The sequence below is a fragment of the Opisthocomus hoazin genome, chromosome 24 (assembly GCF_030867145.1).
Source record: "Opisthocomus hoazin isolate bOpiHoa1 chromosome 24, bOpiHoa1.hap1, whole genome shotgun sequence".
Lineage (NCBI taxonomy): Eukaryota > Metazoa > Chordata > Aves > Opisthocomiformes > Opisthocomidae > Opisthocomus > Opisthocomus hoazin.
Genome location: NC_134437.1, coordinates 3,615,838 through 3,754,840, shown reverse-complemented (window position 1 = coordinate 3,754,840; position 139,003 = coordinate 3,615,838). Strand labels below are relative to the sequence as shown.

At 56.0% G+C, this 139,003-nt stretch overlaps 3 protein-coding genes across 4 annotated transcripts; all 3 read right to left on the bottom strand.

Annotated features, from left to right (window-relative positions):
* Positions 1 to 52,226: 52,226 nt before the first annotated feature.
* SORL1 (sortilin related receptor 1) lies at positions 52,227 to 107,519 on the bottom strand. Of its 2 annotated transcripts, none has more exons than XM_075442433.1 (48): positions 107,401 to 107,519; positions 93,725 to 93,841; positions 93,340 to 93,465; positions 92,640 to 92,801; positions 91,193 to 91,260; positions 90,679 to 90,859; positions 88,587 to 88,688; positions 87,507 to 87,676; positions 87,139 to 87,331; positions 86,831 to 86,948; positions 86,265 to 86,338; positions 84,611 to 84,699; positions 84,321 to 84,499; positions 82,836 to 83,022; positions 81,628 to 81,756; positions 81,304 to 81,389; positions 79,413 to 79,585; positions 79,073 to 79,204; positions 78,453 to 78,544; positions 77,662 to 77,908; positions 77,040 to 77,178; positions 76,177 to 76,350; positions 75,888 to 76,001; positions 74,965 to 75,087; positions 74,181 to 74,300; positions 71,744 to 71,869; positions 71,413 to 71,520; positions 70,856 to 70,987; positions 70,466 to 70,597; positions 69,628 to 69,762; positions 69,097 to 69,252; positions 68,608 to 68,757; positions 68,050 to 68,178; positions 66,430 to 66,556; positions 65,715 to 65,884; positions 65,027 to 65,139; positions 64,582 to 64,686; positions 63,556 to 63,628; positions 62,285 to 62,367; positions 61,897 to 61,993; positions 61,119 to 61,303; positions 60,530 to 60,649; positions 60,265 to 60,429; positions 59,276 to 59,450; positions 58,644 to 58,750; positions 57,760 to 57,952; positions 57,429 to 57,641; positions 52,227 to 57,070 (listed from the first exon to the last, which is right to left on the bottom strand). In XM_075442433.1, the coding sequence occupies exons 2-48, from the start codon at positions 93,812 to 93,814 to the stop codon at positions 57,003 to 57,005; spliced, it is 6,330 nt and encodes a 2,109-aa protein (XP_075298548.1). In that variant the 5' UTR covers positions 93,815 to 93,841; positions 107,401 to 107,519; the 3' UTR covers positions 52,227 to 57,002. The 2 variants fall into 2 exon arrangements, with proteins under 2 accessions (XP_075298548.1, XP_075298547.1); XM_075442432.1 differs by lacking the exon at positions 107,401 to 107,519 and adding an exon at positions 103,873 to 103,936.
* An 8,806-nt stretch (positions 107,520 to 116,325) lies between these two features.
* On the bottom strand, positions 116,326 to 119,826 carry SC5D (sterol-C5-desaturase). Its single transcript, XM_075442457.1, has 5 exons — positions 119,720 to 119,826; positions 119,225 to 119,442; positions 118,397 to 118,529; positions 117,800 to 117,900; positions 116,326 to 117,564 (listed from the first exon to the last, which is right to left on the bottom strand). The coding sequence occupies exons 2-5, from the start codon at positions 119,432 to 119,434 to the stop codon at positions 117,139 to 117,141; spliced, it is 870 nt and encodes a 289-aa protein (XP_075298572.1). The 5' UTR covers positions 119,435 to 119,442; positions 119,720 to 119,826; the 3' UTR covers positions 116,326 to 117,138.
* An 11,321-nt stretch (positions 119,827 to 131,147) lies between these two features.
* LOC142364068 (uncharacterized) lies at positions 131,148 to 132,822 on the bottom strand. Its single transcript, XM_075442445.1, has 2 exons — positions 131,547 to 132,822; positions 131,148 to 131,412 (listed from the first exon to the last, which is right to left on the bottom strand). Exons 1-2 carry the CDS (start codon positions 132,363 to 132,365, stop codon positions 131,230 to 131,232), a joined length of 1,002 nt encoding a protein of 333 aa, XP_075298560.1. The 5' UTR covers positions 132,366 to 132,822; the 3' UTR covers positions 131,148 to 131,229.
* Positions 132,823 to 139,003: the final 6,181 nt, after the last annotated feature.

The following is a 139,003-nucleotide window of genomic DNA, read 5'->3' as shown; positions in this document are numbered from 1 at the left end:
AGAATTTCCCTACACAATGGATTGCATTTAAAGAGGCTTGCTCCAAACAGAGTGCGGTGACTGAGTCCAATTTCCAATGTGAAGCGAGGTGTGATTTTTAATTTAGTTTTTATGAATTCTTTTTTCTTAATCCCATCATCATTATTCTGTTCTAAGGCCTATGCCAAATGCTGACGTTTGGTATTGATGTGAAATACAGCTAAGTCTCTTGCTGCTAGCTCGCATGCAAAAAAGGCTGACCTGGGTACTGGGTAACTGTGGCCAGAGCTGGTAGTACAATGACAGGGCTTTCACTGGTCCCTAGATGGTTTAAATCCACTCCCTCCTCTGGACTGGGCTGCTTTTCAATTAGCTGGATATACATCCATTTTATACTAGCTGTAGAGATGATGGATGTAGTTTCCACAGTGAAGAAGTTAGATGAATTTAGTTTCCATCGGAGGGCAATGCGGTCACTGGCGTGATGTAGCGCAGCAGGCTCACCTCCTTATCAGGCATCAGCAGTGCCATCAGAGGGGGGATGTGGGGTTCCCAGCCCACCAGGGCTCCCATGAGGTCAGGACTGAAGCATGTGGGGCTCTCCTCCCTGCCATACAGCAACCGCTGTCGCTGAGGTCGGTCAAGCTGAATTTTTTCACTGGCCCTGCATTCTCACAGGCTGTTTTTGTAAAGGAAAGCTAATATCTTGGCTCTTTCCTTTGGGAAGTGTTGTAGGATACCCAGGAAGTGAAGGCATCAAATGAGCAGGACCTTCTGGGATCAGAAGGCATCCTGGAGGCATTAGATATGGCTGGTATTTGATACAAGAACTGAGGTTTTTCTGTTTTATTGATTTAACCTATCTGTGGTTGTACACACACAATGGGCTACATTATAAGTGCCATGTGGATCTGTGCTCCTGCCAATAAATCCAGAACCCCCCTGTGAGTGAGCTGAAGGGCAGATGTTTCCCACCCGAACACTCATTCGGCTAAGGGTGGGAGAGGGAAAGCCCACTCTGCAGGACCTCTGCAGCAGAAGGCACAGAGGTGCACATTTCTGCGTCTCTGGTCACATTTGGTCCTTCAGCAGCAGCAGATAACTCCCTTCCTGTGCAGTTTGCTCACGTTCCCAGCAGAAATAACGCTTGTGGGCTGGGGGATGTCAGAGGAGAATGGCTGCTCTCAGCTGGACCGTGGGCCATGGTGAGGGATCTGTAGCGTGAACTTACCTGTACTTTAGGAGCATTTTTTTTGCAGCATTTCAGAATAATTTACTGATCATTTGTGCTTATGGTGATGCATTTTTCACAAAAACACTTTTGGAGGGGATGAGATATTATGCTCACGTTTTTAAAAAGGGATGTCTAGCTTTAGACTGGTACCCAGCACGGGCACACGCTAAAGGTGGCAGGGAAGGCAGTGACTGGCAGAGGATCTGGAAAACGAGCTCTTGGTGTCTCAAACTGAGCCCCTCAGGAGTGAAGCTCGAGGACCAAGCAAGATTTAATTCAAAGCCCGCAAGTGCTGCTGCCAATGATTGGGTGATGCAGTTTGCCTTTTCATGTGTAGCTCTCTTCAACACAGATCTCAGCTCACCCTGGCACAGTCCAGTCGAAGACGCATTTCAGGAAAAGAAGAGAACTGTAAAAAATCCAGGCACTACACACACTGGTCACTCGCTGTATAAATGAGGGACAACCTTAGGGTGCCAGAGTGATAACGGGTGTTTAACTCAGAAAAGCATAGCAGTGGCAGTGCTAATAGTTGTTTCCTTAGGTGCTAGAGGGAGACGTCTTGGACAAAAGGCATAGCCTGGTATGTGCGCTGCTCAAATGGCGGCTCCCGCTCTGCGCGGCCAGCAATGTTGGTGTGAGAAACAGGATCGTGTTCTTCTGCAAGACTGCAGCCAAGTGCCCTTCTTCACCTCGCGTGGAGGCAGAAAAGGGAACGCTTAGTCTCTAAATGTTAAGCCACTGAAATGTCTATGATGGGGCATTTTTCATTTAAGCTGTTGCCTTCCTGGGAAAAGCTGTTGTTTTGAAAAAAATAGTTATTTACGCTGTTTCAAATCAAGATAGAGCATTCCAGTGAAGCTGAGACGCGCTTCCCACCCTCTTCAAAATTTAATGCTCCAGTTTTCCATTTGGAAATGACTTTTCATTTCCATTTTTGTATAACACAAGGACTTTTTTAAAAAAACCAAAAAAAAGTCAAAATTTAAATGAAGCACTTTGGGTTTTGTTAAAGTGAAACCATTTTGAGCTGTGGAGGAAATATTTTGTGCTGGGAACAGAGAGGATCTTTTTCGCCCTCTCAATGTTTGAGTCTTCCTTCTTCCGATTTTTCAAAAACACTAACATCAACAAAACGTGGAAAAATCAGAATTACCCACAGAAAAGTTTCCAGATTACAACCATCCCCAATAAGCAGTTCAGTGTAAGGATTAGCTGTATATGCTCTTGCACAGCACGTACCAGAATATTTCGCAGTTGGGACTGAGTCTGTATTTAAGTAGCAATAATTTACACAAACAATTGACAGATTGGAATGCACCTGGTTCAAGCAGTTTGTTACTAATATCATTCTAAGTTTTCTGTGAGGAAAGCCAGCTAGGATACTTTATGGGTACGTACAGTCATACATAGGGCTGCTGCGCTTCAATATGCCCTCAAATTGGACTCATGCTGTGGGGTCCCAGGGCTAAATCTCAGAGGGACAGCTCAATTTAGGAGGCTCCCAGTAGGAAAGGAGCTGTGCGATGCAGAGGGCTCCGTGTCTCGCTTGCCAGTGTACAATTGTGTGCACCAAACCGGTCCCTTTAAGGAGACTTCAAGCAGGACCCAGAAAATCAGAACCACCCCAAATCACTAGTTGCTTTTGAAAACGGAGGCCAAGCTACTTAGCTGCACTGCTGGCAATACAGTTTAAAAACAATGGGGCTCAATTAGATGAGAATTATTTTAACACTTCGGAAGGCTGCCAAGTCATTTCCTTCTCCTTTATTGATTTTTTCCGTTGCCAGTAAATATACATGCAGCGGCAGAATGAAAGAAGTAGCATTAGAGAGGGGGAAAAGTTAAGTGTTAATAAGGAGACGGTAACAAGATATGTCTCGAACCTCTGGGAAGAAGGAGGACATTTTAAGACGGAAGGAAGCGAGGGATTCATGGAGGCATTTCACAGGGTTAGATGTGGTAGCAGACAGCCCAATATTATTTTCCTTCCAGTGCTTGCCTGATCCTTTACTTAGATTGGCTCCTGTTTCTTCCCCTTATTGTGTAGTCCCTGCGTGAGCTGGTCTCTATGTAAAGACATTCCACCTACATTCCTTTGCCACCGGGTGAGAGGAGGGGGGAGCGCAATTATGTGGTCTAGGGAGACACAAAAGGCTCAGCTCCAGAGCTCAAGCTTATAAACTTGAGTTAACTTTTTCTCTTAAAAAAAAATAAATAAATAAAGGGGGGGGGGGGGAGAGGTTGCCGACAAGGGTCAGGTTTGCTCCCCTCCTTTCCTGCCAGCCTGCGAGTGAAGGCGTTTGAGCTGTAACTATCCCACCTACAAATATTTCCCTGAACAGCACTCTGTAGATCACCACAGAATAAATACTTTTTCATTTTTTGGCAATATCAGTGTTTCTCTCTGGCTTTTTTATGTGCGTCGTCTTTGTACTAATGTGTAAGGTGGGAAGAGATCTAAATGGTCCTTGGATAAAAGGGGCCGTAGGTGATAATGCTGCGGGGCTACTGGTGTCATACATCTACTGGAGTGTAACAGGGGCCGTCATAGCATCTGTTCTGCTAGGTTCCAGGCTTCAGATGTGACCCTGCATTTCTCCATCTTCACCAGCATCCTTGAGAGTAACGTCACTGCACTGTTTATAAATGCTAGGCATATTCCATATACACACCACTGGCAGGAAACTCGCTCTAGGAGGAGACACGGCAGGAGTTGTCTATAAAAGCACTGTGAGACACAAAAAAGTCAGAGTCGATCAAATTCTCCAGCTGAGTAAGCTAGAGAATGGAATAAATTGTTTAAAAGTTCACGTAAACTGGACCTTTTCCAGGTGAATATCTTCAAGGATGTTATCAGCGCAGGATTTGTTATCGGTGTTATTACACTTCTCAGCAGTGAACTTCATTAGCTATGCTTTTTCCATGTGCAGTGCTTTCTAAATGTTACTGTCCTGCTTACCATATTGATTTCTGTGCCCCTGCACTCTTTCTTCCCATTTTGTCTAATAAGCAAATTTCATTACCTGACCTCACAATTTTTCCTCTGGGCCATTAGAATTGCTTGACTGTATTCCTGGCAGAGCCCTTAATTAGAGATGGATCAGAACTGATGCCATTAAACTGATCCATTAACCACACTCTTCCTGTGACTCCAAATGCGGGTGGTTCAGATAAAATGCAACCTGGATCCAAATCACCATTGAATTCATTGTGCAAAGCCCCAGACCTCCTTAGACTGCCAAAGATGAAGAATAAAAGTTAAATGAAGTCAGTCACCCCCATGGACCTTTCACAGGTTCTGCCTAAGTGGTCCTGACACAGGAAATATCTCTGGTTTTATTCTGCAACCAAAGCATTTCTGATGTATAAATGATTTCACTTCTTCTTATTGCACTTTTTGGAAGGCTAGGTCCTTACTTCGGCAAAATAAAAATGTTATCATTTTCCTCTATTTGCATAAAAATCTTCTGAGATGCAGACTTTCTTCTTTTAGCACAGATGTACTAAGAGTGAGTGCACATCCCCGGAGCTGTGTATTCTTCCCCATCTCTAGCTGTCTCTGAGTAAGGGTCAGTCTCTGTGCGTGCTCTGGCACACTGCTAAGAAGAAAACAGGCAAGCTGAGCCTGGCAGGACCAAGCAGTCCTGCTGCGTTACGCTCCCAACCCAGTGTCTCAGCCTTTCTGAGCCCTTAGTTCCCTGGATGTGTTAACCTATAACTCCTTCGAACTCCAGGGACTCTGGTTTCTGCAATAGTAGGGCATGAAACCAGGAAGCCAGGTTTGATACGTGGAATTTCCTAACTATATTCACTTTGCCTTTCACAAAATACCCTCGAGAGCTCTCTGAAAGCCAGTTCAATTTTTTAATCTCCCGATAAAACTCAATTAGGTTGGAACGCATAGGCTAAGATGGACCTTTTGGCTTTCTGTAGCCCTGTCAGGTGCTGTCTTGTCCAGCAGCCTTGACACTTGTTTAAAGATATTTTTTCCTTCAAGATTTGCTTTCCTCTGTATCTCTGTGTGTTTTGTTTGAGTTTCAAACATCTGCATCAGCTAGCATGTGCTGAGACGGTCAGTGAGTGCTCCTGCTCGTAGGAGCCTCCTGTGCTGATGGCCTGCGGTCTCTTTTTGGAGCTAGACATAGCCGTAGGTGGACACAGAGAAGCTGAACGCAATGATCTCGGAAGAGATACTCTGAATTAAGCAGGAGGTTGCTATGCCATGAAAGTGCTGTAGTCTCCAACGGAAGTTACAGCATTGAGTCCTGACACAGAATGGGGTTTTCCAAGTCTGCCAAGATATACCATAAGCTGTCTATGGTTGCAAAAAACCTTAGAAATCATCTAGGACTTCATCTCATACCTCTTGCAGCGTCCACATTTACTTCCCCACAAGCAAAATGAAAAAGCCTCCCATCCCCAAAATCCTTGAGTGTGCACAACTGAACTCTGCCTTGTTCTGGTGCTGGTATTTATTTACATAGATATTACAATAGAAATAGTATTTGATTCTCCCCTTTCTTCCCTGGAATAACTGCCCCAGGGGTTCCCAAAGGAAGGCTCAGCGCATAGCTCGCATCATCCATCTTTCTGGAAAGTTATTCCCACCTCTGCTCCAGCTGGCAAGGGTTAACTTGGCCTTTCCCCGGACCTAGCAGGGGCAGCACTTGCTAGCAGGGTGGGGTGTTCCCTTGCACAGCTTGTCAGAGGCAGATGATTATTATTATTATTTTGTAAAATAACACGTTTCTTTGTCTGCGTCCTACCCCGCAACCTTCAATAGCGCGTCACTGGTTTCTCAGCCCTTGCTGCCAGTTTTGCTGCTTTCCCTGTTTGCAGAAACCTTAATGCTCCGTTTGAATTGGCCTGCAGAATAACTATTTGCGAAGGGCAAGAGACCGAACAAAAATGGGAGGCTTCCCCCAGTCCCCTCTCTCATTCCCCCAAAAAGAAGTGTAATTTGCCTTTAAAGGCTCTTAAACAGCAAACACATTCTGTCTGATCCTCCTTAATAAAGTATCGCAGCAGTGCTACAGTGCCTTATTTGAGGTCTGTGCAGTCTCATTAAATTTGATGTGTCACAGAGGGCTTGGACATGTGAAAGGGAGGCTGCAGGAACCAGGATTGAAGTTTGCCAGATTTGCTAAGGAAAAATGATTCATTACGGCTTTTCAAAATGGACGCCCTTCAGGCTTCCCGCTCCATTGATTGTGTGTGCGCGGACGAGGGAGAGACAGGCAAAGGGGCCATCGCAGCCTGCAGATTTAACCCTTATCAATAGCTGGTTAAATTAAGGATTCGGTTTGATCTCTTAAGATGTGCGCTCATGCTTCTGTGCTCTGAGTAAAGAAAAGAAAGGTTATTAAAGATTTAAGGGCTGAATGTCGCAGCTGAAAACTCGGGGCTTGCTTTTCCTGCCGCTGAGCTGCTGTAGGGGAGGGAGGAGGGCAGGAGCTCTGGGGTTTGCCTTCTTACGCTCAGGCCGTGCAAAGTCCTCCGTGACCCCCACCTGCAGGCAGAAGAGCCTCCGAGCTGTTCAAATCAGCGTCCTGCTTCCCCACGTGCCTTGGGAAGGGGAGAGTAGGTGCCGAGAGGTGTGTTTGGGCCATCCCTTTGATGTAGCCACCCTAGTGCTGTGGTCTGAGCCCAATGTGCTGGCGCTGCAGGGCTGCAAAGGATGTTGCACAAGGACCACTCTGGGTGGGGCTGTCTCCTCCTCCTTTCCATGCAGGAATTTCATGCTGGGATTTAGTTTCATGGACTGCCTTGTTAGGGGCAGGTAGCTGGTAGATAACACCTGCCGTGTGTGCTGCGGTCTGGTTGATGTGTTGGTTTCTGCATGTCAGAGCTTGAACCCTGGTCAGTTCTTGTACCGGTGCCGCTGAGCGGCTGTGTCCTGAAGAACGCCTCGAGCATCTGCCCAGTGCTGTGCTGGGACCAGAGGCAGCGCAGCCCTGCTGGGTGTCGGCAGGGGATTTTCTCCTGCAGTGCCTTATGCTGTGCTAGTGGTGGGTGAGGAGGAGGAAGGTGGCTTGGAGAGGTGTTGTAGGAAATGTACAGGAGCAGAGCAATGCTGTTTCCCTGGCAGGCTGCAGGTCCTCAGGAAATGAGGCAGGGGCAGGTTAAGCTGGACACCAAGAAGCGATGGGCCTAGAGCTAGTGAGCGCATCTGGAGGTGGCATCCCGGGTCAACGGCTCCAGGCAGCAGCAGGAGTCAGTGAAGTGAGAGATGTCTCACAGCGTTAGCCCGTGCTCCCTGTGCCATGAGAGCGGTGATACAGCCAGGTTTATGGGTACGAAAAGGTGTTAATCCTGGGCAAGAGGCTGCAACAGTGAGCTGCAGATCCACAGGCTCACACATTACATTTCCTTCCCCTCCCTTCTCTCTCTGCCTACAGCATAAAGTTCGCCATACGGCCAAATTTCTATTCAAGACAGCAGGGGGGAAAAAGTCAAGAAAACTGATCCAGGGGATCCATGTCCATTTCTTTGGATAGCAACAAAAAGACGGGAGAAAACCAGGAAGGGGGATTTCCTGATGCTGCAAAGATTTCTTCTGATATGTGGCATCTGAGTGAGGGGGCCAAAAAGAAGAACATTTGGGCTTTTAAAAAGACTGTAAATCATGCTCTGAATGCTCGCCATTTACATTTTAAGTGAAATAGGATGTCAAACCATTTTGCTTTATGTTTTTTTTCAAATACTGTACGCTTTACTGTCCACTTTCTCTAGTGCCTGTGCATTTAAATCATTGTATATAGCCAAAGATGCAGGGAATATAAATCTCACATGGTGTGTGTATAGACCAATTATTCTCGGGAAATGCAGCCGGCCAGCTAGAATTCGCAGCACCTGAGAAACATGCGTACAACGGGCTATGCTATTTCTGTGAAGCTTTGGGTGTGATTCTTACGTGGCATAGGTTTAAGAGTAAGTTCACCGAGTTCGGTGGTGTGACACAGGTATAAAATGCATGTAAATGAGTTATTTTAATTTTAGAGAGCAAATTCCAGCTGTAGACGCATACAGATGCTGTGTGAAATATACAGTCTGTCAACCGCATATTTAAACAAAGCATTAAAGCATTCACACTTCCTGTTGGAGAAGTATTTTATTTCTTTTCCTTTATTTATACAGCGTGGCAGAAAGAGTAGAAATAAATTTCATCAGCTTCTTACTGCCTCATCACCAGCAGAGACACACAGGAACAAGATGAAACATTGTTCAAATAAAATGTAAATTTAACTCGCATGCCTTGTCCAGTAAAACACTGTGAGACTTGGCGAGGAATAACACAGTGCAATATGGAGAGCTAGACAGGACCACAGGAGGGATGGACCTGGTTGTGGTCCAGAGCTAAATGAACTGAAGTAGTGGGGGTATCGGTATGCAGGCTTCGGGCTCAGCTTCGTCCCTAACGTCCATGCGTATCCATTCCCTGACTCCTGGCGCTAACGAAGTTTGGCTCCTGTTGGAGTTGTGCCTCATTTTCGCTTCCCTCAGCGTTTGAGAAGGTGAGAGTCCCCACTGAGGCTTTTGCAGTGGCAGTACTATTTGTGAAGCGCGCTCTGCTGCAGGTTCTCTGGTCTTTCATACAGTGTATCTTATCAGCTTTTCCACAGACCAGAGTGTTTGCCTCTACTCTCACCTGCCTTACAGCTATGAGTATCACAGGAGGTAATTCCTGCTGAGACAACTCTGCCTTTGGTGACATTGTCTAGCAGGTGACAAAGGAGTTAGGGGTGGAGACGTGGTGAGTGGCTGCCCGAGCCTCTGTTCTGCAGGAACCTGTGCCAAACCCAGCAATGCCGATGATGCAGATAGAGCAGGATCTGTGCTGAATTTGTTCTTTCTGGACAGAGGAATTCTGTGTGTTCGTAGGAAAAATATTTCTCTACCAACAGTGTCGTGAGCGGCTTGGATCGTCTTGCCTTGAAAATAAAGCGACTGTCTTCCTCTGCCTTTAAGCAGCGTCTCTTCCCAGATCGTGGTGAAACCACGCAGGGTTCCATCACCTAGGCATCAAGTGCTAGAGAGCGCAGAGCAAGGTGCCCCTGTTCCCCAGGCACCCTGGCTGAAATGGGCCGGGCAGAGGGGCAGCCTGCAAAGCTCCACCTGTGCTGGAGTCAGATCAGCTACTGTATGAGCCCAGTTAAACCAGGGGAGAGCAATCCGAGTCATTGGGAATTTGATTTGCAATTACTGCTCTACCTTAATTAGTATACGTTTTTCTCACGGTGAGGCTGGAAACTCGGCTAAGAGACAGCGCTAGATCTTCCCTGTGCTGCCCTCCTGGTTAATTAAAAGATGTTCTCCCCTATAGCTTCTAGCACAAATCCCATTTACCAGGCTTTCTCATGGGCAAAGAAAGGCTGAAATTCAAGCTATAAGGCTAAATAGATCCACATTGTGCTGGGGAATAAAACCCCACCCCACATCACAATTCAGTTAGCTGCTTAAAAAGCTGCCTTGCTTATTGCCATTGTTATAAAACCTAATAAATCATGAGCTTACTTTCTCAGGGTCCTAGAAGCTGTCCTGCGGGTGGAGAGCTTTAGATAGCAGATGAAATCGGGATGTTGGTTCGGCACTCGTTCAAATCAGTGGGCACAAGTCGACACCCCTGCCGAGAGTCCCCCAGCCCTAAGCGGTGTGTCTTGCACCGGAGGGATTTGTGCAGGCTGGGGGTTTCTGGTGGGAAGGAAGGCTTGTGAAGCCTCCGAAGCATTTAAGGATCTTGCAGGGCTCTGCTGCTTTGTGTCTTACATCTTCTGTTGCTGAAGAGGCTTTGCTTTGCAGTCACCCAGATCCCATGATACTTCTCAAATTTGAACACAGGCACTCTGTACAGTATTCTGCCTTATATTTTACAAAGATATTCCTCAGCTTTTTAGTATCAATAAGTCTGGTAACCCTCAGGATTGAAGCTAGAGTACAAAAGATTGTTGTCCTGTTTCTCTATCGGACTCCGTGTGTCCATTGTACTTCCCAGTTCCCCGTGACTGAGGAGCTAGTACTTAGCCACCATACAGGTGCACACACCTAAACAAATTGTGGGTGTAATTCCATCCAAATCTGTGTTTATGTTAGAGATGATATTTTGATAAAAAGCTGATGGAATAAAACCGAAAAGTATGTATGACACTAGGATAATTCTCAAAGTCCCTACTATAAAAATCTCATTCTTCATGAAAACTAGTAGTTCCCTAAGAATCCTGTTGATATAATCTGTTAGATTCTGCAGGCAATGAGTTTGACCTAATGTCCATGTTTTGCCTATAGAAAACAAGCTGTATGAAACTACAGCTCAACCTGCCTTTACCTAGCAGTAAAACACGATTGTCAGAGCGGGTTTCTACAGGAGACAGCGTGGTGCGGTGGATGGGACGCCGGCATGGCCGTCAGAAAGAGCGGGAGCTCTTCCCGGCTCTGCCATTGACCTGTTGGGTGGCTGGGGCAAGTCTTTTAATCTATTCCTCTTCGCTTTCATCTATTTAGAGCGCAAGGGCTTTGAGGATGAAACGGGCTGTGTGTGCACGTACAGTGCTGAGCACAACAGCGTCCTGCTCCACGCTGGGAGCAATGTACTAAGCCCCACTGTAACAGAAATGAACCCAGAATGAATTCACGCAGCTCCCGTTCTGTCAGCGGAGCCGCACCAGCTGACACCAGCCGAGCACCTGGTCCTAAATTTAGCTTAAGACCTGACACGCTCTTCCAGACAAACTGGGACAACCCTGTTCCTGGGTGAGCAGACAGGAGCAGTTCTGAGAGATAACATATTCCAGTTCTTCCTCATTACAATTCTCCTCATGCAAGATTATCTTTGATTTTTTCCATAGCTCCTCCACAATGGCAGCCAGAGGCTTTGTTTAAAATACATCCGTCATTATCACTTGTAATGTATTATTATTATAACTTATTCATTCATATAGCTTTTTCCAACAACAACCTAGGAATCAAAGTATTTTACACTTTGCAGTCTGAAAGCAATCTGAAAGAAGAAATTGGGATGGGGTGGGGGGGGAGGAAGAGAGGTTAAAAATACCTAAGTAAATCTGTGAAACTGATCTGATGTTCACTGTAAAAACTCCAGGTCTACGTAGAAAGCTAAAGAACGGTGAGGAGCTGTGGGTAGCTGAGAAGGAAACTATTATTGTGTGTAACATTAGATGAAAGAGAGTTTAGAAGATACTTTGCCTCATCTCTACCTTGAAGGATGTTCTCCGGGTAGCTTTGTGATACTCATTATCTCTTCTCTAGAACAGGAACCCAGATCTTGCTTCGGCATATGGACATCTGGGAGCTAAGGTATAGATTTAGCTAGACATAATTAATAAGGATCAAGGCTGATGCCTTAGCAGAATGCCAGTGATGCTAACATTTGAAGTTCTCCAGGTCTGTGCTTTTCTCTGCAGCTGTCTAAAGAAACCCCAAAACAAAACAAAAAAATCCCACAATGCCAAAACAGAAACAGAGAGAGACAAATGAAAAAAAAGAAGGGATTTTGAATGGGGTGAGGTCAGTGTAAACAGCTATTAAAGTGGGAAAGTGAAACCCTAATAATGCCCTGGTCCCTTCTCAAAAAGTGAAACTCTGTCTTGCATCTGCATCACTCCAGACAAAGACAGCAAGAGACCCAGAAAGAGATTGTCATGACATCTGGATTTTAGATCTATCTAGACTAGAGAACCCTGAAGCCTTCAATAATTAATTGTTTTCTTCTCTTAATTTCCTTCCTGCTACGATCATGCACAGTGCCGTGTATTTCGTGCTCAAGGGTTTGCTGAAGGTGATTTTGTTTGTGCAGCTTTTAGATGCAGCCTCCTCCCTTTTTAATTTTAATGCAGTATTTTGAGGATGTCTCCTGAAAACCTTGATGGCTGCTCTGTGGGGTATCAGGAAGGCATGAAAAGATATGACTAAGGTAGATTATGATATCATTCTGCTTAAGTGCAAATGCATTTTATAAAATGCTTTGGCTTCCTGCCAAGAGGAAGTGGCAGGTCATCTTTAGCAATTTTATTAATGCATCTTTTCTGCATTGTTCTATGCATGCCCATTATTTTCTAGATACAGGCAAGGACCAGCATTATTTTTCTAAATCTTTCCTGTCTTCTCTTAAAGAACCTTGTAGGGATTTTGAAAATTGTATCCCAGATCCAGATGATCTTTCTCCATTATGAAATATCTGAAATCCTTATTAAAGTATCTGCCCACTGGTTATTTTATATCATCATTTCCATAGTTCAACTTCAGCCTGCGAGATTCAAGTACAACAGCCACCCTCTTGGCATGTATTAACAAGACTATTGCCTGTCTAGGAGTTCACTTAGATGTCTTTTGAAAGCTGGCATGTATGTAACTAGAAAATAAGGCAGAGAGTCACAGTGGCCAAGAATTTCCTGGATGCCTTCCGAAGAAATGTTCCTGACAGCCGAGAACCAGTGTCTCTGTCGCCACCACCTCGCTGAGGCATTGCCGTCCCTTAGGGTAACCACCCAAGTAAACGGGAATGGCTGGCCTGTAAGGTCTGTCTCTTTGGATACTCATATGCTCACAAGGGTTTTATCCTTCTTTTCTGTCCTGACTTCTTCCACCACGAGTTCGGTGCATTTTCTGGAGCGAGGGGAGGCAGTTTGTCCTACATGAGTTGGTATGCAAGGTCTATAAAACCTGGTGTCCATCTGTCCAGCATTGCAGAATGTGTCCTTATGTTCTGAAGGCCACGTGATGTTTTTGCCACAGGAACAGACGTAGGGCTAATTACGGTATCAGAGAAATGCTAAGAGACTAGTCAAACACATAATATTCAATTCATTTAATATTCCTGATGAATAGGCAAATTACTCTAATCACATTAGTTATTCTATTCATTTATTAGCTAAGAGTGATTAGTAGTGAATAGCTGTAAGAGGATCTTCCAGGTGCAAAAATTAGGCATCTATAGTTTCATGATATTTATTTTCAGCTGAAGATAATTGTCTCTTTAGTTCATCTCAGACATACATATACACTGACACACAGATACACTCTCTTTTGTCCAGGCATGGTGAAAAAAGGTAGAAGAAAACAGGGCTGGCACGCAGGTGTGGAGAGATAAGGACAATTCACCGCAGAATTTAACAGGATTTATTTTAAAACAGTTGGGAAGAGATTTCTCAAAGATTATGCCAAGTGAATGCAAAGGGATTTGGGTCTCTGGTTCCCACAGAGCGCACCGATAATGCCATTTTAAGCACTGGGCTCTACTGCATTCATGCTTGATTTGATTACACTAGCGAGTTGTAGCTTGGCTTTATCCGTAGCACAAATATGACACAGGTCCCTTGCGTGACAGCGGCGCTGCCGTGCTGCTCCATTTTCACCGATCCTCACTAGTGGCCAGATACGCTTTGGCATTGTTCCTCATGAGCTAAATGCATATGCTGCCTGTGTGCAGAATTATGGTGGCTAATTGACAAATCATACGCAAGTCTGAAACTTCTCCTTTGTTAGCGACTGTATCAGTGTGCACAGATGACTCCAGTACGTGAGGAAGAGCAACTAAACTGGCTGGAAGTCTGCCTGAAGCAACCTAATTTATAGAAGTCCAACAAATATTCATCAGAAAAATCCATCGGGTACTCACCCAGCTCTTTCTGGGATGGACAGTTAAGCACTAACAAACACATCCAGCAGGGGACAGGAAAGAGGACAGCTGAAAAAAGCAGTGGTATTGGCTGCGGGTAGTGTGAGAGACAGGTAACAGGGAATTTCTGCATAATTAAACTTTGGCTCTCATACTGGCGTCGTTGCCTTGGGACTCACCTTTCAGTTCATACCTTGTGGCCTCATGGATTTCACTAGGGCTCTGCACCAGTTTGTCTCCAGGCATTAAAATGCAAGATCTGAGTTTGGATTGCAAGCAAGGCATTTCACTTATTTCACCAAGTAGAAATCAATGGGCAATAGTATTTGGACAGTAAACTGGCAATAGTATTTACTTCTATATTGCACGTAGTGTTACCAGGTTGCATTAATTCAATGTTCTCATGCACTTTCAGGATGTTATGTTAAGCAAAGGCTGAGCTGTCATTACATTTTTATGAAGTCAATGCAGTTTCTAACAGCTTAGAAAAAAGAATTTAAAAAAATTGATCAAATCTCTCGTTTTTCTAAGAGAATCTGTTCCTCTGGATTTCCCTGAGCTGTCAGCTTTCATTGATATGAGCTGATTGATGCTGTTTGCCACATTAAGAAATGTCGGATGCTAATCTCTTTTAATCCCATTCTCTGTTTTTAATATAATACTCTTGAAGGGAACTGAAGGTTATTACTTATTTTAAATAGCTTAAATATTTGTGTCAAAACATTGTCCTGAAAGGTTCCAATCCAGCCTTTGCCACAAGGTTGGGGAAAAAAAAAAAAAGAAAACCCCTGAACCACCAATGTTGAGACCATTTGGAATGATCTAATCCATGGTTCAAATCCCTTTGTTCTCCTGTTCCCTTGCAGTGTTGGAGAGTTTGAGCTGAATGCTATTTATTAGATAGAGGGTGTGCTGGCTGCTCAGTCTCATTTCAAAGATTTTCTTCTGTAGGCTGTTTTGGGAGGCTGCGCTTTTCAAGCTCACGATTTGCTCCCACTTTGGATGAGAACTGCCATATCGCAAGTCATTTTCTATGGCGAGGACTAAGAATCCATCACCGCACTGCGGGAAAACCTCCGTTATGTTAAACTGGTACCTTTGTTTCTGGGGGAGAAAGCTGTGGTTTTCCAGGACTTGCAAACCAGTATTTGGGGGGATTGGAAAAAAAAGTCCTCTGGTAATGAGAGTTGTACATTATTTTAGAGGAATCATTTATCTCTATGCCAGTTGTTTAGCCGGGTTTGCCAAGCTTGAAAATTTAGATTTATTGGTGCCAGAAATAGGAATGGAAGCATTTAATGGGCTTGTGCTCTATGGAGGTGCTGAGGAAAAGCAAAGGAAAGTCAGGAGGTGGGTGCAAGGGTGGCTGGAATTGTGCATCGAAGACTCTAATTTTTTATGTATTTTTTTTTTAAAGAAGAAATTCTGATTTCTGAAAGAAAAGATGATTTTTAGGAATTTGCAAAATGTAAGCTGCTGGATATGCTATAGGCAAAACTAGTCAGAATTCCACCATTTCATCAGGGAATTGGTGTCATGACATTAAATTCCTGACAGAACATGGCATTTGAACTTTAAAGTCGCACCTTTCCCCATCTGACCTATATTGTAGCAGTGTGCTGTGGCCAGTCGGCCTGAATTGCGACCGTTCAAACCCTGCCATTTAGAAAGAAGAGTTCTGACTTTTCTCTAGTCACTGGGTAGCGTGTACTGCCTCCATTTTTGCTGCAGTGCACCCAGGGAATAAACAGAGCTCTTCTGCTGAGGAACTGGCCCTGTGCAGGAGCTGGAATGCCGCATCCCCTCGTTCAGCGAGTGGGGAAGGGCTGGGGGACCCCACCGCTGGCACAAGTGACAGCCCTCCTCCTGCGCACCACGGTGGAGGTGGGGACCTAACGTCAGCGGGGGGCTTTTTTAGCAGGAAAGGGACACAGACCCTACCCGCATGTGCATGAGGGCCAGGGGCTGTGTGCGAGCATAATCCCAACAACCGGTGCCTTTGTCAGGGCTCAGTTTGTTTTACCAGCCATAGTAAACCCTCACCTGCAGAACCACTCTGCAGCCCAGCGCAGGGGGCGTTTTCTCCTCCCTGGCTGTTGCCAGGCCAGGCGCGCCTCTGTTTCCGAAGCTGCTGGGCTCAAGATGGCCCCCACGGCATATGCACATTTGCTTGCGCTTGTGTTTCACTAGTGATGCTGTTGTTTACACTACATGCTAAAACAGGGCTTGCACTGGCTTCGCAGGAGCAGATGTGAAGCATAATCTTGGACGCTTTCCCAGCCCTCGCTCGGAGCGTCCAAGTGCTCAGTATTTCCTGCACGAAGCAAGTCTAGTCTGACACAATGCCAGCTGCACTAAATGTGCTCTCGGAGTGAATGCTCAGTGTCTGGGTGGCTGATCGCGCTCATACAAAACCAGCGTTTTCAGTCGGTCCCATTTCTAGCTCATTTGCTTCCCGCGCAGCCGAACCTTAAGCGTCGTGGTGCTACTTCTGCCGCCTCGGCAAATGTCGGTGTTGCTCCCGTGTGGAGTATCTCCAAGTGGGATCATGATGTAGGAGGCAGCGGCGGTGGAAACGCGTCCGTTGTGCCCGACGCCTTCCTCGCGCACCTGCTGCTGCTGCACGTACCAAAGCAGCTGCCACCGCTTTCCCCGGACCGGCGGCGGTCCAGCACGAGCCCTCGGGTTGCGCCCGACTCTGGCTTTCCAGGGCAAGCTGCCCTCACGGAGGCACGAACCCCGGTCCAAAGAAAGGGGTTTTCTCCCTGCCCGGTCACCTGCGTTTGATTACGCCTTCAGAGCTAGAGCTAACAAATACACCTGCTTTTATGGTTTGCGTGGATCAGGCAAAGCGGTGAACATTCAGTTCCTTCCTGCCAAGTTTTTCTCTCGCTGTAGTACATGGTCCACTTAAGAGCTACAATCTGGTTGCTTCATTTGCTTTCAAATTCGGTTCCCATTTGTTCCTCCAAGACATTTGGGTAAGTGGCAGCATCTGTCTTATGTTTCTGTTATTCACACTGAATTTCCAAATGGACATTTCAAATGGGTGCAAGATGCTACTCCGGCTTGTAAATCAGACTTCTCCAGGCTGTGCTTGACTTACTAGACGTTAAGCAGGCTCGGGTTTGGTGCGGGGCTAGACGGAGGACCTCCGGAGCAGCACGGGGCGGGGGGGCTCTGTAAGGAGCGCTTCCTCCGCCGAACGCCTGCGGGCACCGCTGCGGGGAGGGCCCCGCCTCGGCGGTAGAGTCGCGCCCCGATGGCGGCGCCCCGCGGAGGGCTGGGGCCGCGCCGTGCGTCTCTGTGCGGGCCGCAGGCTCGTCTGTCCGCCCGCCCGCCCGCCTCCGCCGGTGCCGGCGGCCGCCCTCTAGCGGCGTTCCCGGCGGCTGCGCCCGCTCCGCGCCCCGGGCCAGCCGGGGGGGCCAGGCTCCGGGAGCGGGATGCGCGGCGACCCCCGGCGTTCTCCCGCAGGGCCCCGCCGAGCCGCGCGAATAAGGCTGGAACACTGCAGCCTGCTTGGAAGCCCGCCCGCTCTGTTACCGGCTTTGGGGGGTACGGCAGCACCCCCGCCGCCCGCCCGACGTCCCTCCCTGCACCCCCCGTGCCGGCCGCTCTTTCCCAGAGGCTTTTCCCCCTCTGTAGCTGGCGTAGCTGAACTGCCCGCGTCCCTGCTTCGTGCTCCATCCTGCAGCAGCCTCTCTGCTTGGAGCGCTTTCCCTGGGAGGGGGTAGACCTGGTCTTGCCCCGTGCCGCCGCTCAGCGGGGTTTCTGCTCCGGGGTGCCGGAGGGAGCCCCGGAGGGAGCCCCGGCGGGGAGCGGGCGGGTCGGCGGCAGCTAGCCTTGTCTGCGGGCTGCTGCGACAGCCACAGCCGCCCCAGCTCCTCACGCACCCGGCGAGCCGTCCGCCTTCTGCCCCTGCTTCTGACCGGCTGGCTGTGCTGGCTGTGTCGCTGCCTTGACAGGGCTGGAAAGGAGTTTTGGGGACAGAGAGGTGGTTCTTTTCTATCTAGCCATTCCCTGTCCCTTCTAAGGTGACTTTTCTTGTCCAAGCTTGCTGGCGGGAACCGATGTAAGCAAAGGACACATCTCTGCTGTTTCATAATACAATAAACACCTGGGTTTCCCCGGGTAGGCTTGTTCTTCACTCCATTATTTCTAGAGTTATTCATGTTCCCCCGATTTCCTCCTTCTTCATTCTTCAAATTTTCTCTGTCAGCATTTTCTCCAGTTTTTAGGGACCGTTTTTCTGTCTGTTTGCAAGTAAATTTGTCACCGTCCATCCCCTTTTTCCTCAGGTAATCAATCTTTTGAAGCCGTGAGAGAAATTGTTCAGATGTTTCCTCCAGCAAATAGAAGCTTTAAGTTGTTCCCTGACGGTTTTACTTCTTATCCCTTTCGTTTACAGTGGGGGGGAAATACAGATAATTGCAGATCCTGTACATCTCAAACTGTTTGTGGTGATAGTTACAATTATCTAAAATAATTGGCAGAAAGATCTGTGGACTTAATGTGCCGGGATAAATTAATACTTCAACAGCTAGCATTTTAACAGCCTGTGTTTGTGACGTTGCCTGTGCTGGATGTTCTAAAATGGGCTAAATTGGCCATGCTGGACATAAGGCGGCATAAAAAGGTTTCTCATGTCATTTTAGATTGAGGTTATCTGAACAGCTATTAGGAAAGACAAGGAGCAATATCATTTGCACCCATAGGAATCTACTTTCTTCTCTGCGTAACTGTACGGCCCTCGTCCCTCAAAGACTTTAAATAGAGACAACGTTTTCATCTGCAAACGCATGCGCGGGTTGTCCAGCCCGTGCAATGCAGAAGGTCAGTCTTCATCAGTGTTTCTCACCCAGCTGGTAAGTAAAACCCTTTTCTGGGTTCCTCTGTCTCCATGGGAGACCACTGCTGCACACGCAAAACAGCAGAAGCTCCTTTCTGCTAGTTTAAAGGGAGAGGAAAACATCTGTGATTACTGGATGCACATTCTCTTTCACCAAAGGAGCAGAGCTGCCCGACTGATGAAGGGTGTCACTGTCCACCGAGGAAACACCTCAGCTGACTGGGATGGCAGTCTTTAGAGATGCTGACTTTGGGATCTGGTTCAGCCAGAGCTAAGCACTTGTGAAAATCTTACGCTTTAAGGGGTGGGCTTGGCCACTCTCTAGATGGAGCCAGTCAGAACCTCTAGGAAAGGGAGACAGGAGAAGGGTGGAGGGTGCAGACAGAGACGGTGCTTTGCCTACGGCCATGCAGGCGGCTTGGAAAACAGAACCGCAGCTCCGGCTTTTGCCAAGAGACCTCACTCCCCCACCAGCCAGACTGTGGGGAGAAAGACATAGGGAGTGAAGGGCTGACAGAGACTGACAGAAGCTTAGCACCCTGCTGGATCCAGCATTTTAAAATCTGCGATGAAAGATAAAATACTCTGCGCTGCGATGGCAGCAAAGTCCCTGGTGCAGCCCTTTGTCTAAAAGATGCCAGTGAAGGCTGTGCCAAGGTGCTTTTCCCTGACCATCTGCCTTACGAGCCCACATGCCAGGGTTGATGCAATCCAAAGCCTGATAGCACACAGGCCTGCTGGTTTATGAGAACCCATTTTGCAATTAAAACAAATATTTAGGATTTCTTCTAAATGAAGTGGCCAAGTCCTCAGAAGGAAAGCCTGGTGTATCTGAACAGGATAGAAAGGCTTCCCTTGCTGTCATGACAGAGGCAAATAGTGCTAAGGTTCAAGGACTACAGAGGTCCTATATGTCATTCAAAAAATCATGCTGGACCTAAATAAAAAGTGAAAAGGACTCTAGAAACTGGAAAAACCCAGAGGGAAAGAATGCTGGCTGTGCTTCTGGGTAAAAGGCACATCCTCTCCTTTCTGCTCGGCTTAGATCTCCTAGTGATAGGCAAGGCATAAAAGACAGAGCTTATCCAGTTACCAGTGATGCTGACTTTGACTTCGCATTTCCTTTACAGTGTGCCACAGGGCACCTACTCTGCACCTGGGAAAAAAACTCCGTCTTGGCTCACAATGGGTCATTTTTGCACTTCCGCCTGAGCTTTTGAGGGCAGTATCTCTTGCAACAAGGCTTGATAATTCCCAAGCTTCCTTCTAGTGCTACCACCATGTTAAACAGATGCATATGGTTCCCGCAGTTCCTTGGCAGTCCTTGTAATATCTCCTATGCGGTAATGATGAGGTCTGGCGTGCCACTGTGCAATCCAATGGTCTCACACCCCAATAGAGCTCAGCTGCAAGTCATATGTTCCCCTCTGAACCATATTTTCTGATGGAAACCTTTTTGGCTGCAACCTCATAACCAGCTTGAGTTAAGTCAACAAGACAGAGGAAATGACTTGGCCAAGATGAAATGGCAAGTTGGTAGTGGAGCTGGGACTGGAATGGGGTCTCTTGACTCAAGAGTGGTTCATTATCGCTGTGGTTGATGAGCATGGTACGAATGCCAACCCTTCCTACTAGTGCCATGCACACCTTGATCTACTCATTTATTTCTGATGAGTAGAGAGAGGGAAGAAAAGTTAACTCCCCTATGCGTATTGCAGTGCTGCACATCACAGAGATAACCCGTAGGCTCCCCCGTGGAAGCACCTCCAGGGTCTCAGGCATTCCCAGATGCGCAGTCAGGCATCAGTCCTGTTTCTGAGACATATCAGCAGCTGTAAACGATACCTACTGTTTCACCTTGATCCAGAGAGGAAAGGATGGCTTTAAGCAGCGAATGCCCATGGGATCCTGTAGCTTAATGTGCTATGGTTTTGGCCACGGTTACCTGGTGTTGTGCACTGATGCTACCTACTTCACAGGGGACACGTGAATTGCTCGGTCTCCCTGTGCTACTCTCCCTGTTTAAGCTGCGCTGTAAAAAGGAGTGTGGGACCTCCTTTTCTTCTGCTGGCAGGGTTCTGGCTATCATTCTCCGTGGACGTTTTCTAGACACACATTCCTTTGTTTAGGAAGACCCTGTATTATGTTGACACAGCAGCATGTGGCACTGGAAAAGGAAATAGAAAAAGCTTTTGAACACAAACTGGACTAGCGTTAGAAGAATGTAGGGGTTTGCAGAAAGCACTGCTCCCTTTCAGGAAGAAAGACGATCGAATATTAGGGAGCAGCTGAAGTAAAAAACTCAGATCTGCATCTCCGCTTTCTGAAGAATGTCGGGCAGGAAGCCCCGGTGATTTATGCTGTTCGTAGGGCAGTTGTCAAAGCGGGTTCGGTATTAACACAGTGAGGTTCCTCGGGTAGAGTCCAGTGGGGCGCTGTGTGGATATTGTGGATACCAAGAACAAGGAAACGCTGGGAGCTATTTGGGTTCTTTGTCTTGTTCTTGCATTGTGTCATTTTGTGGTGCAGTAACTCCCACTCCCTAAGCCTCAGTTTCTCCTCGGGGAATATTAATGCTTATTGGTAAAGTGCTTTCAGGGCTTGTCCATGAATTTTTTAAACACAACAAAATTGCCAAAAAAATCTGTGGTTTGGTTCCAAGTCAATAATTTCCTACCCCCTAAGGACCATGTCCTCAATCAAAACACATCTGTTGCAGACAGCGTAGCTCCATCAGTTTGTAACACCTATGTCAGAAGTTTATCTAAGCTGTTCCACCGATCTCTGTTTCCCGACTTGTTTCCTAATGGATATTCCATGAAATATGCCTTTTGAATGGCCTGCACGTCCAGGGCTCTTTCCTGGGATTCCCAAGCATAGATTTAATTCCTTATCTTGCTGCAAACTCCCCACAGGTCTGTGCACAAAAACCGCATTTACACTTTTACTCGGGACTCGTATGCACCACTTCCATATTTATGGCTTAACTGTTGCTGCGACTCAACTGAGGCGCATGAAATAACCATGATAACAGGGACGCTGGCTTGTGTCTCTGAGCGCCCAGTGAAAGCAGCATGAAGGGACATTTTATACCTTCTTAAAAGCTGTTTTAGAAGAATGCCATAGGATGAAGGAGCCTTACAGTGTACTAGAATGCGGTTTAATCTCTCTCTGCCTCGGCTCTGCAACTGTAAAATGGGGACAACTGGTATTTTTCATGTGGCTTTGCCGGTTCAGATTATAAGGACTTTCAGGGCAGGCACCTACCATCACTCTTGCTGTTGCTGGGTGTCCGGCAGGACCGTGCCCCAGCTCCGCGCGGCGTGCCCGGGGGTGATTGCAGTACGGGGAAGGGGTGCAGAATTTGGCCACTGTTGTGGGCTGCCCTTCAGCCTCTGGGTCTTGTTCTCTGCACTTCGCCTCCCACTCGTGATTTGTTTATCTCTTGGGGGCCTTTCTGTTTTTAATTCCATTGTTCCTCACCTGGGAGTTTCAGGCTATTATTTAATTTCCTTCCAGATTTCAGCCCTTCCCCCTTGCCTCCCAGGTCTCCCGCTCCATCGCCAGCCCTATCCCCTCGGAGCAGGCGTTTTACTGTTCTGCCCCTCTGTGCGAGTCAGTTTTCGTTGGCTCTCGCAGCGTCTCCTCTTGTCAAGGCATTATCCGGTGGGGAGTCTGATTATTTAGATTCCTCCAGTTTCCCCTTTTAATATATCTCCTCTGTCTCCTGCAGCCTGACCCCTGCCAAAGGACCTGCCACGAGGGTTGTTTCTCCCAGTCTGGAGCCCTCCCCCAGCTTCCCTTTCATCTGTGTTTTCCAAGAGGTCTGTGCTTCAGGCAGCAAAGTCAGCGAAGGGTTTGGGGCCTCTGGGTCCACCACCGGATCCCTCCCCCATCACCTGAGAAAAGGCAAAAACCACTTCCAGGGCCAGTCCTGGAGGGGGGTGGGGAATAGCTGAGCCCAGCGAAGGAAAGCCAACCATTTAATACCCTGTTCTAAATTTGTGGCACGGTTCCTAGCGGACTGCAGGTGCTCTGGGCCAGGTCCTGTGCTGTGCTCTGCAGCATCCTTTTTGGGCAGCAGACCTGGGAGAAGTGAGGAGGGGGTCCCTACAAACCAGAAAGCAGGTGCTATTAATGCAGTGCTGGCCCAGCCTGGGTGTGAGCTGCCCGCACTGGAGGCCAGCTACCCAGGAGTGCAGTCTGGGCTGGTCCTTTATGGGTCCAATACGCGCAGTGTCCAGCGGGACCAGTCTGAAACTCCACGTGAGGACCTCAGAGGGTCCCTCACTGGGTTCAACATGCGATGTTGTGTGATGTGATTTGAATCCCTACTCCACAGAAATATTATTTAGCACTTCTCAGCCACCAATCTCCAGGGGACTTGCATAGCAAGGCATGGGCGGTGCCGGCGTGATGCCAAGGTGGAAACATGTAGGCTATCCAGGATTGCTGCTGATGAGTACGTGAACCCGGCACTTGCAAGTCTCAGCAAGCGCAGCACCGCAGAGAGGGAATTCACTCCTGTGACATTCACATTCCGAGGAGCTCAGGGAGGTGTCTTTAGTGGAGGGTGCACATCTGGACACCTTTCCTATCCGAGGTGGTACAACTGTTGTCTCACTGAATTCACCGCATTGCTCCCTATTTTCACAAGCCACTCAGAGTTCCCACACGGAGGGCTGACACCAGCTGTAATTGTTGAGATACTCGGAGAAAATCCCCCTGTGATCTGTATGATGGAGAGCATATGCACAGCCCAGGATCTGAAGGAAATCACCTCCCATATGAAGAACATAAACACGTTTTCCTAGCTCTCTGTCGGGGTTTTATTTGTAAAACTGCTAAAAAAGGAGCAGACCCTTGGAGGTCTCCAAGCTCTAGACCCCAAACAAATAAAATATTGCTAGAATATATTTAGCAAAGATAATGCTGAACTCAGAAAAACAGAGAGGGAAAGATGGAAAGATATATCTACGGGAAGCTGTTGAGGGTTTCTATCCAGAAAGCGGGGCACTGTCTGAATGTTTTGATGGGTGGTTCCCTGTTCATGCCTCAGGCAATGTGTAAGCCACACGTAATCCACCAGTGTGAGTGCTTCGACTGAAACCCAGCCCTACCAGACTCCAAGCTGAAAGGCAGGTAGTGGGAAAGAGGATGTTGGCCCACGTAGCATTGCTTGTTATTCCTGAGATGGGCACATATTCTCAAATATGCCTTCAGAGTGGTGCAAAATAGTAGCTGTTGCCCATAGTGGTGTTAGAGCCTTCTTTAGCTCGTACCTCTGGCGCCCTTCTTTGCTGCATCATGCGAGAGATGGATGATTAGATCTTAGGAAATTGTCTTGTGGTCAGCCAAGATACAGGAGCCAAAGTAGATGAGAAAATACCTCCCTTAATGTCTGGGTATCACTGTTTGAAACAGAGCCAATTGCAGTAACCTCGCGTGGGGACAAAGGTGCTGTTCAGTGTCCGTGGCCCACCAAAGCCTGCAACTTGACGTTGGTGCTAAGAACTACTGTTAACAGCTCTGACTTGTTTTAGTTTTTCTTCATCCAGTCTTCCAACAACACACAGCAAACCCCTACTCTTGCAGAGCGCTACCTCCTTCGGAATGGGCCAGCACTGATCTAGTAATCGCCATGACTTGCCATTCCTCGTCCCATCTATCACGCAGCGCAACGTGATGCCTCCTGTTGGCTTCAGTTTACAGATAAAGGGTGAGAAAGGCTTTGAAAAACAGGACTTTAAATGACTGTACTCTCGATGAAAACCTCTTTTATAAAATGTAATGGGAAATATCTCTTGGAGGAGTGCTGGGCCAAAAACGTAGTTAAAATTATTTCCCCCCTTTCTCTACCATCATCCGCCCTTCCCCTCCCGGGCCAACAGTACCATCAGATTTTGGCTCTGCTGAGGGTCAAGGGAGAGTCCCAACACTCATCTAAGTCCAAGCATCTGAGCAGTCCCGCTGACACCCCCCTTGCCCTTGATGAGATGCAAAGGAAAAGTTATTAGTATTAAGCAACAGCCCTGATACCCGTAATTGATATTTTCAAGGGGAGGGCCTAAGATCAGTAAAAGAAAATGTTCATCCATAGCTAGGACGGTTGCAGCTAAAATCTTATAGATCCTTCCAAGTCCTGCGTGCCCAGGTGTTCCTTCGCATTGCTGAAGTTAGTACCACTCAGCCAAAGTGAAGCTTTGGGCTGATAATGAGTATGTTGCGGCTATAGAAGTTCCACGTTTCTGTTAAAATGTGTCTGAATCATCCCTGATATGTTACATTTTTAAACATTTGGTTCCAGGAGTACAACAGTGCTGTCGTATGGTTTCCAGTAAGCCCCATACTTCTCTAGGCCAAAGGCTGCAGGCAACCAATATTACAGGAAACAGAGATTTGACATCTGGATCAAAACTGCAATGCAGTTACCTTTGGGTTTAAAAGCTCCCCCAACATTAACCTCACCCTTGACAGTTACTGTCTTGCTCCTCTCCTACCTGTCTGAACAGTGCTGTAAATATAACTTTCTGGCTGATTTTTCTCAGCCTCCCCGCGACATTTATTTAATTTTTAACCTCCATGGTGAGCTCAGCCTGGGAATCCTTATCGCAAGGCACACAGCAGCCCTGGCCATCTAGCATCTCTCTCTCTTGCTCGTGCTGTGATGATCTCGGTCCTTACCTTTTGCTTTGCTGGAAGTGCCTGTTGCATCTTATCATCTGCCGGGAAAATGACTCCTGCCTCCAAGTGCAGCCTTGCTAAAGGCACGAGCAAAGCCCTCTGCAAGAGCAGTTGAGAGTCCGCCCTTAATGCTGCAGTTTGCTCCCAGTTACTAACTGGTCCTACCTCTGGCCAGCCTCTGTGCTTCAGAGCGTGGTGGGAAAAGCAGTCCTACCAGCTCATGTGTTAGGAGGAGGAGGACACTACTAAATAATTTCTCTGGTGTTCTGCAGTGCGCAAGGTGTCCAACTTCAGATTTGTGTTGTGAAATCTGTGGAATTGTCTGCATGCTTTTTAATCTTATGTTTATTTGGTACATAGTGAAGCGGAGAAAAGCCCGCAAGCAGGATGATTCAGCAAGAGGAAGGGCAAGAGTGAATGAGCAGACAGGCTGAAGCCTCCACGGGTGTAAAAGGAACAAGGCATCCCTGGTCTGGGGAGATTTCTTTCATGTTGAGAATCTGGCCTGGTGAACAGTGATTAGTTTCTAACACACAGAGCACATATTAACTCAGAGTTCAAAATTCTTTATTTTGCTTGGTATAGCGAGAAATGAGGCCTAACATGGCAATCATACATAATACATGAAACAAGCAAAAAGACATAAAGCAAACAAAAAAGAGATGAAATGCACAATATACACAGCAGTACAGGGCAACCCACTACTTGTGTACTGCTGCTAACAGCAATAACATCGGCTCTCCTCCTGCACCTCTCAACGCAGGATCCCTGAGTCTGTTGTAGAAAATGAAATGAAAGCAGTTATCCTCCCAGCACCCATTTGAAGGAAGGAGATGGGGGAATTGTTTGCTCATGTCGGCAAGGAGAAAAGCCACCATCCCTAGGAGCAAACACAGCTGCTGTGTAACCGTGCGCAGCACGGCTGAATGGGTGTTCACACCAGGCACTGGAATACTCTATCCATGCTGCCTAATTCAGGCTGCTACAGTAGCTGTGAGCTGCCTAGTTTGCTGCTGTAATCAATAGAGAGAGGAAAATAGCTCCAGAAGACAGTTTTAAGCCAAACTTTGGGCCCCTTGGCAGAACTGTTTTTGCTCTACGGGCGGTGGTGTCTATAGTTAGGGATCGTAGGGCTCTGCCATGGTTTCAGCTGCGAACACGGGGAGGGAAACGTGCTCTTCCTTAGTGCAGTGGTCCTTCTCAAAATTTTCTGAGCTGGCCTGAGGACAGTCAGCTTGATGGGGTTTGCAATGAGGATCTGTTTCCCCTGTCTCTGTGTTTGGGCTGGTGCCTCCCTGGGCCCGGGTCAGTCTACCGAGAAGCAATGAGTGGCAGAGGCCTGGTCTCTGGTTACGTAGGCTCTGATGGTCTTCTGAGAATCCCCAGAGAGAAACGTGGGTCTTTCTTAAACAATCCAGGTAAAAGAATATGCCAGAGCTTAAGCTGGCAAGAGAGATTAGAGCTCTATAGACTGTAATGAACGGAGTCCTTAACGAATGCTCTTGTCGCTCTTGGATTATATGTAAACTGCGAGGGATGTGTGTGTCGGAAAACAAGTTTGAGAAGAAATAGAGTCTTGAAAGTGTGTTTAGCAAAATGAGGGAAGTCAAAGTTTTCTCGAGCCTTCTTTTTTTTAATCACTACATTGTGATTTTTCCCCAGCAGCATGTAACACATCTACCATCCCCCTACGCACGCGCATGTACACACATACACTCTGTGCACTCTGCACTGGGGCAACTGCTCTGAATTTTATTGGAAAAATATAAAACGGCTTTGCATTCTTACCTTTATTTCAAGACCTCCTACAAGAAACAGGAAGGGTAAACATGAAAGATCTGTTTCCTTTAAATTGTGAGCGTGGGGGAGTTTTCCTGTAGTGAAAGGACTGTTTTGAGAAGCCCTAAATGCTTTTGAATTGAATACATAGAAGTAATGTACACACGGTTTAAATTTACAGTTCTGGGTCTCCTATCCCCCTCCATATGAATCCTATAAGTCAGACGTGTTGCTACAGTGATTCCCACCGGGAAAGTCTGGACCTAGACTAGGAACAGCTGTAGATCTACAATCCACCAAAGTCAGCTTCTGAAACAGATATGAATTATTGGTTCAGTCAGATGAATATGGCTTTGCCTTTCCCCCACAGGCAACCACATATGGCACTTGGAAAGAATTAAAACCTTTACCCTTGGCCAGGTCTGGTTAAATAATGGCTCTTTCTTATTTTTTCCCCCTCTCTCCATTTCCTCTCATTCATTCTTCTTTCAATTTTCCTTTCATGATCTTTTTGGCACCGGTATCCGAAATGTCACCTCCTCAAAGTGACCCTGAATTTTACAGTGTCACCTACAGGGCTGCGGGAGCACAGGCAGGCAGACGTATGGGAAAAAACATAGCTGTTATTCAATGGGGATGGAGCTCTGAAAAGAGAAACAAAACCACCTTTCTGCCTCTGAGCGTGGCCGCACGGAGTCCAGAAAGGCCTCCGAGGCTGCAGCTACGCTGTCAGCTGAATGCAGGCCTGCCCCGGAGCTCAAATTCACCCACCATCCGTAGCACATACGGGCGGGAGGATGCTGATGCTCTGACGTCCTTCTCCGGGGAGGCAGAGCTTGATGTCCTCCACTACTCCAGCCGCGCCGATGTAGATATATAGGGTTTTTTAGCGTCTCTGTGCTATGGCTTGTGTTAAACCTCTCTAACAGTGAGGATCAGCGGTCTGAGGCTGCAGCATCATAGGGAGACGCGGGGTGTGAGGGTTTGGCTGCTGGCTCTGCCATGAGCAGCATCGGTCCGAGACAGAGATATGCAAGGCTGGGCACCGAGGCGACCCTGCTCTCCCAGCCTCCTCTCTCCCGTCCCAGGACCCTGTGCTGCTGGTGTACGCGTGTCAGGATCTGACCCTTCAAATCCAGGGTATGCAGGTGCAGAACGGCGTCCCTTAGAGGAGGATTCAACCTCCTAGCTAAGAAATGCCCTCACCTGTGTCTCTTGGGGTCCCTGATATTCCTCCCCTGCCCCTCTTTTCTACCCTTTATCAGTCGTTCATTCAGACTCCTGAGCTTGAGGAAGCTGCCCCCCAGCCAAGCCTTCCACTAGGTTTAACCCAGTTCTCTTCCTAAAGCTACTTCATGGGCTTTTAAAAATCTGGAATTAAGAAACCTGTAACTAGCTGCTTTATCTCATTGTCTCCTGTTTTGCATTTTAATGTGCCTGCTCTAAGAACGACCTCATTGATATTCCGGTTTGGCATGTGTTTGTTTGTGTCTCTTGGGAAAATTGGCTACAGATATTACTAAGTCAAAAACACACACATGAGAGTTTGCTGCATATTTTCCTTTCCCTTTTTCTTTCTTTGAAAGAAGATGTTATTTTTTTCACTGTCTTGAATGGCAAGTGAATTGAAATGGCAGAATTTTTAGACAGCTCGGGATGTAGGATATAATCTACCGATCTTGGAGATACCGTCTCCAGCTTTGTGATTGTATCTCCCAGATTCCTTCTCGCTTTCCGCAAAAGGACCCCAGGATTCTGCTCTGATGTGCAGGTCACTGCATCTGGCCTCCTCCTACAGCTTCCTATTCCTGCGGCACCTCTTCCTGAAGTCCTAAAAGTCTCGGTGCAAACAGGGACAATCCGAGCGCTCAGAAGCAGCCCTTGGGGACCCAAGGACAGTGTTGAACCACAGGTGACCCCAAAGGCTTTCTGGCTGTGCAGCTGGCCCAGGAGGGTGGCACCAGGCAGGAGGGTGCTCACCAGAGCCCGTGGGCTCATGAATGCGGAGCACGCGCAGCAGCCGTGCGCGGGTGGGACGGTCCCAGGTTGCCCGTGGGCAGCCCGTGAAGCAGCAGCGTGGGCAGAGGGCAGGTGCGTTGCACAGCAGAATTGCCCTGACTCCCGGCAGCAGCTCCTCAGCGGCTGCACTGAGCTCAGCGCAGTTGCTGCTGGAGAGGTACTGGTGAGTTATTTTGGATGTCTTGCTTTCCACTAGTCACTGCTCCAGCAAGATGTTGCCAGAGCTTTTTTGCTCTCCCTTTTGAGGTGCAACAATAGTTTTCTGCCCTTCTGCAACTGTCAAAGATCCCTCTACTGCTCTTCTGGAATGGTAGTTTAATTGTTATGGTCCTGACACGTTTCCACTGCGTAACTGCTGCTTCCTGCTATAATCTGATGGTTAGGAGGTCTTAGGATGCGAGGAATAACCCTCTGGAGGTAGCGATGCCTCTCCACTGACTAGAAGAGGCAGTTTTAACAGCTACTTCAGACTAGATACTGAATTTTTTAGGTGAATAAAAATTAGATGAGGTGAACCCCAGCTTGGGTGCTTGGGAGATCAGTGTCAAGCAAATCTTCAAACAGACTTTTTAAAAATGCAGTTGTTTTCAATGTGTCTTCAAGAATCATAAATGTTAAAATATCTGCCGTCAGCCTGGGACTCGGCGTACAAACACTTCTTGATTGTATCTCCCTGGGTTTTGGCACTGCATTTTGTACAGGTGGCATTTTTGCGGTGGAAGGGGAGAATATACATTAATAAACGAGGAGGTGCTGAGTACGTGTGAATCGGCCTCAGAACTATGGCAACTTTATGGTTTACCTGGACAGGAGATGGTTTAGTAAGCCCTGCCATCATGCAGAGGCCTTAGGCTGGATAACCCGGTAGAGGCATCTTCCCACCCAAAAGATGTTGTCATTTTTATTTAGTCCTCTTCCTCGTGTATTGCTCTGTAGTGTTCTGGCGTGAGCAATGAATGCCTTTCCCATTACACGAGACCCCAGGTCCATCCTACTGACTGCAGTGAGGCTCCAGGTGTCTCTTGCAGGCTCTTGCTGCTTCTGCTGTTCTTTTTGCGGCTTTGGGAGATGCCACAAACTCTTCTGGCAGCCTCCACATCTCCCCAGAGTTTGCTGTATGTCAGCAGTGAATAAAGGTATTTCTGAAGAGTTTATCTCTCGGTTTCTACACCGCTTTGCCCTCTATGACTTGGAGCAGTGGGCAGCTCGGTATTGCTAATGGCAAGCACTGCAGTGAAGCATTTTTCATCTTCATTGCTCTTCAGGGGCCTAGTGCAGGAGACTAAGCAGGGACTTTTCATACGGAGTTTGAACTCTGGGGCTGGATCGCGTGTACACGCTCCATAGCACAGCGTGTTCAGATCCCTGCGTGGCGGATAAAAGCGCCTTCACCTGCACTTACAGAGCTTGCAGCACTACAGCCACCACCCCAAGCCTCTCCTGGGAGATGACAGTATCAAACAGAAGCATGTCCCAGTGGTCAGGTTCCGTGCGTTTATCGCAGATCTCTGCATCAGCAGGCATCCTCTCTGAGCTTGTGCGGTGTCACTGAGACCTGCAGTTTTTTTCAAAGGCAAGCGGTTCATTTTGCTGTCGCTTTTTTTGGACTCCCAAAGCTGAGGCACGCACGAGACCAGCTTTCGGACGTATGCTCATCAATTCCTCAAAATTAGGCTCCTTTATGGCATCTCAGGAATTGAAATACAGGGCTCCCTCTCCCCACGGCAGTATTCCGCTGTGGCGATAACTTCCGCTGTACCACCGACCTGCGGTGCACCAACACGTCTTGCACAGGGGCAGGCGGGATGCGGACCTGCCAGAGGCGGGCAGCGAGTATCTCTAAGGCTCGGCAGCATCTCACCGGCCCACACCCAGCTGCCCGTCTGGAGCGAGTCTCTGACAGCAGCCTACCCGCAGGCACTGCAGCCCGCCACAGCACGTCCGTCCCCGAAACGTGGATCTATGTGAGGCACCATTGTAATCTAATGTTTCATTGCCATCATAGGCGTGCATTCATTTAAGAGTTGTAGGTGCTTTTTTTCCCCTTAACGAACTTTTTATTTTCTTTAAGTTTCCCGATATTTCCAGCGGGACAATTGAAGCCGATGCCTCGCTTTTTCACCTTGCACTGCTGACCACCCCGACACAGTAGCCCGTGTCAGAACTGCAGTGAGCAGGAGCAGCTTGCAGGGGACGGCTGGGCAAGGGAAGAAATGGCACTGCTGCCAGATGCTCCAGCGAGCAAACTGTTTCGGAGCCCTGTGCTTTCCTCCCGCTGTATAGCAGAGGCTGCTGCTGTACAGAAGGCTCCCGACAGCACCGCAGCCATGCACTTAACTGACTTTAAAAGGGACCGAGGTGAAGTAACCCTTCTTTTTTATTTTTTTAAATACCCTGTGGTGCTGAACTGAAGTTGCAGCCAGCTTCTATTTTCGGAGGCCTCGGTAAGAGAATGTTTTTATCTGGAGATACAATGACTGTCGCCCTGTAGCCTGCAGTTCCCATGCTGGTGCTGCCAGGACCCATGAATGCGTGCTTTATGAGCTGCTCTCGCAGGTGTTTGAGGGGCATGTAATCACTAATGAATAGTAGGGAGACATAGAAACTCGAGGCAGGCTCTGGCACGGGGAGCTAGGCCAGGCTTTTTTCATTCTGTGAGAAAAAGGGGGGGGGGGGGGGGAAAGTACAGTGCCTTTCCTCCACTCCCTTTGCATACTTGACTGTGGACAGCTCTGCTGAGCTAACCAGTTACTGGCTCCATTTATACTGACACAGATGTAAATTTGGCCATAGAATTCAATGTGGTGTTTTTTTTCTTTTACCTCCCTCGGGGGAGCTACTGCCTGGAGAAATGCTGAGCTGTTGGAGCAGGCAATGCTCCTGTTCAACGTGGAGTTTTCAGTAGCTGGTCTTTAGGATTTGGCTGAGGATTTTTGTGCTTTATGCTCTTTGCTAGCTTTGTGCCAGGGCTCATGCATAAAAGAAGTCAGGAACAGCGAGTGCAGGACGAGAGCAGACCTCGGTATAATTTGGAATGTGTGTGTTATGGATGGGGTCTATTATGATAATGATGATTAATTCGCCATTAAGCCTGTCTGATACTTCCCCTTCTACAACCCTATGACGACCATAAAAGCTTGCACGGTAATGCATAGGCACAAAGGGAGGTGGACTGAGTTGCATGGGCAATTTGAATTTTGGCATGCTGGGGTTTCCAGTGCTTGACTTTACAGCCAAATAATGCGCTTTGTTCAAAGTTCTGTCCTACGTGTGAAAAAAAAAAATAATAAAACGAACCCCAAGCAGGGTATACTTTGAAAGGGGAAAATCTCTGTCTGTAATTTTCTGAGGCTTCTGCTTTTAACAGTCCTAACACAACAGCTCAGCAAAAGCGGGGAAGGCAGCCCGGTTTATTTTCTGACTCACAGAGATGGCGTCTTTGGATTGAGTGATTTAAGCCCTCTTGACTTCTAAGACAGCACGGAGGTGACAGACACCCAGCAGTCACACGCCGTGTTTGCTCAGGGCTTGAGCGCTGACGGCCGATCTCTTGAGCCACCGATAAGCTGCCTCTTGCTCAGGCTTTGGTCTGGGAGAGAGCAATGGCTTTCCGAGCCGGGAAATGCCCGAATGTGCCGACGCAATTGACTTTGAGTCTTTTGGCTTAGAGAACCTGAGCTCCAACTCGGCTACGTCTACTGCAGGTGGGGTGGATGCGGCTGCTGGCTCCGACGGCAGAGCTGCTGGGTCTCAGCGTGTCTGCAAAATTCGGGTGCAGAATCTGAATGTGAAGCCAACTACCTGTCAAAGTGGTAGGATTTCCCCTGGGAAAACTCACAATGATATCTGTTTATTGTTATTGTTATTTAAACATTCTCTGAAGAGAACGGCCCCCAAGTTATGATTACTTTTATCAGCCGGTGTCAGGTTAACAGTTATCTATAAAGCAATATATCCTGAAGTCTAAAAGGAAGACGCTATTTTGGAAAAATATTAATATTCAGGGCGTGCAGCCTAAGCCAGTGTTTTTATTTGTGCTCATATTTTTCATTGCTTTTCTTTTACGTGTCAAGGACACATTTCTGATGGTATTTCACTTCTGAGGTGACGGTGATGCCTTGAGGAAAACCAGATCACATTAATGTGGCCCCCAAAGCCATTCAAGTGCTCATGGAACTGGGAAACGTGACTACAGTTCTCAGATACTTGGCTGTATTTATCAGAGATTTGCTATTTAGTGCTTTATATCTGCTGTATCAATATCTGCAAAGGCCTAACATTGGGGTAGCACATGTTTTCTTTAGAATTAAAGGGAGAGTCAAGCACTCCCTACCCTCCTGGAAGCAGCATCTCTGAAGGATTTGTCCATTACATAAAAATGTAGGATACTGTCTGAACACGCCAGAGAAAACAAAACCTTCACCTTTTTGCAAGTAGGGTTTTACCCTCCAGAGGAGGAAGCAGAAATGCTGAGGTGATCCGCCAGTAAATGAGGATAATTACTGATGAAGAATCATATCGCTTTGCACTTGCAGGATACGTTTCACACTAGGCTTTTCTAGTACTTGTCCGGTGGTGTTATGTCTCCTCTGTGGCTGAGGAAAACGGGCAGAGAAGATGCTCAAGATCACCTGCAGAGGTAGCGGCACAGCAGGAATGAAAATCATCGACTTCCAAGTGCCAGAACATGCTTTAATGAATAGGAAACACAGCTTTTTGGTTTGAAGACAGGTCTCTGGCTGGTTTTTCTGCGCTCTTCAAGCGCTTTGTGGGCAGCGATGCAGCACCTGTAAAATAGGAATTGCCCTTGATTTACACACGGGAAAATGAGTCGTGCAGAGAGGAGACCACCACACCTAACCGCAGCTCTGCAGAAGTCAGGTGTCGGTTTGAGGCAATAGTCTCAGCTCAGGAGCAAGGAGACCGACACTTGTGGGAGCCGAGTTATCCCAGCCGGTATCCCGGGGGGGTTTCATCACCCTCCAGAAATGTCCGTCTCCGCTGAGGGCTGTGTTTGGAGGGAGGGGCTGGGCAGCAGTGTTGGAAGAGTGGGCTGAGGCATTTGAGGGTGCCTCTGCAGCACCACGGGCTCCGGTGCTCAGCACACATGGTGTGGTTATAACTGGGGTGCCATGACCGAGGCTGGACATGGGAACTGCAGGAGGCACTTGAGGATCTGAACTCAGGGTACTGAAGTCACAGCAACTAGACCCTTCTGTCTTGACATGGAGCTGGTATTAATCTGTAGTTTGTCACAATCTTGGCTTTTCAGTATCTCGTATGTGGAAAAAAAAAAAAGGCCCATCAAGCAAAGACAGACAACCTTAGGTTCAGGAAAGAAGGAATTTCCCCAACCTGAATGGTGGCACCAAGTCTTTGCTAAAATAGGAGTGTATTGCTTTGTATTTGTTTTCCAGAGATCTTGTGTTTGTCTGGAAAAGGTGATTGTGACTCCCCTCACACGCACCTTTTTATCTCTGGCAGGCTAAGCAACGCCAATTACTTCTAGCTTTCCTTGTATGCAATTTTCACAGGATGCGAGCACCATTTTTGAGGAGGGTTTTTGTCTGGAGGGTCCCCACCTTTCTGCAAGTTCAGCGCCTTAAGCTAGATCTAGTGCTGTCACTGAATCCTCACCAGTTTGGAGGAGGGCAGAAATATTCCTCCACGTACATGGCAGGCCCTGCCCCACCAGGCTTGTCCACCCCGGCGTTGTATTATTGACTCGTGTTCAGCTTGTTACCCGCTCTGCCTGCTGGGTCTTTTTCTGCAGAGCTCCTAATCAGCCTGGGGTTCATTTATGCTTTTGAATATTCCTGCCTATGTCTGCTATCTTGTACTTATATCCCTATTGGATTTCATTCAGTTATTTCAGACAATTTCTCAATTTATCCAGATTGGTTTGAAGGCTAATTCTGCCCTTAACATACTAGTGTTCTCTCTCTGCTCTGCGTTGTCCAGAAATGTAATAAACATATTCTCTGTCAGGTCCTGACAGGAAACGTTAAATAGAAACAGGAGCACGACAACTGCTCAAGTTTGACACCCACCATGCAAAAATTTCCCCAAATCATGCTGGTTTTAGCATTAGGGGAATGTAACTTCTGCTGGGAAAATCAGAAGATAGCAGCTCTCCCAGATACTTCCAGTGCTGCTTTGTTGTCAGATCTGAGTTTCACCTTGAAAAAAAACCCAAACAAAAACAAAACCTCCCTGAAATGACTGAAGTATTATGAGATTTTTAAATAGCACCTTTTCACTTGCAAGTAACGGGGACTGCATATGTACTTCAGATGACATTTTCATTCATAAAGATTTCAGGATCCACTGCAACTCTCGCTAGCATATTTTACTACCTCCAGAGTGGGGTGTGGCAGTCATTTTACTGATGCACAATTTAAATTTGCACATGATTCACTCAAGTCATGGGTTTATAATTCCGTGGAGTTACAAAGTTCTTGTTCTGTAATCAGTTGCTTCCTAACTTGAAGTCATCTCAAATTATAAATTGCTTCTCTAACCAATGCAAAATACGGCAGCATAATATCATGATTGATGCTATAGAGAAAACTCTGGTACAGTTTGCATGCTATCAAATATAATCCTGGTGCAGGTGGGTGACTGAAGCATGGGGTAAATGCAGTTGATTAGATATTTTGTCTCATTCAGGATCCTTTTCTGTGAGCACTATATGACTAAATGCATATTGCATGAGGGGCCTGTTCCAAAGTCCATTGAAATGAACTGAGAGTCTTCAGTTTCCCTCCACGTGCTTTGGATCAGGGCAAAGCCACTGTCAGGCAGACAACAGAGATGTTGCATTTTGGCTTGCGGAGGCTGTCTCTTCTAATGACAAAAGCAAATGTTTTGTCCATGATGTATGGAGCTATTAGTGACGGTAATTCCTTTGAGAGCCTGACGATTTGCAAATATTGAATATATTTCCATTTTACCGGGGAATGGTAGAAACTGAAGTATGGAAAAATAAGCGAGATGGCCAGGTCCTTAGCGAAGAGCTAGAGCTTTGACCTCTGCTATAGCCTAAACACACAAGGATGCTTGTCATAGCAGCATTGCCAGGAGGTTATGGCTGCGATCGTGTTCCTTGCTTTAGCATCGCTCCTGCTAGGGAACCGGATGCTCTTTTCTTCAGACACCCAGTAAGCGAGTCCAGCTGGGTCGCTGTTAGTCCAGCCAAGGCTGTGGTAGGGCAGACCTCAGGCCACACCAAACGACACTGTGCTCCAGGAAGAGAGCGGGAAAAACTGAATGTTGGCATTTTCCGCGTCTGTTCAATAGCCGACGTGCCATGGCAGGGACAGTCCCAGCCTGCAGCAGACCCCCAGCAGAATGCTCACCCCCTGCTCGTGTCCCAGCGAGGCCGCATCCTCAGCTGGCCTGAGAGCAGGGGCTGGAACCCAGGAATTCCTCCTGGAGCCCAGATAGGAGGTGCAAAGGCAAGGAGTTGCAAAGCTGAGTTTATTTTTTTAGGTGTTTTGCAACTATGTCGGAGGGTTTTTCTGTTTTCCCTAGAAAAATGGCTTTACCTCGCTTGTATTTTAGTTGCCAGTGATGGGGAAAACAGTGCCGCCTGAACCAGGCTGCATGCCTTAGCCGCTCCTGCTCTGCAGAGGCTAAGCCGAGACAGAAAAGGCACAAATGGCCAAGAGGGAAGGGGAATTAGTCACATTTTGTGGGGATCTCAAGCTCTCAGATGGGACCATCTCATTTTGCTTTAGTACCCGCAGCCCATGACGGAGGGAGGGGTCCGCTGCTGGGATCTGGACGAGGAGCTGTGACGGGGCACCTCAGGCTGGCAGCCGGGTCTGCTGCCCTAGCCCACCGTCCCCGACACACTGCATTTCGATGGGTTCTTGCCTCTGCTAAATGTTGGTATTTGTATGTGCGACATGTCTCCTTCTCGAGCCCCTTCTTCCTCCTCTCGCCTTATATAGTCAAGCGAGGCATGGCTTCAAGGAACAGGGGCAGCTTGCCAGAGCCTCCGACCTCCTCTGCCAATGCCGATTGCTCTCAAGAGCTGAAAATTTAGTCAGAGCTGTGGCGCTAATGTAACTATTTGCTGCATTGTGAAACGCTGTTTGTGTCGATGCCCAGGAAAATAAATACATAAAGCGCTGGATACCTAGAGCAAAATGTGCATCTGTAGCTGGAGGTGCAGCCACCGCCCTGCAGCCCTCATCGGTGAGCAATAAATAAAACTTTGTTCTCCCGAAAGGCGTGTGGGGTTTTTTTCCCATTTGCTTGTCTCTGGCGGTGCTTGAGACCTCCAAGAGGTCCGGGCGCAGATTGCAGTGACTTCCAACCTCGGCTCCGGCTCTTTGTGCCAGTCTGGCATTATCTGCGGCTTTTCTTCTTTTTCTTCTCCTGCTTTCTTTAAAAAGCCATAAAACAGCAAGTACTATTTAATGATTAAGATTATTTGGGTTCAATTCAGTCCTGGCATGGTGCTAATTAAAAAAAATGTTAAAGGGTTTGTTCTCTCATTTGCAGAAGAAACCGTCTCACTATGGGAATGAACAACTAACAACATTTAAATGAGCTGAACTTGGTCTTTTTCTTCCATTGTCTTTGTGCCTTTTGAATCATCTGGAATTGGATTTTCTCTGCTGTATATTTTCCGGTGTGCTAGAATGTTTTACATAAATTGTAGACCAATCCTGAGATGTAACCCCCTCATACCCGTGGTCTACAACGCCTCGAAAAATTAGGAGATGTTGTAATTAATCACCTGGATCTGTTGTACGATTACGATCTTTGCTGATCGTGATTTTTTCCCTGCCATTTTTTTCCACCTAAAGGAAATGCTGTACAAAGATGGGGAGGGCGTTCTCTCCGATTCCGTGTCTGCAGGCATTTCTGCCTTCATTAATTAAATATGATAGCAAGGAAGGCAAGCAAAGGGTTTTGATCTTTGCATCGAACAAACAGTATGCTGCCTCTGCTCAAACCGTTTCGTGACAGATTTAAGCTCTCCTTTCACACGCTGCAACCTCAGTGGGCTGTTTGTAGCTTAAAACATTGCCTCCCTTCCCCGGGAGCACGGCGGGACCCGGTGCGTTCGGTCAGGTGTGGGGTAAGCTGGTAGTGAAAACACCTCGCAGGGTTTTTGGCTGTCTCATAGGTGCTGCCGCAGGTATTCCCACCGGTTTATTTGAGCTGGAGCGCAACGTGAGAAGCGGTCCTTAGTGCCTTGGCAGTAGCAGGGGACCGCGGAGGGGTGTTTCGGCTGGGCACGTTCGGGTCTGTGTCTCAGCGCCAGCAGGCAGCGGGAGGGCAGCCGGGCGGCATCGCGCTTGGCTGGCGGGAGCGAGACGGGGAGAGGACGCCGACGTGTTTTCTGCAAACCATTAACCCACATACGGGGCTGGGAAGCGGGGGAAAGGCGCAGCCGGCGTTCGGCGCGGTGTGGCTTTGGGAATGGAGGCTGAAACACCTTAAATGAACTCTGCAGCAGACAGCTGAGAAAAGCGCCCCGGCCGCGCTGCCGCCCGCTTCTTCATGATGTCATTTTTCAGGTGTCCGCGCGCCGAGCAGGCCTTGTTGCTAGGGCGTGAATGGGAGAGCGGCTGCCAATTGGCTGGCGGGGGCTTCCCGGCCAGCCAATCGGGGGGCAGCAAGCGGCGTAGAAATGAGAAGCGAAAAAGCTGCTGGCCAGGACAATTAATGTGTGTGCAGTGTCGGAGCAAATGGTGGCGCAAAGGGCGGTGCGGGTACAATTAAACCCGAGATCTTCCCCTGTGTCGGCTGGTGACGCTGCCCTAATGGGCCAGCCTTGGGTCTGAGGCAATTAGTGGCCATGCCGCCTTCTGTCAGAGCTGGCAGCGCGGGGCGGCTAGCGCAGAAAGGGGACCTTTTGCACTTGCACGGTGCTGGAGATTGTATCACTTTTTTATTGCCTCCAGCCTGCAGAAATAGAATAGGTAGAATCCGTTCCTTCTAATTTTTGTAATTACTGTCATTGAAGTCCATCACACGTAGAGAAAGAAGTACCAGTGTGCTGCAGCGACTCCGTCTCGGCGGAAGGAGAGAGGGGAAGGCAGCTGGTGGGAAAGGCTGGTTTCCTTACCCTGCGCGGGCCTGGAATAAACACTGCGGCAGCGACAGCAGAAAGCCGGCAGGAGCCTGCTCTCTGCAAAGGTCTTTGAGTAGAAAGTGTCGCTTTATAAAGAGTAGTTGAGTACGGTTCTGTTATTTCAGACCCCGGCTATAAAAAGCGTTCCAATTTAAGTTGTTAGCGGTGCCTGCCTGACAGAGGAATAGCCAAGTAAGCAGATTTGCCCGCGTGTCATTCTTTACTGTTTGCCATCGCTGCGCTCCTGCGGTGCTGCTGTAGCAGAGTAGTTTTTCTTACATAACCGCCCGGCTTTTCCGCAGCCTTCCCCCTTCCCGCTGGGGCCAGGCACCTCCTGGGTCGTCGCATCCGGTCCCTCGCTTGTCGGCAGCCACTGCGCGCAGTCTGTCTCAGAGAGGGTTGGAGCTCCCTCTCCAAACTCCTTTGGTCTGGTGCCTCTTCTTCCTTCTTTCCCCCCTCATTACTTTTCCTGGAGAGTCACCCCAGCCTGTCCCCTCTCTGTCACGTGCCTGGACCCGCTGCCAGGACATACCTATGGCCTCCCACGGCTCTGCAGTGGCACGTGGTCCCCCTCCTTGGCCACTGCCGAGACGGTTTTGCAGTGCCACGCACACCCCGGGGAGGTCAGCGGTCCCGTTAACAACATCATGAATGTCACGGGAGTGCTGCAAAGCTGTCAGAGGCCAAAAGTCGCAGGTTGCTCTTGCGAGTCCCTGAGGGATGTAGGGTTAGAGGGGTGACTCCTGGCCCTGCCGGTGACGGGAGGTGGGGAGCAGCACTTCTTGCGGGCTCCATGCTCTGGTCTTGCTTGCCAAAACGGTAGCAGGTACCATGCTGGCCGACACCAGCTGGCATTATAAGCCTCTGGCTGCTGAGGAAGCCTTGGGGCTGTGGGATGGAAGGAGTAAGTGCCGTGACCTGCCCCTCTCCTTCATCGCTCGGAGGACGGCTCACTCTGCAGCCCAGGCAAAAACCCCACCCGTCCTCGGACCACTTATGAAACTGTCCATTTTGTTTATACTAGCCCAGAAGCACTGGGCCTCACCTACATCAGTTCCAGTTTCAGAGTATTTGCATTTGTGGCCCATGTCCAAAACCTAAAAAAAACCCCAAAATAATTTTCCCTGTGTAACCAGAGCTCATCCTTACAGCAGGCAGTTAACCATTTCAGTTCGTGTCTTTTCCCAGAGCAGAAGCTATTTTAAATGGGGGGTTTATATGGGTTTCCCCAGAGGAGGAGGCGTACTGAGGCACTCCCACCCCTGTTGGCGTGCCCGTGGACGTGTGCGGGCAGCCACAGGCTTGCTCTGCCCGGCTTTCCCGCAGCAGCCGGGTCGTGCCCTGTCATCACATCCCTGTCCATCACCCGCAGCCTGGCTGCCCCGAGCAGAGCCCGCAGAGCCGCGTGGCTTGAGGAAACTTCCGTTCGCAAGGTCACCGTGTAAAAATAAATGAATTTCCATGTAAGAGGCTGGGAGGGCGAGAAGAGGGAACGCAGACACAGAAGGCAGAGTCCTGCTGCAGAATTAGGGCAAACGTCTGCCCTTGTTTATTCTCATGTAAATCAAGAGTAAGCCCAGGCAATTTTGTCATTCTCCGCTCTGACGCATTACTGTAAATCCTACTTTCGTAACTCGGTCATTATTTATGAGTATTACCGCAGTGCTATGTGAGCTCAGGGCAGAGCTATGTCTGGTCACGTGCGAGTATTAAGGACTACAGCTTGTACGTTTAAGTAGAGGAGACAAAGGCAGTCGATCATCTTCATTTTACAAATAGGGGCGTAGGATTACACGATCTGCTGGAGAGCGTGCAGGAAGCCAGTGTCTGGTCTGGACAGGAAACGGTTTTCCTGTCCTGAAAAACTTTTCTTTGTAGGGGGAAAAAAAAAAATATCCCGTTTGATGTTTGGGTGAAGAGTTTCGAGGGCAGGAAAATGCAACAGGTAACTGCCCGATGCCAGTTGGAGATTTGAACCCCTGGTCCACAGGGAGCGGATGAAGGATGTGCCCTAGCAAATCCCTCCTCACTCAATGGCTTTCTCCTCATTGAGGGGCCTTATGGATCCTCCTGGCTGCCAGTGCAGTCAGGCCTTCTGCTATCCACCATCCAGGATGATCGCTTGAGGGGGATCGACTCATCCTCAGTACTTGAGGTTTTGTCTGCTACATCATGTCCAGAGCACGGTGGAAAAGATTAAAAAAAAAAAAAATTTGAGCAGATCATCACCTGCTAGGACAAAGGCATTTAAAAGAAAAATCAGGTCTCAAGATAAAAGGCTATATGTCTACCATATAGATGCTGTATGTGTACCATAACATCTATTTAATCATCTTCTGCATACGAAAGTGGCTCGGTCGAATGTTCCCATCTCCTGCTCAGGCTCTGGCTGGCGTTGCGCTTAGTCTGTGCTCACAAGCTGAGCTACCGGGAAGGATTGCCCTTGTGACTGTACCAGCTTTGCCATCTCCAAATTGCCAGTTTGTGCCACCTGCTCCTCAAGACTGGGGACTCGGTTGGTTGTTGTGTGCTGGGATATATGTTGCTAGTATTCGAGGACTTCCTCCTGTTTTGCTTTGCTCTGTTATTTTCCAATACGTAGCCGGAGGACTTAAATCATAAAGGACAAACATAAATACCGTACAGTAGCCTGCCTTTCCCTGACGAGGTCACGCATGCAGCATTCACACAATCACTGCCTCTCGGTAATCTCATGTTTCTGAATAAATCCACATCCCCCGTCTGACTTCTCCATCTCGAACGACGGTATCTGCTAAAACCAGATCAGGTAAATGTAACGCCTCGGTATTGACCTAGGAGGAGAAAAATGACTTTCTAATCTGTTGAAGACGGTGTTTTCTTCTCAGATCAGCCCGTCCCCTCCTCCTACCATGATGCAGTGCAGTAGCCAGGAAAGACGAGGTCTCAGCCCAGGTTTTGCAGAGGAGCAGTCTTTGTTAGACACAATGTATGGATACTGCAAAATACTTGGGAGAGCTGAGCAGGTATCCTTTAAAGGAAAAAAAGGCAACAAATTAGACTAAATAAACATATATTAGGGTTCAAAATATGCACAGCCAAAATGAAAGCCACATTCTGGTTCATTAAATCTGAAAAGCCTTCACACATTTTAAGCCTGTAATCATATTCACAGACGCATAGCCCCTTCCCAGCCTTCCCCCCTCCCGCGGGTTTCACACCTTGGTACTGGCTATTGTAAAAAGGAGCTGCCGCTCGCAGCGAGGCAAAGGTTTGCAGCGCAGGCAGCCTGCTGCAGGGGACGGGCCGGGGGAGCGCACGCACGTGCGGCAGGAAAATGACTGTTTACTGTGGCGCCTATGTCAGGTCCTCGCCGCAGAGTCTGTCATTACCAGGAGGACGCGGGCTGGCACTGTTCAGGTGCGTGAGGAGGAGGGGGCAGGAAACCTTGGCTCGCTCTCTCTTTTCCCACCCTGGTCCCGCATCCTGAACCGCCTGGGCCGCTCGCGGAACCCCCTGCTTCCAGCCTTGCCTCCCCCCCCGAAGGGCGGTATGTTACCAGGGAGCTGAGCTAAAGAACATATGGAAACGTCACGCGTGTAGATAGAGAAGAGGAGCAAAAACGGATGCTCTTGGGGACAATAAACATCAGTGTATCTGCGGGGGGGGGGGGGGGGGGTGTAAAGAATTTCAGCTATTTGTGCTGCTTTTGTGGATTTTTGTCCACGGTTTTTTCACTACTGATTATAAAAATAAATACAGGTATACATATAAAATTCATTCAGTTAGTAACTCTCTGAAACCCAAGAGTCATTCTGTATGTGAAACTTCCATTTTTTCCCAAAATTGGCACAGTCAGAAAGAAAGACTTTGTAACTGCACGCCAGCAGATATTTGTAAGGAGACATTTTGAAAATCTGAAGTGATCGGTGTGAACATTTTCAAGATGTTGGGGCTCATTCTGGAATACCTTGGTGATTCAATGCTTTCTTCTACTGTTAGATAAAATGAGATCAAAATTAAAATGTTTCCAGTATGCAAAATGTCACAAGCAGCTTTATTCGACCATTTCTTTCCTGCAGTATTTTTTTTCTGGTTTTAAAAAAGGAAAATCTAGCGAAGATTTCACTCTGCCCCAGTGTGTGTATGTTATTCAGCAAGGAGCCAGCGCCCTGGTCTGCAGCTCACTGTACTCTCTCTTTTCAGGAAAGCAGTGCTAAGAGATGGTATGCAATGACTCAGGAAAGTAAGAAAGCTCAGCGTAAGGTGTCTTACACAGAAACCTGGATATTGTGGTTTCTGTGCCTGGCTATCTTGATCGGTTTAAGCTGATTAGGAAAGCTTCTCGGTTCATTCTTGGGCAAGCTGGAAAATGATCTCTGCTTCGTATAATGAAGTATGTTATCTATCCTGCCCTATAATAAATCGAGAGCGGGGTTGGAGGGGGATTGTCGTCTGGTCTAAATTAGCATTGCTCGGCTGATGTTGATGGCGCTTTGGCAGTGCTCACCAGGTGAGGAAGTGGCCCTTTTAGGGAGTTCCCATGGGGCTACAAAAGCAGCATTGAGGACCACAAATTCAGAGAAGTATAGAAGCCAAGAAAGGAACAGGACAGCTTGCAAGGGAATCTTAAATGACATTAATTGAAATCTTATCACTTTCTTCATCTTAAGGTGAACCCAGGGCACAATAAAGAGCAATTATCTGCCATCTTCCTTCATCTGTCCCAAGTGCAGGGAGGGGAAGAGTGTATCCATCACTCTTTCTGCTCTACCTTTTTTTTTTTCACTAGACAATACCATATATTTACAGACCTGTCACCCCTTCAAACCCTTCCTTTCACAGGAGAGCTGAACAAAAGCAGGTGAAAGCAATGGAGCTGGGAAAAGAGAGGGAATCTGGAAACTGGAACCAAGCAAAAATGGGGGCTTCAGCCCTCCGAGAAGCCATTAAAGGGACTTGAGTTACCGCGCGCCAGGGGAGCTGCCGCGGGAGGTTTTCCTGGAGGGGTGTGTGCTGACAATTAAGAGAGCCGAGCATAGGCATAGTAGTCTCAAACCTGGGGCGTGTAGGCTGGGTACAATGCGTGCTGGAAGCCGAGTGAGGCAGAGACTTTTTAACAAGTCGTGGGTATTGCCACAGCATCCAGCATGGGGACCGCTGGCAATTTTTTCCCCCAGCTGCCCTCGTTGGGGGGGCTGGGAGGTGAAATGGAGCCCATGGCCCCATTCAAAGCACCAGCAGGACCGGCGGAGAACGCCCCTTCTCTTGGACAGATGCACCGAGGAGATCCAGGAGATGGATCGCATCCTGGTAGACCGGGAGGGTGACGGGTTCAGAAGGGGAGCTTTGCCTTGTGCTTGCATGTACTGTAGCTGTTCTGCAAACCCAGAGGACCGCAATCCTAGGGCTGCTAACCTAGCACCCTTCGCCGGTGCCAAAATCCCCACGTAAGGTTTCAAAAGCAACACGGGTGCGCAGGGTCACGCCTGGATTCCCTTTATCCAGGGGTTACGTGTCTGAAAGCAACTGCTTGGGTATCTGAAGCGACTGAGGGCAAATCGGCTCACTCTGCAGAACGTAACCCATACTTATGTTTTGGCAGTAGGGAGGAAATTTTATCAAGCTTTATTAGGAAAATGTGAGGGAAACCTTTCGGGTGTTTCAGCTAGTGGAAAGAGGAGCAGAAGGACACGGTGTGACCATAAGAGTTTAGAGAAGCAGATGTCTTTGTTGTTGCTCACTTTCTTGTGATTCCCCGTAACCTTGGCCAGGTTGTTAAATCTCTCTCTGCCTCAGTTTATCAGCTGGTGAGCAAGTAGAGCCTTGCCTCCCAGGACAGTTCAGATGCATTGGGTTTTGCGAAGTGCTTCGAGGTCCAGAGACAGAAGGCTGTCCTGTGGTTGCACAGAACACAGGTGGTCGATGGTTTGGAAAGCTGGGGCTGCCCTGAGAAGAGCAGGGCTCACCGACTCACTCCTGCTCTGAAAAATGTTTTACGGTGTCAGAAATCAGCTCGAGCCCTGGGGAGGAAGCAATGTGCTTTCCTGCAGGATGCATAGCTCCACGGAGGAGGCGGACAGGCTGTGAGCTCTGTCGGGGCCCTTTCCCTCAGCCCCTGCCCAGATGTTGCTCCTCTAGGAGAAGGGCCAGCGTGGCTCGGGGCTGTGGCTCCAGCTCTCCGCCTTCCCCAGCAGCCAAAAAGAGGAGCAGCCGTTTTCCCTCGGTGCTGCGGGAGTTTGAGGGGAGCAGGGAAAGGGCACCGACACCTGACACACCGAGTGCAGCCCGTCGTGGGGAGGCGGGGGTATGAGCGGGGCAGGTTCCAGTCGGCTGGATTTCGACTGTGTGCACAAAAACTCCAAGGCTGTCTTGCTTTCTGACAGCAAATCGATGCTGCTGTAAACAGGAGAACAAAGGAGCTTGCAGAGGAGAGGGGGAAGGAACAAGGAAAAGGGAGAGATGGAGATCTGCTAGGCAGCCAAAGCTAAAACAATGTTGGGAAAAGCTGAATTACGTTGGTACCTGTTCACGCCCTGGCTCAAGCTGGTTGCTGGCCCATTCCCAAGGCTATCGAGGAAGTCGTGGCCTCAAGCGGATTAGGTGTGAGAGCGAGACCCAGGAGCACAGGGCGGTTGAGAACCCCGGGCCGCTCGCTGGGAGCATGACTTGCTCCCGAGGTTCAGCAACTGTTTAATCCCAGAGCCGAGGGGCTGGGTGAGGCAGACGCTGTACATGTGCAGCTGGTTAGGGCTGAGCGTGCCCCTCCTCTGGAACGACTGGTGTCTCCTGATGGATATCACTGGCAGGGTGAATTCCCATTCATTTGTCCTGTGGCTTCAACAGTGTGAGCGGTTCCCATACAGATCCCGCAGGAGAGAATACTGTGGAAAAATGGGGGTTTGGGAGCCAAGACGCTGGGACTTGCTTCTTCCCAGCTCTGCAGTGAAAGAGCAGATCTGAGGCCTGGCAGGTTTAAGTTTGGGACAGGGTCTGGCTCCTGACCCACTATTAAGGTCATGCCGATGCACGGGTTTGGGGTCTAACCCATCGCATATAGGCTGGTGAAGGGGTTATTTAAAATAGCCCAGCTTGGAGCACCGTGCTGATCTGCATGCCGGAAGCACCGCTTTCCAGCAGCGTTGGTGGAGTGGGAACGCGGTCAGATGTTTTGCAGGTACAACGTGCCGTTGGAAGGCTCAGCCTTCAATGAAGGCAGGGTTTTCTTGTTCGGTTGAGGTTTTGGGCTTATGTATTTTCTTTGGCTGTCATTGGGAAGGCCACATGGAAGAGGTTTAAGGACTGATCCTCAGTGGGGAGAGGGGAGTTTGGCGCGCACAGCTCGGTCCTGGAGTCTACCCATCTGTAAAGAATCAGCGTAACAACACTTAATATACTTCCCCAACATAGCAGTCGTGGGGCTTGCTTAAACTGTGCAGAGTGCTCGGAGATCCTCAGATTAAAGGCTGTGTGTACAGTGAATTACATAAGCAAACAACATGAAATTTGCCGTGTGTTGTGCTATAGCTGTCTTCATTTACCAGAAACAAATCGTTTAATGTACCTCTTCTACGTAACTTGTTTCTATAGGATGTGCTTATTATTCCAGTAGGAGGGAAATCTGGTAGTTCTGATTATCGTTTCTGAATAAGTAATCCATGTAAGGCATAAAATTTGAATATGATGGTAAAATAGTACACATAGGGTTTTTAACTGTATATGCGTGTGTAATCAGCCATGGGAAAAGTCACCAGTTTAAACAGGCCTGAAAGATGGTGGGAGGTAAATTTAATATAGTATAAAAATAAAGGTAATCCCAGCAAAAGACAAGCGTGGAGCGGTTACTAGAGTCACCGCAGGCAGAGACAGTACATGTTTTGTGTCCAACAATAGCAGCGTACGTGACTTGAAATGCTCTTTCCTTATAAAACAAAATACCCACTGGTTTGGCTTATTAGCGCTAATCTTCAAAGGGAGAAGCAGTCCTGAGGTTCCTGGTTCAATTCATAAGTGCAGCTCCGCTCTGGCAGCGCTCGCTTGACAGAGTGCCATTGTTGCCCATGGCCGGGGACGTGCGTGTGTGTGTGAGGTTTAACCTTCTGCGTTTCCCCTTTTTGGCTGCACAAGGAAAGCCCAAAGCTGTGCAGAAATATGCCTCTGATGCATAGTTTACATGTGAAAATGCTGCGTTTGAACTTGCACTGACTCTGCTCAGAGTGGATCGGGTTAAACGGACTATTACAATGGCAGGAGCTCATCTGGAACTAATAATTTTTGAGGCCACCAAAAGTAAAAAGTAAGGGGGGGGGGGGGGGGGGGGGGGGAGGAAGAAAGAAAACAGGGAGGGGGGAAGGAATGCTAGTGAGTTTGGTGGCCAGTGACTAAAGCTTCTGCTGCCATCTACTGCACACGGGTAGCAGTAGGGCCCGCTGCGAAACAGCTCGCTTTGGACCGAATCGGCCACAAAACAGGTTAACGAGTTAATCCCCGGTTCTGGCAGAGATGGAGTGGGTTCGCAGCTCCTCACACCCCGCTCAGCCCATTGCATGAGGGCACGGGGTCTGGCTCGGGCTTTTCTCTAACCGCTGCGGAGCATCTGGTGGGTCTGGTACAAAGGGAGGGGAACACGGTGCTTTAATTGTCGCAGGTTTTGAGCCGCGCTCGTTCTGCATTGTTGCCACTCGCTTAGGATTCACCACCACGGAAGAAGTTTTTGGCTCTGATTTGGGGGGCCATTAACAAAGCCCTCATCAATTGCATGCAAGTGGCTGCATCACAAATCACACGACAAAACCGGCGCTCGGTGACCGACATCTGTTTTGTCTCAGAAAGCGCAGCATGAAAGAGCGATGCTGGTCGGTAGCCCCACCCGCTGGAACCGGCTCAAGCGTTACCGTGCTTGCCGGCCTGGCGAGACAATAAACGGAGTCTATTTATTTATGATGGCTGGACTCTAGCAGGTCATTGGCATCGTCTCCAAGGGCGATGCATTCGAATCCCTTTCTCAATTTTCTCTCTTCCATCTCTCCGGGCTGCCTTCTATTCTTTGCGCCTGTTCTCCCAGGAGATCTGGTCTTGAAACAACTAGCTTACCATCGTTGTGGCTCTTGGTTGCGAGGTTAAATAAGTTTAGGAGGAAGAGTACATTTGAAATGGTGCTGATCCAAATGAATGAGCCAAACGCGCTATTGTCTTTACCAGCTCCGAGTCCGCCATGGTAATTTCCTGGGTACACAGGCATGTTGGCTATGAGCTACGCGTAGCTACTGCGAAGTGGAACTGGACTGAAAATGAAGCTGGTCCTGTGACTAAACACACAACTGGGAATTGGCCTCTGGGCTTCTGTTTCTGGCTTTCCGAGGGATCTCAAGAAAGTCACGGCAGGAGGAAAGGAAAGCTGTGTAATTTCAGAAAGCCAGCCTAACCCTGATGCTGGGCCAGCAGCCCTCAAACCGGGGGTGTGGAGGGTGTTAGGAGAGGGACTGCCACGCAGCTGGCAGCGTGAGCGGAGCCTCGGGAAGCTGCTTGAGGAAGGGGTGCTAAAAAAGCGGAGATATTTGGCGAGGTGTCCTCTCTAGCCTTCAGCACGAGATGCACGGCTCTGAAGGCAGTGCATGTGCTTCAGGAGCGGAATGGGTCTGCATCCAGCCAGCCCCTGGGTGAGGGAATCAGGGGTGTGGGCATTCGTTTGACATAGGCTTGCAGTCTTAGAGTCACCAGCCTCAGTGTGAGGTACTCACCTTGAGTTCCCTTTGTTGTGAAGAGGACATGACCTAGTTTAAGGCAAGGGGAAGCACTCTCTGAGCTGCTGTGCCTCTTCCTTAGCTATGGAAGGGCCCTGGAGTGACCCTTTCAGCTTGGGCAAGGATCAGTCCTGCCTCTAATGTTACGTAGAGCCCAGGCCAGGAGGAAACTCTGACCTCCTCTCTGTCTTCTTGCCATTACCCTTCGGGGTCTCGGGCTCGGGGAGATACAAAATGCACAGGCAGCCATTCTCGCGGTGGCAGGGGAATGAAAAAGCGTAGAAAAACTTTTCAGAATAGCTTCTTCAGGTTCCAAATTCCTCCTCGGAGGGCATCGGCTTTGCTCCGCTGGCTGCAGAAAGATGAGTGGAAAAATAAGCCTTCTCGTTTGGCCGAGCCACCTTGGAGATGTAAGGAGTGGTGACGTGAACGCCACGTTTTTGAGCATCTCTGCCTCAGATGCTCCATCCCTAAAATACGTTCCCCTCCTGTACAGCTAGTGTCAGGTTGTAGCAAGCTTCAGGAGGATGTATTTAATTAACTTCTGCTCATCTCACACCCCCGTTCCCCGTTCATTGGCTGTGTTTCTGGCTTTCCTTCCAGAATCACTGTCTAGTTCCTTTTTCATCACCCTCCATCGTCCTCCAAAGCAGTGGGATTTTTTCCAGCCTAACCCCATGCAGGTGCACTTGCGGAATACGAGGTCAGGTCCACTCCCTGCTTCGCTCTGCAGGGCCCGGGGAGAGCAGATCTGCTGGGCATCATGTGAGCCCAGCTATGAGAATTTGAGGGATGTGGGCTTCTGGATGCCTATAATTTACAGGGAAGAAATAAACCGCACATCCTGGAAGAGCCCCGGTCTGCCATTTTTCTTGCATCCCACATTTGGCGGGTTGAGAAGTTTGTGGTGGGAGCCAAGATGTTGATGGTTAGCATGAATCTTTCCTTCCCACAGACCCTCTCTTTCCTCCTTAAAGTAGGGGCTGGGCTATCTGGGAGCTCTTGGCTCCTCCATCCCAAATTCCAGCTTGAGTTCTGCTGTGAAATATCCTCAGCTATTTCATCTTCCCTGCCGAGAAAGGAGAACACAAACGTTCAGGAGTCTGGCACAAGAAACTCGGATTGCTTACTCAAAAGAGGAGCAGCGAGCCAGAACTTCAGCGGCTCTCTCTCAAGATAAGAGTGCATCTATTTTGTGAAATCCTTAACCCATGCTGGGAAGGGCTTTGGCAGTCTTGGCCTTGCTGTATTTGCACCTGGCTTCTTCGCTGCTGCAGGCAGCTTGCCAAGTCTTAAATCAGAAGATCCACATCCTTCCCTCCCTGTGGTTGTGGGCCGTCCGCTGGAAGAGGCCTCCAACGATCTTTGTGGGAAAGATGAGGAGATGTACTTTCGGGAGCAGCAGAGCAAAGGATCCGGGCCTCCCGGCTGGGTTTGCGCCGTGTGCTCCAACCGAGGCTCCTCTGCCGGGTGGAGTCTGCCTCCTTGATGTGTTCTCGTGTGTATCATAGTAGGGAAAAATGTTCTGTAGCGGGAGTGCTCGCTTGGCTCTCTTTCCCCAGGGTGGCAGCCGCTTTTCACGGAAGGCATGGGACAGCGGTATCTTCTGAGACCTCTCCGCCTTTGCTGTCTTTGGAGGGTGCTATGGGGAAGGGGAGGTTTGGAGAAACAGGTGTGGGCACTGCCATCATGCCTGGCTGTGTTTCTTCCTGAATCTCTGACTCTCCAGCCTGAAAGCAGCAGGGAAAAGAGAGCTGGATGCTTCCTGTGGCACGCTTGGGTTCAGATGTAAAACAAGGGACAACGGGGCTCTCGCAGAGAAAATGAAGTCCCGTGATGAGCAAAGCTGGGAGACTTACGTGGGAACTGCCAACACGCTCGGCTCTGTTTAAGATATCATTATTTGTTAGGAATCATTGCCTAATGCCTTTACCAAAAGTGTCTGGGAGCAGGTTATACCTACTCACATGGCTACTACAGAGTCTCTGGGAGAAACTCTCTTACCTTTCAAGAGCTTGTTTTGTTTAGAGGCTAGACAACAAGGAAAGGTCGTGAAAGCAATAAAAAGGGAGAAGACGCTAAGAAAAGAGCCAGGAAAAAATTCCAGGGCAGGTGGGCTCAGTCTGCACCTGTGACTTTCTGGCTGCTCTCCAGGTAATGGGTCTGAAGGTGAGGGCCAGTGGGGTCTTGATGTACAAAGTCCACGGGCGGCCCAGGGAAAGGTTTCAGAGTGGCACAGCAGAAGAGGCTGGGTCCCTCAGAGCAATATTTCTTCTCTTCATCACAAGGGAACTTGATAAATACGGTTCTGGTGAAGGAAGTAAAGGAATAGGGGAAAAATTTTCCCTATCTGTAAAAAATCTGTAAGTTTTGTCGGGAGGGGAGGCATAAACAGATCTCTCTTCTGTCAGTCCTTTACTCTGTCAAGATTTTCTCAGTGTCACTTAGCACTGCAGCTTAAGAGTCACGGTGACTACTTTAAAAGAAAGTAGGTGCATGCGAATGAGGTGTAACTTCTTGCACCTCCTGGGAGGAGCGATCTATTTCAGCAACAGTAGGGAAAAATCAACTTCATCCATGAAGAAGGGGGCAACGGGGAGGAAGGAATGGCTGTTTGTTAACGTTGCCTTAAGCTAAACATTAATGAAGTGCCACACTTAAGACGCTTGCATGCCTCAATTATGTCCACCGCGCTCACATGTTGGCTTTCCAATTATGTAGGCTAAAAAACGAATGTGAAGAGACTGCTGCCTGCTCATTACCTCTCTCTGTGACTAGTAATTCCGCTTTCTTTCAGCTGCTTGGGTGTCAGGTGTACTTGCGTACACGGGGCGTCAAACAGCAACAACCAAACAGCGCAAACGCATCATGGGGACGGGACGGTTGTGGAAATGGGTTTTAACCAGGGAAATAACGCGTGATGTGAGCGGCTAGCTGGGCTTAGCGCCGGAGACGTTGTTCTGCAGACACAGAGGTGAAGCTTGGAAAGGCTCAAAATGTTGCCGGGTGTCTGAGGGCATTGCTTACTGACTGGTGCTGACCTTGAAGGAAGGGGCCGAGAACTAGCTACATACGTGATTGCAGTATGAATGTTAGCGGTACCTTTTCAGTAGGATTCTGCTGCTCCTTCTGCAGAAAGCTCAATTTTTCTGTTTCTGATCATTCTGCTACATATATGTAGAGAGACATATAAGAATAATATCAAATACGGTTCAGAAAACAGAATCCTTTTTATTGCGCTAGACACACAGAGGCTAGATAATAATTTTGGAAGCCAGAAATTGTTTTGTTTACCCAGTCCATTTTTATTATTATCATTAAGTGGGAGAAAAACCGACAGACAAAAATTCCTTCAAAACTGTGCAATAATAGCATAGCAGAAATCAGTGAACGAGGAAGAAAAAAAGCCACAGAGTAGCAATTAAAATGGTATAGTCTTAAACTTCACCAAATGGTATAGTATTAAGCATCACTTAAGGAACCAGATTAGAAGTTGACGCTACCTCTAAAAATCTCATTAAAGACTGGCTGCTTGTGGACTGCTGCATGTTTTGAAGGATTAATTATAAATGTTACAGCTAGTTCCAGTAATGAAGATGCTCTCTGGGTCCAAGAGTGACTAACTCAATTGCACCGTTTCCCTTCTAAAGTCCATTTGAAGGAGACTCGAACGTTGTTTCGGAAAACAGTAATAAGGTCTTTCCCGAACACGGTTTTACATTTCCACCAGCAAATTAGTGAAGTTTGTCACTAAATACTTCTCTGTCCCTGCAAAGAGATTTCGAGCATGCAGCTCCTAAGTCTGCAGTCTGCCCTGCGAGGAAAAGGTGTGCGGCTCGGTGACATTTGCTGGCTCAGGTGAGGCTTCCCTGGCGGCTAATGTGAATTTGGGGCTGCCTTTGGTGACTGTAGGCACAGAATTAGCACGTAATCCTGCCCTGTCGGTTCTCTGGGCGAGGCAGATCCCCCTCCAGCCAGGCAGGAGCTTTCCAGTCACTTCACGGAGGGTTTCTAGAGCCTAGCAGGAAGCAGTACCGTGTTGTGACCACCGAGGTGCCTTGCACCCTGCAAACCACAAAGGTCCTTTGGCCACAAGGCCAAAAGATGATGGTGTGCATGTCGGTAAGCCAGCATTGCCACAGCACGTGCTCCCTCACGCTTGTATGCTCTCTCTTCCCCTTTCTGGCTGAGTACGCGCTCATATACATCTATATGTAACTTGATGTCTGTCCAAGGAAAATAGTCTTTTTCCCAGCACTAAATCTGCAGCTCTCTGCTGCCAATGCTGCGCCAAGGTAGGAGCATGTGGAACAAGTTATGGCAGAGTTAGCCGGGGCATGAACTTACAGCACGCCAGCTATTGTGCAGACGAAGTATCTGCATGCGCAGTTTTCCCCTGCAGTCAACAGACGTGCCTCACCCCTCTCTGCAGTCCCTCTTGGCGTTTGCCTGGGGTCCAGGCTGTCGCCCGGCAGCAGAAGAGCCGCAGCTCGTGCCCTGGCTGTGCATGCCCGGAGCGGGTGCTGGGCTCTGGACGTGGTCGCGTGTGCAGGTCGCTGCGGGAGCTGGGGCGAGCAGAGGAGGCAGCCGGCGGGTGAAGGAGCAATGTGATTTATTCAGGCTGAAAGAATCGCTTTTTTGACCTTGAACAACGGGTGTTCAGATCGCCAGCCTGGAAAACGGCACGTCCTTGCACTTTCGTGTAAAAACCAAAACCCTCACCCTAAAAAGCACAGACAACCCCCTCAAAAAAACCCCGAGCCAAAGCAAAACAAACCCCACAGTCCAAAACCCCATCAGATTTTAGTGTTCAACTCCAGTCTTTTGCTCAAATGGACTTAAAAGCACCAGCAAGCACCTGCAGCAAAACCTGAAATAGATGCAAATGCCAATTAAAGGGAAGGAGTTCCTCCTAACCAGGGTACTTCCCATACCCCTCTTTACCTTACGGATCCAAACATTTCACTGGGTGTCTATGAGGTACAACCAAGTCACCGCCCGAAATTTAGGGTAACGAGTCATGTCACATTGCATAAGGCTACTGAAACAAAACCAGAACAAAATATGCATCCACATCCATGTACCATATTTAGACCAGAACCCTCCCACCCACGTACATCTCTGTGAACAAGATTCCGTGCTTGAAAAGTTCATAAAAATATACAATTTACCCAGAACTGCGTCTACCCTGCTCAGGCCCCACCGGGGGCGTAGGCTTCTCTACATATAAAATACACTAGCCCTGTGAAGTTGCTTTGCTGAGAGCACAGAGGTGATTTCTGCGATGAAGGGGAAATGTCAGAGGGCAGGGCGCGGCAGTGCATTACAGTACTGTCCTCTGCAGGTAAATTCAGCACTGCACGAAGCCTGCCAGCCGCAGCGCCCGAGCCCCTGCGCAGTGCAGGGGTGCGGCTGCAGACCGAGCGCAGAGGGCTCTGTCCTGCCCACGCTGTCTTAGTGAGGCACAGGTAACCGGGAGTGTTGCTTTTGAGTACGGCACCACAACCACACGCTTTGCTGGCCACAGACCGAGCTCCTTACGAGCGTGGCTGAGCCACGGGTACAAAGGAACCTTTCACAGTGACCAGAAGCGACCTGTCCCCTCGCTGACGCTTGTAAACATCCAACCGAGGGATTTCTGCAGAAATAGAAAGCGGTTACGGGGCTGCCCCTTGGCATCTGTCTTCCAGGTAGAGACATGAGATGCGCTAAATTCTACTCGCCGTACTCGAGCAGGATTTAGCTTAGGGGAACAGAGTAGCAGTATTTAGCCAACAGTAATTCTCACCAGAGAAGTACCGCTGCTGAGATGCTATACTGTAGTTTTCAGTTACCTGTGCCAGAAATACTTGCTTAATAAGATAGGGGTTCGATACGCTTTAGCTCTGCTTTTAGGCTTTCTTTCCTGTATCAAATCTTCTTGTTTAAATCTTTAGAATAGTGTAGCGTCTGGGTCAGATTCTGATCTCTCTATGTGGCTGTAATTCTGGCCAAATCAAGCTACACTTGCTGGGTTGAATTACTCAAAATTTTTTACTCCTGAACAGCACCTGACCCACTAATAAGTTAATAATATGGCAACTCTGCAAGCTCACTGCTACTTATAAACATCTGGTCAGAGTTCGGTGCCAGCTTTGGGGGACAAAACCTGTCACCGGGAATGAGAACACCAGCCATTGAAAATAGAGATAGTCTTTCTATACAGTAGCAAACCATACAGAACTTCAACACTTTATACATTTTCTGTATGTGAAATTAAAGGAATCAGTCGTGTATCAAAACATAGTTGGCCTCTCTCATTTCATCTGTAGGAAGACTGCAATTACAACTTAATCTGCACTGCAAAAATATTTTTGGTTTAAACGAAGGAAACGGCGTGATAAGACAGCGTGCTGTATTTTACCGGTGCGAAGCTTTGCATATATAGAGCGCGAACAGGCGTGACCCGTGAACATCCGCTCGTGTCGTCGCTCTTGGGCTGGCAAGTAGTTGGATTCCTGGTGAGATTCATGTCTTGCGATCACAAAAAAAGCTTGACGGTGGTAACCAGACGTTTCTACTGCTTAGCTGTGTAGCCAGTATTACGTCTAGCAGAAAGCGTGAGATGACTAGTGATGGGAAAATATTATATATGCATATAGGTATGTTACTTCTAAAGTTGAAGTAACAACTGCAGCTACTTTTAGGAAATGCTAAGGAAGGAGGATCGAATCCCTGCTGTAAACCAGAGGAATGTAGATGTTTAGTAATTACAGCTCTATGTGACCGTGGAAAATCTGTATGCGAAGCTCTTTCCTAGTTGCGCACAGTGGAGGCTCCCCCTTCCGTCCCACCGACACGGCGGCACCTTAGAGGAGCTCCGCAGAGGAAAGCTGTCCCGCATGAGCGGGCTTTAAGGCGTGCGCTTTAACTTCAGCTGGTGGCAAATTTCTTTCAGGGACATTACTGATGTAAGCGACAGATTAATTCGTCCTCAAGCGACGGGCACGGTCAGCAGCTCGGTAACTGCAGGTGCCCTCCGAAGGGGTTCGGGCAGCGGTGGGAGGGTAAGGGCCCGGCCCGGACTGTGGTTACGGCACACCTGAAAGCGAGGGTCACATCTGCAAAGCCTGGGGGCTTGCACAGCGCCGCGAAAGGATTCTGCGGCGCTGCTGCCCAGGGGCAACCTCTCTCCTGCGGGCAGAGGCCCAGAAACCCTCCTGCTAATGGCCCGTGGCATCTCACACCCCCGTGCAAGGGTCTGCGTGACCCTTGGCACCACGGCTGGCTAGGGCCCGGATGCTTTTAGCTGATAGGTACGGCAGCGGGAAGCTCAACTCGTACGTAAAGTACGTGCTGCAGTGTCTGGACGTAGGCTCCGAGACTGCTTAAAGATTTTGTCTTTGAATAAGCGGGGGCGGGGGGAATGTGTAAAAATAAGGATTTTGATTATCGTGGCAAGAGCAATGACAGGGATGCCAAGATACTACTGCCTTGCAAGATAAAGTGGCACATGTTCTACACAATAATGTGTACGATGTCTGACGACATTGGAAATCTGCTCTCAAGCAGATTTCCCAATAAATTAACACAACAAAAATACTTTCATACACAACAAAGTCCAAAGGATTTTTTTGTTAAAGTAAAAGCAAAACCTTCAGGGACTATATGACTTATCTCTCTCTCTACACATATAATCTCCTGAATTTTTTTAAATAAATTTGTTCTTGTCTTAGAAAAATAAAGTGAGTAGCCAATTTAGTCAACGGAAATTATCTCACAGACTTAAAAGCATGCCCAGCAAGCATAGCCTTGTAAGACTAAATTAATGTTAAATCAAAGCAATTTGTTACTAAACCGACCTAGTCTGCAATTCACAGTTGATTACTACAAAGTGTATTTTTAAATTTTTTTTGGCCCATATAAAAATAACATATTGCAACTCAAAGTGCATTTTTAAAATAAACAATCAACTATTTTTATCAAATAAAATATTTACACCATTTGGTTTTTACAGTCAGAAATGCGCTTCACGCGATGACCATGGGAACATCGTCTGAAAATCCAGTTATCATCGGGGCTTCGTCATCCTCATCTCCTGAAAAACAAACCCAGAGCTCGGTTACGCTGCCCTTGGCGTTTCACGGGGCATGAGTAAACTAGCTACCGAAGCTGGCCACAAAACTGCCCTCAGACCCAGTATACTGTGGCCTCGCTCGGGCTCTTGCCTGGTCGTGACATCTGTTTTATTCAAGTATTAGCTGAGTGGCATTTAGAGGGAGTAGTTTAAGTGAAGTTGCCAAAAACATTTATCCCGGGCTAGCTTTGTACTCTTCGAACAGGATCGAATCCACAGAGATTTTTATGCCAAAAGCGGGCCAAAGCACGACGGAGAACTTAGCTCTTACGCCGATTTCACGTTCTCAAGGCTGTGCACGAAACCGAGGGCTACGTACCTAAATCGTCTCCCGAGGAGAATACGGCCGAGCCCAGGCGGGAGCTGTAGTGGCTGTTAGCAAAGGCAGTGAAGCTGTTCTGCAGGCGTCTGTGCCTCATGTACAGCACCACGAAGCCAATCCCCAGGGTCAGCAGCAGCAGGAACAGCACCGGCACCACGATCGCAGCGACGTCAGTGGGTCTACCCACTTTTGTTGCAGACGAGTCTTCACCTACAGATGAGGGAGGGAGAGCAGTGCCATTAGTGACCGACAGCGCACTTCTCTAGTGAGTTTGTGAGGTTTTCATTAGTCTTTGTGAAGGGGGATGGGGAAGATGCCAGGGACTTACCAGCTCCTAGTTCGTCATAGAGAAGCGTGGCAGGCTCGCCGCACATCTGCCCGCTGTACAGGCAACTGGCCTGAACGGTGAATGAGTAGTTGTGACCTATTTTCAGGTTGGAAACTTTGAAGAAGTTTTCTGTGGTATTCCCAAGATAAGCCGTGATGTTCAGCAAGCTGTCAAACATGCGAATCTCGTAACCCTGAGAGTTGTGAAAACAAAAGACGCAAACCCCAAATCACTCGGCTGCAGAGGTCAGGTTTGCTCCTTCTGACAGGGCTTTGAAACTTGTTTATCCTCCTGAATCTAGCTTTGATGAAACGCGTCAGGCTAGCAGCCGGGAGAGAGCAATGTGGAGCCTCCTCCAGGCATCCGTCAGCGTGCACTGACCTTGGCCGGTTCAGGGAGCAGAGAAGATTTCGGTCTGTCTGGTTCACTCTGTTCTTAGCATCCACCCGAGACCACCCAAAACGCAGAGTTCAGTAACGGTGATGGCTATTTGGGAGTAGTTTGCTACCTGCCCCGGCCCTGACGGAGAATTCGTCACAGATTTTCTGTCAAAGCCTACATAATGACTATTCTCAGATGCTACCGATGTGCTTCCTGGCACGGCAGGGCAGTGTCCTGTTCCCACTCCTTTCAGACCTGTGACAGTTGACCTTTTCCCAGAGGATAATTACGTTCCTAAAAGGTGACCGAATGGTTCTATCAGCTTTAGTGCCTTCGGGGTGATACAAATTGAAGTGAGCTCTACAGGGAGGGCTCATCGAGGACACGTAGGGGAGCAGAGCCTCCTTGTGTGTTTGTAAGTCTGTGAAAGGAACCTTGCAGTGACTCTGCTCTAGGTTTTTCTGAAACACTGCCCGTAGGACTGGAAAGACAGCGCAACTTACCCGGCTTTCATTGAAATCACTTTCCTTCAATGCCAAACTCTTCCAAAAAAGCAGAATATGGTCATTTTCTGTTATAATTTTTAAGGCGTCTGGCGCAGACAGTGGAACTGCAAATGAGAAAAAATGGCCGGCGGGTTAGGAGACACTTTTCTTTTGGCGGAGTAACAGCAATGGGGTCACTTCTGAAACGTATTTTTTTAGGGATCAGCACAATACTCTGCTTGGAAGAGGGCTGTACTGGAGGAGAGGATATTGTGCCATGCAGTCTGGCAGGAGTTTTTCGGTGGGATTTCATGGTAGGACCGTAACGGTATTTCATCGTGTCCACACAGCCAGACAGGTGTCTTGCCCATCTCCATCTGGATAGGAGACAAATTTCAAATCGTTTGAGAGGCTTCCTCTCCACTGCTGATGTTCGGGGGTTTAACTGCCTTCCCTGGGAGCTGCAGGGAGGCCTCTCGGAGTTGGGCTTTGGCTGCGGCAGAGGGCTGAGCGATGCAGAAACGCTACTGCAGCCTCCACCCGGCACAGGGGAGGGACGGATCACGTGTGGCACGGGACTGGATTCCCTCCAGCGGAGACCGCTGCGAGGGCTCGTCCCGGCACCCACCCAGGAGTGCTCTTTCCTTTACCTGTGTTGATCTTCACGCTGGATTCTTTGCTCATGTTTCCCAGTTGAACAATCACATGGTATTTGCCTCCTGGTTCAAGTTTCTTAACGGTGTACTCCGCCGTGCTGTTCCGGGTTTTCACTTTGTAGATTTTATCTGTTTTTCTTACTAAATCTTTAACTGCGACGGCGTATAACTGGAGGGGGGGTGGAAAGGCACACACCGTGAAAGATCTTACTTTCCTGCAGACTGGCTAGCGATCTCGTACAATGGTAGGATATTAGATGGGGGAGGGCAAAATCTGAATTAAACCATGCCCGCACTCTACAGAAAGCCTGGGAAGTAAGATTTCAAGTCTTTTGCTGGACTAGCTGGATCCCTGCCCGAGATCAGTATTTACAGATACAGCAAATGCAGCTCCTGGAACAGATGAGGGCAGGAGGAAACTCTCAGGTTGTATTTCTTAATGAATCACAAGGATGCAATGCAAATTCCTGCCCTGTCAAAGTTGCCAGTTTTGCCAGGAAGATTTATACCTTGAAACCTTTGCCGTTAAAGTCTCTGGATCGGAATAGGAGCGGAAAGCTTGCTGAGAAAATGACTCGCCTTCAGTGGAGCGAGACCTGACTGTACGCCAGCGTGCCAGAAAACAGAACCGGGCTTTGTTGGGGCTGCGCCGGCGCGGCTGGAGCGGGCGGCACAGAGCCCGAAGCCCAGCTGGCCGGACGCCTTTAGCACACGCTCAAGTTTGCTTTCAGACTCCGCAACGGATATCCCAGACCTGGCTCTTTTAAAACGCAGCGTGAATGCTAGTGGCCTGAGCTAACGGTCAGTAATGTGAAGAGAGGAAATGCAGGTCCCGCTGGTGTCAGCATCTTGGCGACAGCTACTTAGAGGAAGGGTAGACCTGGTCTCTGACCTAGTTCTCCCATCAGAAGCAGGGCGGGGATCTGTGTTTGAGCCAGGGTTTTGCACGCAAAGGGACAGGAGAAGGCGCAGTGAGATCTTACCATGTCCTGGTCGGGCGAATCGTAGGGCGATTCCCACTTAATGACCGCAAACGTCTTTCCGGTGTGCACCGAGTGGAGGTGCCGAGGGGGAAGCCGGTTGTCAGGGATCATCTTCACCACAGCGTAGTCGGATGGTGGCCCTTGGTAGGGAGACATCACACGGACCTGGAAGGGAAGACACAGCGGTTAATACCGTGCCTGCACCCTTCAGTACCAAACCACGGTCCGCAGCGCAGGTAGGAGGGGGATCAGAAAAGGAGCCTACCAGAAACAGGTACTGCTCGTCCCGCTGCACGATCACAGTGATGTTGTGGGAGGTCGTGGTGGTGTTGTGAGGGCTTCTGTACAGCTCTAGGAAGGATGTGGCGTAGAAGATGCCGTAGACCTGCAGAGGAAGAGCATGACAGGGACGGTACAGATTTTGGCAAGGGCCGGAGCTCGCACCCAAACTTTCACTGGCTGTCGCTTTTTAGGGACATGACGCAAAGACCCTTCTTCCTCTGGGCACTCTCTTCTGCCCAAGTTCAGGTGTAGTCTGCCCGCTTGACGCAGCACTCTCTCTCCACCCTAAAATCCTGGGCTCAGCTCTGATAGCACAGCAGCCAACCGAAAGGCCACTGGAGCATCGTGCTATCTGTATTTCAGCCACTTTGCCACCAGATCGGCGGCTGAACAAATAGACTACGAGAAGGCTTGCCTTCCAGGTACTTTCCCTTGTGTTTTGAGCGCAAAATGTTCAGAGCCGTGCCATTCAATCTCTACGAATAATCCCGTTTTAATATTTTGCTCCTGTTTTTGAGGCTCTGAGCTAGACCCCCGTCCTAGCTGGTGAGAAAAGACAGTCGGCGCCTTACGACATTCCTCGGTCCGGTCCAGCTGCACTCCACCGCCGTCTGGTTGATGGCCTTGGCTTTGAGACTCGGTGATGCAGGTCTTGTCCCACTGGTCACCACATGTACAAAAGACAGAGGGCTGTCACCCAGCTCCGTCCTAGCCCAAGCAGAAATTTCATAGGGGGTGTGTGCTGTCAAATTTGCCACTGAGCAAGAAGAGAAACGTGCGCTATTAGATGGGGCAAAGGACTGCAACGGTAGGGTGAGAGCACTAGGAAACGGTCAACAGCATCAAACGATTTTCGACAGGAGCCTGCCTCCCTCGGTTTGTGTTTTGATTCATTAGGAGTAATTTTCTTTACACAGAAGCCCCTGGGTCTCTGGTATCTAACCTAGCCTGTGCTTTCCTGTAGCGGGATGCTATCCCAGATCTCGACTGTGCACGTCAGTGATTTTTCAAAACCAGAAATCTGATTAATAGGGACATGCACCATATACAAGCCCAAGAAATTGTCGATCTTTTGTGGAGCAGCTAAGGAACCGCAAGCAAACTCCCGTGTGATGAGAAAAGGCTCGCGCAGCTCAGGGGGGTAAAGTCCAAATCTGCTTGGAATCTCCAAGTTCTAAGAACAGAGGCCACTCCTGTGCTGGTTTTTCCTCCCCAGATTTACTCTTCCCCGAACAGAAGCTACTCGGTTGCCAAAAAAACTAAAAGACAACAAAAAATCCTAGACCCTTGAGTAAAACTTTCCATTTGGTGTTGACTAAAGCAGAATTCTACACTTTACACAGAAGTTACCTTTGTGGACGGACTTTTCTCCTTCTATGATCAGAGTTCTTTTTTCCTGCCTGTGTGTATCAAATGTCCAGTAGATGTCCACAACGTAACCGCTGACCTGTCGAGCAGCAAGGGTGCACAATACGAACTATCAGTTCAGCTGTTTTGGCATGCAGTGAGAGAGCCACCGCGGAAAGCCTTTGCATTGTATATTCCATCCTAATCGAGAGAGCTGGCGTGGTTGATGAGTGGTAAGAAATGATTTGGCGTGAAATAACTAGCTTCAAAAAGTAATTGCGATACTGAAACGGGTGACAGCTTATCCCATCCAGTATTTACCATTTACCCGGTGCAGGCCTTTTGTTTTTTTTTTTGATTCTGGTTTGAGAAGTAAAGTTAAAAATTTTACCTTGATATTAGTAGTCATTTTTAGGCTGAAGCTTATGGAGTCCTCGCTGTAGCTTTCAATGTGTATGACAGGTGGAGGAATGACTGGAAGGAAAGGGAAAAACAGCTGTTAGCGCGGCACAAAGAAATACAAATAAGTCATCGAAAGGGAACAGGTAAAATACAGGCTTTTGTTATGCCAGTCATCTCTCAGACCAGGCACGCCTCCCCCTTTCCAGCCCCAAGCTCGCCTGCCTCGAAGACACGCACCCCTCCGAGAAGGCCCTGACACGCATGCTGTACCTCCATCAGTTTTCCAGTCAACCGTCTCAAAGCTGCCTTATCTGGGCCTGGCTCGGCACAGGCTGGCAGCAGAGCAGTCTGGACACAGGAAGGTTACTTCTGAACTCGGTGGGACAAGCTCGTATCCCAGTTAATGGCTTCTGGCTTTCAGAGGAAGTGGTGAGGGAGGCCAGGAGCTATCGGGGGGGACAGCTGCCAAACGCTCATGCCCCATGTGAAGTAAAAGTTATTACGGTTCTTTCTACCTCTGCTTTTCTAACCATCGGGTACTCATGTGCTTCATATTATCTGAATCCGGCAATTTTAGTAGCACGGTGTTTTCTCTCCTTCCTTTATCAACAGTGAGGATGCACTTTTATCTAACAAATTAGCAGACAATTTTGACATCACAGCACAGGTTTGGAAGAAAAACGTGGCGTGAATACAAATGATTGCCAAAGGCTTTTCTACAAACGTTTCAGAGGGAAACAAATTACTGTGTTGTTTGGATTTATCTGCTGTCAGACTGTAATGTCGTGACAGTTCCTGGGAGCCTTAGCGGTCTAACCTATGTGAGGTGCAGAAACCATCATAATCATAACCTAAGAGGGAGAAGAATGAGCAAGCATCCTTTCAGGCAGTGACGGCGAAGGAGGTAGCGGTAACGTGTCTCGCTGATCTAGCCCACACCAGACCTAGGTAGGATCTAGCCTAGACAAGCCCAGGAGAGAGGGGCACCTCCTGGACAGGTCTGACGCCCGCTTCCAGGGCAGTATATCCACCCGCCACAGTGGTGAGAGGAAGAGGCAGTGACCCGTTGAGATTCGCCACTGAACTTTGAGGCAGGTCAAGTTACACAAAACAGTACACCAAAGTTGTTACATAGTGTAAAACGCTCAACGGGGAAGAATAAAGAACAAGGAGGTGGTTACGCATGCTGATGCTAACGCTTCAGGCTTATATTCTGCATTTTGCTATGGGGTCTGGGGTGACTGAAACAACAACGTTTACCTTTGTCTTTTGTGGTGGTTATGGATTTGGAATCACTCCAGTTTCCCACTCCTCGACTAGTGACCGCAGCAACCTTTCCAAATGAGAGGGTTAGTTAATATGAACAGATGTACTCCGCCAGCATTGTATAATGCAGAGAACGAGATCTGAGCAAAGTTAGGGACGTGGCAGAGCTCATGGGAAAAGGACCTTGAAGCAAACAATAGCTTAATTACTTGGCAAGAAAATGCTTATTACAGAGATAAAGCAGACTACGTTAAGTCAGTTAAAGGAATGTAAGAGGAGGGAGGTGCATCTTCTTTGCACATAAGCGCTCTGAGATCTTTACGAGGAGTCCATCAAGATCAGGAGCTTTGAACTCTATCGGTAAGAACTGCGCCGGTGAAGTCCACGTGGGCGCTGAATCCAGTTCCAAAGATTTATTTGGGAACAGATTAGTACGGGAAGGAATACCAAGGAAGGAAAGACTGGCTCCCACCGAGCCAGTGAGAATAACATTGATTCATGGGCGGGGAGAGGGGTTTACCCCACCTCCCAGCGAAGCTGCCCGAGAACCCGTGCTCCTTCAGCACGGGGAGAAGGGACAATGGCAGAGTATACATTTCCCAGGGCCCATTGCGCAGACTTTCATTTCTTATTCTTATTAGTTCTGTCTATAATTACACGGCTTCTCCCACGCGCACACATTCCCCACAGGCGCATCTGCTTCTTTTCCCAACCATACAGTAAGGACCAAATTTATCTGTGGCCCAGATCTGGTGCAATTGCAGTGACACTGGAACGGGCAATTAGTAATTTCATAACACAGCCTGGCCTTCTGGGAGAAGGAGCAAATCAAGGGCCTTAATTCAGGCCTTGAAACTGTACACATTAGCAGCGCAAATGCCAGGCCCAGATTGTGGGTTGACAGTAAAGGGCAGGATGTTAACAACCTACTTTTTTAGCAAGTACGTGACTGTGCAGGACTTGGACTATCTAGTGAAAAGTAATGAGAGCGTGTATAGATAGCGCTTTGAAAATACTCACTCTAACTGTGTAAAACGTGTTGACCTGTAAGTTCTTGATCTCGGTGAAGTTCTTGGTGGTTCTAAGGGACGACCACTCCTTAGATCCACTCCTGCTGTATTCCACCTAGAAGAACCAAAACAAGGGATGAGGGCTCCACAGTCAACAGGGCCACGGGGTGACAGGTCACCCTCCATCAAAATGTCAGTAGAAAGAAGTACAACAGTTGAGAAAGGGAGCCAGGAATGAAATGATGAACTTGAGGGCTGTGTCGCTACCTACAGCCCTGCAGCATTTCCTCTCCCAACTCGCCTGACGTGCTCAGCAGATATCCTCCACAAAATGTCCTATTCCTGGCCCGCCCCCTCTGCAGAGAGAGCCGTCTTCAGAAAGGCCAGCCGCCCTCAGCAGCCTTCCCTGTCCCACCACCGATCTCGACTCGGCCCCGTTGCGCAGCAGGACTCACGATGAATTCCCGTATGAGGCCGTGGGCGTTCACGGGGGGACTCCAGCAGCCCATCACCACTCCTTCAGCTTCTTTTTTCAGGGACAGCTGAAGGTTGAAGGGAGCATCCGGTACTAGGGAGAGAAACAGAGGTGTTAGTGACAGTCGCAGTTGAGTTCACAGGGAAAAGCAGGGTCTCCCTGAAAGGCTGGGACAGAGGGGGAACGGCCAAGCAGTCCTGGCTCACGGGACATGTCCTCTTCCCGTAGCCGTGTCCCGAGTCCCTTTCACCTCCCTCTGGAGCAATGAAGCCCTTTTTGTAACTGCGGTGACGCTAGGATTTCGCCAAGCTCTTTGCTTTGTTTTGCATCCCTTCCCCCACCTGACCTCCGCTCTGCAGCTAGAAGGATCTTGCTCCTTGCGTGTGGTAGCGGACAGTTGCACAGGCTCAGCACTTCACTAGGAGCAGACCTGAAATTCCCAAGGATATTAAACCGCTAAGTGACGGGGAAGAAAGAGGGCCGGGAGGTGACTCCGTGCAGGACTGACTCTAGGCAGGGAACCCGCAGCCCTTTTTCCCGGTCCAGCGCAATTCCCAGGCCTGAGCAAGGACTCCTTTTGTTCGTAACGGGGTAAGTCCGCGCTATCTACTATCTAAGCCAAAGCGGCATGCATCGGGTCACTGATACGACCGTGCGGGTCTGCTTACGTCCTTCGGGTGCCCGGAGGGTGATGAAGTCGTTGGTGTTGTAGACTCGGCTGAGACACTGCACTTGGACTTTCACCTGATAGGTGCAGTCAGGCTTGAGGACTTTCAAAACGCTGTTGGTTTTGTTGCTGTGGGTTTCCAAAATCTTCCATATGCCTTCACCGACCATCCTGCACGAGAGTCGCGCCCATCCCGTCAGGACAGCGTTTAGTCACAAAGAGCGAAACCGCCTATCTGTATGTTGAGAGCTTGCTGCTTAGGTTTCTTTCGGGTAAAGCCACACCACCGGCTTGAAAAGATGCTCTTTGAAAGCCCAAACTAAACAGAGCTTAGTGACTCACAAGCACCATCCTCTGAGGTTTTCTATAACTGCTGGGTTCTAATTCCTCGACTTTGTTCTCATTGTTAGCAGTCCTACAGACGCAAGGCCCGAGCGGAACAAAACCCCCGAATGTAGCTACGTGACCGTCTGAGTAAAGAATCGGGGAGGAAACAAATACGGCTCTTCACAAACGCCCCTAGTTACAGCTATTTTGGGTCTCCTTTGCAACCAAGCATTAGGTTTTCCGAGCAGAACTAGGCTGCACAGCTCTCTGTCTTACAGGCCTGAATCTGTACGGCACTTTGCTGTAAATACAGTCCCTGCGCTCACGCCTCTCCTAGCTTTCGCTCGATACGAATAGCAACGGGCCACGCGGTGTAACGGGCGGCGTACCTGTAATAGACGTTGTAGACACAGGAGGTTGAGGACATTCTTTTTGGCCGAGCCCACGTCAGAGTGACATCGCCAGAGAAATCGGCCATCCACTGGAGGTTCTGGACTTTGTACACGATGGTGTCATCTAAGCAGGCAACAGGAAATGTTAGTCTGTCGGAGGGAAAGCAGCCCTTTGCCCAGAACAGAAACAGGAGTCATGTTTGTAGCACAGACAACACGCGGAGGTACAAACCGTAATAGGAGTGCAGAGAGTATTTGCACCATTCAAATTAGATGTGTAATGTAGGCGGACGCTACCAGCGGAGAAGAGCGGGCTTGTCAGAAGGCAGTTCAGAGCAGGAACATAAACCTGGGGCTCCTAGCTCTCCCCAGAATGTCTCGGTTGTCTGTATGCTGCATCATGCAAGCATCCCCTTTCCCCCAGGAAAAGATAAAAGCGCGGCTGTTTTTGAAATACTCTTTAACAGTATTTTGGAAGCGTATGAGTGCAAACTCGTCCGTGCCAGCTAAGTCCCTCTTCTACTCGTGCGATGCACCTGCGCGGTCACTGTAAGCCATCCAGGGCCTTTCTTTGTGTGCTTTTCCTTATCGCGTCTCGCGTGCAGCCGAAGGACCCGAGCGAAGGCTGGTAATTAAGGCGGGAGTCTGGGGATTGCCTTGACGTGAGCTGTGCGGCTGAATCGCCGCCCGACCTTGGCAGAGGCACGTAGGGGATAACAGCACCGTGAAATCAGCGCCAGCAGTGGTGGGGACGCGGGGTGCTTATCTGAAACAGCGCAAATCCATGCCCTGCTCTCTCCCTTTGGGGACCGCGTGTCGGAGCCCACATCCGAGTGCCGTGGCCTTGCCCCGCGCGGGTGCTCAGCTTCATTCCCAGTGCTGCGCAGAAACCAAGCGGAGCGGAGCCACACTGCTGCCGCTTCGCTTTGCCTAACCAACTCGAAATGAAACCCAGCAGGCACGCGGGTCCACGCACAGGCATGGCAACGCAAGCTGTCCAAGGGCAAAGAGACGCTTTCCCCTTGGCGCAGCAGCCGAGCCGTGAACCTCCGCAGCTCCTTCCCCCTCCCCTGGACCTACCAGCCTCTCCCAATCAATATTTAATTAAAGAACGAAAAGCAGACTGATGCTCAGACCCCCAAGCAGTGCAGCAGGAAAGCAGCTGAAGCTCGCGGCTGGCCAGAGACAGCGATTGATCGCTGTTCTCTGCCCAGGGCGCGCTGCGGCGTGCATCCCACCTGCCTCCGCGAGGCCACCGAAGGCCAGCGTGGGAGGACGAGTGATGGTGGCGGGGCACGTGCCTTGGCTCCCAGGGTCACTCCGCAGAGGAGGGCAGAGCCAGAGACCGTGGGCCGCGTAAAGTAGACAGCTTTTCTCCCACCCGTCCTAAAGTTGTTGTGTTTGTGTCTGAGGCTGCTGGAGGACAAATTGCCAGCGTAGAAACTGGCCGGGAAGTTTGTCCCAGCTGGTTATAAATGGGTGAAGGGGTAACTTGGGCAACTGAAGAGAGGCAGATACGTCTAGGACGTTGTGAATGAACGGCCACGTGCTCGGGAGAGCAATTCCGAGTGCTAGCACAGATCAGGGCGTGTGAAACGGGACCGGGCTGCTGCTTACCGGTACAGTTCCTCTCATCGCTGCTGTCTGAGCAGTCCAGATATCCGTCGCACCGCTCTGTCGCCATAATGCAGGCTTCTTCATCCTCGCACTTATAACCATTAGGGCACAACAGGCTGCCGTGAGTAGCTGAAAGAGGCGGAACGGTTTCAGGACTCGGGGCAGGAGGGTCCCCTCGCCGGTGCCGGCCCGTTGGCAATGCCAGCGCTGGCACCGCCGCTTCCAAAGCAGGCTGGCGCTGGGGCGGGTGGCTGTCGGGGACGGAGCCCGGGCAGAGCGTGTCAGTCACAGGGCTGTCTCGTTCTGGCTGCGTCTTCTGGCACGATCGCACGCGGTGGGCTCAGAAGAACCTGCAGCTTATCCCACTCCAAACAGCCGCTGGACTTCTAACGGGACCGGCGCCGGCTGTTTGGCCTTTTTATTCCTTTTCCCCACGGTAATTCTGCATTTACCGCCAGGATTTCACCGGCACCAAAACTCCTCGGTGGCTTCCCCGTCCTCCCCACGGGTTCCCCCTGGAAAGAGCCAGGCGAGACGCCCTCCCCCGCCCGCACTCACGGCAGCTCCTCTCGTCCGCGCCGTCCTGGCAGTCCCGCCGGCCGTCGCACCGCCTCCAGTTGGGGACGCACTCGCGGGGCTGCTGGCACTCGAACTGGCCCCTGCCGCAGCGGCCCGGGGGCGCCGGGGACGCGGCCGTCGCGCCGGGTCCTGCGGGCGGCGGCCGGTGAGAGCACGGCCGGGGCCCGCCCGCGGGCCGCGGCTCCGCTAGGGGGCGACCTCCGCCCGCCCGGCGGCCGCGCGGCGCTGGGGAGGCGCCCGCTGCGCCGGCCGCGGCCGAACCGGAACCCGCTCGCCGGCACCCCGTCCCGCCCTCGGGGGCCCTCCGGACCCCGTCCCGCCGCGGAAGCTCCGACCCCAGGGAGAGAGGAGGCGGTGGGCTCTGACCCCCGGGCGTGATTTAACCCTCTAACCCGGCAAGGCTCGGAGAGCGGAAGGCCTTGCAGGTGTGACCCTACCGAAAAAGGGGCGAGGAAGAGCGAAGCTTACGCGAGGTGGGGCAGGCTTCCTCGTCGGAGCCGTCGGCGCAGTCCTTGTACCCGTCGCAGACCCAGCTGTTCGTGATGCAGGCACCGCTGTTGCAGCGGAAGTGGTTGGGCAGACACGTCGGTGGGATGGACGTAGTGATGGGATGCACCGGAGAACCTAAAAATGCACCGTTTGCAGCCGGATGGAGCGCCGGTCGCCTGCGCGCGGGCTGTAAGCTGCGCCTGCTCCCAGCAGCCCGACAGCCGCTGCCAGCGGAGGGAAGCGGGGAGCAGGAAAGGCATTTCGAGCCCGGTATTTTTATCTCTGTTGTATCTGCACAGCTCCTAATCAGGATTTTAAAAACCACAGACTAAAACAGAGGCCCGAGTGGGCGCGCACAGCCCACGGTGGGTTTTTGGAGCCACGGGGGCTGGCGCAGGCTGTCCCCAAGCAGCCCTGCGGGGAGGCAGCTGATGCTGAGAGCGGCCCTTCGGTGCGCCGCGGCCCAGCCTCGGCCAGGGCTCCTGCAAGCAGAGCGCCGAGCACCCTTACCCTCGCACTCCTTCTCATCGGACCAGTCCCCGCAGTCGTTCTCCTTGTCGCACTTCCATCGGTTGGGGATGCAGTGCCCGTTCCCGCACTGGAACTGGTAGTACCGGGAGCAGTTAGGAGCCTCTGTGGGGTTTTCTGACAACGAGAGAAGAGTCCCACGAGCCCCAGAGTTACCTCGCCAGTCTTGAGTGCGGCTGAGGTAGGGGAGCACCTCTGGCCAGGCTACGGCTATCTGTTCCCCCGAGCAGCACAGGCAGGGCCCTTTGTCTTCTTCTCCAGCATCCCCATTCCTTGCAGCCCTCACTAGCTTGTTCCCACTGCTATTACATCTGCGTGCCGGGTGCTCCATCGCCAGACACCGCCTGTGATCTGAGAACCAGAGCTGATGGCAAAGTTCAGACAGAGCACGGCAGAAACGGCGACGCAAACCCTGCAACTCTGAAATGAAGATGCAGCTCCTTCGTCTGGCTGGCTACAGCTCCTACAGCTACCGAGGGAACAGTGGTAAATATTGAGTTTGGCTGAAAATTGCCTGTCTGCTCTGGGCTGGGAATCTGTGGAGTAAATATGGTCACGTACGACTTCGTCAACCACGAGATGTGCCAGCCGTATAGGATTGTCAGCGTGCTTCAGTGTACCCGCTTACAATATGACAATGACACCGATCTCCATGTAAGGCACTCTGCAATGTGCAGGTGGAACGCTACGCATGCACGTGGTATGTACACACATACGCGCATGAGTGCATATACAAAACATAAAGAAGAGGGCATGCTCCTGAAATTCAAAGGAGGCTGGAGCTACGGTGACAAGAGACCCTGAGGTAGCGCTCACTCACCACAGTTTGCTTCGTCAGAGTAATCGCCACAGTCATCCATCCCATCGCACTTCCACACCAGGCTGATGCACACGCCGTTCTGGCACTGGAAGCTGAACTGGTCGCAGGTCCGGTGGAACTCGGGGTCCTGGGCTGCAGGGGTGGCACGGAGAGACATCAGAGTTTTAGCGTAAAGACCAAGGGTTTGGGGGAAGCTCACCATTGAGGAGGAAGGACGGAGCACACTCAGGCAGTCATGGATTTAGAAGCAGAGCGTTATAGTCCAGAGCCACCTTCTCAGGAGACCTGGCAGCTTTCCGGTCCCCTGGGGAATGCACTCTCCTCTCCGTGTCTCTGGTGTCATTCTCTGTCCAACCCTCTTTTTGCAACGATGTGCAATATCACACTTACAGCAGCCAGCATAGTTGGAATCCTCATCCGATCCGTCTCGACACTGGATGATGCCGTCGCACACCATGGAGTGGAACAAGCACTGCTGCCGGTTCTTGCACACGAAATCCATGTAGCGGGTGCACAGGGGTTCTGGAGAAATGGGAGGTCGGGAGGGGAGGAGTTGGCACCTCTGCTGTCCTTGGCAGCGGGAACGCCACCTGCCGCGATACTGCACAGACCCAAGCGCAGCGGCCGGATTCTAGGAAGTTATAGAAAGTTTCCCGGACAAATGGGTCGAGCTCTGTCCCTGCGCAGGCGCCAGGAAGGGTCTGGTCACCTCCCTGAACACAGCTCCCCACAGCACGCCCTCCCCGTCCCTCACAGCCCTGCCTACTGCGCCCTTGGCTGACGCTCGCAGACCAGCCCATTTCCCAAGGGGCTCGTGAACGCTAACTAAGGCTTTCCCGTTATCTCACCGGGGCTGTTCTCCCAGCAAGACAGGCTTTGGCAGACTGTGAAGGCTGCCAACCCTCGCGGCCGGCGCCCTGCCAGCTCCCCACGGCCCCGGTACTCACCGCAGTGCTGCTCGTCCGAGGCGTCGGAGCAGTCGTTGATGCCGTCGCAGTGTTTGCTGGTTGGGATGCAAGTGCCATTCGGGCATTGGAAGCCGTTGCACTTTTTTTCTGAAATTCAGAATCGGTGGATGTTGTCTGGGTTTTTTTTAAAGCTGCCTTTAGTTAGCTACAAAAAAACATGGCACAGCCCCCGTTGCCTTCTCTCTGCGTCCAGCTGCTTTTGGAGGGATGGGGATCGTCCCCCTGAGTTTGGCGCAGGTTTATCTCCGCGGGTTTGTAGAAACCCCTCCCGCCCCGCGGCAGAGCCCCCTCGGCACGCGTCGCTCGTTACCGCAGTTGGCGGGGTCCTCGTCGGAGCCGTCCTGGCAGTCGGCGTCGCCGTCGCAGGCCCAGCGCTGCGGGATGCAGTGGCCGTTCTGGCACTGGAAGCTGGAGGCCTCGCAGGTGTGATATACTGCTGAAACCAGAGCCGGGGCCGACCGCCTGAGCGCGGGGTGCCGCCGCCCCCCGCCGAGCCGCGGCACGCGTCGAGTCGGGCCCCGCCGCCACGCACCCCTGCTCCGTCTGCCCGCACCGGGGCTTCACGCCGCGGCAGGTCCCGGCACCGAGCGCAGCTCCACAGCACGAGCGACCGCCCTGTGGGCCCCAGGCAAGGGATTGCCGGGAGTCCCCGTTCCCCTCGGTCACGCCGTGGTCTTTTTCTCTCTGTGCCGTGCTTGCTCACAAGCCTGCTGTGCCTCAGGAAAGGCTGTCGGAGGCTAGCGAGCGCTCCTAAAGCTCTCCCCAAGTCAGGAGCCTCTTCCCCTTTGATCTCGGTCCTCGGTGCGTGCAGGAAAAGGGGATGCTGGTGGCGTCTTGCCAGGGATGGCAAGAAACATCACAGCGAGCGAGCAAGCCTCGGTGGAGCGACAGGGTCCCCCGTGCAGGGCAGGACAGACGCAGAGACAGCCTTCCATTAAGGCAGGCAAGGCTTTTCCGTGTTGCCAAAGCAAAACAGAAATACAATTCTCTTTGGGTTTCCAACAGAGTGGGGCCCTGGCTTTCCTGATGCTCCTGTCACAAAAATATCATAGAATCACAGAATCGTTTGGGTTGGAAGGGACCTTTAAAGGCCATCTAGTCCAGCCCCCCTGCCACGAGCAGGGACATCTTCAACTAAATCAGGTCCCTCAGAGCTCTGTCCAATCCGACCTTAAATGTTTCCAGGGACGGGGCCTCGACCACCTCTCTGGGAAACTTGTGCCAGGGTTTAACCACCGTCATTGTAAAGAATTCCTTCCTTATATCCAGTCCGACTGTACCCTCTTTCAGTGTGAAACCGTGACCCCTCGTCCTGTCACAACAGGCCCTGCTAAAAAGTGCGTCTCCATCTTTCTTATAAGCATCCTTTAAGCACTGCAAGGCCGCCATCGGTCTCCCAGGAGCCTTCTCTTCTCCAGGCTGAACAGCTCCAAATATCAGCAAAATATCTGCCTGTGGGGTATCTTGGTTGAAGCCCAGGCGACGTTGTCATTTGAGAGAGGAATACCGCTCTTCATCCAGGAGAGCACTCGTCGTTATCGAGAAGAAAAGCAACGTTCAACTTAATTAATTTGCATGCTACTGAATTTTAGGTGAGCGAGCGACATTCACTTGCAGATATTTCACAATGCTGCAGTCTCGTGGCAGTAATATTCTATTAGGTATTCAGTGTGAAATGTAATTATTTTAGATAAGAGCAATAATTGAAGCCGGTGAAGTCAGATGAAATGTTTCTCAAATAATTGTGATCCTCTTAGATAATTTCAACTGTAGGCTTTACACGCCCGATACGCTTTTTGAAGTAGGTTCCTTTCCTGTGTTAATTCTCTCTGGAGAAACTCGTATGCGAGATAAGTGATCCCAATATAAATTAAACCTTCTTACACCCTCGGAATACTAACGGCCAAGATCCCCAGTGCCACGCCATAAACCCCGTATGCTCGAGACACAGCAAACGCCGTGGGGGACGAACCCACGGGAGCTCGGAGGCCTGCAAAGGATCTCCTAGACCCTCGTGCCAGAGCCCCACGACAGCAGCCAGCCCTCTGTCTGTCCCAGCGGCTCGGGGGCTGCAGCCGGAGCAAAGCCGCTGCCGGTATCCGGGCTCTGACGGGCTGAGCTCAGTCGCGTGGCATGGAAACCACTGCTTTTACCTTGAAATATCCCGCGTATTACTTTACAAGTACGATCTTATGCCTTTCAGTGGTGGACTGAAGTGCTGCCTACTCTCAGAACTCGCTTCTCGGGCAAGTACGTAGTTTTTTGGCTTGTTTGTTTTTCGGGTGTTTTGTTGGTTGGTTGTTTTTTAATGGAGAAGACCAGTACGTTGTTATCTGTTGGCATTTCTAACGAGGGAAGGTGTCTGTCTGGGTGTTAACTGTAGGGTACTGCTGACGGAAATTGCTTTTACCCTGTGGTGCTAAGGACGGTTGAGCGTTGTGACTTTCAACCGCGAGGCTCACGGGTGTGGGACTTGCTGCACAGGAGGCGTAAACTGGGAACAATACTATTTCTGGCAACCGGGTTGCATCAATAAGAGTGGCAAGCCAAAATAAGAAACCCTTTGCCTTTGGAGCATTACGTCACCCCGAGCTGAGCCGCGGGCTGCCCGGCTGCCTTGCCGGGGGGGCTCAGCTAACGAGCAGAGAAACTGAGGCACGAGACTTGGGTCAATGCCTTACAGCACCTCAGGCTTTAAGCAGTGAGTGTTTGCAACTGAAGGTTATGGATGGCATCAAAGCGCTTACCGGTGCAGTTTGCTTCATCCGACCAGTCCCTGCAATCGTTATCACCATCACACATCCAGGAGAGACGAATGCACATCCCCGAGCTGCAGCTGAATTCATCGTGTCTACACCGGTGAGCCTCTGCAAACAAGCGCACGCGGTTCAGATGCTGTCGGGGCCGGGGAAGAGGAGCGGAAAAACTTCACACGGGCTGTTGACCGAGGAGAGGAGGCTGGTATCTCAGAGGCGACTGCCCACATAGCCTTGCAAAGCACACTTGTCTAGAAAGCACGTTTGCCTGCCTCGTCCCTAGCCCTGAATGACCAAGAGCTACCGCCTTGATGTTTAGCAGCCTCTTCTCTCCTGCAGCTCAGAACCCGCCTCTCCGAATCGCTAAGCTGAAAGTGGATGGCCACAAACATTGCAACACTGAGCGACCCACGCCTGCCATGCGCTCGCTGGGCAGCCGCGCAAGGTCAGCTTGTAATCTCGACCAAACACTTGGCTTCGGGTCCCAGGAGAGCCCAAGGAGCAGAGCGGGAGAGCTGGATCATAACGGCACAACGCGCTCTCGGCTGGACCACAGGGAGGGGGAGAACGAGCGTCGTTCTCCTCTCCTGTCCCCCCTTTCCCAGTACGTATGAAACGATGGGAGGAGGCAGTTGGTAGCCGGGATAAACAGGGAGATCTGGCGAAGCGGCGTCTCGCCCTACAGCGTCTACGAGTAGTGCCCTGCCTCGCAATACTGCTGGGTTTTCCACCCTTGCACGGACACAGGGAAGGCGGTTTAAGCGAGGGCACTCACCGCAGCGACTTTCGTCGCTGTTATCTCCGCAGTCGTCCTCCAGGTCGCATTTGTAGGACAGCGGGATGCAGGTCCCCGAGCCCTGGCAGCGGAACTGGGTCTCGGCATCGCACACGGTGGTGGCTAATGTGGCGGAGAGGAGGAGGAGGAGGTCGAGGGTATGGTTAGTTAATGGTTCCTGCCACCCAAGCGTGTGCACTTAGGGCAGGGAATTGAGGGGAGCGGGACAGCATCCTGCGAGCTTGGCTCCGTGCAGCCTGAATTACGGTAATTGCCTGTTATTGTCGTAATTAAGCACTCTGCGTAAAGCGGAGCAGGGAGGTGTTAGCTGTCTGTCCAAGGATGCTGACCGAAGTCTGCCACGTTCACTCAGAGGCCAGGGGCCTCCACCGACTCCTAACTTTAAACCCAGCCCTTTTTCCACGGTGCCCTAATTCAAACCCTGCAGGCTCTGCGAAGCCACGTAACATCTGCCCCTCCCTCAAGCGCTGGCAGTCCCTAATTGTACTCGAAAAGGTGACCGCCATTTTTAATGTGTGAACTTGATTTACTAGTTCAACGAGAGGCCCACGGCTGCCCGACGAAGAGAGAAAGTCACCTTCTGTGTGCACCCTTTTCCCTGCCATTGGCTGTGCCCTCAATTAGGTTCAGAAGACAATTACTGCAAGCGACAAACATGCGTCCTCACAGGAGGGCTGCTATCGGTCTCACCGAATTTTAGACGCTTGGACCCGAGCTAGTCGAAGGGGAAATATCGGCCCTTGCAGGACACAACTCACGCGACCAGACACGACTCACTGCACGCCCCGAGCGCCTCTCGCTCTCCTGGACTATGAAGGGAGCGTAGCCCATCGGCTCGGGTGCGACGCCGACACAGCAGACATCTAAATTGGGACGGGCGAATGCCACAGCGGGACACTTACGGCAGTTCTTCTCATCGCTCATGTCCCCACAGTCATTATCGTTGTCACACTGCCAAATGCTGTTTATGCAGTTCCCATTGAAGCATCTGTACTGGTTCGGCAGACACGTGTTTTCTGGTGCAAAAGGGAAAACAAAAACGAGCTGGCATCAGGCATGACGGCGCGCTTTTGGAAGACAGGCCGTACTCCTCCTCGCCCAAGGGGCGGCAGAAAGGTCGAGCTGACCTCTCGCAACGGCAGCAACCTCCTCTCAACATGCGGCAGCAGCCAGAACCGAGCGCGGTGTTACCTTCCTTCACGCAAGTGTTGTTCTTCGTGAGGTAGCCGTGAGGACAGTCGCACTTCACCTCCCCTGTGGGCAGCACGGTGCTGGACACCCCCTCGGGACACTTGCAGCTCCTGCCGTTGTTCGACTTGGGCAGGCAGAGCAGGCTGCAGGGCTTGGCGATGCAGGCGTTCTCCCCTGGCACGAGGAGGGGCAGGAAGGGGACAAAGTCAGGACGGAGGGCTGGAGACACCGCGGGAAGCCAGATTTCGCCTACCATCCGAGGCTATGAGGTCAGCCCCCCGTACGGAGCCAGCTCTGCAGCGCCGAGTGCTGAGACTGGCCTTAGAAACGCAGAGAGCCATCTGCTCCAGCGATCTCAAGGGCCTTAAAGGTCCTCCCAGTCTCTCGCAGGCTGCCGACTGACAAAGCCCTTTGATGGTCTTACACCCATCGGAAAATGAAGCCAATCCCTTCAGCGCGTTCGTTATGCAGGGGCCGCCGCTACCTTATTGCAGCCCAGAGTAAGCAGAGGACAAAGTTATGCAGCTCTGAGACCCTGTATTTTTTGGGGATCGTACAGCACTTTGCACGGGAAGACCACGGACTGGGACCTCAACTACGAGGTGCCACCCCAGCCGAGCGCTCTACGGGCTCTCCCCCGACAAAGGAGTGTCTCTCTCGGCCGCCAAGAAGTCAGGCGCAATGCTAACGAAACACGTTCCTTGCCGCAGCGCCCGAGTGCTTCAGACCCTGCAGGAACGGGGATACGTTCAGGCTCACGAAATGCGAGCTGGGAAGGGCCAGCGGCCTGGGAACCTGTGCATAGGGGGGATGAGCGCATTTCTAAGTAGCAGGAAAGATCACGTGCGCACTCACACGATTACCTGTTGTTTTTCCTCTGTAAAAGATTTTCATATCCATGATCCCATTTAATCGGCCGACTAAGATCTCCATTCTAGAGCCGCTGGTTTTGGATGCTCGGAAAATACTCAGCTGTGACCAGTCGTTCCAGTAGATTTCATTCTGAAACACAGGCTTTGCTCTCAGCGCGAGGAGCAGCGCTGGCGGGGCCGTGCTCGTCAGCGGTTACCTGCACTCAGCCCCCCTAACCGCCTGGAAGAGCGGGGCAACCGACATCGCCGAGACTCCCCAGCCCAAGAGGGGGGAAGATGAGGATGACCCGGGCTGGGATTTGAACGGGAACGGAAGCAATGGACACGTCTGCCGGGCGGCACGCAGTCTGGGGCAGACAGCGCGGCGCAGCTGCTCGGGAAAGCTGCACGTCTCCTGGATGGCGGTCCCGGTTTCAACTGCACCCGCCTGCTCGTTTCAGGGGTGTGTGGGAATGTGCCGGAGCAGAAAGAGAGCGAGCACCGTGCCAGCTCCTGCCCTCCGAATCCAGCGTGCTCGATGCTCTTCTGCCGCCCGCCCCATACGCGCAGCAAGCTCCGAGCGTGTCTGCTACGGAAACGCATACCGACGGGAAACGAGTCGCCGCACGCTTACCTTAAACACTGCAATAGCGTAGGGGTGAGGGAGGCCGTCCAGGATCACGGATCTCCGCAGCCCATTGAAATCGACCCTCTCGATCCTGTCCATATAGGCTTCGGTCCAGTAGATCCAGCGGTCATCCACAGAAATGCCGTTTGGCCACCGCACGCCCTCCGAAACGATGCACCCGGCCGAGGACCCGTCCATGTCGCTTCTGTAAATGCCGGCTCTGGAGTCTCCCCAGTCTGTCCAGAACATCAGCCTGACGACAGGCAGAGAGGTCATTCGAAATAAGAACAGAACAGCTCACGAAAAGGGAACGGGTTGTGAAGCAGAGGTGTGAATACTTGACATTCCACTTCTCTTGCGAGACGTGCCTTTGGAAAGGGAGCTCTCTGCAGTTCTAATGAATATCACCAGCAGATCTGCGAGCGGCACAGAGGCTCACCGAGCTGCGGGTTCTGTGGTGCGAGTGCAGCTGCAGGTTAACTCGCTTCGAACTGCTTTGCTTTAGCGCCGGCGGCTAACGGCAGCTCAGGTTTGTCAGCGCGATGTTTGCAGCGCAGCAGCCGTGGCAAAACCGTACTCGGAAAGACAGAACTTACATTTGGGTCTCGACTTGGAGTACAGCTCAGTTTCGCGCGTATCGCTGCAGCTCGCCCCACTGAGCAGACCAGTTTTACTGGCCGGTAAAGCTGCCGACTAGCAAATCGGTACGGGTAGGAAAATAGCAGTTAAATCGAAAGGGACAACACTTTGCGATCTCTGCTCCGAGGAGGCAATACTCGCGATGCTTTCTTTCTTACCCGTCTCGGGGAACCAGAGCGAGTGCTCTGGGTCGTTCCAGTATCGAGGAATTGAGGACGGTGAACCGCAGGTCTCCGTCTGGCTTGGCAACCTAGCGGCGTAACCAAAAGCAGGAGGGGTGCGTTGACTGCCGGCAACGCAGGGGGCAATCGCGCTCGTCAAAGTTACATGAAATCTGTGGCAGGTAATTACTGCTCCCTAATAAAACAGCTGCCGTGGGCAGAGGGAGCAGTTACTGTGAGGCCGGCGATAAAAGAGGACAGACCGATGTATTCATCGACATTGCCGTGCGTCCGAGCGAGCAGCCGGCTGCCGCGGCGCTCTGTCCGTACCCCGTCCCGGCTCTGCGTCCTGCGCGAGGCTGTTGCTTCCCCACCCCCCCCATTTCTGCCGCACGATTCGGCCTCGCTAACTGACCTCGGTTTCAGTACGCAGGGCCGAATGTTATCACAGTCTGCTTGCATTTAGACCCAATCGAGTGGCACGTGGGACGAGGTTCAGCGTTCAGTGACGCCCCCCAGCAAGGAGGCTTCAGGGCAGCGGCCACCCTAGAGCCTGGTCGCCTCAGAGACGCGCTGACGCAACCACCCCTTTGCAGCAGGGGTGGGCATAGCCGTACCTCGATTTTGGGAACGCCGGCATTGACCCAGTACAGCAACTGACCGAGCGGTTCAAAGGCCAAAGCTTCCACTGTTTCCAGCCCGGTGCTCACGATTATTTCTTGCCCGGAGCTGCCGTTGAGACAAAGACGCTGAAAAAACACCCACAAAGTCAAAACACGAGATCAGGAAGTTCCGCTGCCTCAAGGTGAGCGCGGTCAGGCGTGCGAGGCGAGCTGTAACCGACAGCTCGGAGAGGAGGAGGAGTCCCCAGGACAAACACTTGTATTTCAGGGCGTGTACGCCCCGGCGCGACACGGGCGGCCGGCACCGCGGCGGCCTCTCCGCTCCCCGTCTCACCTGTATCATGTCGAGCGTGATGTCGGCCCAGTACAGGCAGTTGTGGTCGTAGTCGAAGTCCAGGGCGACCGCCCCTCGCAGCCCGGCCAGGGGCAGCTCCTCGCTGACGCCGGAGGCGAGGTCGTAGCGGTGGATGGAGTAGGGGGTGGCATAGAGAATGAACTCGTTCTCCTCTGCAGGAACAGGGAGCGCCTTGTTTAGACGCCTCTGGCCGTTTCGGGCTACTCAGGGCGCAAAAAGAAAACGCCAGGTATTTTGTTCTTACCCCCGAGCAGACATTTTAGGACCTCGGAGTGAGGGAGGCAAAGGCCCTTTGACTCGGCGGGATTAGGTTAACGAGAACGCGCTAATAGCCTTACGCGGGTCCCGAGCGCACTCGTGCTCGGGAACACGCTGCGGCCGTTGTTTGTTCCAGGGCCTGAAGGAGGAGGTAAGGACGGCCAAAGCCATCGTGACCCCTTGCTTCCCACGTTAGCGTGGCACAAATGAGAAACAAGAGACCGATCTCCCGTTCCTCAAAAAGCTCATGACAAAGGCGGGAGCGATGTAAATCTGCGAGCCCTAGGGGACGCCGGCAGCGCAGTAAACATCCCAGAGCGGGTTTTGTTTCTAATTTGCGCCGAATCCGGTGTAATGGGATCCTGGACCGGGACAAAGTCTCCCGGGCATTAGTACGCTACAGGTCAAGTCCAATAATGCTATTTCTGAGTAAAGCTAATGTCAGTAAGTAACTCTGGCTGTGCATCCCTAATGAGATCATACGGAGATACGAAACAGATACCGTACACGAAAGCGTTACCATGGCGCGAGCCAACACGTATCCGGAGACGATCAGCAAATACGCTGGGAACACGGCACTTCAAAGCCCAGCCCCGTAGGGACCGCAGGTTTATTTTTCAGTCTGCAGGGCCCTTCTCAGCACGACTAACGCAGCCCTCCAAATAGCTCAGGAGGGCTCGGAGGGGTGAGTAACGTGTCGCTTCTGAACGAGGAGGAAATCTAAGCATGGCATTGGCGTGAATCCCAGCAGAGGGAACGCTTCCCCAGGCACCCGCCGGGCCGTTTAGCACCCGGGATATCTTTCGCGCGCTGACAAATCTTAGGACGGTGCGGGGAAGCCTTCACGCTGGCAGGGCTGGCTGCTCCGCAGCCCTGTGGCTCTGCTCAGCCACGGCCCCGGGCTCGCCCTGCCCGCTGCGCCGGCTCGGCCGCCCCATCCCTCACGCGAGCCTTTTCCCCGTCTCAGGCTCGCTCTCGAGCTGCTGTGCGGCAGCACGCTAATCACGCAGCCCATGACGGCAGATGAAATTAAAGCTGTAATGAGCAGAATGCAAATCACTTTGCCAGCGCGGGGGCGCGAGACCGTTTCGGTGCCTCGCGCGTTTGAGAGGAGAAAATAAGGACGGAGGCAAAGCCTGGTGGGCACGGGCACGAGGACCGAAGGGCAGCATCTTCCCTGGTCTGGCCCTAAATAGCCGTCATTCAACCGCGTGCAGTGGCCTGTCTCAGGGCGGTACCTTCCCAAGGGTTTCCCCAGGACTGGGGAGCATCCGTGATCTAATTCCTGTCCGAGCCCGCTAGGGTGAGGATGCAATGGAGATAAGAGGGTTCCTGCCCGCAGCCTGCTCTGAGGGCTTCAGCCTCGGGCGACCTCAGGAGCAGAGAGGGCTCTGCTCCGCAGGCTGGAGCTGCTCCCGAGCGGATCCCTCGGAAGCTCCCCGCGCCCTGGCCGGGACAGACGACGGACTTGGAACCGACCGAGGCATTTCAGCTCCCGCGTCGTAGGTTTTGTCCGAGAGCCCTCTGGGAATTTGCGCGTGGTCCCTCGGGCACCAGCCCAAGGTTTTCCGAATGCAGCCCTTGTGCGCGAAGCAATCCTGTACGTACTCACCAGCGAGCGGGCACGGTACCAGCTCCCCTTCGAGCCGCGACTCGATGTCTCCACCTGTACAAGTGTCCCCAGAGATCTTCCGGTAGCTGCAACATATCCAGCCAGGCAGCTTATTTGATGCAAACTGCTAACACGCCACCACGGGCAGCTAGAATAAGCCGCGGTGCTGAGCCGCAACGTATGCCCAAACGTGCAATTCGTTGACTGCCACTCAACGGGCATTAGCGTGTGGTTTTTGCAGGTGGCGGTGGTTTATTTTTATCACCAATAACACAAATCCCGGCATTCGAAGGACCGGGTTCCCCTCCCGAGTACAGCACATACCCTCGAGTCTTCCTGTAAGTGGAGCCCACGGGGCAAGGGACCGGCGGGTCGTACGGTCTCCCGGCGAATTCGGGGTCAGGGACGCAAACTTCTAACGATAAGTCGTCGCTCAGTTTAAAGCCAAAATCGCTGCAAGGAGAAGAAAGACGTAAGGAAGGATGGGGGAGAAGGAAAACACGCAGCCACGCTATACTCTTACTCTGCTCTATGTTTTGCATAGAAGTGGTAAGAACCCAAAGTATCTCAGAAGTCCATTCATTTATTAGCAGTATCTAGCTGCATAGTAATAGCTTAATAGCCAGACAGCTTCTGTCTCCCGGATGTTTCAGGAACATTCTGCGCATAAGCCTGCCGGTGGCCGAGCAGACCAGGGTGGGTTAGGCAGCAAGGCACGGCTGAGCCAGGGCGTCCCGAAAATCTGGCCGCAAGCCCCAGTTTTCCTGGCAGCTGGCTCAGGCCACAGGTCTGTCTCTTGGCTCTTTTGGGGGGGAGTTACAGCGCGTCTGTTCGTTGGGAAACGCTGGCGGAAGAGGTTATGTCGGTCTGACTTTGCAGGGAGCCCAGGGCTGCGATTCGGAGGCAGGAATCGGATCCTGCCAGCCCTACCCTCAGTCTGCTCACAACGAGCTAGACTCGGTCTCGGTCTCGGGACCGGACGGGCAGGTCTGGACCCGCGTCCTTAACTGCGTGCGCCGGGCACTCGAGCAGCCCGGCCGCGAGCTCTGCGGAAAGTCCAGTCCCTGACAAGCAGATCACTTCTTAACCCCACACCTTTGCGTCTGAGTGCCAGAGCGTTTCCCAATCCCAAGAGCTGTACCATGTCGGCAACGCGCACGTTTCAGATAAAATGATACGGCAGGGCAGTTGCGTCCCTGTAGCTAAAGGGTCACTAACCATTTTAGTGGAGGATGCCCGTACGTGATGGGAAACGGTCCACCGTCATTTGGAAGAAGGTGATGGATGAACAGTACTTTCCTCCTCTATAGAACCCTTCGGAGGCTCCCGAAAGCCTCCGAAGGCATCAATGAAGTCTCGTGCCCCCTTATTAATGACAGCACATTTTCAGTCTATGTAGTTTCCTCTGTGCTGTAACATCAAGCAGTGCTATAAAGGGCTAAGTACATTGGACGTTTGTTGGCTTTGAGCGACTGGTCACGGATTTAGCTCTGAATTACAACCCAGACTAAAAGAAAGTAATTGGTATTTACCATTCAAAGTCTTCCCTTGTACAAGAGCAGTTGGAGACCATGACAGGCCTGTCAAAATCTTCCCCGTTGAAACAGGTCGCGTGAGGAGTCCTCCTTTTGAAAACGCTTTTATGCCCCAGTAAGCATTCATTGCCTCGCTCGTCGGAGGGTGACCACAGTTTGTAGTCGTTCTCTGTGCAAGGGACGCCTAAGAGAAGCAACGAGGTTGGGGTAAAGAAAGGCACGGTCCTTGCGGCACCCCAGAGCAGAGGCCTAAAATCCAGAGAGCCGCAGAAGTCTCTCGGTCACCGCTGCCGACGCGTGCCCAGCGACAACGTGCAAAGCACAGTATCCCGTCCCGTGCCGCATGCCGGGGACCCGAGGGACGCAGAGAGCCTTGCTCTCGGAGCATCGAGACCCGGGATGCTCGGAGGGAGGGCGGGCGCGCTGGCACCCAGCCGTGCACCACGATAATGCCCGCCGCCCCTTCTCTCTCGCCGCCCTCCCCTGGCACGGAACGAGTGCTTTCCCCTGATGGCCAGGCTTTAGCCCAGGCCTGAAAAAAACGGCAAAGCAGACAGCCTTCCAGCTCAGAGCGTGCGGCGGCACTCGGTGACAGGAGGCAACAAGCAGCGCCGTCGCGGTGACAGTGAATTTGCGACGCCTCATTTACATGAAGTCGTTCTGGTTACCAAACAGATCTGTTTCTCACAAAACGTCAAGGGAATCGGTTAGAAATTTTAGTCAAGCAAATTCCTCTGCTGGGTTTAACTGCTCTTTGATTAAAAGGCTGCCTTGCAATCAAAGCTGAAATGGGTTATAAAACATTCATAGGCACAAGCCTTCACAAGGATTTTTTTTTTTCCGCTTTCCTTTTCAAGAATTTCCTCAGTGAGGAGGGAGGGGATACGGGGAACGCGCAGGGGACGGGAGCGCCTTCAGCAGCCGCGTCCATGCGGACGTGAGAGGCGAGGGACGGGGCACCCGAACACGGACTTTGGTACCGCAGCGCCCCAGGAGATGCCCTCTCCCCCCTCGCTCCCGTGGGACAGCCAGGGCAACGGGCTCTGCTGCTAAGAGGACCTGAGGGCATCTCTCCGGGGTCTCTTTGTCTTGGAAAACAGGATGGAGGGCGAGAGCAACCGAGGCTGGCTCTGCGCTCGATTTGTATTTAGGCACCCAACTTGTCGCGCTCCTCAGTGGGACTGTGAGAGTTTTAGATGACTCAATAGTTTGGTACATAGCCCGAGGTCTCCAGGTTGTTCTGGGCTTCCAAAAAACTCTCCCGTGCCCCTTCCTCGCTCCCAGCCCCCCGGAGATGGTACGGCAAGATCCCACCGGCACCCGCAGGGCTGCTCGGGGCAGGCTCTGCAGCGGGGGGGACCGGCCGGTTGCCGGCGAGGGCTGATTAGCGTGCGTGACCCGCAAAGCTGCGGTTCGGCGACAGGACAGCTCTCCCCCCGGCACAGCCAGCGTCAGCGGTGGCTCTGTCGCCCGTCCCCTTACCCAGCACGTCAGTGGTGTTGATCTGCAGTATCAGCCAGCTGTGGCCATTCTCTTTGTAGGAGCCGAAGATGGTGAATATGGTGCTTTTCTCGCCGGGCTCGGTAAGCAGGCCGTACACAAACACCGGCTTCTCGGAGAAAGTGAACGTTTTCCAGGTTTCCCCTTCGTTTGTGCTGTACCTGGAGAAAGAGGATTGGGAGAGCTGCTGGGACGGGTCCCGCCCGCCGCGGGGGGCTCTCTCCCGGCCCCAGCCCGAGTCCCAGAGGCAATGCCCCTGCCCTGCCCCTCACTTGAGCTGGTCGGTCTCGGTGCCTTGCGCGATGGCCACCAGAATGCCGCCGTGGTCGCCCCAGGTGTAATAGTGAGGTCCGGACAGCGCCTGGAAGAGAAACGGTGCCGAGGGGTGCGTCAGAGCCGCGCTGCATTACGGCAAACGCTTGGCGGGAAAGCGTCCTTCGTCAGAAACGCTGCCTGACCCGAGCTAACGCTCTGGGTCGCCTGGGCCGACTGAAGTATCTGAGGGCCCCAGAGATTCAAGCGTTTATGGGCCAGCATGTGCTGTTAAGAGCAGCCAGACCAATTGCCCCCAGCGTTCAGCCGTGTTTAAGAGCGGCACGGCACTCCGGACTCCGCTCCTCCCGTGCGAGCCCCAGAGAGAGTTCATACATTCGCCTTGCAGAAAGAAATTTGTACGTCGCGCTCATCTCCAGCTCTACCTAGCGACCACCGACACCAAATCACCTTTGCTTTCCTATCCAGGGAGCCCAGCGCAGCTCGGGATGAAAACAGAGAGCATGTACGTGCCCGACTCTGCTCGCAGCACACGCGAACGCACGCGGGGACGCTCCTGCACGGGGCAATGAATGCTTTGTCTCTGTCTTTCCCGCGCTGCGAGACCGTACCGATGATCAGGAGAGCAACGAGCCTCCCAGCCTGCTGCTTGCCAAAGCCGAGCGGCAGGCGTTGGGCTAAAGCCTCTGAGCTGAGCCACCTCAGCGCCGGGTCGTTCCGCGCCTCCGCTCGCAAGACAAAGGGCCTGAGTAAGTCAGGAGCTGGGCTTTGTGAACCGTGGGGCAACGCTTCCTCGGCCGCTTTTAGTTGCGCTTCAACGCAAACCTGCCTGCGCGCCAGGGGAGGTTGGCACCTGAGAGTCGCGGCTTTCGGGCGCCCTTCCCAGCCGTGAGCCCTCCCGTCTTGCCGCCAGGCTCCCGCAGGGAGAGACGCGGTGTCCCCAGGGCCGCCCCCCAGCTGAATTTCGGAGGCGCCCGCTCTCGGCCGGGCCGGCCTCTGAGCCGTCGTCAGCTTTGGCAGCAGCCAGACCTGCGGCGCGGCCCCACGGCCGCTGCAGCTGCCCAGACGTTAACCCAGCCCGCGCAGCGCTGAGGGGAGGAAAAGGAGGCCATGTAATTCACGGGATCACATGGCTTGCAGAAGTTGACATACCGTATTACACTCACAGCGGAACGCCCAGGCAGACCACAAATACCGCCACGGTCCAGAACACCCACTTTGTAAACAGCATCAAACTCCCCGCAAACCGAGGGCTACATCCCAGTTTTCTGGAAGATGCCGGAGCCTCTCCAGACAGTCTCCCGTACCAAGTCCCGGCTGTCAGTCCCGTGTAAAAGGGGCCAGACGCCTCACGCCAGCGGGAAGTCCTGCCACGCGAGGCAAAGAAATAGAGGGAGCGCTCCCCCATTGGAACCCACCGCCTTCGCCACGAGGCTCGTCTCCAAGCCCGCTCGCGCCTGCTCCTTCATCAAAAGACCTTTTTGCCCTGGTCTCGAGGGACATTCAGTGCTTTCCAGTTACAGCTCTTGGATGCGTACGTGGAGGTCACCGTTAACGCCCGAGAGCTGCACGTCACTTGTTGCTATTGCTGCCCACGTCCTACCTGCTGCACCGCTGCCTCGGCTGAGCCGGCACGCAGAAGGGCGGCCTTACCTCTCTCCACCTCGCTCCGGCACTGCTCGAGACATAGACGTTGGTTTTCCTTGCCATGTTCTTGCCAACGGAGCCTAGGAGAATGAGAAATGGTCCTTCTTGACAAAGGCAAAGCGATCGCTTAACGCGAAGCCAGACGCCTCTGACCTATTTTGATCTGCGAGCAAAACGACAACGATGGGGGAGCTGATTTGTCACGCTACAAACTGATCCCTTCTAAACCCAATCTTCTAGAGACTACTACACAATTTAAGAGCAGCGGGGGAAAAACCTGTGGCTGTAAAGACGCCGAAACAAAAATCTGCAAGCACTTTCTTCAGTAAAAGGGCCAGACAAACAGGAATTTCTGTATGTTTGAGAAACGGATAGCAGCAGGGAAGAGGACCCGAACAAAGCCTGGGAAGGTTTCTCACGTCACCGTGCTGCAGTGAAATGTACAAGCTGTAACGCGCAATTTAACTGCATTTGTGTAACCTGCGTATACAAACTGGATGCTGCCAAGCTCTTCACGTCCTGGCCACGCCACCCCCGAGCCCCTGCGCGTCTGCGGGAAGGCAGGCGGGTACCGGTGGCGACGATCAGTCCCGGCGCCGACTCCTTGGAGAGAATGGGCATCCTGCGCAGCTGGAAATTAAGCAGCTGGCTCAGGCGCTGGGCCAGGTGGAGAGAGCAGCCCTGAGAAAACTGGAAAAGCAGAACACGGCAGCGTTAACCGTCCATCCCGCGCTCGCCCGCGCCCTCGTCCCACCTAGTCCGGCCCTCTCCGCTTGGACAGCCGAGGAGGGACTCGCTTGCGGCGGGACTGCCCTCCGAGCCTCTTTCGCGGGGGGCTTCTCCCACGGTCGCCCCCCTGCCCCTTCCCGCCCCGCGCTACCTGGCAGTCGATCTGCTCCCCGTAGCGCGTCTGCGCCGGCGGCTGCAGCGGCTCCCAGGTGCCGCCCTTGTCAAAGGTGATGACGGAGCGCATGTTCTCCTCGTTGAAGGAGCCGTTGATCAGCGTGGCGATGTAGACGCCCCGCACGCCTTCGACGCGATGGAAGTCCGCAAAGGGCTCGTTGGCAAAGTACCTGCGAGGAAACGCAAAGGTGGGCTCCGGGAACCGCAGCCGCCCCACGTCTGGGGAGCGGGGGACTTTCAAGCCTGGGGATCGGGGCGACGCTTTCATCAAACGCAGCCGAAAACTGCAAAGGCTTCGCGCGATGTTGTTGTGTACCGCAGCCGATTCGGTGCTTCCCACGTTACCTGACCAAGGTGTCGCTTCCAGCTCCTCCGGGGCTGTAGTAGAGCACATTTTCCAAAGACAGCGAGAACTTCAGGCCTTCTGCCTCCGAGATGTAGAGGTCGGTACGGTTGTTATGGTGGCTGACGCAGACAAACACCTGGTCCTCCGAGGCATCGGCAACGTAATATTCCTTTGGGATGGAAAACAACAGGCGAGCAGGCTTCATACGTGTGGGCATACGCGCAGGGTGTACCTACAGGGCGCTTTAGCGTTGCCTCCGAGCTAGCTGAAACGTAATTCTTCCCTCCACCCGTTTGTATTTTTTCCCCTCGGCAAGCATCTTTCCTTTGCTTTTTCTTTCATGTTTCTCCGCCGGCAATCGCTATCCGCCACACCGCGTAACCCACCGGCAAAGCCCCCCGGGGAGCAGCGCTGGGCACCAAACCCCCTGGGTGCCAGGTATTCGCCTGCACCCCACCGAGGCCGGGGGCTTCTCGCTGCTCTGCCAAACGCCCGGCGTGCTGCTCGGGCTCTCCTTCGTCCCTGCCAGCCTGGGGAGAGCACAGCGCATGCGGTTCACAGACCACAGACTCTTTGCAGACCCTGCCCGTCTCCCTGGGCTTCCTCTGCCTGCGGAAGAGACGGCTGCTCCGGGTAATGACGGGGAAACCAGCGGGTGCTCGGCAGCCTCGCGCCCCACGCCACGGGAAGAGGCAAGGTCCCCGCAAGCAGAGCCAAAGCACGGAGCTCTGAGATCATCAGCCCCCCTCTTGGTATCCGGGGTTTGCCACCAGCCTCCATCACCGGCGCGGGAGGAAGCCCGTGGCTCTTTCCGGACAGCCTCACGCCAGGACAGTAAGTATTTCTGAATTTCTCTGCAGGCACGAACGGCTAGAACGAAGTACTGCCGTGTGAACCGCGAGAGCATCGCAACGTGAGCTTTTGCTCAGCCAAACCCCCCCCGAGCAGGGTCATACGAGGTCCCTTCCCAGCTCCGGCTCCCGCAGCGTCTGGCAAAACGCAGAGAACCGCTGCTGGCCTCAGAGGGCGTCCTCGGCAAAGGAGGCAGAGAGGAGGTCTTCTCGGAAATCGCCGCTTACCGTAATTGGATGCTTGGTTACGAACTGTGCCACGCGCATCGGCTTGCGGTCGAAGGAAACCCAGAGCTGGACCGAAGGCGGCTGCGAGCTGCCTTGCGAACGCTGCGGCAGAGCAGAGGGACACGTTAGGAGTAGCTCTCGCCCCCCCAAATCACCCTTGTCTCCAGCAGCGGCCGAAAGGCAGGCCGGGGCAAACCCACCAGCCGCCGGGCTGGGACTTCGCCCTCCCTGCGCGCAGGCAAAGCGTGGCGGCGGCCTGCCCTGGGACCGGCCGTGGGGAGCAGCGGTCCCCGCTCCCGGCTTGCGTTGCCGCAGCCGGCGCTCTGCGAGGAGAGAAACCGCCCCGTCTGGCCGATCGGGCGGAGGTGAGGAGGCTGGTTGTAATTCCTCCTCTTTCTCTAGAGCAGCCTGTCCTTTCCTTCCTATTGTTAATGACTGGCACCAAACGAAAGGCACCAGCGCAAAGCCCACCAAGCAAAAGGCCGGGGGCCACCTATTCCACACAGGATGCCAACGGCAAGCGCCCAAACCCAGATTTAGGCTCCAAAAATAAGCGGCCTGATTCTCCCAGGCTCCGTATCCCGAAGCAACCGTGCCTGCCCCGGAGAGGAGCAGGAGTCGGAGTGCCGGCTGCCTCTGCCACCCAGCCTGTCCACTTCTGCCGCGGCTGGGGTTTGATGCGAGCGTCGTATCCCCGACCCGGGGGTATCGTATCCAAATCACGGGTCTGCAGCCAGGCTGGCCTCCCTCTGAGCCTCCGTGTTTCCCAGCGGTCTTTGCCTCAGCAGGGAACCTGAACGATCCTAACATCGTTCAGTGTAACATCGGCCATTAGAGCTGCGGGAGAAAGGGTGACGGCGGCTCCGGAGACCCCTAAGCCCTCCAGCAGCAGAACCAACGCCGAAGAACCTCCAAATCGAGTTCGTGCTTTGAAAGGTCCCGACTCAAAGCAGCCCCATGCTTTCAGGGCGCTGCCCACCTAGCCCGGCAGCTTCTCGGCAGAGACGCCGACCAGCCCCTGCGTTTCACCGAACACCAGCAGCAAGCCTAGAGGAAATCCTCTGCAAACCGCAGCGGGCTTCAGAGCAGGCGTAGCGCCAAGGGGACGGGCCCCAAGGGCTGCGGGCTGTACTAACTGCAAGGGACCGCTGAGAAACAGAAAGTGCTCTGCAAACAGGGCCCCTGCCAGCGGACGGCCGGAGGCGACACGCTCCCTGCCTACTGCCTAGGAAACAAGGCAGGGCTTTGCAAGGAGTCACCCCTAAACGACAAAGGTCGCTCGTTAAAACAGACTCGACGGCGGCAGCAGGGGAGGAAAGCCATGCTCGTGTTTGATAAAAAGAAAGCTGCTCCTTAACTTCTAGAAGGAACAGGGCTCTACCTGTCTGGTGTCGTGTCTCTGATCATCGAGAAAGGACTTGTCCTCAGAGAAAGCGCAGACGCTTTCTAGCTTGCTTTCAGGTTTGTCTGAAGCAGCCCGGCAGCTTCAGAAAGGACAGGGGGGTCTTGGCAGCGGAGGGACCAAAAGACGCCTTCTCTTCTCTTAGGAAGGCGAGCTACAAATCCAGCGCCGTGACCGGGCTGGAGCACGTCGGGCTACTTGGACGTAGCCCATCTGTGACGGTAATCCTCTCTGACAAGCGGCCTCCTAACCACCGAGCTGCCGAGCCACGTGCCCCCTTCCCCGCCCCCTCCCTCGCCCGCCTTCCCAGGCAGCCTGCGCTTTTCCCCAGGACGCGGCACTTTGCAGTCTGACCTATTTCTGCCCAGCCTGCCGAAGGCAGGCGTACGGACGCGCCGCCGCTCTCAGCCCCGCTGGCAGAGCGCCATGGGTCGGTGATGCCATGCCCACGGCAGCGTGAGGTCGAGCGGGGCAGGCAGCCCGAGCGACACCCCCGTGACAAGCTAAACGCGCGGTCCGAGGGCTGCGAGGTCCAGCAGCGAGCGGCACTGTGCCTAGCAAACACTGTCGCTGCACGTCAGACGCGGGTCCCAGCAGCAAGCGGAGCTATTGCCCGCTGTGGCCGTGGCGGTACCGCGCCGAAGCGTCGACCGTCACCCTCGGCAGCGACTCGCTCACGTTGAGACCTACCACGGACTTTGTTGCGAACAGGTATCTCTCCCTGAGCTGGAAGTCTTCAACATCTTCCAGGATTATGTCTTTATTTTCTCGTGTCTGAAAGAAATCGGTGCTGCGAATGACAGTCGAAGCCCCAGAAGGCTCGTGCCGCTCGACGTACACCGCATTTGGCTTGTCGTAGGGCTCAGCTCCCCTGGGAAGAACAAAAAAGGCAGCGGTGGTATCTCTGCAGAGCGACGCGGAAGGCAGCGGGTACCAAGGAGCAGGAGCTTATCCGGAGAAGGAGCAGGCATGCAAGAAGCGGGGGCACGTGGAGCGCCCCGGGGTGCCCGTGTCGGCGGCTGCGGCGTGTCACCCTGCCGTGCCGCAACCCCGCGGCGCGGGGTCTCTGCCGAGCAAGGGGAGCAGGGGGCCGGGGCCGGGGCCGGAGCACGCTTCGGTACCCGGGCCCTCGGGTCGTGCAGGGCGATAGGTGAGGAGCGAGAGAAGACAGGAGCTGGGGCTAACACGCAGGTGCGATACGTACCACGAAAAAGACTTCACGTGTTCCTGAATCATTATCCACGTCTGGCCAAAATCATCCGATTTCCAGAGCTGCAACGACAAAGGTGAATAGAGATGCCGGCGGGACCGGGCAACCAGACGGCCCCAGTCCTTCGAGATGCCCGGCCTCGGGCAGCAAAGGCAGGACAGACGCGCGTCTGCCACGAACCGCTTCGATGACCGCTCTTTACGGGGCAGCGGCCAGGAGCAACAGCAATCTTTCTTGCTGCAGGAGAAAAACCCAAACGGGGCAAACCTGTTCTTTAGTCTCCTACCGGAAGGATTTTTCAGTGTCTGCTGACTCACCTGCATTTACACGAGCTCAGAAATCAAAAGAAAGGGTTACAACGTGCTCACGGAGTGCGATAGCAAGGGTAAGTCTTTGGGCAGAGCCGTCGGGAGGCCGTGGCGACCCCAAGCACAGCAACACGCCGTCGTTGCAGATCTGCGGGCATTAGTATGGCAAGGATCAAGGGGAGAGATAGCATCTTTCGCGGCGCCGACAAAAGCAGCAGCGGTAAACACACCTGCCCGCAGGCACATCAGCCCCTCTGCTTCCCTCCAACGGCCGCGTCCCTGAAACCTCCCTGTTTTTTTCCACGCGCTGCGGTGGTACCCGAGCTGCAACGTTTGCCTCTTTGTTCGCAGGCACGCGGATACGATCAGCCAGACTCCGGCCTCGACAGTCCGTCCAGCAGCCCGGCCAGGGAAGGTACCGCCGCCGGCCAGCTCCGCACCCCCGGGAAGGCATCAGCGGCGCCCGGCACGCACCCTGCTACGACCGGACCGCGAACAGCCCCGGCCGTCCCCGTACCCCGCTCGACCGTCCCCATCCACGTGCTGGGGGGCGATTGTTTCGCCTCCAGCTTTTGTTTCCGCTGCCCGCGTCTATCTGAAGCTGCTGTCAGTATTACGTGCAATCTCTACCCGCTGCCTCCAGGGAACAAAAAAGCGTTTGTTTTCCAGAAGCAATTTGTTACGCGAGACCCAAAGCCAAACCACACGCCTGCATGAAATACTGCAGAGGTCCGTTGTGCCTCAGCTGCCAGCGCTCCGCGGCGAGTGCTGACCGCAATAGTCGGGGAGATCGATACGGTCAGGCGCGGCGCGGATGAAGGACCGACGCAAATGACGGAAAAGGGAAAGGAAGCATTTAAGGCGGCCATCCCGCAGGTACTATAGCCTCACTGCTCCGGAGGTCCGAAAGCAGGCCGATCTGTAGGGAGGGGGGCGTCCTGGCCCATTTGGGACAGCTCTACGGACGGTAATCCAAGATCAGACACCCTGGACGGTCAAAGCACGAACCGGCACGGCGCTGGCACCAGGCAGGGTGGCTCTCGGTATGCCGTAAGGGCTGTGGGGCACGGGCAGAATGCCACAGCAGGGTAGAGGCAGGATGCCGGCCCTCGCCTCTCTGCCGACGCGCTCACCTGTTTTTGAGGATGGGACCTGTCGAAGCCCAAGAGGAGGTCGGGGTTCCTGCCATGCAGGAGCAGGTCTGCCGCTCGGAAGGGAATCGAGAAGCCCTGAATATTGTTGCAGAAGTCGGTGGTGATCCAGAGGTACGGGACGAAAGCATCCACGAAGATATACTGGGAAGAGAGGGACCGACAAGGAAGAAGGAAAGCAGATGGTCGGTCTCCAGGAGGTCAGAGCACAACTCGGGCTGCAGCAGGAAAGGCACACGTCCCGGGCGAGCCTTTGGGAGGGCAAACTCCAGAGGAGAGGACGATGCCTGCCCCAGCCGCCCCCTCTCCCGCCACGCTCCGACACTTCTGACCACGTACAGGAGGTACGGCGGCGTGCCCAGCACTTCCCGCCTCTGCCCCAGAGACCCCCGGGATGGCCCAAGGGCTCTCCTGGGAAGCGAGAGGACCGTGCAGAAACGGTCTTCAGTCCCCATCTGCGGGAGGCGCCCGTCCCTCCCCGTCCCTCCCCGCCGCCGCAGCAGAAAGGCCCCTGTGAGCCATTGCCCTGTGCAGAGGCAGGTTGTCAGCGTGACGGGGGTCGGGACGGCCGCACACCGGGGTCCCCGGGCACGAGGGCCGTGCTGCCTTCACGCTGTCGGCAGCGATAAAGCGGGGCCGCCCCGCAGACGAGCCCTGCCGGGACCGGCTGCCGCATCCTCACCCTCTTGTTGTCGGCCGGGCTGTGGTAGAACTGGGCAATGGCCACCTCGCTGCTGTTCCCTCCGCTGAAGGTGAACCTCTCTGAAATCTTCTTAAAACTCTTTCCATAGTCGTACGACACGTAAACCTGCGAAGGAGAAGCCCCCACGTCAGAAGCCCAAAGCTCTGCTTTCCCTTCTGACACATTTGGTAAAAAAGCGCAAAGCTGCAGGGGGGAAAGCCTTAGAGATGGCCTGAGCCGGCCTTTCAGGGCTCAAACCCGTGGGGCAGGACAGACGATCGTAAATTTTTTGGTTTGTGTGTCTCTGAACTCCAACTCACGGGCCGGCCTTTCACCTTCCCGGCAGGGAAGCCGCCCCAGGACGGCGCCAGGCTGCAGTACTTACGTCGCCGTTTTTCGGACCCAGCAACGACAGGCTGTCTCTGGCCAAGGCCACGATCACGTTGCTCTTCTCTCCCGCCCAGTGGACGACCATCTGGTTGTGGGAGTCATTGAGGCTGACCTGCAACGGCAAGGCAAAGGGCACCCTGAGCCGCCCACAATGACCGTCGGAGAGCAAAGACCCGCTTGTACCGCTCCCGCTCGGAAAGACACGGTCTGGGGAAACTCAGGCACACCAGGGGCAGAAGTTAAACAGCCCAGAAGGCAAACAGCAGAGCGGGACCGCGCGTCCGGCTCTCTGGACCTTGGGGGGCCAGGGGCGTGCCGGTGGGCACGCCTGGGGCGAGCTCAGCTCCAGCCTCGAGCGCTAAAATGCCACGGGACGGCCCGTGACGGTCGCCGGGGCCCTCAGGGCTTTATCTTGCCAACAGCATCGGCGGCCGTGCCTTCATCTAGGTCCTACCTTTCCCACCAAGAGCCCCCTCCGCACCCCATTTCAAGCGCGGCCGAGAAAGCCGGCAGCCGCTTGTCGTGACGGGGGTTGGAAACCTCTGCCACCACGACGAGGGTTACCAGAGGGTGGCAGACGGTGCCACCGAGCCAGGGATGCCGCCACTTACGCCGAGGCCACCTCGGCGACTTATCGAAGCGCTTGTCGCAAGCCACCAAACAGTTAAAGCAAAGGCTGCCTCGGGGGGGTGGCGTTCGAGCACAGCTCCACGCAAAGCAGCATCTCGTGAACACGCTGGCAAAATGCGTGCGCCTAAACGGGTTAGTTTTCCTTTTATTCCTCCTTAGAGAAATAGGCTTTGAGGGTCAACGAGAAGGAAAACTCATAATGAGAAGCGATTTCAAATGCAGGCTGATTAGGCGGAGGGCCACACGGAAACAGAGTCACCCTTCTACAGCGACTTCTGCACCCGGAAGGACGCGCCGGTCTCCCACACAGGCGCAGTCACACAGAATTCGGTTATTCCCCGTCTGTGCGTTGTACCCGGCGGCGCTGTAACGGCGCCCGTCGCGAAGGGCCGGTTTCTATGGGGAAGCTATCGCAGCGTCGCCGCGGCGGGAGGCGACGGCGCGGGAGCCTCTGCGCAGTCCCGGTACCTGCAGCAACCGCCGCCGGCGAGCGGGGAGGGACAGCCTTGCCAGGGAAGCCGGGCGAAGCGGCTCGGCAGAGGCCGTAGCTCGGCCAGGGACAGGCACCCCGAGGGCCACCGCGGCGGAGGTGCGTGCCCGAGCCCTGCACGCTGCCATCGCCCCGGCTCAGCCGACGGCTGGCAGCCCCGAAGCTCGGGGCCTCGGGAAGCTGTAAAAATACAGGGCCAAGCCCTTCGTCGGTCTGATACCCTGCGGCTCTCGGTGACCCCGGGATCGGCGAGGAGCGCCGCCGGGGTTACGGAGCCCCTTTAACCACGGCCAGCGATCGGCAAATAAAATGCTTGGAAAAACAAGGTCTTTATTCTGGAAGAGGGTGGGGGGCGAGTGAAACACAAGCCCTCGAATCCCTGTTACGCAATAGGCTCAGCCTACGAGGCGGGGGGGGGGGGAATCCAAACCTAGCGGGGGGGCAGGGAGCAGTCCCCAGGGTCGGTGCCCCCGCCCGCCTGGCCAGAGCCCCCAGCGCCAGGCAGACGACGCCGGAGCGCCCGGATAGCAAACGCAGCAGAGATTGAGGTCAGGCAGCAGCATCAGCCACAAAGCAAGCCAGCGGTAGCCCTGCGTGCCTGCCGGAAAAAAAAGAGGCAGCGCTGTTCGAGCACGCAGGGAAACAGGGCAGAGAAGGAATTGCTGATGCCCGCCGAGACAGCCCACGCACAGCCTCGGGTCTGAAACGCAGAGCGGCTCCGCGCTCCCGGCCCCAGTCTCTGTTCCCCGCTTTAAAAGCAGAACCACCCCATCTCAAGTCTCCCACGTCTATAGTAGTTCGGTCGGGTGCAGCGGTTTTGCGTTCCCCGCTGCGCCCGGGCCGAGACCGCCGGCTGCGCGCGCAGGGCTCGGTGCGTTAGCCCGTCCACAGCTCTGTCGTGATTCCGAGGGGACGGGGACAGGGAGGGGGAGCCCATAGCTGCGCGTTCGGACAGAGCAGCGAGCGACCCTGCCCGGCCTCCCTGCCCCGGGAAAGCCCCTCACGAGGGAGATTCTCTCGCTCCCCCCCCCCCCCCGGGAAAGCCGCGGTCTGGACGGGCCAGACCTGCCCTGCGCGCGCCTGCCCCAGCTGCCCTCAGCCAAGGGGGGCCTGTCACTACCTCCGTGGCTATGTCGGTAGCGCTTTGCATTTGTCTTCTGCAAGCCATCCCACACTAGGGCAGTTTCCAAACCAGAGAAACCACGGGAGCCTCCTGCCTGCGCGGTGCGTTAACGCCTGCCATCCATCTCTCCAGCTCTTTTCCCGTATGCTAGAAGAGACGGGGCACCCCCGAGAGACCCCTCCTCCGAGCAGAGAGACCCGGGAAAGCTAAAGACAGGGCACACCGGGTGAGGGCTCGGAGGAGCCAGCTGAGCCCGGTTACTCGTTAAGAACCACCTGACCGCAGGCAGCCTAATTAGGGCAGAGCCCCTACATAAGGGCCAAAGCGGGCCGAAGCGAGGTTTGGCTCCCCGGTAAGAGGGAGGAAGAGCAGCACCGAGCGCCTACAGGCTCTGCTCGGCAGAAAGTTGAGGCGTAGCTAGAGCACGTCTTCTTAAGGAGTGCAAAGAAAGAGAAGCCGCCGGCAGGATGCCCGAAGCTGTAAGTGCCCCGGGAAGGACTCGGGCAGCAGCGTCCCAGGTCTAGGAGCCCCACGTGTTCGTTTCTGCCGGTTCCCGGCGTGCGAGACCACAGCCGTCGGCCGAGCAGCCCTGCTACGGCCCTCGGGAGCTTGGCGGGGAGCGGAATGGCTCAGGGGAGCCACAAACGGGGCCCCGAGTCTTTGCCGCCTAGGCAGCGGCAGTGCCTTGTGCCCTGGGTGACCGGCACCGTACGTCCCAAGGACCGGGACGTTTTCTGTGATGTGACTTTGCGGTCAGGCCGGCGTCGTCCCCGACACAAGGAACCCTTCCCCGCTCGCTGGGACGAGGCTCGTTTGGCAGGAGCCCACGGCCAGGGAGTCCCCCACCTCTCCGAACAGGGGAAACCTGCCCCGGGAGCCGGTTCACCCTAGGAACGGGCAGTGCCCGGTGCCTAACGGAACCAGCATTTAGCAGAAATTCTCCTTAATGGGGAAGCGTTTGGGTCCTTGCCCAATGAATAAGTGTATCCGAAATATGCATGAACTTCTAATTTGTCCTCCTAATACGTAAGGCGCCAAATGAAGTCCAGGAGGGGAGAACTGGAGCCAAGACGCGGCGGAGGCTGCTTGTAGCGCTAGGTAATGCGGTGAATGCTGCTAGCTTTGCTCACGCTGTATGTTTATTTTTTAGTGACAGAAGCTTCCGCTAAATGAATCCCCTGCAGAAACGGGACGAGAAGACAGCCCCGGAGCCGGCGTCCCACAGGAGCACGTCCCAGAGCAGGTACGAGCTCCGGCACGGCGCGAGGGGCATAGCTGGAGCCTGAGCGCTCGCGGCCCGGGCTGGGAGGGGGAACCTCGCCTGCGTGCGTGGTGCTGCGCGGAGACCGCAGTCGTGCCTTGCCGAGCCTCCCGAGGCGAGGGCCGTCGGCAGGTGAGCCGACCCAGCGGCGTGGCGTGCGGTGCCGAGCTCCTGGAGCGTCTGGGGCCAGGAGAAAAAAATCCGATCCCGTGCTTCTCGGTGCCTGCGATGCCTAAGCTCCTTTACCCATCGCATCTCTGTTGTTACCTAAGCCCAGAATCGAGCGGCTGGGGCAGGGTTTTGGTCTCGAAGCTCGGCGGGCGGCAAACTGCAGCGTTAGGCAAACCTCTGGGCTCCAAAATGGTGCTGGCTGGCCAGGAGATGAAGGACGCTAGGGCGGGTACCTTGCCGTAACTGCTCGTACGGTGGCCGGCAGGGCAGACAGCGGCATCTCGGGCCTTTCTGCCGTCACCAGAGCACTCTTAAGTCCCAGCCTCTGCGCCACCCGCGAGGCTGAGCCGCTCTGCGTAGGAAGCGTAGCTTCCCCGTGCAGAAATCACGCCGTTAGCTGTGACGGACTGTGAGCGGAAAGAGCGCGCGCGCTTGCGGACTTGTCCTCGCGCCCAGCACCCGCGTGCAGCGACGAGCGGCGGGATGGCATCGGGGCTATTCTCGTACCGAACGGGCCTGGGAGCTAACGGTGCGCAGCGATGGGTTTGCTCCGGCGAGAGTTTCTGCTCCAGCTCTAGGACTCGAACCGCAGCTCGACCCGAGCGTTCGCTGTTAATCGGGAGGCGATGCGGCGCGACTACTCTGGGGCCGAGGCTCAGGGATGTAAAATTAGGGCCGTGCACAAAAAAGACTCTTAGGGGTCTTTTATGCGTTTGCCCATCCCGGTTATGTAACTGGAAACGGGATGCCCACCGATAAATGCAGTTCCCAGGACATTTATGAGCAGGTCATAGGTTATGACCGTGGCTCGACAGGTGAGGGTAGGGGAGAGCAACGGGCTTTAGCGACGGCCTAAACGATCAAAGTTTTGTCAGAAGCTTGGGTTTTGGCCTGAAGGATGTCAGGGGGTACTCGCAGAAGAGGAACGGTCTCAACAGTTTGTACCCGTTAGCAAGGGGAATGAGGAGGGGGCTCTCGAAAGGTACTGCCCAAAGGGTTCCGAAGCGAAGCCGCCGCTCGCTTAGCCCCGGGCTGTAAAGCCAAGGCGGTCTCACGGGGCTCCTCGTTGTTCCGGCTCACCGGGAGCCGCAGCGGACAAGCGCCGGGCCTTCGAGTCCCCGTTTCCTCCGCCTGCCCCCCGGCAAGGCTTACGCAACAGCCCGGCATCGAGGACGAGCCCAGTGTCAGGGGCGGCTGCCGCATTCGCGGCACGCCGCGTTCCCTGGGCGCTCCCGCTGAAGCTGCATTACCGTACCTTCTGCTCTGCTCCCCGGCGTCTGTTTCTAGCCCTGCCGAGGCATTTTGAAATACAGTCTGTGCCTGCCGTCACGCTGCTTGTGGCTCGGACTGAAAATGCCGGGGTCTGAAATCAGTGATGTGAAACACGGGTGACTCATATCGGAGAGCGCCAGGCTCCTGGTGATTTGGTTAATACTGAAATCATCTGCTCGCAGAGCTGTTTTCTGTCTGCTACCACCAACAGAGCTCTCCGTTAGCTGCTGTTTCTAGGAGGCAGGAGAAGGGTAAGGGAGGGGGAAGACTGGGGAGCCCCGTTGATCCCAGAAACGAGCCGGTCTGTCGGCGAGCAGGTCCCGGAGATGGGACCTTCTAAATTAAAGGGGTCGGGGGGTGACGGGCAGTCAAGGTTGTCCCAGACCACGTGGGTAAGCGCCAATGAAAGTCGCTCCGCAACCGAGGCCCGGGGGGAGGCTGCGCCAAAGGTGTAACGCGCTGCCGGCGAAGCGTGCCACGAGCTGGTCGTGACAGCTACGGGAAGCCTCGGCGACGCCCCTGGGACACCGCGATGCTTGCTCAGTCCAACAGCGGGATCTGCGAGGAACCTGCTGAAGGGGAAACGGTGCATGAAGACAGAAACACTGCGGTGCCAGGAGAGGCAACCTCACGGCTTCCAGAGACCCGTCTCTCAGGGCAAGCTTGGGCGCAAAAGCAAGCGCCGAGAGCGGGGATCCTTTCTGCGGCGGCCGGGAAGGGGCCAGAGGTACCTGTGCCCCGGCAGACCCAGCAACGGGCAGGGGTATGTCCCCACATGAGGAAGGCAGGGAAGGACGGAGGGTCCGGGCAGCCGCAGCCAGGCAGCTGCCGAGACGTGCCGTCACGGCCCGGGGCACTTCCAGAAGGTTAAAGTCTAATCTGGGAAGGGCCCTGTCAGGCTGGCAGCCTAGGTCCAAATGAAGCACGGTGCAGTTCGGACGCAGCGCGATTGATGTCTCCGTTCGCAGAGCTGGACGGCGCTTATCCTGCAAAGCACGGTCTGTCTTCCTCCAAGGCAGAAAGGCTCTGTGCCAGTCTGCATATCGCGAGGGAAGGGAGCTAAGGCGGGCTCTCCGACCGGAAAGCGCTAACGGCTTCCGAGGAACGGAAGCTTCGGCGCTCTCCTCGGGCGTTATGTGGACCACGCGCTAACAGGAATGTAGGGCAGCTCACCCATGCGACCAGCGCCTACGCAGCGCACGGCGCGAGGGCCGTGGGAAGGGACTCTCGAAGCTGAGGAGCAGCTCTGCCCGTGAGCCACTGCGTGGCTCCCGGCCGAGCGCCCGTCGACAGTCGCTGCTGTAGCCACGGGCTCGTTCCCCGGGGAGCGCTGTGCTCTCTGGGCGCTCCGCAAGCATGCCGTGCTCCAGAGAGAGGGTCGCATTTCCCGCACGAAGTCATCGTGGTGGTGTAACGTTAGAAGCAGACTAATTTTCCTTGGCTGTCTTGACAAACTTCAGTCTTAAAGATCCCTGAGCGGCCTCAAGGAGAGGCGTTGGTTGTAATGTAACGCAGGCTGGGGGAGCAAGCGGAGCTCCCATCGCAAGCAGCTGAGGAGGTCCTCTTAGGTCTTCATCGGCGCGGGGGGGGGGGGGGGGGGCGTAGAGGTCAAGCAGGTGGGCTGATTAAAGGTCATTTCCTAGTAAATGGCCTGGAAACGATGAAAACCTGGTCCTTCTCCTCAAAGGCAGGATGGGTTACCACCAGGAAACAGGAAGCCGGAGAGCGATGAGGTAGGGCCCCCCAGAAGGGGAAGAGAGGAGCTGGTGTTAGGGAGGGCAAGCATGCCGGTGAGGAGCGCCGCGAGGCTCGCGGCAGCACAGAGGGGCAGTCGCAGGAGCCGCCGGCGATTAGGTAACACGTCTTCCGCCTCAGCCAGGGTCAAGGCAAAGGTTTCTTGCGAGGCGTGTGCTTTTTGGGGGAGGTTTCGGTTAAGCCCTTTCCAAAGAAGGGAAAGGCTTGTCTGCGGATGAAGGTTCCGCCTGTGCGTCTGTCTTAGCAGCCCGGCACGGTCAATGCTGTCCGTAACCGTGAATCTCCGTCTTGCCTCTCAGGACCAGCAGACAGAGACCGGTCGCCCGCCCCGGCGCTTCTCCTCGCCGTCTGCAGCAGTTGCGAGACAGCCGGCCTCACGGCCACGGAAGACGCTTCAACCCAGCACACAGGTAGGCGGCCAAAGCGGCCACTTCTTTTCCTCGTTTGTTGCGCTAAGTCAAGTCCTTGCCCGCGATGTGCTTCGTGGCCGGCTTTCCCTCGGGAGGGGATGAGGTTTACGTGCACGGTGGGGACGGGCTCTAGCAACGTGAAGCGCGGAGCCGAGTACCCGTGTCCAGGTGTGAGCAGGGATGCGCAAGGCGAGAGCACGGAGGCTGTCGAGGGAGCGGAGGGCGGGCTGCGGACGAGCCTGGGGCTGGCGCCGGGACGAGGAGGGCAGGGTGCGGCCGCGGCTGCCGGCAGGCGTGCAGGCGGCAGCTGTCCTGGCCCGGGGCTGCTTCTCTGTCGTCAGCGGTGTCCTAGAAAAGACCCGTCACGTGTCGCCGCCCGCTCGGTAACGGGCCCTCCGTCGTAACGCTCACCAAGGGTCCCGTCGAGGCGAGGGCCGTGCGCGGGAAGAAAACCAGCTCTGGCTGAAAGCCGACGGTCTCCGGAGTCGCGTGTTAGATCTCTTGGTTGCTGGCGCTTTGGAGTCGGAAAGGCCATGGAAAAGCCGCAAAGGCACAGGGGTTGAGGCTGCCTGTCTGGTTGTTTGCGGAGGTTCCCGAAACGTTTTGCGGTAGCCGCGTGCGCGAGCCTGCTCGGCGAGCAGGCGATCGGTGGCGAGGATCCGGAGGAGGAACGCAAGTAATGTTTTGTGCTTGTGTCTTTGGCGTCTAGGGCCAGAGGGCTGCGAGCCTGTTGCTGGTGGTGCCGAGTAAGCCGCGTTTGGCTCCCGAGGAGCCGCAAAGGGTTTGGACTTTCTTCTGCTCCTCGCTTCCAGACGGGGCGCCGCGTCCCTCCCTCTCGCTCCAGTCCCCTGGCGAGGTCGCCGTTGGTGGCGACAGGCGGCACCGCCCCCCCGCGCCGCATTTTCCTTCGCCGGCGAGCCTAGGCTCTACACTGTCCCACGAGGCTGCATCGGGACCGCGGCGGAGAGCCGAGGAAAGGCAGGGAGGTTTGGGGAGCGAGCCAGCGCGCAGCATATGGCCGAGCGACCTGCCAAACGCACGGGAGCGGGATGCGTCCCAGAAAGGGGACTGCAGCCGTACGGCGCTGACGCTGCTCGGTCCAAGCACTGCCCCTGATGACGGCGTCCCGGAGAGGGGACTGCTGGTTTGAGCGCGATGCTTTCCGCCGGTACGCGAGGAGCGGCAGAGACCTAGAGGAGCGGCGGACACGGGGATCGTTTGCTGCCTGCGATGAAGCGCGAGTCCCCCGAGCACGGTGTTACAGAGCTTTCTGGCTTTCTAGGCCCTCGTTAACCTGCGCGGTCAGATCTGGAACGGCGGCTAGGACACGCGCGCTCCCTCCGGTCCCTTTTAGGCAAGCAGACCCTGACCGCGAGCACTGTAGCGCTCGGGAGAAGTCGGAGCTGTTGTGTAATGCCAATAAACTCTTCCTGGTGACATGCAGTACCTGGGCTTTACGATGTGCGCGTCCCGTCCCGCAGCCGCAGCAGAAGGCCTGGGTTTGGTCGGCTAGTTTGAAACCCGCATCACGCCGCCAGTGAGAGCGGCTCCCTTTTCCGGGCAAACGTCCTCTGAAAGCTGAAGGTGATGAGAAAAGACCAAACAGTGGCCAACATTGTGGAATGCCCACCGCTTCCTATTAGGTGCCGGGGCTTCCGCGCCCTCGCAGATCTGTAGCTACACGTCCAGGCGACAGAGGCTGCTCCTGCCGAAGCAGCTCTCGACCTGTCCCGGGCAGGCGGCTTGGAGGAAAGCCACCGGGAGACGAGAGGGAAAGTGCTACAAGCGTCTTTCTGCAGATGACACAAGTGTCGCGTTTGTTCTAAAATGGGGTAGCCGTGCTATGCTAAAAGCAGACAAATGTCGAGGAGGGAGAGGAGGCGAAGCAGGCTTTCAAGCAGAGTAGGAACAGCTTTTTGCAGCCTATAAAGTGGGGAACGGGAGCAGGGCTTTAGGAGCCGCGGCAGCCCCACGCCTGCCCCTTCGGCAGCGCCGGAGCGGGCCCTGCCTCGCGGCTGGTTCTTTCTCATTGTATGAGTAGTAAACAGGTGACATTATAGGGCACGCGGCAGGGGAAGTGCCGGCCACGGAGGCCAACGCAGATGTCCCCAAAGGCTCGAAGCCTTGCTGCGAGCGTCCCTCCCCGGCCCAGTAGCTTTTCGGGCACGTGACGGGACACGGGCGGGGTAAGCGAGAAGGGTCAAGAGGGGCGACCTAGCGTAGTGTAGTGTGCGGACAGTGTAAAAATCAAGGTGACTCTTTAAGGCTGGAGCTTTCCGTAGCAGGCGCCCGGGCAGCCGAAGCGTCCGGTCCTCATCTGCCTTAAAGCGATGGTTGTAGGGAACAGGGGGGCGAGGGGCCGTTCCTGCCAGAAAAAGTTGCCAGCGAAAGGAGCCCAAGAAGGATTACTGTCAGAAATGGCAGTGTCTATGTTTTCCTGCGACGGGCGACTCCTCTCCCCCCATTTTTCAAGGGGCGGAGGAGGACGGATCAGAAAGGCAGAGAGGAGCCCTTCTAAGGGAGAAGGGCACAGCGCAGCACGCAAAGCCACGTCCTCCGCCTGAAGCCAGCCCCCCCTGCCCAGCCTCCGAGCGTAGATACGTTCCAGCCGAGCGTCTCTCGCCACCGCCCGCCCGCTCCCAGCCGGGGGCTCGCTTTCCCCCGGCCAGCTAGCGTGTCCTTGGCCGCCCGGCGGGGAGCGAACCCGCAAGCGGCCGCAGGCAGCTCCGCCGGCGCCCCGGGCCGGGGAGCGCGGGGACCCGCCGCTGCGGGAGCGGGGCCGGCTGCTGGCGCAGCCAGGGCCGCGGCCGCCCCTTCCCCGCCGGACCCGCTCGGAGCCCGCCGGGCGGGGAAGTGACGGTGTCCGAGCCGCGAGCGTGCAGCCCCCCCCTCCGCGCCCCGTCCCCCGCAGCCGACCCCCGGGGGGGCCGCAGCGCTCCTCGCCGGCCCCTCGCGGCCCCGTCCCCAGCCCGCCCAGGCGCCGCCCGCGGGGGGCCGCGACGCGGTGCGGGGGGCGGCGGCCCCCGCTCACCTGTCCGTACACCTGGACGGGCTCCGGCGGGCGCGGCGCGGCGCGGCGGCTCGGCGGGGGCCGGGCGGCGGGCGGCGGGCGCGCGGCGTGGGCGCCCGGCGGCGGCGGCGGCAGCAGCAGCAGCAGCAGGAGGGGCAGCAGGCGGCGGGGGAGCGCGGCGGCCCGGCCGCTGCTCGGCGTCGCCATGTTCGTGCCGCCGGGCCGAGCCGAGCGGAGCGGGGCCGGGCGGAGCGGAGCGGAGCGGGGAGCCGCGCCGCCGCCCGGAGAGAATGTGCAATGGGCAGCGGCCCCGCTCCGCGCCTCCCCGCGCCGCTCCGCATCCCGCCCCCCGCCCGCGCCCCGCGGGGCCCCCGCCGCGAAGCCGCGGCCGCAGCCAGCCTGCGGGCTCTGGCGGGAGGGCGCTCGGCATCCTCCCGACGGGGAACGGCAGAAAGTGAAGGGCAGGCCAGGGCAGAAAAGTGAACTGGAATGAGATGAGAGGCAACGGAGGCAAACAGCACGAGAGGAAACGAAACGCAGCGAAATAGAATGGAAGTAAATGAAATTAAGGCAAACGATGTCAAATAGAAGCATAGCAGCTTCTTCCGTCCAGGGGATCACAGAATCACAGAATGGTCGGGGTCGGAAGGGACCTCTGCGGGTCCTCTCGCCCAACCCTGCTGCCGAAGCAGGGGCGCCTGCAGCAGGGTGTAGAGGACCTTGTCCAGGCGGGTCTGGAATACCTCCAGAGAAGGAGACTCCATCGCCTCCCTGGGCAGCCTGGGCCAGGGCTGCGACACCCTCCGAGGGAAGAAGTTCTTCCTCCCGTTCAGCTGGAGCTTCCTCTGCTTCCGTTTGTGCCCGTTGCCCCTTGTCCTGTCGCTGGGCACCCCTGACAAGAGTCTGGCCCGATCCTCCTGACACCAGCCCTTGAGATATTTATCAGCATTTCTAAGGTCCCCTCTCAGCCTTGTGTTCTTCAGGCTGCAAACGCGTGAGGTTTTCCTGCCGCCCCCCGAAGAAGCGTAGTGGTTCTTTCCCTCCCGTGCGCACCCCTGGCAGGGCATGCACCCGGACCCGGGGCTTGGGCCTCCAGTACCCCAGGGCTGGCGGGGAGCAGCGCGATCCCAGTGTCCAGGCGGAGGTTTAATCCTGTTCCAGGCCCGGCTGTCACCTACGTCCCCTTTGGCTGCGTAGCGGGTGATAAATGGCTCCTTGCGGGGAGCCCCGGAGCGTCAGGAGGGGCGAGCTGGCCAGCCACGGCCCAGATGCCGAGCGCCGGGAAGGACGGCGCTGGAAATTGCCGGTTGCCCAACAAAGCCCGACTCCCTAGCGATCTGCAGCTTGTACCGGCGGTCGGCCGCTCCTCTGCGCCTACCGTTCATGGACCGATCGTGGGACGTGTCCTGGTTTGGGTTGGGACAGAAAATGGACGGGGTTGAAAATAGACGCCAAAACTGCGGTTGCACACGCACGTGTCCTAGGGCAGAGGTTATCCCAGACGCGTGGAATAACGGTATGTCCCGTGCACAGGGACGCTGGCATGACAGGGACGTCCCGGTGCCACGTCAGTTCCGCTGAGCGCACGAGGCCTTTCCGTGTCCGGGTCTGTCAGGAGGGAAGAGGCGCGCGTGCTCCCTAGGAGCATTACCCTTCCCTGGGGTGCCGAACGTGTTGATCAAAGGTCTTGCGCCGGCTGAGCAGAGATAGCCGGGGGAGGTTGTTGTCCTAGTGCCGTAGCTGTTCTGGACAATTTAGTCGCGCTGTTGACCGTAAGGAGGGGGGTCCGCGGCGGGGGATCTGCTCGGCTTGCGGTTTTAAACCCTTTCTGACCTCGCAGTAGATCTCCGCCATTCGTGTCCGTTCCCAGAGGCAGCGCTCGCAGCCTGCGCACCCGGTCCCTTGTCTTTCTCCGTGTCAGAATCTACTCAGCCTCTCTGGCGGTTTGGGCAGGTCTAGGTGCAAGGCCATCCCGGGAAGCTCCCGTCAGTTTTAAATGTCTGCCAACTTTGTGCAGCGGTGTAGTTTTGAGCGCCGGTTTGAGGCACATCGCGAGGTCCTACTATTTGTGGGGAAGAAAAGCGGCCGGTAAGGACTTTGGTGTCCTGCAACCACCGATGGAAGAGGTCTCTGCAGTCTGCGTGCCCTCGGGAGACGATCCTGCGGGCCAGCAGTAACGCTTCGTGTCTCGTTTTTGTCAAGTGCTGTCAAGGTGCCAGGGGGCCATTGTGGGTAAGCAGGTTACCCAGCGATCGGTCAGACCCGCCGTGAGGTCGGGCTCGTCGCCGGGGCGGCTCAGCTGGGAGGAGAGGCTCATGAAGGACCCGTCGTCGGGGCGGCTCGGCGGGCCGTAATGCGGGCTCGGGTCTGTGTCGCCGAGGGGGCAGGTCAGGCGTGAAGAGGAGCCAAATCTGGCTCTGCATGGGAAGATGAAGGCGTGGATGGAAGTCGAGCGCTGCCTCACCCGTGCGGCCAGTCCCGGCACCCCTCCGGGCCCTGCCGCCGCTTCTCCCGCGCACGGTGCCCAGGAGGCCGGCTCGAGCGGTGCCGGCGGAGCGGCTCTTTCCGCCCAGGGTCCAGGTAGCTAGCGGCGAGCTCACCCGTAAAACACTCAGCCTAGGTAGCGTGCCCGGGCAGCCCTCGTAACTCTGCGGCGCGGCAGCGATGATGTGCGGTTATGCAGGGACGGTGCAGGACCGCCGCCAGTGGCAGCCATCCGATGTATCGTCACAGGCTGAAGTCCCGGACTCCCAGCCGCGGGGACATCCCCGGCGGTGCCGCAGGCGGCGAGAGGCACCTCTCCAGAGAGGGAAAGATGGCCTCGTCCCGTCCCTGCCTGGGGCTCGTGCGGCCGTACCGAAGGACATCCTTGTAACGTGCAGGCTTTTTGGTGCGGGGCAGTGTCGTGGCCAGGGTGTTACGGAGGGGGGATGGGACGGGGCGTGGGAATGTGGGGCAGGAGAGCGGCGGGTTCGCGCCCCGGAGGCAGGGAAGGGTGCCTTCCGTCCGGCCCCGGCTCTGCGGTCAGCGGGAGGTGTCGGCTCATCTCGCACCTGTGCCTGACGTGGATAGACGGCCTGACCGTACGAGGCAGCGCGTTCGCTCCCGGCTCCGCTCATGCAGAGCACGGGGGACGTGACGGCCCGTGCTCGGGCAGAGAGGTGCGAAGTGACGTGTCTGACGGAAAGCACGCCTCGGGAGTCTGGGACGGTGCCAGCGAAGCCGGAGGCTCGCTTATGGGTGCCAGGTGACCCTCTGCCTCTCGCGTTCCCGCTCTTTCTCCCCGCTGTTGCCGTGGTCCCCTTTTACCGCCGCGTCTAGCCAGGCAAGGCCCCTCGAGACAGCGTCTGCCGTCCGTTCCGCTGCCGCGGGCCGAGGGCTCGCGCCCCACTCGACCGCAGGCCCCCCCCCGCGGAAGGGGACGGGAAGGGGAGCAGCTCTGGGAGACGGCCGGAGAGGCGAGCTGCGCCTGGGGCTCAGCTCTGGCTCATTTCTAGCAGCCAAAGGTGGTGTCGAGGGCATGGCCGTGCCACTGAGAAAAGGCCTTACCTGGTTTTGAGCCTCTTTCGTCTCAGCGGTGCCGAGAGCGGCTAAGGCGTCGCGTCTTCTCCGCCTCGCGAGCCGCTCCGGCGTCGGTAACGGCGTCGGGAAATCTGCGGAGCAAATGGTTGTGACCTGGCCCTGAAGGAACGGGAGCTTTTCAACCCCCTGGATGGCCCCGAGGCCCTCTCGCTCCCCGTTACGTGACTCGCTTTATTCGCGGTGACGTTGTCCAGAGCTTTCCGCACGGTGCTGTGGCCTAGAAACCTAGTTAGCGTATCGCAGTTATGGAGTCCACAGAATTAGGAGCCCTCCTAACATAGCTCTCGGCCGTGTCGACTCAGCCTAACGTCCCTCCAGAGGGCCGGAGGTCACCGTGGCGACGGCGGAGCCAATAAGGGAGTTCTATCGCGCAGGCATCCCCGCCGCCGGTCGCTCAGCGCCGCAGACGCGGCGGGCGGGCGGGCGAGATGGATCCAAAAAGACTGCGTCGGCATTTCCCGAGAGCCCCGCTGCTTCCAAGCATCCGTCCCGCTGCCCACCAAAGGACCCGCTGTGCCCGGTGCAATCCCCCCGACAAAGACACAACCGAGGGAGAACGGAGTAAGAACGAGCCAGAACCGAGGAAGCGACTTTGTAGCGGTTTCTCAGCGGACGAAGCTGACGGGCAGGGGGTTTGCCGTCCGCTTCCCGGCTCCCGTTTCGCGGTCCGCGCCGGGCGCCTCGAGCGACGCCACCGTCCGCTCACGCACCGAGCCGAGAAGGCTTTCCGTTCGCCCCATGGGACTCGACCGCGCCGGGTCGTCGCGGCGGGCGCGAGGGAGGGAGCGGTAGCGAGGACCTCTCGGGTGATCCTGGCGCTGGGGAACGCTCACAGATGAATAGCTCTTTCTTTGGGGAGGGAAACGCACGTTTCCTTTGCCGAGGTATTTTTTGTGGCCTGCAAAAAGAACCCGTCTCCCGGTGTGAAAGGGAGGGGGAGTCGGGCAGAGTTTATTTTAAGGTACATCTGGATTCCATCAGCAGCAAACGCCCCGAACTCCGGGAGCGAGGCGAGGAGCCCCCGGGCTTTCCTTCCCGTCTCCCTCTCGCGTTTCCCCGGCGCGGCCCTACAAGTCCCGGAGGGTGTAGAGGACAGCGGGGGCCGGAACGGCCGTCCCCCGCAGACCCTCAGCAAGAGAGCGGATCGTCTTTGCAGGGAAGCATTGCACATTGCTGGAGTCGAGTCAGGGCGTACACCGGCCCGTGCCGTCACCAGGGCGCGACCTCAGCCCTGACGCAGCCGACATCTCGGCGTCCGGGGACGCCGGGGGCCAGAGGCCGCCGCAGCAATAAAGGCTGCCCGTGCCCCTCGCTCCCGGAGCGAGGACATCTAGGCGCACCTCGGGCGGGCGGGTCTCCGAACAGGGCTGGCAGTCGGGTGTTGTTCTGACGCATCCGGGAAGCGAGAGAGCACGTGTCTCCTGGGAAAGCGGGCCCTTGTGGTGCGGTCGTAGGACATAGGGAACTTTCCCAGAAGAAAGCATCTGGCCTCGGCAGGACCTGCCTCAGAATCGAAGGTCTCGGCGGGCGGGAGCTCCGAGCCTTCCCGCCCCCCTCGGGGCCGACACGCGTCGTGTTTTCACGATCCGGCGTTCGCTGAGAGGGTGCGATCCCAAGGAGCGATCCCGGACAGGGAGCTCGGCACGGCCGAGCGGCGTCCGCGTGCCACGGCGCGCGTCCTTTGGGAAGTGAAGCGAGGCTCCGCTCGGAGCAGTCACCGCGGCATCAATATACGGGTCTTCCGGCTTCGACACCAACGCTTGGCAGCCTTTTTGTCCGAGAAGCCGAGTCTGTCGGCGGGGCATATATCGAGCACCCGAGGTACTCATCCGTCCCTTTCCCTTCTCTGCGCTCTCGAGCTGCGAATCCCCGGCTCGCAATCCCGAGCCGCAATCATTTCCTACCGCTCTGCCATCTCGGCGCTCGCAGAGCTCCAGCAAAGGCGCTCGTTTTTGCCGGGAGGGCGCGCGGTCCCCGGAGGCAGCCGAGGAGGGAAAGGAGACGGGCCAAAGGGTCGCAAGCACGGGCAGGGACCGAGGTGCCGGCTAACGGGGGACACGGACGGGACGGGACAAAACCCATGTCTGTCAGGACCCGGCGCTGCTGGCCAGCAGCAGCCCGCCGCGTGTCAGTACTTTGTTGTTAGCCGGAGTCGCTCGACTCGGGTCTCCCCCCTCCTTCTCCACGTGTAAGCGGGGCGGAAGCTGGCAGCAGCCACACGCAGGGGAAGCAGTGTCCGGTGCCGCGGCCGTCAAGGTTCTCTCGCGACGACCAAGGCGGGGCTCGTCAGCCAGACTCGGGGCAGGGGGAGGGGAGCGCGAGGTTCTGCCTCTCGGGCGTAATAGCCAGAGTAGTGAAAAAGAGCCACCTGGAATCAGGCGTGGCCGTCAGAGAGGGTCGCGCAGAGACGCACGTACGAGCCCCGCGGCTCGGCTCCCTCGGGACCCTGACGGGGTCGCCGCACCTCGCCGTGCTGCCGCACGGTCTCGGCAGCCGGGGCGATCGCGTCACCCGCACCCGCTTGTCGCTTGGTTCCGTCCGTAGGCGCTCGCAGCCTGTCGAACGAAAGGCCGGCCGGGACGAAAGTCCACGTAAAGTAGTGCAGAATGCGGCAAGTCTGGCCGCACGAGCCCAGCAAGGTCACGTCGTGCCACGGATCGCGCTTTGGAAGCCGCGAGCCGTCCCTCCCGCTGTGCGCGCGGCACCCGCTCGGCCAGCGGAGCGGGCGACAGCCGGGACGGGGGGATCTTGCAGCAGCGTCACTGCGACGGCAGGAGAGGGCGGTCGCGGCCCCCGTGCGCGGCCGTCGATCCCCGCCGGCGCGGGCAGCCGCCGGGCTCTCCGCACAAATACCTCCTCGATGATGTGGTCGAATGCCGAGCAAACTGGCTGGAGTCCCAACCGGTTCCCAGTTTCCTCTGGTGTAGCCAGAAGGCCTCGACGCGGTTCGGGGGACGCCTAGAGGGACGATGGCGTTGTTAATGAATGTGTGCATAGCCTGAGGCAAAAGCCGTACGCCGGAGACACCGGCATGGCAATGAGTCGTCTTTTCCACGGGAGCCGTTTTGCAGGCCGAGCGGTCTCTTTGTAGCTCCCAAAGCGAAGCAGCCTCCCAAGAAGTCGGTACGGCTGTCTTCAGAGGAAGGCAGCACCGCGCAGGAAGGGTAGCCCCGAGGTCGATCCGGTTCCGAAGGGCGGCAGGCCTGGCAAATGGCATCCACGCGCCCCGAGGCGCCGCAGGCTTCGCGACAGCCGGGTGTGCGCCGCAGGGAAGCGGTAACGGCGGGGTCGCGGTCGCTCCCGCCCGCTCGGCCGTCGACAGCAGGGACTCGCGACGTCGAAGGATGACGACGGTGCCCCATCCCACAGCTAGGGCAGGCAGGATCCGCTGCCTGCCGCCCTCGGCTAAGGACTCCTAGCCGTGCCCCACCGAAGAGCGCGTGTTTTGTTTCACAAGAGGCACGGAGACTTCTTAGCCGGAGTTTTGGGAAAGGAACGGGAGGGGCGTCCCTGGGGGGGCGACGTTCCCCAGGAGCCCCTCCCCAGCGCGACCGGGCACGGGTCACGCAGCAGCCGCATCCCTCTCCTGTGTCTGCAGCCGCTGGTCCGTAGCGATAAATTTGGCAGAGCGAATGCAGAATCCATATAGGTTTTGGAGTCATGCGAGCGGGGATGATGGTAAGTACGGTCGGTTTCCTACGCGCCTAGCGAAGTACACGCCCCCCCAGGCTCCGGACACGCCATCCTTGTTGAGAAAAGGAGCCGTTCCAGGGCGTCGTCCCCCACCGGGAGTCAGCAGACTCTCATTCGCCTGCCTTACGTGGACATATATGAAGCATGTATAGATACATCTGTGCTAAGGTGACAAGCGTGTGCGTGTATTTATAGGCGTATCTCAAGATGCAGGTTGTTATCTATACTCATAGCTGTGCATGTATGCACATATTAGGAAGAAAATCTTCACCGTGAGCGTGGCGAGGCACCGGCACGGGGTGCCCAGAGAAGCTGGGGCCGCCCCCTCCCTGGCAGCGTGCGAGGCCAGGTGGGACAGAGCTCCGAGCGACCCGGTCTGGCGGAAGATGTCCCCGCTCACGGCAGAGGGGTCGGAACCAGATGAGCTTTAAGGTCCCTTCCAACCCTTACCCTTCGAGGATTCTCTGGTTTTTGATCTATGTTAAAAATCTATGTTATATCAGTAAGTATTAGAAGTAGACCCAAATATGTGCTTATGCAGAAAAACATGTGTCCGTGTAGACACGCACATACATAAGCGGTACAGAGCGAAGCGGATACGTCCGTGTCGGGTGCGGGCTCGGAAATACGTTACGTGACGAAGAAACGCCACGCAGCGCAGGGCACCCGTGCACCGGGACGCTCCTCTCCGGAGGCTACGGGGGCTCCCCGGAGCCTCCGCAAGGCTCGTCCGACAGCGGTCACGCCGCCGGCGGCGTCGGCATCCCCTCGCCAACGGGCCGAGGATGGCCGTGACTTTTTGCCGCCTCAGGAGGGGCCCTCGGGTAGATGCGTCCGTTCAGAGGGGTTAGGCGAGGGGCGCAGAGCGAGGACGCGGGGCCGGTGGCGGCCCCCTTGTAGCGAAGATGGCAGTACAGGCATGTCGCGGCGTGGGCAGAGTCGCCAAGAGCTGTCAGGGGAACAGTGCCAAAACCGGGCGGGCCAGGCAGGCGGGCCTGCAGCACAACCTAGCTGCCGGTGAGAGAGACGGATGGCATTTGGGCACCGTCGGGGGCCGTCCACGGGTCCGAGGGTTCGGTCTCGCCTCCTCCATCGGAGGCGGACGGCGGTCGTCCTTGCGTTTCCCAGGCAGCAGCTGAGGGCTTTTCCCGGAGGCAGCCGATCGTCACGCTCGTGCGCCACGCGTCGCTTTTCGTTCCCGGAGTCGCTCCGAGCAGGACGGTGCGTAGCCTGCCGTATGCGGCTCAGAAACGTGCACCGCCCGACGTGCGTACGAGCGTCGCGTCCTCGCCAAAACAAGGCGAAGAAATGCTCCGGGCACAGTGGGACAGAGAAGGTATCGCACAGCAGACTAGCAGCGGCGAGCGGCACGGCATGCACGGCAGCCTGTCTCCGTCCTCCCGAGCGGGACCGGCTCTAGGTGAATATGCGAAGCGCGCGCCCGTCGAGCGGCCCGGGGGCTGGTCCGGGAGAGCCCGGTGTCGGACCGTGTGCTTTTCCGATGGGTGCCGCAGGCTTATCGCTAGGGGTCAAGGACTTTTCCGAACGCGCATCGTAATCCTCGTGAACCGCAGCGACTCGGAGCCCGTGCCTCTATGTATAGAAGACGCCGCTGGAAAAGCGGCGCTCGCTGAATCCGTCCGTCGCCGGGACGCCCAGGGCGTCTGCGGATCCGCCCTGCCGCTAGGCCGGTGATGATGCAGCGTGGCGATAGGTTTCATCCGCGGGTCGGGCAATCCCTGCAGCGTAAGGCCCCTTTGGCGCCGTTGTCCGGCGGTGCCGGCGGCCTTTGCTCAATGAGTCACGCGTGCGGAGCGCGCTCTCACCGAAGCAACGAAGCCACGGGACCGCCACTGGTTTTCCCCACGCTCTCCCTGTCTTTCTCGCTCCAGGAACGCCCGAAGGCACTAGGGCATGCTTGGTAGTAACAGGCTCTACCGTGTCCAGAACGCGGCTAGCCCGGCTTCGCCGGTGGCACGTGCCGGTGCCGAGGTCTTCTTCAGCGGGAGAAAAGGGCGGGAGACGTGGCCCATTTGGGCAATCTCCCACCCCTTCCGCCCTCACGGCGTGCCTCGTGGTTCCCGCCGGGGAGCGGGCCGAGCACCGGCCGGGGTGGGAAGTCGGCAGAGGGGGAGAGCCGGTCCTGCCGGCCTCGGGTCCGCGCGCCCCGCCCGCCGCTCTGGGGTTTGGAGCTCGCGGTGCCAGCGGTCCGCCTCTGTGGCTGTGTGGCCAGGTGCCTCTGGGAGAGAGGGGACGCAGCGACAAGGGCTGTCTCCCAGCCCACGTGACGGGGAGAGGGCGGCGGGGCCATTCTGTCGGCGTCGGCAGCTTTGCACGCGTCTCCCGGAATCGTCCGCGTCCCGCCCCCGCGTCTCACGCCAGTCTCCCACGGCTCCGGGCCACCCCACGCGTGTCCTCCGGCAGAGCGAGCCTGGCGTAAGGTGCTCCCGCCTCTCAGAGGACGAGGAGGAGGAGGAAGGCCATCGATGCAGATGCCGCTCCTGCCGCTGGCGTGCTGCGAGCAACACCTCCATCTTGTGGTAATGGCAAGATCGGGGTCCCCAGTGCAGAACCGTATCTCCCTGGGGCACGGTGCCCTCGGGCCACACGGGAGCACACATCCCATCCCGGCGGCCTCGGCACGGCACACGCTTGACCGGGAGGTCTCCATCTCCCCGGTCTCAGGTGGCGAGGCGCCGCAGACGCACGCGTCTGTCCGGCAGGGACGCGAGGTGCCCTGGCCACACTCGAGTCCGGAGGCCACCGGGTCTCCTCACGCCAGGCGCGATGCCGTTTCATCGGTAGGGATTTCCCACGAGGCGCGGGCCGCCGACGGTCAGCCTCGCCCCGCAGCTCTCACGGCAGCGTGCCGACCCCCGCCCGTGCTGCGTGCGGTGTTTTGGCGGGTCGGGGCGAGGCATCGCGAAGGCAAGGCTCGGCGCGGGTGCGGCGGAGGGAGCCCTCGGTGCTCTCAGGGTACCCCGGCACCGTGTGCTGCCGGAGCGCCGTCCGGTCTGGCCTCCGCGCCAGCTCATAGGAAGGAGCGGTGCATCGTAGCACAGCAGATCGGTTTGGGTCCGAAGGGACCTGTCGAGGCCTTCTAGGTCACCCCCCCTGCCAGGAGCAGGGATATGCACGGCTACGTCTTGGGTCGCTCCGAGACGTGGCCGATGTGACCTCGACTGTTGCCAGGGACAGGGCACGGACCGGCTGTCTCCCTCCGGGCACCCTGGGCCAGTGTTTTCACAGCCTCCTAGTATCGAATCTCTTCCCCGTATCCAGGCTCAAGCCGCCCTCTTGTCGTTGGAATGCATGACTCCGTGTCCTATTGCAAGCGGCCCTCCTCAAGAAGCCTGTGCCCGTCCGTCTCGTAGGCCCCTTCAGGTACAGGAAGGCCACTCCAAGGCTTCCTCGGAGCCTGGTCTTCTCCAGGCTGAACGGCCCTGACCCTCTGGGCCGTTCCTCATCGGGGAGGCGTCCCCTCGCTCCGATCGATGTTGTCGCCGTCCTCCGGCCCCGCTCCCACAGGTCCCCGTCTTTCCCGCGCCGAGGCCTCCGGAGCCGGGCGCAGGACTCCCAGCGGGGTCTCACCGCAGCGGAGACGAGCGGCAGATCCGCCTCCCTCACTCCGTCACCTAGGTCGCCGGGGACGCAGCCCAGGGTACGGTCGGGCCTCTGCGCCGCAGGCGTATGTTGCCGGGGCACGTCCAGCTTGTCATCCACCTTCCCCCTGCAGCCCTCCCGGGCAGGGCCGCTCTCCGTCTCTGTGTCCCCTGGCCTGTAGGGACCCCGGGGGTCGCCCCGACCCAGGGGCGGGACCCGGCGCTCGGCCTCGGTGAACGTCACGGGGCGCACACGGGCCCGCCTTGCGAGCCGGTCCAGATTCCTCCGGGCGGCATCCCGTCCCTGGGGCGTGTCGAGGGACGCACGCGTGGGCGCGTCCTCATTGCGGTCCCCCGAGGGACGTCCATCACAGTGTCGTGCCGGGAGTACGTGACCCACATACCACGCGTGTCCCCAGCTGCCAGCCCCGGGCAGCTGTCCCTGACCACGGACACTGGCAGGGAAGCACTGTGCAACACCAGCGTAAGGTCTCGGCTGCCTCTCGCTCCCCAGGCGCCTTTCCCGGGAACGTCGGCCCGGAGCGGGACACGCGCCCCAAGCCCCAGGCTGTCACTCCCGCCGGTGTCGTGCACATGGGGCGCAGGCGTCGGCGAGGCCGTCGCCGTGCCCTCGGCTCGGGGAAGGCGGAGAGACGGGCCACAAAACGGCGCGGGGCTCCTCCACGCGGACTCCTGTCATTTGGGAATCGGGCCCCTGGTTAAAGCGGCGGTTCCCAAAGGTCAGGGACGTCGTCACCGTGTTGGAGCAGGGCATCGCCTTGACCCTCGGCAGTCCTCCGCTCTCCGAGTTAATCAGCAAACTGAGGGCAGGGCCGCGGCACACGTGCGGGAGAGCAAGCTGGCGTGGGGAGGCGAGCGCGGAGCTCAGCCCGGGCAGGGGAGCCTGCCGGCAGGCGAAAGGGACCCTCGGGGCGTCTCCTGGCAGAACGCGAGCCCCCAACGCTCATCGGGTGCCGCACGGCGTAGCGGCGTGTGCCAGAGCCATACCCTGCGTGGGGGACAGCCGAGTCGGGGCCGGGAGCAGAGGGTCTCTCATTGCGGCGAGGGCCCGTAAGAACGGGGCCTCTGTACCTGGCTCGGGCAGCGCGGTCCCGGCGTCCGGCGAACTCGACGCCTGCCCAGGCGCCCTTTCCCCGCGAAGGATAGCGTCGTACGGGGGACCGGGGGAAGGCCAAGCGCCGGCGCCGGCCAGCGCTTTGGGGGAAGCTCTGGATCCGCACAATTTGGTGAGCGGCGAGAAGGATGGGAGTCGGCCCGGACAGCGGGTACCCCAACGGCCCGCTCGGCGAGGGTCCCGAGCAGCCCTGTCCTGCGCTCCGAGGGTTTTGGCGTCACTCGAAAGATGGGGCGGGCTCACCGGGCAGGGGAGCCTGACCCTCCCGTACCAGGGGAACGGACGCAGGCGCTGTATTGCGAGACTGAGGGTGTGCCCGGTGTGCACGGCCGCCAGGGACGTTCCCGCCCGTCCTCGCCGATTTGCGTGGGTCTGCCTAGAGTTGCACGGGAAGGACACGTAGGGCACCCCGGTGGGCTTGGCGCGGCGTCGGGAGCGAGGGCGAAGGCACCCAAGGGCAGCTGAGGGGGCCAGTGAGATTTATGGAGTGCGGGTCAGACCCACCAGGTGTTGGCGGCAAGCACGCCGCGCGTTCCCGGGAAAGCCGGCCGCGAACGTCGCGGCGCCCGTTTCTCCTCCCCGCCCCCCGCGTCCCGCAATGTTCTCGGGGACCTCGAGGGACCCACGGGACTCAACGCGCATCTTTGTCCTACAGGCACGCCGTTGGCGGGCCGCGTCCCGTCGGCGCCCTGGCACCCGGCGTGAGGAGATGGGAGGAGGAGAGCGCGTCGCGCGTCGAGGAGCTGTCGGGAAGCCCCGCGCCGTTTTCTTCGAAAGGTAGGCGTTGGCGACTTTTTTTCGGGAAATACAGCTCGGAACAGAACGCAGCCTCGTCAGCCTCTCGACCGGCGTCGACGCGACTCGTCTCGAGGGCCCGCAGGACGGCGACACGACGATGACGGCGCGCCGCCGGACGGATGGAGACTCTGCCACGAGACACGTTATTGTGCTATTTGTGCCATGTTTCCGTTGTATCGCTGCCATGTTTTTCTTCCTTTTGTAAAGCAGCAGCAGCACGGTAGTAAAGCAGCGCGGGAAACCTTGCAGAGATCTCAAGGCAGCCGGGAGGGGGAACGCTAGGGGGTCCGGGCGGGCGGGCGGCGTCGAGCGAGGCTGGACGCCGCCGTTTTGGGCGCAGGGGCGGGCCGCAGGGCTCGCCGAGCATCGCCCCTGCGCCGGTCGCGCGATCGGGGGCTCTTTGTCTGCGGGCGCATCGTCCCGAGAGGCCGGGGAGGAAGGGGACGAGAGGCGGCCGGGGCCGGGCCGGCGGGAACCCTACTCGGTCTTGGCGGCCGGGGGCCCGTCGGGCGACCCCGGGCCTTTCTCGCGGAGCTTGCGCACGTAGTCGTGGGGGCCTTTGCCCTCGAAGGCCGTGGGGCTCTTGTAGGAGCCGCCGATCTTGTCCCAGAGGGTGAAGTACTGCCCGTAGTTGTAGTCGAAGTACAGGTGGTGGTCGGTGTGGTGAGCCGAGCCGTTGATGACGTGTCGCAGGAGGCGGGGGACGCGGTAGTCGCCGTCGTGAATGGAGATGGTCCAGAGGTTGACGAAGATGTAGAGGCCCAAGTAGGTGACTTTGTGCAGGGGGAAGAGGAAGGGGTAGATGTGGTAGGGCAGGCTCTGCATGAAGCCGTCGACGGGGTGGAAGGCGTGGCTGGCGAAGGGCGTCGCGATCTTCCAGAGGTGGTGGGGCTTGTGGAAGCGCTGCGGGGAGAGGGCGCGCCGTCGGTCCCCTTCCAGGGGTTCCCCTGGCCGGGGATGGACCCGCCCCCCGGGAGCCGGGGGGGCCGCGAGCCGTTGTCGCCGCCCAAAGGGCCGAGAGGGACGCGGTCCCCGACGGGCCCTCGGTTCCCTTCGGGGACCGTCCCACGTTTGGGCCGTGGCACGCGTTCCCCGGGTGGAGCGGCTCTCGCCCGGCGTCCGCCACCCCATGCCGTACCTTATAGAGCAGTCTGTGGTGCAGAGCGCGGTGTATCCAGTAGATGCCCATGTCGGTGAAGAGGAGGAAGGTCAGCATGCTGAGGAAGACGCCCGACCAGCCTGGGGGAACGGGGATGTTAGGGGCGGCGGGCGCCGGGAGGCGGCGAGGACCGTCGAGGGACCGGGGAGGCGCGACGGCCCTCGCGGCCGGCGGCGCGGCTGAGTCGCGCCGGGGTCCGTCCCGCGGAGGGGATGTGGGGACAGGGCGGGACGGTCTCCTGAGAGTCCGGGAAAGCGAGTCGGGCGCCGGTTTGTCGGCAGCCGAGGCGCACGTGGGGAAAGGCGAGGCCTCGTCGCGTGGAGAGGGGCAGCCGGCGAGCGGGGCAAGGCACCCGTCCAGAAGCAGGGGCCGGCGTGCGCCTCACCCCGTTGCTGTGAAGGGAACCAGGGATGAGGCCAGCGAGCCGGGACGGGCTCGAGGCGGGAGGTCCCTGGGTAGAGCGCGCGGGGCTCCGACGAGGTGCCCCGTCGTCATGAGAAACAGGGCCCAGCCGCTGCGCCGCGGGGAGCGAGGGAGGCGACCCGGGCGGCGGGGTGGCGCAGGGGAGCGGCTCACCGTACGGGGAGTCCTCGATGTTGTCGTAGAGCTTGCTGTAGCCGCGCACCTCGACGAAGAACACGGCGACGGTGGGCACGCTGAGCCAGGGGAGCGAGCGCAGCGCGAAGGCCATCTCCCGACGCACCTGGTTCTGTGCAGGGCGGCGGGAGACAGGCGTCAGGGGCAGAAGGCGTACCGGGCGTCGGGCGGAGACGCGCCATCCCCCTCGCTGTCCCGCCGCCCCGACCCGTCCCGAGGCCAGGAGGGCCGGCCCCACGTGTGGCGGGCAGCCTGTCGCCCCGGTGTTTTGCCACGTGTCTGCACCGCGGCACGGCCCGGCCTGTTACCTCTTTGGGAACAGCCGTGCTCGGGGCAGGGACGGGGCCGGGTGTAGCGTGTCACGCGAGAGGTGCCGGTATCGGCTCAGACGGGACAGACGGCCCAGGGCCGGCCGGCAGCGGAGGGCCCGCCGGCGGCTCGCCGAAGCAGGGTGCCGAGGCCGGCAGCGGTCCGCGCCTGCGTGCGGGCGCGTGGCCTTGACCTGTGGGTTCTCGAGCTCGGGCCGCTGTCTGCCATGGAGCGACCAGTGTCGGGAAAGTCGGGCAACGGGGCGGGCGGCGTTAGCGGGCGCGCGGGCAGGGACGGTGTGACGTTGGGAGTGGCCGGGGACCCCTGGGCGGTCGCCGCTTGTGCAGCGATGCACTTTGCAGCTGTCCAGGGTGGAGAGCGGGACGCCACGGGCGTGTCTCTAGGGCCGGGTGTCTAGCGGGCAGCGGGGCCGGTGCCACGAGAACCGGGCGGCCGGGCATCTCTGCGGCAGGCGACCGGTGCCGCGGGGGCACGCACCTCTAGGAACTGGGGGTGTTTCATGAGTTGGTGGTCGAAGATGAAGTGGTAGCTGAGGGTGGCGCAGAGCAGGTACACGGCCAGCGCCCCCACGTTGGTGATGACGAAGAGGCTGAGGAGCTGGCGGCACGGCTCGGTCTCGGGCCAGCCGGCGGGGTACACGTAGGGCGTCAGGAGGTGCCGGTCGGCCACCTCCAGGACCAGGTCCATGGCGGCTCCTGCGGGCAAGAGAGGGGGTCGGCGCGCCCGGCGGCTGCAGGGGTTTCGCGCACCCGTCCTGGTCCCCCGGGCCGGCGGGGGTCCCGGCCCGGGGGTCCCGGCGCGGGCAGCGTCCGGCCGGGTCGGGCGCCGAGGGCGGGTCGGCGCGGCCCGGAGGCGCGGTCCCGCGCCCCTCCCCCGGCAGCCCCGCGGCGCGGCGGCGGGGTCCCGGCGCGGGGGTCGGCGGCCGCGCGGCGTCCCGCGGTCCCCCCGCGCCCGCGCCCCGTCCCCCGTTACCTGTCGGCGGTCCCGGCGCGGCGAAGGGCCGGCAGGGGCGGTGCCGCCGCTCGGTAGCGCCACGCGACGTCACCGCCGAGGCGGCTCTCGCCACCGCGGGCCCTGACGTCGGGCGGGGGCGGGGCGCGGGGACCGCCCCGGCGGGGCGGGGCGGGCCGGGGGGGGGTGCCCCGCCCGCGCCGCGCGGACCGCTGCCATCGCGGCGCGGCGTGGGCGACCGGCCCCGCACCGCGCCCCTGGGTCAGCAGCGGGGGTCGGTGCCGCGCCCGGCGCGGGCGGGGGCCGTGCTCCGTCCGTGGGCGCTGTTGGAGCGTGCAGCGCGCGGTCGGCGTGTGTGGGTGCGGGCCCGCACGCCCGCTCGGCGCCTTGCCCCGCGGAGTCGCGGGTGGGAGCGGGGACGGCGGTGCGTGAGCCGGCGGTCACGCGCAGCCCCCGCCGCAACGCCCGTTCCGGTGCGGTCCCGTGGGGTTGTGGCGAGTGGAAGGCCCCGGCCGTCGCTCGCGAGCCCAGCTGATGGTTGCTCGCCGTGTCGTAGCGCCTGGGACGGGTGCATCCCTGCCACGCAGCCCGAGCGCCACACTCCCCGTCCTGTGGGTCCCTGCGTGTGAGCTTGCGTCGGTCACCGTCCCGGGTTCCGGCACCAGGGGTGCCGGAACCAGATGATCTTCCCGGCCCATTCCCACCCTGACGATTCTCTGTGGCTGTGAGGGTAGGATTCTGCGCTGGTAACCGGGCAACATCATCAAGCGGTCGACTATTGTGAGGGTAGGGTGCCACCCAAGTAGCTGCAGTGGCAGTCGTGGGAATCGTGGCGATGGTCATCCTGTGCGTTCGCTCCCCGGTGATGTGTGACCGTGGCACTGGTGGGACGGATTGCAATCGGACCATGAGATGAGGCGCACCTCCATGGTGTTCGAGTCACACATGGGGATGGGAGATTTGTTTAGGGACAGGACTTTGTAAACACCCAAATGGTTCTTGTGATCTTTGAATTCTGTCATGGATCCAGGAGTCCGCTCGGGCAAGTGTTGTTGCGGCGCCCGTTTCTGGCGGAGTCGGAACAGGGAGGCGATGGACTGGACAGGGCTATCGGATGGCCGCCGCATCCTCCGATGGAAGCGCAACAGCAGAGGAGATGAAAGAGGCCCCAGGGCCAGGAAATGTTCCTCTTCCCCCAGTTGCTTTCCCTTGGCAGCCCTGCGATGCTCTGTTGGGGCGACCAGCGGAGTAGGATAGGGTTTGCTAATGGTGGTGTGTAAGGGGCCTACCCTTTTTCCTGGATCTCGGGGTGCAGCCTCCCCCTCGAAAGGGCCAAAGGGCACGCTGTTCCCAGGCGGATGTGTTGTCCGGCGTGCAGTCAGGCAGCGCCTGCTCGCTGGGGAGAGCGTTGGTTCTATTCAGACCCGGGCGCTCAGCAGAACGGCTAGAGATGGAGCATGCCGAGGCCGAGGTCTTGGTGACGGGGAGACAGTAAATGCGCGTGTAGTCTTTCTACCTGTCTGTTGCACATTGGGGTTAATGTAAGCGTGTCATACAGCTGCGGGGTGTCATTCCTGTCGGCTTCTGGGGAGACCGCTCCGTTCCCGTCTCGTTCCTTTTTGAGGGTCTCTGGCCGTCTTCCCGTGGGAAATACCCTAAGTCCTTCTCTCCATTGCTGGTCACGCGTCACCTAGGGGCCGTCGAAGGCTCCTGTCTGTAGCCAAGTGTTCCTTGTGTTTCTGCGAGAAGGAGAAGCGGTCTAGCGCGAAGCGGATGGGGTAGATGGCCGAGATCCGCTGTCTCCAAGCGTAGGCGGAACGGTCGCCGAGTCCAGGTCAAGTGCGAGGCAGTGGCTGGGACGCCACGAACCGCCCTCCGTACCCCTGTGCTGCGTGGGAAGAACTGGTTCTGTTTAAGTATGGCTGTTCTGCGGCGGCGGCGAGCCTCCCGGCCTACTTTTCTCACGGGCTCGTAGGCGTCCAATGCATCCGCTCTACTTTTCCACGGGACGGAGGCGTGCTCGGGGTATGGAGATGCCGTGGCACGTTCCAAAGAGTCTGTACCTTCCCATGCCACGTCTGGCAGGCAACGAGGGGCATTGTCTGAGGGCAAACTGTCGTGAATGTCGAAGCTAGCTAGTACGTTGTCCAGTGTGATTTCGGTGACCTGTCTCGTTGGATGGACGCGACGGGAACCCTTTGGGCTGACCTGAGAAAGCGTCTATTGGGACTATCCAGTGTCCGTAGCGGGGCCGTCTGCGTAGGTCGGGGGAATCTGTCGGCTGGCGCTCCCTGGGCCTCGGTCCTCCTCCAGTGTGTCCTCTGCCTGTCATCTTGTCACCTGCGGAGCGGTCCGCCTGAAAGTCTTCTTCCGTTTTCCATACCGCCTCGGGAGAAAGGGCAGCTCAGATAGCGCAGCGGGAAGGGCCGTCAGTATTGGCTCTTTGTGCCGTAAGCGATCCATTCTGTCTGTAGGGCTGAGGCAGTCGAATATCACCGCCTAGGTCCCAGGGACGCGGCACGTAGGGACCCTCGCCTCTCTGGCTCGTTGCTTTCCTCTGGCTATGAAAGAACTCCTGTGTGTACAGTCCTGTAAATGCCATGCAGGAAGGGGAGCATCCCGTGGATCGGGTTGGCCGGAGCCGACACTCTGTAGCGCTGTCACATCGTCGCGTTGTAATGCCGGGAGTCGTAAGAGATATCCGACGGGATCCCGGGCGTCGGAGGAGAGAGATCGCCGTGTGCGCTGCGAACGCTCTCGTCGGATGTCCCGAAGGCAGTTTCCCGGCCGCTCGGCTGCGCGCGGGCCGTCCTGTACTGACCGTAGGCGACGGTATAGAGAAACACCCTGCAGGTGTCTCGCGGCTTCCAAAGCTCGGAGGTGGGACTCCTGAAGCTCCTTGTCGCCTCCCGCGTGGTGCCTCCGGACCCTCAAGGGTAGCCAATGGCATCCCGGGGATCGGTCCAGAAGTCCGAACCTGGCACCGAGGCCCTTCACCCGTACCTGAGGATGCGGTCGGGTGCCGCTTTGCAGTGGGCATGGCCATCGTTCCGATCGCGCGCTCCGGTGCTACGTGCGAGGTAGTGTCGTTAGGTGACATGATGTCCCATGAGGCTTTAAATCTGCAGCGGACTCACGCTGGCTAGCAAGCGGTCCCTAGGAGTGCTGGAAGGATGGCCCGACGGTCCACGGAGAGTCGCCCGGCGATGTGTCTGCGTACCTTGCCGTTGTAGAGATGCCCTCGGCCGGACAGGCAGAAACGACGTGGTGCCCTTTAGGGTTCCTTGCAGGCACGCAGGCTGCGTTCGTGGGGATAGACGGAGGCCAGCCTGCTAGGCGGCGGTCGGGTTTTCTTGTCGGAAAGGCAAGCTCGGCCGGGTCCGTTCATGTGCCTGAATGCCAAAGCAAGGGCTTCTGAGATGGTCTGTTGCCGAATACAGTTGTGTTGTATGCAGGGAGGTGAGTGACATATAGGGGTCTGGCGTTGCAGGAAGCTCATCTGTCATGGGAGCGTTCGTCTCCCGCCGGTCCCCTACGACCCGTAGATTCGCTTTCCCGCACGGCTTCCTTGATGAGCATCGGGGTGACGGGCGTCCCGGGGTCCTTGAAGGCCGTACCGCACGAATCTCACCATCCAATAGGTGTTGAGGAAGATCCGCCTCCCCTTGGTTTGGTTTCGGCGGGCCAGCCTATCTCTGTGGCGTGTCTGGCCATTGGAAGGGGCCCGAGTTGGCGAAGCAGAGTCTGCAGAAATGGCGACGTGTGCCTTTACGGTCTCCGTCGAGGCTAGGTCCGACGGTGGCGAGGGATGCTCTGGCACGGAGAGGCGGGAATGAGGTCGCGTGCCATTGGCAGCGGTACGCTCTGCGGGGTGACGAAGGGGCCCTAGGGTCCTGTCGCCCGGCACTGCCGGTGGCACTCGGCGATCTCGTACCTAACGGTTTTTTGTGGTCTACGGGCCTCGCGGCGGTTGCTCCGTGTGTCGCGGTAAAGGGGCGGAAAGGGGACTCGGAGAAGCGGCCAGAGGAGAATACTCTTGTCGGGTCACGAGGTTTAGAGAAGACCCGCCGGCGTTGTGAAGTCTCTCTCAGAGGTGAGGCTCGGCGCGGCTGGATGGACTCCTCGCCCCAGAGTCAGTGAACGGTCTGTATCCGAAGGGTGAGGCGTGTAGCCGCCTGTCAGATTCGACGGGGCGGTCGGAGGCCCTCCGAGGACTCCTACCCAAACAGTTTAGCAGAGTGGCAAGCGTTGGTGATGTAGTGTAGCGACAGGGATCACCGATGCGGGATCGTTGTTGAGAAATGCAGTCTACCAAAGCGGAGCTCGAAGCGGCAGGCTAGCACTCCCGCTGACAGTGTGTTCCCGGGGCTATGTCGGACCACGGCGGAGGCACGACTCCTGCCAAGAAGGTGTCCCTTCTCAGGGGGGAAGAGAGTTTGGGGCCCGTCGTCCTGGCGCCGTGCTCGCTCGGGTCCTTCTCACAGAGAGAGGTTTCCAGGGTCAATGTGGATATGGTTGGAAAGCTGTCGGTGAGGTGGGACGAAGGCCATTGGTGCGTATCGGTAGGCTGTCGGCACGGCAGGTCATGTCGTCAGAAGCGGAACTTGGTAGCCTCACGCGCCTTTGGAGCGGGCATCTCGGTGCGCGCGTCCAGGGGTCATCTGCGCTGGATCGCAAGCCATTTCTGGCTGCGGGTGCCCTCTGCGAGGCCCCACAGGTCCCCGGGATTGCAGTGACGGGCCATCCCCCTGTCTGGGCGCCGCTAAGAGAAGCGCCAGGGGATTTGTCCCTTTGCTAGCTCTTTGTGTCCGGACACCTCGGTGGGGAGACGCTGCGGTCCGAGCGTGTCTTTCCTTTTGCCTTTGGCCAGTGCTGCGAGGCCATTGATGACACCGTGGTCTAGGCCAAAGGGATTGTGTTCTTCCCTGGCTTGATCGTAACCGGACTTTGGGCCAGAGAGGCTTTCCCGGATGCCTGCGGTCCCCTGTGCTCGAACGGTGTCCTCGCCGAGACCTTGGCAGTTGTCCTCTCGTGTTGTCCCGGAGCGAGTGGTTGCGGAGCGTTCATCTTCTGGGGTCTGTTTGGTGTGCACTAGGCACCCCGACGTACTGTCAAAGGAGCAGTCCTGTGGGTGTCTGTAGCTTGGTGTGGCGTGGTCCTTCCTGAGGGGTAAGCTGTGAGGGTGTGGGGTTTTTTGTGAAATCTTTGTGCCGCATGGCCGATGTTGTGGTGCGACGAGGCGGTCGTGGGCATCGCATGCCGTCGGCACGATCTCGTCGTACGTGGATCTCATCCCGGGTCCCCCCTCTGAAGAGGAGGACTTATGTCGGGGCGTCGTCTCTGCTGTGGAATGGAGGTGCTCGGGGTGTTTTGCTGCTCTGCCGCTTGCCCCTTGTGGCAATATGTACCGCGGAGGAGCGCGCAGGCCCCCCCACCGCCCCCGCCTTTAGGACCGGTCAGTCTTGTCGGGGCGGTCCCGGTGCATTCTGGCCAGAGGTTCTCGAGAGGGCCCTGCCGCTCGTTTCTGCGCTGAGACATCCAGGGCTGGAAAAGGGGCACCTGCGTAGACAGGATCGCCCCACCGGAACGTCCGCTCGTCCGAGAAGGGCTCGCAGACCGAGGTTTCGGCCCCTCGTTCTTCCCGCGACCGGAGGACTACCAGTGTAGTCCCTGGCAGGTTCCATGTGTGCTGACCTGGGCGCAACTCTCGGTCTATCGGCCTCATCTGTTTTGTTGGTGCCCTGGTTTTGAGGGGAAGGACGGGCACGTCAAGTGTGGCACAAGCTGTCGTCGTCCCCGGTGAAGTGCATCTCAACCGGTAGTGTCTCTGAAGCCCCTGTTGTTCGTGGGCTGACGCATTCCGGGGACATGGAACCGAGCCTAGGGTGCGTGACGGCCTCGGCGAGGTCACGTGGTGAACATTGCAGGTAATAATCGGTACTAGTTGGCAGATCCATCGCGATGCCACGATTTGCCATCCTGTACGGCGATGTGCGGTCCGCGTGGCTGGCAACATCTTAGTAGCGGATGAGGAGTCACGGCCTCCACTCCCAAGGTGTCATTGCGAGTCCTCGGGACCCGTTCTAGGGGAGAACTGAGGGGAGTCCCCTGAGAAGCAGCGCCGCTCATGTGGGCAGGGGGCAGTGGGAAACAAGGTATGGGCTGACGTGCCACGTGTCTGCCTCGGAGATGCGTCACGCAGCCCTGGGGGCAGGCCACTGTTCCGAGGGATCTCTTTGTTGGCTGTTAAAGGGGAAGCGATGTCGTCGGGTGTGTCTGGGGTGCGTTGCGTCCTGACTGAGTGCAGGTGAGGAGCCGATCGCGCTCCCAACGGACGGATCGGAGCGGGACAGGGTCCCCTCGGAGGTTTTGCCCCATGTGGCGGGGCGAGGCGGTGGGCGCGGCCCCATCCGGGTGGCCGGCACTGCCTTTCTGAAGGGCTGGGCGTGGTTCCTGCGCGCGTACGAAGCTGATAGCCACGCGCCGCTGAGGTGTTGTATCGTACAGGGGTCCGGATGGAGGCCGCGGTTCCAGGAAAGCAGCGCTCGGTCATGGAGCGCCTGTCGTGGCCACTCCTGGCATTAACGTGGTCAACCCACTGCGATGTCTGTGTCGGCAGGTTGCGAACGGACGGGTGCAAGCGGTGTCGTTGGGCCCGTCCATTAGCAGGCACGTTCTGGATAGGAGTCCTCGGCGTTGCGGGGGTTAGCGGGGTCGGGAGCGCGCAAGTCGGGGCTTGCGATTGTCGCTCGCCGGAACGACCGGTCCCGTGGCGATCGGTGCCATTTTGGGATGTCGAAGCTGATTGTTGTAGCTCACGAGCTAGGCTGACAATGCGCAGCTATCGTAGCCGGGCCATGTACATCCCTCCTGCGGAACTGGAAGAAGCGAGGCCATAGATGGTGCCCCGGTTTCTCTGTAGCCAGTGCAGGTCATGGGGATGTTACTGAAATGCCCGCAGAGGTTTTTGATGTTCCAAGGGTGGGGATGTGTAGAACTGGCTGGGGTTGCAGCATTTGGTGTGCTGCCCGTCGATAGGTGCCACAGAGACGGCCCTTTGAATCCTTGGGATCGTAGTGGGCATCTCTGGGTGGCCGTTGCTTGTGGCGGAAGACCCTCGGCATGGGCTCGAACAGTCTGCGCGCTGGGCTGGCGATGGTCGGGGAGGGCAGGAACGTGGTGTCGGGGCGCCTTGACCCTGGGACATGCGGTGGGGGACGAGAGGCGGGCTGTGAAGCAGCACGGCGGGCTGATGGGAGCAGGGCCGGGGAGTTGGCGGTCTGCACAGCAGTGCCCGCACGGCGAAGGGATGGCAGGTGAGCGGGCGGCCGGGAGGTGGATGCAGAGGGAGCGGGTGGGCGCTGGTCACTGCGGTGTCTGTGCATGAGGGAGCCCTGCAGGCGGCGGTCAGCGTCTCCAGGATTCAGGGAGTGAGCAACAGGCTGTCTCTGTGCGATGGCTGTCGTGGCTGTGGGGAACGTGGAGGCACGGTCCTGAAGTGGCCGCTGACATGGAGCCTTGCTGGCGGCCGTGCAGGCCTGTGCGCTAGGCAGGCCACAAGTGGGTGGCACTGCATTGAAAGGGCATGCAGGTGGCATGGCGTTGTGTGGCTCGGCGTCTGCCCGGGATGAGTGTGTGGTGCAGGCTGGACGCGCGCAAGGGGCACCACTTGACTGGCGTGAGGGAGAGCGCCTTGGATGTCGAGGTCCAGGCTGTGCAGTGGCCCTGGGTCCTGCCTTCTCCCTTGACTCTGCCACCATTCCACTGAGCAGGATGTGGGTGTGGGGGGGCGGGGGTGAGTCCGGCGGGCGGAGCCACGCCGGGCCGGCGCGCCTCTTTCTGTGGGAGATGCCTATGGGGTCGGGTGCCGTGGGCTCCTTGGAGTGCAGATGCCCAGGAGACCCCGGAGGGGTTGCTAGGGCTAGGTATTGAGGGGGCTGGGGAGATGCGTGCGGCGGTACCTATGAGGAGTGCTTCTTGTAGCAGAATCAGTGAATGTTGTGGTGCAATGACGTGGAGCGCCTCGGGGTGGAACCGATACGCATGGCTGCAGCCGGAGGTCAAGGTGCTGGCAGCGACACCAAGCAGGGTGCTGCGCGACATTGTCTGTGGCGTGGCAGTCGTGGGGTGTGCGTAGCTCCCTAGGGGGTCTCTAGGGAAGACAGACAAGTAAGGGTGGCAGTCGGAAAGCAAGCGAGCGTGGTGGCCGCAGCGTGGCAGGTGGAACTGAGGAGGTCGTCGGGGACGGTTGTGGCCTTTGGAGGGCCTCCGTGTCGGCAGAGCAGGGGGCTGGACTGTCGGTCGCTGTGTGCAAGGGGGGGCTCCCGGAGCGATGCTCGGGGCAGGGGGAGGGGGGCGGTGGTGCCCGACGGTGTGCCGAGAGCAGCTCAGTGGATGTGGGTAGCCGGTCAGGGTCAGGAGAGAGTGTGAGAACGGGACAGTGAAATGGAGGCAGAGGTGGCCGGTGTGGCGTGACAGCAGGCGAAATGGCCCCGGGCCTGGAAGGAAGAGTGTGAGGAGGGACAAGGTGTAGCACGGCACAATGGAAGAGGGGCACGGTGGCCCGAGGGAGCGGTCGGTGACGGGTAAGCGAGTTGGTGAGCGTGTGGCGGCGGCATCCCCATGTCACTGAGCGTAGGTGCTTCAACGGAAAGGAACCGATGGCTTGCCTGCCTGGCATGGAAGTGCTGGCGTGCGCTGGGACACGGGTTGGGGTGCCAAGGGATGGGAGGCCTGTTCTCGGTGGGCGGGCCAGCTGGCCAAGTGAGTTGGGGTTGTTCAGGCCGCGGAAGAGCAGGCCCCGGGTGACCGTGAGGTCCTCGAAGGGGTGTTCAGGCGACTCGGAGAGGGGCCCGTGAGAAAGGCTAGGAGTCTTAGGGCCAGGGCTCGTGGCTGGAACGGGAATGAGGGGAGCGGGAGCGTGGGTACGGGCAGGAAAGAAATGTCTGGTCTGTGGGCAGTGAGGCCCCAGGGCAGGTGATACGGGGCAGCAACGGGAGCGGGCCCCTGGATGCCGGTCGAGACGGTTTGGACAGGGCTTGGAGGAGCCTGGCCTGGCAGATGCCGTGCCAGCCCAGTGTGTTGGGGGGGTAGGCTCTGCCCCGTGCGGAACGGTCCCCGTCAACTGCGATCCGTGGTGCGATGCCCTGCTGCCCATGGAGTACTGTGTCTCAGGCTGCGTCTGCCTCATAGGCGAATGTGGTTTTTGCGTGAGTGGTGTTGGGCTGGACCGTGAGGCTCTCGTGCTTCTGGCGTCGCCTAAGCAGGTACGCGGAGTTCATGCAGTCTATATGTGGATTGATCCTGTGCCTCGGGAGGGCCGGTGGCAATAGGATGGAGTGAGTGTTGCGCCCCTAGGTCGAAACAGGGGAGATGTGGAGGTGAAGAAAGGCAGAAAGCCTATGTGAGTGGAGTGTGTCCGTGCGGGCTAGCGTCCCTGAGGGAGCCGAGAGACGTCGTGGGTCTGCCAGCAGCGTGGTTCGTGTGGGATGGGGCGTGAGCCAGCCAGTGTAGGCGAAGGTGCCGTGTCGGTCAGAGTGCTCGGTGCTGGGAGCATGGAGCGAGGAAGGGAGACCAGATGGAAAACTGAGAGATCGATCGGGTGCTGTTAGTCCTTGCGGTGGCTGCTGTGGCAGGGGAGAGGGGGGTGGGGGGTGGCTGTGGAGAGTGGCTGGTCGGAAGCCTGCCGCAGTGGTGTTCAAAGGGACGTAGTCCTGCAGGGCTCGGGCAGGGAGCCCGCTCTCAGGGCCAGTGGAGGTCTGCGTCTGGTGGGGTTGCTTGCGTAGGGGCCGCAGGCACGTTGGCAGGTCTCGGGGATTGACGGAGGGTTGGAGCGACGGGGGCAGTGTTGGCTGTCGTGCGGTGCAGAGCAGGCGTAGGGGTGTCGGGACGGCGTGATGGCTGCGGCCGGTGCACAGCAGACTCCATGGAGGGAGGCCTGATGCAACCATGGGCAGGAATGGGCCTGCAGGAAGCGTGTGTGTGGCTGGTTGGGCACATGCCATTGTCTGGGGGGGGCGCCCGGGTTGCAGTGTGCCTGCTGCAGGCTTGTGCGGGCTGGTTCCGTGCTGTAGGGTGTGTAGGGGAGCTTGGGACCGGCGCGCTGTGTGGTGAAGAAGGAGGGTCGGCAGGTTCTGGCGTGGATGTGGCTCGGAGCTGGGGTGTGTGTGGGACTGGCTTATTGCTCTGGACTGTTTCTGTGCCGGAAGGAAGAGCCAGTCCGTGTCGGCTGGTGTGATGGGAAGGAACGGACAAAAGTGGCTGTCGGCAGAGTGGGGAGATGGGGCTAGCGTGGGTGTGTGAAGTGATGGCAGTGTTATGTATGTGGGCAGAGGGCGCAGGGGAGCGTGTCGCCCTGTGTGCGGGGTTGGAGTCGGGTCCCCCGGCGAGGGTGCCGTGTAGAAGCAGGCATGCTGGGGCCCGGTGAGGTGCAGCAGCAGGAGATGGCAGCGAGGACCGTGGTGGAGGTGGGCGCACTGCCCTGTGTGAAGCAGGGCTGGCAGCAGCGCAGCAGCTGGTGGTGTGCGTTGGCACGTGGCAGGGGCCGGCGGGTGACTGTGGGCCAGGCTTTGCTGGCGTCAGCGGTGTATATGTGTGTTTGTCCTGTGGCAGCTGCAGGGTGGGTGTGGAGTCTGGAGGCGCACAGGCGCAGCGCTGGGTGTTCTGAGGGGTCAGTGTTGTGAGAGGGTCGGGTCCCTGGCGGGGGTGCAGTGAGGTCCAGCTGAGTGTATCGTGTGGTGCCTTGGGGGGAGCGTGCCTAGCCGGTGGAGGGACGGTCTCCCACCCCTCCGCTCTGCGCAGCGGAGGGCCCGTCGGGAGCACTGTGTTCAGCGCTGGGCTCTCGAGTGCCCGAACGATGAGGAGGTGCTGGGGAGAGAGTGCAGCGGAGGGTGAGGACGATGAGGAGGGCCTCGCAGCCAGTGTCCTACGAGGAGAGGCTGAGCGCGCTGGGCTTGTTCAGCCTGCAGACGAGAAGGCTGTGAGGGGACCCTAGAGACGTGTCTAAAGAAATAGCTGCGGGGTGGGTGTCAGGAGGGATGGGCCAGGGTCTCTTCAGGGGAGCCCGGGGACAGGATGAGGGGCGATGGGCAGAAACTGAGGCAGAGGAAGCGCCGTCTGCACGGGAGGAAGACCTTCTTCCCTCGGAGGGTGACGGAGCCCTGGCCCAGGCTGCCCAGGGAGGCGGTGGAGGCTCCTTCTCTGGAGCTAGATAGATAGGCCAGACCTGCTGGGTCAAGGTCCTGTGCCCGTGTGGTCGTGGGGCAGAAACGAAAGAAAGAGAGAGAGACCCGTCAGGCATGGTAGGCAGTGAGGGACGAGGCGGTACAAAGTTTATTGAGTGAGGGGAGTTGTTGGAGGTAGGTGGTGTTGCAGGTCGCCACAGGTGGGAGTGCTGGTTGGTGGTCCTCTTGTCGCTGTGGCCACAGCTTGTAGGAGACAGAGATGGTTGCGGGTCCACGGTGCATGCGGGGTTTGGAATGCCTATTGGTGTGAGTAGAGCCCGGTGCTGTGGAAGTGATTGTCACGGCGTGTCAGGTGAGGGCGGTCTTGGCTGGGCGGGGCATCTGTCTTTGGGGGGCAAGTTCGATTGTGCCGTGTGCTGCCCTTGAAGGAGAGGGCGAGGGGCTGGCGGGGCTGTGTCTGTTCCTAGTGTCAGTGGTGTGAGAGCAGCAGGCTGAGTCCTGGCGAAGTGTTGTGTTCCCAGTGGGGGTAGCCTGTGGTGAGCCGAGGGGCACAGCGGCGGTAATGGAGGCGGCAGTGTGCTGGCAAAGTGCCTGACCGGGTCGCAGGTCCGGCTGAGTTGCCCAGAGGGGCAGATGTGTTTGTTTGTTGGTAGGGGTCTGCTTACCTGAGGGAGGCTGGTGGCTGAGGTGCTGGATGGTGGGGGCCGTAGCGTTGCCGAGGGCCGGGCAGGGCGGAACGTGTGGCAGGAGTTTGGGGTGTGCGGGGGTGCCCTTGTCCTGAGGGTGTCGGTGGTAGCAGTGTGGTGTTCTGACAGCAGCACGGAGCGTCCACGCTGTGGAGGAGGAGGCGTAGGTGTAGACGGGTCCTGTCTCGGTGTGGTCGGCTGGGGGCGGATGGCTGTTGAGTGTGTTCCGGTGTAGCAGTAGGCATGCCGTGTGTGGGAGTTTGTGCAGGGTGTGGACCCAGCCACGGGCAGGCGTGGGATGGTGGTACTCGGTGTCGTCTTGTAGGTCTCGGTTAGTGCCTGGTGCAGCCTGGCGCGTCCCAGAGAGAGGTGGGGCTGCATTCTGCAGGCACGTGTCTTGACTAGTGGATGGGTTGGCGTGGTCTGTGTGTAGGGCTCGGGGGTCAATTGCGGGGAAAGGAGCTGGCTGTGGCCGTGGCCACCAAGGTAGCGGCAGGGGCGGTGGCAGAAGGCGGCGAGGAGGAGGAATGCGAAGGAGGGTGTCGGCGACAGGGTGTTTGGCAGTCCAGTAGTGGGAGGCAGAGAAGGCATGTGTGAGGCCTGCAGAGAGGAAGCAGGGGCTGGACGATGGATTCCCGGGTGTGTTGTGTGGGGAGGCGATGGCACGGTCTGGGTGGTGCGTCCATACGCAACAACAGCGGATGTGTGTAGGAAAGAAGGGGGTGTGCTGTGGAGTAGGATGCGTTGTGACTGCGCAGGGGCTCGTGGGTAGTGACTGACCGAAGGGACGTGTCGCATGCATGTAGGGGAGTCAGTGGATGCAAGTAGGAGGGCCAAGGGATGGCATGGCGTGCGAGAGAGGCTGCCGAGGGTCCCACCTGGGTCAAGTGTGGCCTGAGAGGGCCCTGAGTGTCCCGAGGGTGCGGATGGAATGCCTGGACGTGGCTAGGGAGGTGGGGTGAGGGGGTCTGTAAGGATCCCTGGCGAGGGTCAGTCTTGTCGCGGTCCATATGGACCACGTGGGGTGTTTGGTGGGTGGTGGGTGCGGAGGGAGGTAGATGGGGATGTGTCGGGGCACTCAGTGCAGCGAGAGCTCTTCCGGGCGAGCTGAGAGCAGTGTGGCTCAGGATGCCTCGGAGTGAATGTGATGGGGGTGGCTCTTGGAGTGGTGTTGCTGGCGGGATGGGTTCTGGCGAGCATGTCTGTCGTGTCGCTGGAGGCACACCAGCAGCACTGTCTGGAAGGGATGGCCAGAGCAGTCTGTGCCGGGGTCGGAGAGGGTCCGAGCTGCATCTGAGAGACGACAGTGGGCTGCCTGGCGGCGAAGATGGGGCACTTAGCCTCCCTGCAGGCTCCGTCTGGGGGGGTTGCCTCGCTGGCCAGGTGTGGCCAGGCGATGATGATGGGCGAGTGGTCCTGGGGGCTCCCGGAGCTCGGACTGCCATTGGCTCCAGGCCTGGCTGTCTGTCAGGCCAGGCGAGGCCCTGAGTGGGCTGCTGCTGGCCAACCGGGGCCGGGAGGAAGTGGGGGGGTGGGCCCGGGACCCTCACCCCAAGCGGCGCGAGCGACCGTGGAGCGTAGCGAACGGGGACGGAGCAAACGGGAACGGCTCGGGAACGGCAGCATCGGTGAGGCACTTAGCGGGGCACTTCGCGGGGCCAGCGAGCGGGGCCGCGGCGGGCTGCCGGCGGGCCGGGGAGACGCGACAGGGGCCCGGCTCAGCAGCACGCAGCTTCGGGGGCTCCGCCGGAGGACAGCCCCAGCACCAGAGAGGCCTGAGCCCCACCAAGCTGCATCCCTGCGCCAGCTCCAGCACCTGGACAGCTCCCAGGCCCACGTGGGCCACGTCCCTCTCCTCCTCCTCCGCCTCCGCCTCCCTTAGAGCAACTACATCACTAATAAAGGCTACCCACGGAACCCCCCTCCCACGACCCAGCCAGTCGCACCAAGCACTCATCTCGACCAGCACGCCGGCCACTCATCCTGCCCAAGGCCGACACAGCTGCCCGCCTCCCCGACCATGAGCCCCATCTCAGTACAGGCCAACCCCAATCACCAGCAACACACACTCATCCCAACCAGCAGCCGCAGCCAACACCCAGTCACTCCTCCCCACCTGTCTCGCAGCCACACTCCAAGAGCTGCACCCTGACTGTCCTCCCAGCTTGCCCACCGCCAGCCCAGCCACAGCCTCTACCGATACCACCTTCAGCACCACTGACAAGTGCCAGTCCACAGGCCCACACTCTTCCCCGCCTGGCCAGTGCTTTACCAACCATGGACAGCCACACAAGCACCACGCCAGCAGCCGCGGCCTCCACTGCCTTACTGACCCTACCCTCCAGTCCCAAATGCTGAACTCACCAAGACAGACTGTGACACCAAGCACCCACATCCCAAACAGCTGCGGGCACAGACCAGAGGAGCGGCATGTAGCCCCCCATAGAACACAGTGCCCTAGATCCCCAAGAGCCAGGACCAGTCAGCCGACAGCCTCACAGACGCCAAGCCCCAGCTGCACCAAGAGCCCTACACACACCACCTAACTCCCACTCACAGACTGACTGCTACCCAGGCACTGCCTCCCTTACGCCTACCAGATTACAACCACCAGGACCGACCGCACCAGAGGAAAACACCAGCAGCCAGACCCACACACCTCCGGGACCAGGCACAGCACAACAGCCGCCAAGACAGCCAGAGTGCAACATAGACATAGAGCACTCCCCCTCAAAGAGCCCGACACCCCAACAAGGCTCCAGTCTGTGACGCACAGACAAACGCAGCACAGGAAGGCAGAGGGCAACAGAGGGAGCCACGACACATACCCCTACCCCACAAACAAACAGCTACAGTGGCCAAACAGGACCGACTACCACAAAAGAAATAATTAATGCCCTGGGCACCGAGCCCACAAGTGCAGGGCGAGAGGGAGAGCCCCACATACCACACCACACACACAGCTCTGCCACCTCTGCACACACCAACCAGGCACAGAGAGACACACCACAGACAGCCAGGACACCCACAGAAACCGCCTCACCAAGCACAGCAGAATCACCGGACACAACCCCAGCAACAGACACACTTCGACAGACAGGGGCAGCCAAAAGAGAGAGACACAGACACGACCTTACCAATTGCCAACACCGCACCCAAGAGACAACACACGACAGAACCTTCAGGACACTACCCGAGCCAGAGACAACCCCTAAGGAACAACTAAGCGCGCACCCACATACAAAAACCTCAGCCCGACACAGGCCCACAACGCCGAGACAGGGGCACCCACACCAACGGCACAAGCATCAGGCCACCAGGGACAGAGAGACACCCAGAAAGACCCCCACCGCCAGAACGGACACCTAGGGCCAGGCCAGGGAGACACCATGACAGACACACAGAGCAACGGAGGACACTGACTCAGAGGCACACTCGGTCCACGACAGAGACGGGTCCCCACATACAACAGGCACCACAAGACAGACCACCACAGACATAACCTGACAGAGACAAGGAACGCAAAAGACACACGGGGAGAGGAGCACCGCAGACCAACACCGAGGCTCGTCCTGAGCAGGGGACCACCCAGGGAGACCGCGGGGGACACAGACCACCCTAAACAGCACCCTAAGCCCCAGCAGACAGACAGCAGGCAGGGCACTGCCCAGAGCATCACACCACAAAGCGACGCTCCACCACACGTCGCACCAAGACCCACACAGCCAACCAAGACAACCCACGGGGCAGCAGCAACCAAGACAGAGAGAGCACAGCACCACGCCCGCAGCGAGAGGACGGGCTTCCTGTCTCACAGGGCGACACACCACGGCAGCATTGCCAAGGGGGCCACACCACCACCCATTGCCCGAGCCACAAAAACCAGCCCCTATCCAAGGCATCCCCCCCTTCCCCCAAAACCAAAGGAGCCCACCCCACCACAGAAACAGGACGCTACCACCCCTGACGTCTGGCACATGCTCCTTACCACAAAGTCCCCAGACCCACACCACACCTTAGACCAGATGCCACACAGACACCGACCGCTTCGTGCCTGTCCACCACCTGGCCACACAGAAACACCAGACCCCCCGCCCACAGGCTCGACAACATGCGAGCAGAGCAGACACTCCGACACCAGCCTAGCTCGACACTAATCGGCTCCCGAGAGGCACCGCACCAAAAGAAACCTCGCACCTCAGTTCCACAGCCTCAGAGCACACCGAGAAGCCTGGCAAACTCCAACACATACAGACGAAGAGGCACCCGGGACCGACTCTAACCTCCGCTGACCGCCAGCAGACCAGCGAGCCAGCGTGCAACGCAGATCCACAGGTAGACAGAGACAGCACACAACGCCACAGAGGACATGCCAGGACAGAGAGAGACAGCATCTGAGACAGCCACAACCACACCTACTGCCACAAACAAAGACCCCACGCACCACACGCCCAAACCACGACCACAGACAGCACCTTCCCTCCACAGCAGCCACCCCAGATACAGCAGGGGATGGCACCCATCGGACAGGGGCACCCCACCGGGACACAACATGACACCCAGGTACACCTGTTCACAGGCACACCTACAGCTACACACACCCCCACCGACACAGTGACAGACACAGACTGCCACGGGGACTGAGACTCCGACAACACCGGGCACGGCACAACCCAGACAGACATCCCCAAGCACGGATGAAACCTAGAGCCACGAACACAGAGGACAGGGCAAGCCTAGCAGATGCATCATCACCAGAGCTACCGGAAACCCCAGGAACATCCTCACCACAGGCACCTGGCTCGAGCGCCCCAGACAAACCGAGGTTCCCGACCACCGCCTCCGGCAGAACCATTTCATTACTGTGGATGCAGAGAGAAACACCTACGCCAGTTCCACTCTCCACTCAGCAAGGACCCCAGTTCTCTACCACAAGCACTCACAGGCACCCACACACGAGGCCCCACGCACAGATCGCCTCCGCCTGCACCACCGCTCACCTCCGGTACAACCAGGGACCCGCCTCGACAACATAGTTCGCCTGCCTGCCACACGACACGCCAGCTCCATGGCTCCCCTCACCCACCGCACCAACACAGATCCTTGCCTTTCCGACCCTGCCACACGCAGCCTGCCCCGTCGCCGCCAGAGCTCATCGCCGCACAACAATGACAGCTGCTCGAGACAGGCATCCCCGACTCGCACAGCCATCCTCACCATCACAAACACCTAACCACCACCCACCCACATCCGCGCTGGTTCTTTACAACAAACACCACTCGTGACCATGGCCAGCTGCCTAACGCACGGACAGAAACAGCCCCCCACACTCATCCCCATACACTAGAAGCCCAGACACTTCCAAGCCCCGTAGCCCTCGCCGCTCTCGGCCAACACGCCACTAGGAGAGACGGCCATTCCTGCTTCCACGACCACCAGCCCCGTGTCCTCGCAACACCAGTACCCGTCCAAAGCTACACACGCACCACACTTGGGCCACATTGCTCTCTCCTGCTGACTGCAAGCCTGCCACAACCCCCCCAGCCACCCACCACCGCACCAGACAGTCATCCCCACCGACAGCGTCCCCACAGCCTGCCCGCCCACCCACCCACCACCACTCCGGTCACACTTCACACGACCCGCGCCACACAAATGCCTCCAAAGCTGGAAACTCACCACAAACCTGGCCTCCCATCAGGGCTAGGCCGCCCTTTGAGTCTGCACCTCTGAGCACCCCAACACAGGGAACCCATCCTACCCAGCCAACCCTTCAACGCCACATGCACCACCGCTATCTCCAAATCCAGGACCACCAGGCTCCGACGACCGCTACTCCAGTCACCTGCCCCTGCTCTGGGCCCCTCACTGCAAACCACTCACTGTCCAGCCAGCGGGAGGACGCCCACACCCAGTGCCCGAGCCCGGCCCGGCCCCTGCAGACCGCTAGCACCGCACGGCCACCATCCCACGGGAGCCTCCACGCAGCCACACTGCTCATTCCCCTCCGCTCCACGACCGGAGCATTACTAAGAAACAATGCTTGGAACTACAACGACAAGCTCCTTGTGACAGGCCACCACAGACATGGCTCACCAACAGTGACGCCGGTGCTGTGCCCACAGGCCTTCCTACGCATACAAAACCACTGACGCACCCGCCCTCATCCCCTTCCACAGACTCCAAACGGCACCACCATCGCAGCGACAACAACCACCACCACCAACACCACCCCGGCACGTCGCGTCAGACCAAGCCGCATCTTCAGTCCCATCGCCACCAAAACAAACGGCACACACCTCGTCGCTAGCCATTACAGTGCTGTGACCTTCACCGTTCCCGCACCAAACAATCGCAATGCTAACCCTCACGCCGACAGCCACGCTCCACAGATATTGACACTGCTAACTCCCACTCGCCGACCCACCTCACCTCCCCTCCGCATCGACAGCGACACGGCCGGTGCAGTTACCTGCACCTTCAGCAATCACATGCACCGCCCTGGGCTCACCTCTAAGGCCTCCAGTGGCAATATGGTGCCCAGCGACACCACCACCCACAACCACGTTCCCTGTCCAGAAACAGCCTGGCCACACTCTCCACGCCACCTGCATTGCGATCAACTCCTACAAACAACCGCTCCTCAATCAACACTACCACAGCCACTAACATCTACAATCCACTGCCTTCCACAACAACAATGCCCCAGACAACAGGATCTCCGGCCGCAGCCGCCTCCTAGGCTGCCAGACCCCCCTGAAAACGCCAATTCCACCACGGCGACACAAAGCCTGCCTACAGAACCTTCACACCGGCAATGCCCACAACAACCACGGCACTGCCTGCACACCTGCCCCGACCCCATCCGCACCAAGCCTCAAACCACACCACTTTTCCTCGAGCCAGCTCCGTGACCCAAGCACACCCGTAGCTACAGGACCCCAAACATCACGCCTGCGGACCTCGCGGCCCTGCCCACCACCCACAGTCCCTGGCACCGGCAACTACAACCACTCCAACTGCCACACCACCGCACCCTGCGGTCCACCTGCCTCGACCACCGCCATCGAGACAGTCGCCACACCCTGGTCCCCTCTCAAATGCTACCTGGCCATCACTGACACCGTCACTGGCCCAAACTCTGCCACCACTCTGCCCACTCACAGACACACCGCTCGAAAGACACTCCGGAACGCACACCACATATTCAACGCCAGCACAGCACGCTGAGCAGCACCGCTCCACTGCCCCCCGGCCCAGCCCCAACCGCCACAGCAGCCAGGGGCCACGACAACACGGAAAGACTGCACGGCCTACAGCACCCCTCCCAGACCCTCACCCACAGACGCAGACAGCCACGCCTCATCCCCATCGCCGTACCATCCTACCGGCCCAGCCACAGTCCTCACCGAAGGACATCCACCCCCTACTGCTCT

Bases quoted from the DNA above. Each gene is read 5' to 3' on its own strand.
- SORL1 (XM_075442433.1), bottom strand. From the start codon at position 93,814: ATGGTCGTCCACTGGGCGGGAGAGAAGAGCAACGTGATCGTGGCCTTG. The intron at 90,860-91,192 runs GTACGTATCGCA...TGTTCTTCCCAG, and splicing joins CACGTGAAGTCTTTTTCGTG to GGGAGCTGAGCCCTACGACA. The intron at 76,351-77,039 runs GTAATCGTGTGA...TCCTCGTGCCAG, and splicing joins TTACAGAGGAAAAACAACAG to GGGAGAACGCCTGCATCGCC.
- SC5D (XM_075442457.1), bottom strand. From the start codon at position 119,434: ATGGACCTGGTCCTGGAGGTGGCCGACCGGCACCTCCTGACGCCCTAC. The intron at 118,530-119,224 runs GTGCGTGCCCCC...CGCCCTGCACAG, and splicing joins AACACCCCCAGTTCCTAGAG to AACCAGGTGCGTCGGGAGAT. The intron at 117,565-117,799 runs GTACGGCATGGG...CTCTCCCCGCAG, and splicing joins ACCACAGACTGCTCTATAAG to CGCTTCCACAAGCCCCACCA.
- LOC142364068 (XM_075442445.1), bottom strand. From the start codon at position 132,365: ATGCGACACGTCCCTTCGGTCAGTCACTACCCACGAGCCCCTGCGCAG. The intron at 131,413-131,546 runs GTAAGCAGACCC...GGCTCACCACAG, and splicing joins CAGCCACCAGCCTCCCTCAG to GCTACCCCCACTGGGAACAC.